This window comes from Dasypus novemcinctus, chromosome 2 (genome assembly GCF_030445035.2).
Source record: "Dasypus novemcinctus isolate mDasNov1 chromosome 2, mDasNov1.1.hap2, whole genome shotgun sequence".
Taxonomy (NCBI): Eukaryota; Metazoa; Chordata; class Mammalia; order Cingulata; family Dasypodidae; genus Dasypus; species Dasypus novemcinctus.
Window position 1 is genome coordinate 50,025,477 of NC_080674.1, and position 144,179 is coordinate 50,169,655.

General features: G+C 37.8%; 1 protein-coding gene, 1 non-coding gene and 1 pseudogene across 3 annotated transcripts; 1 reads left to right on the top strand and 2 right to left on the bottom strand.

Annotated features, from left to right (window-relative positions):
• The first annotated feature begins 11,011 nt into the window (after positions 1-11,011).
• On the top strand, positions 11,012-11,118 carry LOC111763607 (U6 spliceosomal RNA). Its single transcript, XR_002796447.1, has one exon. It is a non-coding gene; the product is annotated as a U6 spliceosomal RNA (small nuclear RNA).
• Positions 11,119-16,655: 5,537 nt separating this feature from the next.
• Positions 16,656-16,967, bottom strand: LOC101423117 (ubiquitin-like protein ATG12 pseudogene; annotated as a pseudogene).
• A 32,457-nt stretch (positions 16,968-49,424) lies between these two features.
• EMB (embigin) lies at positions 49,425-100,838 on the bottom strand. 2 transcript variants are annotated; one of them, XM_058308818.2, is made up of 10 exons: positions 100,517-100,730; positions 99,146-99,258; positions 83,478-83,567; positions 65,901-66,087; positions 65,578-65,666; positions 59,545-59,672; positions 57,076-57,355; positions 56,251-56,284; positions 54,594-54,681; positions 49,425-54,098 (listed from the first exon to the last, which is right to left on the bottom strand). In XM_058308818.2, the coding sequence occupies exons 3-9, from the start codon at positions 83,530-83,532 to the stop codon at positions 54,624-54,626; spliced, it is 831 nt and encodes a 276-aa protein (XP_058164801.1). In that variant the 5' UTR covers positions 83,533-83,567; positions 99,146-99,258; positions 100,517-100,730; the 3' UTR covers positions 49,425-54,098; positions 54,594-54,623. The 2 variants fall into 2 exon arrangements, with proteins under 2 accessions (XP_058164801.1, XP_058164798.1); XM_058308815.2 differs by lacking the exon at positions 99,146-99,258 and having other exon boundaries at positions 100,517-100,838.
• Positions 100,839-144,179: the final 43,341 nt, after the last annotated feature.

Here is a 144,179-nt window from a genome sequence, read left to right on the forward strand (position 1 = left end):
TGGACTGAATGGTGAGCATTCTCTGTTTCAGCCATAAGACAAAGGACTTTTCTCTTGTATTATTTATGACAAACAATGCTGGCTGCTAAGTGTACATTCACTTGAACACACACATACATACAAACACACTCAGCCTTCATTTGTGTCACTGTCCAATATAGGTCAGCTCTACTCTACACAGATCTTTGGAAACCCAAGCTCCTTCCATCTTATAAGATGACCATAGAGGAGAAAGAGAGATTGTGGAGGAGAGTACAAAGGGTTTGGGAGGCTATGGCTGAAAATAGAATATATCATTTGCACCTGCATTCTACAGAGGATTAATTCTGTGTTTTTATATAATATTTTCTCACTTTCTATGTCAATAAGGCAATGTTAGGAGCTGAGCAAGAGAGTAAACACATTCAATAGGATAAAGGATAAAGGAAAGAGGTAAAAGAGAACTGCTAGTCTTGATAACACAGCATAAGCTTCATTTCCTTTGGAAAGCATATCCAAACACCCAAATCCACCAGTGCCTGAGTTCAACCCTCACTCTACTGCTTACTGGGTATTTGACCTTGAGCAAATTGGTTATCATATCTATTAACTGATGCCTTCTTCATCTGTAATTGGTATACTAATAACACCTACCTCTAAGGATTAGTCTAAAGATTAAATAAATTACTACACACAATGTGCTTAAAACAACACAAGGCACATAGTATGCCATCTCTAAATATTAACTTTTTCATTTATTTTTTTCTGTCATTTCCCCTAGACGTTCCTTTAAGAACTGGCACTATAAACCTTTTTAAATGCCTGACAAACTCTAGGTGCTTAATAAATGAATGTCTAATGACCAAATGAGTAAGAGTCAGGCCATAAGCTACAAAATCTATGAGTTTGTGCATATGTGTGTGTGCATTTATGTATAGATGTCTTAGTTTGCCAGGGCTGCAATAACAGAATAGTACAGATTGGTTGGCTTAAATAGCAGAAATTTATTGCCTCACAGTTTTGGAGGGTAGAAGTCCAAAATCAAGTCATTGACAAGATCATGCTTTTTCCTATGTCTGTGGCTTTTTTGTGGTGACTTGCTGGCACTCATCTCTGGCTCTGTCACATGATGATCTGCCTCTTTTAATCTCCTCCTGTTCCTTTACCTTTTGTGTCCAAATTCCCTTTGCTCATAAGGACTCCAATCATACTGGACTAAAGCCCACCCAGAATCAGCTTAGCCTCACCCTAATAGGATATTTAAAGATTGCATTTACAAATGAATTTATATCTACAGGACTGGGATTAGGATTTGAACATGTCTTTTGGGAGGACATGATTTAATCTACTGTTTAACATATATGTACATATTTATACATATATACATATACATCTCTCATCTAATGCTTATAAGAGTCCAATAAAGTAGGTATTTTTATCTCCACTTTAATAGGTGAAAATAAGGAGGTTAAAAAGGGTTGTATAATCTTCTGAAAGTCACACAGCTAATCTGAATTCAAATATTCAAATCCAGTCCTCTCTATCTTGCTGCAGAGCTCATTTTCCTACTGCTACAAATTGCCTCACAGGAGTCGGCTGACTTATTTACACCACCACACAGCATATTTTACATTACTAAGATATTTTTTGTTATGCATATCATTTCTACAACTATGAATCCCTCAATTATAAGACAGCATGTTGTATTAATTAACTCATTGCAAGTAATAGAAGCATGGGTCAAAGTGTCTCTACTTTCAAATAAACTCACAAGACTGTAATTGAGGTACCTGACAACTAACTATAGGGTTAACTCCAAGAAGAAAGATACACACCGTGAAAAGAACCATTGTATTAGCCAGGGTTCTCTAGGGAAACAGAATCAACAAGAGATATCTGTCAATAGTATGCGATTTTATAAGAGTCTCTCATGCAGCCGTGGGGATGCAAAGTCCAGGTTCCACAGGCAGGCTGCAACCAGGAGCTCCAATGAAAGTTCAATGCAGGTACTTGACGAGGTCTGGGAGATGGTAGCTGTCCAAAGACAAACTGGAAAATTCTCTCTCAATGCTGGAATCACTTCCCCTTTTAAGGCATTCAACTGATGGGGTTAAGTGTCACTCATTGCTGATGGCAATCTCCCTGATTGATGTAATTATAACCAGCTATCTATGATTTACCACTGCAGTAATATCAGTGGGGACTTAAGTCCATAAATGGCCTTGTATTACAGTTAGCCCAGTGCTTGGTTGACCAAACAACTGGTTCACAATTACCTGACCGAGTTGACACAATAGTCTAATCATCACAACCATGTTTACAGAGGTTCAATGAACCCAGCCTTGGTTACAGTCTGAACAAGGGGACTGGCATGAACAATTTGGAGAATTACTGTGATGGCCAGTTCATCTGTTCTAAGCTTCTGAGGAGCATTTTTGTGCAAGTGAAAGAAGTGGAGGGAGAAATATATATATATATATATAATATTCAGTTGAATCTTTGAAATCACCTTGTGAGAGTTATAGGAAAATTTCAACCTACGGATCACACTAGGTTTCTAGGATGAGTCAGTATCAAGACAACTGATCTTTAATGAAAAATATCGGAAGGCAGAGGCTGGGTCTCCTACTGTACTCTTTTCAATTGTAGCCTTTGGACAATGACCTGAAAGACGGGATGGGGAAGACAATTGCAGGCATTTTCTGGAAGAGCAAAACTGGGTTTTGAACTAGGATGAGTTGAGCCAAAGGAGAGGAAATATCATGTGAAGATATACTGAGGGATTTATTAATTTTTCAACAAGCCTGCAGTTGCCTAGAAGTGCCAACATTGTCCCAAGCACTGTTCTATAAACAGGTGGCAAACTAGTGAACAAAACAGAAAAGATATTCCTGCATTTATGGTTCTTACTATCTAGTGGAAACAGACAATAAATGAATAATTAAGTAAAATAAAAGGCATGCCCGATGTTAGTAAGGGCTAAGAAAAAAGATAACTAAGGGAAAGGCGAAAGGGAGAGCTGAGCAGAGTTTTACCATGTAAAATACAGTGACCAGGGAAGGCCTTTTTGAGGAGTTGACATCCAAGCTTAAACAATTGCAAATAATTTCTTATTTCTGGGGCAGTGAGCACTAAAGAGAAATAGCAGGAAATGGTGGTGTGGCAAAAAAAAAAAAAAAAAAAAGTGCCTAAATGACTTTGTACATCATGCAATAAACTTCAGTTTTATGCTGCTGGAGGTACCCAAAGATTTTTCCAAAGCATGAGATGACAATCTGATTTGTATTTCAGAAAGGGCACTCTGGCAGCAGTAGCAAATAGATGGCATGAAACCCAGGGAAGAGTCACTTCCCTAGTCCAGGTAAAGGAATAATAAGAGCACAAATCAAGGCCCTAGGAGATATGGGAAAAGAACAAAGTGATTTAGGTAAAGGAGTCATCATAATACAGGTAAGGGGGAGTAGATGTAGCTCAGTGGCTGAGCATCTGCTTCCCATGTACAAGGTCCTGGGTTAAATCCCCAGTACCTCCTTAAAATAATAATTATAATAATAATACAGATAGAGTAAAAATCAGGAGAAAGAAGAGCTCACTTAGGGATTAAATTAATCTTCTTAAATAGTATATCAAACCTAAAGAAACATTGATGCTGGCTGACTTAATATTAATCCAATGTCTTTCCTTCTATCAAGAAATAGTCAACTTAAATATAGTAGGATCCTGTAGTGTCTTGCTGGCCCCTTCCCTTGTCTCTGACTGGCTTGACATGGAGCCAAACTGTACACTCACTGCCATTCTCTGGTCTTGATTTTGCAGGGAACAGAGTAGCCCTCTTGCATATAAAGGGTACACGTATGTCTGTGCCAATCTGTCTGGTGGCAGCCAGAGGGACTGAACCAGGAGATTGGTAGCTTGCTCACTATCCAGGAAAGGATAAAGAATGAAGAAAAGTGAAGAGATATCCTGAAAAGTCCTCTGAGATACCATCAAGTATACAATAGATCCTTTGTGGGAGTCCCAGAAGGAGAAGAAAGAGAGAAAGTGGAAGAGAATAAGAGGAATAATGGCTTAAAAATTCACAAACTTAATGAAAGAAGAGCATAAACATCCAAGACATTCAATGAACTCCAAACAAGAGTTTGGACCTAAGCCATATGAAGAAATAAAGATCTCTGTTAAAAGAAACAACTTGGCTAAAAATAAGTGCCAGTAATATTGTATTTCTGGTTTGTAACTCAACTTTTTCTTCCTACAGGACCTAAAATGCAAAACCACAAAATGTAATAATCAGTGGTTTTGGACTCATAATGTTGAAACATGCGGTTAATGACAAGAATTAAATATAGTATTATTATTTTGCCTACAGTATTGACCTAAATTGGTATCAAGGCCAACAAGTTTATTATAGATTTAGGATGTTAAATTTAACCCCCACGGAAATTAAAAAGAAACTATTCAAGAATATGCAAGTTCATAGAGAATTACTGTCAAGGACAAGGGACAGGAGGAATGTGGAGTGAATGCATAACGGGTATAGGTTTTCTACACTCAAGTGTTCAGAAAATGGATATAGATGGGTAGATATAGATAGATAGATGATAGATAGATAGAGAGATAGATGGACTGATAGATGGTGTATTAGTCAGCTAAAGGGGTGCTGATGCAAATACCAGAAATCTGTTTGTCTTTATAAAGGATATTTATTTTTTTAGGGTAGAAGGGTACAGTTCCCAGACCATACAGCGTAAGCTACTCCCCTCACCAAAATCTGTTGCCACATGTTGGAGCAGGATGGCTGCCGATGTCTGCAAGGGTTCAGTCTCCCTCTTCCTCTTAAGGCTCCATGGTCCCAGCTTCTTCTAATACCAGCTGTAGGCTGGGATAAGTCTTGTTATTTTCTCCGGGGACTCATTTGTCTCCAGCCTTAGCTGCTCTGCTCTTGCCACAAGGCCAGCTGTAAACTATCAGGTGAATGGCTCGTCTCTCTTCCTGGGGTGTCCTCCATATCTAATGGAACCTTCTCTCATTCCTCACATACCTGCTTCAAAAAATTCCAACTATCTCCTCTGCCATGTTGTTTTCTCTGCAAGTCCCCACCCACCAAGGGGGCAGGGACTCAACCTCCTACTCATGTGGCCCAATCAAACTCTTAGTCATAACTTCATCAAGCAAAAATGAGACCTCTAAATCCAATACAATATAATATACCCAGAGGAACAGACCAGTTTACAAACATAACCTAATATCTATTTTTGGAATTCACAAATAATATCAAACTGCTACAGATGGACTGATAGAAAGATGGATTATAGATTGATGTGGCAAAATGTTGAAACTGATGAGTCTGTGTGTCTTGGGGAACAGGCATATGGTGAAGGGCTCTGTTGAGGGTTTGTATTACCTTTGTAACTGTACTGTAAGTGTGAAAATACTTCAAAATAAAAACCCCAGGTTTGGGAGTGTTAGGGGGAAATTTCCCCATACTACTAGAGCTTCGCGACTTGAGGTTAAGGTGAGGAGCCAAACCAAGTTGTACTTACCTGTTAACCTATTCTGCTTAGAAACATGTTTCACTCTTTGCTGACAGATTGCTTGTTTATTTTCTTCCATTTATTGTGCTATTTACCCTGTGTGAATGTTGATCATGAATTTATCGGGGTTTTTTTCTCCTTTCCATGTTTTGTTCATATTATTAGGTTGGGGGAAGCTGCCAATGTATTCTTTGAAGAACTTACAATTTTCACTCTTAGCCCAGAAATACTATCTTACTATTGAATATATACAGTTCATAAATAAAATTATTTTAAGTAAAATTTTGCAAAACAGACAAGAACTTACATCTTTTTGGTATTAATAGAGAGTAACTGAGAACTTGGATCTTTGAATCAAATTGCCCAGGTTCAAAACACAGTTCTACCCTTTAGTCTCAGTGAACCTGGGCAAAAATAAATAAATAAAAGTATAGGTGATTCCCGTATTACCCCCCCACATCCACATGCATTTTTTCCCCTATATTCACATCTTACATTTGTGACAGGTGGGAAATTGAAGCTTAATGAGGTGTTTTGGTTTTTTTTGCGGTACCAGCGATTGCACCATGGACCTCATACGTGGGAAGCCAGGGCTCAACCACTGAACCACATTGGCTTCCCAGTGTTCATTTTTTCACTCATCTTGCTTGTTGTTTGCTCATTTTGTTTTTTCAGGAGGCACTGGGAACCAAACCTAGACCTCCACGTGGGAAGCAGACGCTCAACCACTTGAACCACCTCTGCTCCCTCACCTATACTTCTGATGTAACTTTTCTGTAATCTAAAACTTCTCTAAAATAAAGTTTACAATGATTTAAAAGTTAAATAAGCAATAATCCATGATCATTACTAAAATCAAATATGATATGTTTACAGAATAGTTTTAAATTCTTTAAGAAGAAAATGAAAACTTTGAAAAGTTTACAATCAAATTTATCTGTTCATCTAGTTTTTAACCTTTACACCAATACTTCCTCTCTCTGGGAATCATGAGAACTTTTAGAAAAGACATTCCTCTAACTACATTGAATTAAAGGGAATATTTAAGATCAAAACACAATTGTAAAACTTATTGTTTTATTAAAAATACTGTAAAAAGTAAATAAATTCTCTACCTGTCAATGAAGTATAATAGCAATATCTCCCTCATGGACATTTTCTGAGGATAAAATGAATTAAAGCATGTTAATTAACTAACAGAGTATCTGGCATATAGAAAAATGTCCATTAAACATTTGTGACTATTATTATTTCAATATTAAAAATATTCTATTATTAGAATAAAAAACATTAGAACTGGAAGGAAGTTTGTACTTAAAATTGTTTAAATACAAGTAGTTTATTCTTTCTAGGTGAAATAAATAATGAGTAAAAATTGATATCCAAATGTCACATTTTCTTCACATTGTTGCTTCCCTGGAAGGGTAGCATGATACTAAGAAATGGAAATTTTACTACAGCTAAGAAGAGTAATAGTATATTGTAATGTTTTTGTTTCTGTTTTTGTTATTGTTTTTGTTTGGAGATAACATAGTAAATTTAGATGCTGAGAACATTTTAAATTGCAAGCTGAGGATAGATTCACTGTCTATGCCTTTGTGGAAGGGGAAATTTGCATGATTTAAAGACAAGGTAGTAGAGGCAAGTTGACTCTCAAATACTTTGAGCCTTAAAATTAGGAATAAAATAGACATTTTTAGTAATTGAGTTCTCCTCAATGCCATCCCTCAATGACAAGGGATGCCCCTTCTTGGCATGATACTATCTGTAGCTGCTTTTCTGGCTGGAAAGCTGTATGCTCAAACTGCAATTCATGTCCTTTGACAACTTTAGGCCCAAGAGATCACTTGTTCTGTCAGACTTCATGCACAGACTTGATTCAGCAGCCTGACAAGCATGGTTAGTTCCTCTTGTCTGAGCTCCATTTTTAATTTAAAATGTTTCCACATTTTGATTTACTGAGAGGTAAAAACAAGAAGAAGAAGATGTTTGGGAAATATCGTATCCAAATTGTTGCTGTTAAAAGCTTCTTTATGAAATATCCTGGATCAGAAAATTATATTTGGATATAGAGACTTCTACTAATGAAGCTGAGGTTACAGGTTCAATTCCCTCATGGACCAATTAGCTTATTTTGTTCCTGATTCAGTAATTGTATGCAGTCATTCATTCAAATATTTATTAAATGCTTAGGTACTGACCAGGCTATAGCCATAATCTAAAGGGAAATCAATGTTCCGTTTGGGCAAGTCTGCACCCACAGAAAATGTTTTGTTGATTATGCCCCTGATTCCATATGGTCAATCAATAATATGAGGGAAATCAAAGGAATGGGAGAGTGGAGAGAGGAGTAAAAATAGATTACCATTACAAGAAACTAACTTACAGAGGATTGTTTAGGTATGCGACTAAAACCTTATTTTTAATATCAGTGAATATTGCTTTCTTTAGTCAATATCCAATCCACAACAATTGAGGATAATAATGATATGAAACATGATAGTTAACTTGCAGAAAATTAGAGGATGCAAAGGGGAAAAACCAAAACTGGAGTAAAGATTCACAGAGCTTGAGGATCTGACCTAGCCAGGTAATTAAGACAACATTTTCATTGGACAAGAAGTCTCCATAGCATTTCAGAAATGAGCTATTGAGAAGAGAAAAAGAAGTGAGGGAACAAGGGTCATGTGACCCTAGATAAACTCCAGAACTGATTTTTTAAAATTGACACCACAAAGTCAAGCCATTAATGTCAGGTCCCAAAACTGAGGAGTTATTAGTTCAATTGTTACCTCTGGATGTCATAGAAAATAGATGTCTATCAATTGTTTGTTAGATTATACTGTGTGTATTAGTCAGCCAAAGGGGTGTTGATGCAAAATACCAGAAATTTGTTGGTTTTTAAAAAGGGTATGTATTTGGGCTAGGAGCTTACAAATACCAGGCCATAAAGCATAAGTTACTTCCCTCACCAAAGTCTATTTTCACGTGTTGGAGCAAGATGGCTGCCAACGTCTGTGAGGATTCAGGCTTCCTGGGTTCCTCTGGGATCAGCTCCTCTGTTTTCTATACAAGGTCAGCTGTAGACGATGAGGTTCTCTAGGCTTTGCCTGTTTCCACCAGGTCATCTGTAGACTATCAGGCAAATGGCTCCATCTCTTTCCCTGGGGCTCTAGCTGAAGACTTCAGCATCAAACTCCAACATCAAAACTCCAACATTAAGAACCCTCAACTCTGTCCTTTGCCATGCCTTTTATCTGTGAGTCCCCACCCCTTGCGTGTGAGTCCCCATGCCCTAATGACGTGGCCTAATTAAAGCCCTAATCATAACTCAATCATGCCCAGGTACAGACCAGTTTACAAACATAATCCAGTATCTATTTTTGGAATTCATACCGGTATCAAACTGCTACACTGTGTATTAAGTGGAGATTTTTAAAATATAGAGCAACTTAAAACAATATAGGGGGAAGTGGACTTGGCCCAGTGGTTAGGGCGTCCGTCTACCACATGGGAGGTCTGCAGTTCAAACCCCGGGCCTCCTTGGCCCGTGTGGAGCTGGCCCATGCACAGTGCTGGTGTGCACAAGGAGTGCCGTGCCACGCAGGGGTGTCCCCCACGTAGGGGAGCCCCATGCCCAAGGAGTGCGCCCCGTAAGGAGAGCGACACAGTGCGAAAGAAAGTGCAGCCTGCCCAAGAATGGCGCCACCCATACCAAGAGCTGACGCAAGATGACGCAACAAAAAGAAACACAGATTCCTGTGCCACTGACAACAACAGAAGCAGACAAAGAAGAAGACATAGCAAAATAGACACAGAGACAGACAACCGGGCGGGAGGGGCGGGAAGGGGAGATAAATAAATAAATAAATAAATAAATAAATAAATAAATAAATAAATCTTAAACACACACACACACACAATATAGGCATAGTTAGACAGGCATAAAAAAGCATTTTATTTTACAGAGTTCAAGACCATTCAGACAGCTTCTGGTGAAAAGTATAATACAATAATAGCTGATGTTTATTCAGCAATTGAAGAAAAACTTGTGAAAGTGGGATTTAAGTGGAATCAAAAGGATGGTCTTCCTGGAGAGAACAAATGTTTTGCATGTTTCAGAATATTGTTTGCTTGGCAAGTTCTTTCTCTAGAAAATAATACTTAGATGTCATTTCTACTACTGTCATCCCACAAACCCCTCTCCCCCAAAATTAATGAAAGAAAACCAAATCTATGGAGAACTAATGGAACTTAGCAAGTTATCTAAAGTTGGTATGTTTCAAGAGTCTGCCCACAGATTATCAGAAGAAAGAATTAGCTAAGTCAAAATCTTCATTGAATCTGCCCTTCCTAGCTAATAATTGATAGGCCTGGCCTATTGTCACACACACTTGTCTTTTTACCCCAGATGACTCCATGCTTGAGCTGCTGCCTCTGTGGGCTGCAGACACCCCAGTGGCCATTTCTTCTAATTTCATTAGAAACCAAAACATTGGCTTGGCAAGTTAGCTGGACCTTCTTGAAAAGTTCATTTCACTTCTTTCTCTTTTCTTTTTTCTTCTTTCCTTCCCTATTGCTGGCTTCCCACTACCAGCAGATTCATTTACTTGTTTTATTTTATTTTGTTTTGCTTTATACTACTGACCATTATAAAGACTTAATTTTCATGTAGAATTATTTGTCATCAGGAGGATTTGGACAAATTATATTATAATTTTAAAATTCACAAAGTGTTATTGATAATATTTTAGGCAAAATTTCATTCCAGGGTGCATTGACCATACCTGGCCAGCTCACTTCAAAATAACAAACAAGGAAACAAACAACAACAGAAATAAACAAGAAATAAATAACAACAAAACCTTGATTGTACATTGTATATGCTATGTTGATTTCCAGGCAAAGTATTGTAACACAATTCCTTAAATAACTGAAAACTATTGTCCAAGCTTCAGATTGCCTACCCTGATGCAGATGGCAATTTCTTAAAACAGTTTTAGTACTGACCTATACAACTTAGCATCAAATGGGGAGGCACAGAACCTGAGAGATTTTTTATCCTTCTAGTCAGATAGTGAACTATATGCTAAATTGCCATCCCACATGCTAATGGGAGCTGATTGCGGCATAACTGAGAAACTACTAAGAAGATGCAAATATTTTAAAAGCATACAGAACTTAAACAAAATTCTATAAGGAGACCCTCTGAAATATAAAGCACTGGCTCCAAGCAGTGGAGAGCTGGCAAATAGCAGTAGCAGGAAAAATATGTTTTTGTCCTCAATGGTAATCATGAGTCCCTCTGTTTCTCTCTCTCTCTCTCCCCCCCCTCTCTCCCTCTTTCAGATCTTTAGAAAACAAAGAGAGAAAAGGAATTTGAAAATGTTAGTCTCCACCTTCACTATTCACCCATACACAAATAAAATTATTATTTCCATTCATTTTAGAATTTGTGAGAAGCTCTGTGTTAATGTTATATAAGATTTTTTTTTAATTGTGTGCTTGCTTCCACAGCACATATACTAAAATTGGAATGATAGAGAGAAGATCAGCAGGGCCCCTGTGCAAGGATGATGCACAAATTCATGAAGAGTTCCATTTTTTTGGTACATAAGTCAAAAGAGTTTAAAATGGCCAAAGTTAAAACAATTTGAGCAAAAAAAATGGTATTAATGATATTATCTCACAATCCATAACAAATATTCCACCACGATGTGGTGTGTTGGTGAAGGGGTGTTGTATGGGAATTTTACACATGTGCATGATTGTTTTGTAAGTTCAAAACCTCTGTAATAAAAATACATTTTTAAAAAATAATAAGATGCATCTTTAAAAAAAGGCAATTAAAAATTTTCATTTTCAAAAAAAATAATGATAGAGTGGGTTGGGGAAAAAATAAACCAAATGTAAGATGGAAAACTTGTATTGTAATAGGTATACATTTGAATTTTTATATTTAAAACTATCTTTTTAATAGCTTATGATGAATTGGAAAATATTAGTAAAATATTAACTAATACTTTTCCTGGTATTTTTTTCCATCTACTTTTGACTTTTCCCATCCTACATAGTTTGTACATGCTCATTTCCTCAATAGAAAGAAATGGTAGTTAAGAAAAAGGAAAGGCTCTGGGAGACAAAGAACAGGTGCTCTGGCCCTCAGAGAGCCCTGGGAAAGAACCAACAACATAGACAAGTTTGTGGAAACTGAAAACACAGAATTTCTGGAGTGAAATTCTAAGGAAGTAGCAAATCTCCAGGGAGTGATTAAATAACTATTTTGCGTGGACAGGTAGAACTAGAACTGTAGACTGCCTCCCTGAAGAAAGAAATCTATACTGTTAGGACAAAGAGAGAGAAGAGCTATTGCCATGCCTACAAGGATGACATGCCAATAGCTGAGACCACTAGACCTCAAATAGTGTTTCAGAGACAAAAACAAAATTGTCATATTTCTTTTATATCTAATTTTTGCAGACTGTGATTTCTATCCAGCTAATTTGAAAAGTAACCAACACTTTAAAATATCAACAGACATTCATATGGCATTTCTGGGCTTAGCAGAGGAGTTAAAAATATCACTTGGAATCTCATTGATTGAGTTCAAATCCCAGCTCCACTACTTATTAGCTGAGCAAATCTTACCTCTCTGTGCTTCCATTACTTGATTTAATAAAAATAGCATCTACTTCCTAAAGTTGTTATAATGGTTAAATGAGTCAATATCTTATTTGTTATACCTAAGTACAATGTACTAGGTTAGTGCTGAAAAAGTGAAACCAGAAATAAAATATTAAAAAGGTACATCTCAAAAGAAGAAATTTAGCCACTATAATCAAAGGTGAAATAACTTCTGCATCAAACATTATGCAGATCAGGGCAGGTGAGTGGATGAATCAAATTCTAACACTATTCCATTTTAAACCACAATCCTTTTTAGAAGCTTTCAATCCCTTATTGTCATTACAATTTTATCAGATCACAGCACCAGAATGAATCAGGAGTTCACCTTGAACAAAAATAATTTAGAGAAATTTTATTATTTATTTTTTGTTATAAAGCATTCTGTAATCATGGGAATTTTAGGAAATAAAAGGTTTAGAGAAGTAAAACATTTAAACACAATAAAATCATCCATAAATAACTACTGGCAACAATTTGATAACCCTTAACATATACTTTTTAAAATTATGATATGTTCATATATGTATATCACCATACCCATATGATATGTCCATATATGTATATCACCATAAGCATATGTACATATATACTCATACTGTTCTTTTCCATTTGACAATAGCTTATGAATTTATATAGGCAAAAACCTTTGTCTGAATTTTATCCAATTAAAATACATTTTCAGAAGTAGAAATAGCCATACTGTATGAAATTTTTAAAAATTCTATCTCAACTTTGGATAGTGACAAATTATTTTCTTGACTTTGCCTTTTCACAATCAGTACACAAACAGTTCTCATCTAGACACATGGTTTAAATGTCCTTCTCCCCACCTCTAAAATAATACTGGGTATTGGGTGATTTTTTTTCCTTTATATTAAATTTATTTTATCAAATACGTCAAAGTGACAAAACCTCAACTACTTGCCTGATGCGCATTTGTAGTACTACATAAAGTAGTATGAGCCTGACACCTGCTGGCTTACAATGAAGTTGCACAAATGAATAAGCAATTGTTATCTTTTAGAAACATATTTCAATTTTAGTTTAGGAAACAAGGGGAATCGGAGTCTCCATCTCTTTTGTGAGGTAAAATCATTAGAGATCTCTTTTTTTTTAGATGTTTAGGCCTTGGTTTACTCTTAAAAGAATAAATTTTTAAACTTTTCATATTTTTTGTTCATCCATCGTTAACAAATGAACCATATCAATGTAACATGCTAGTAAAAGCAGAGAAACTGTTGAAGTGAAAAGAAGGGAGGAGGGGGCAAATGGCAACTCTCTGTGCTTCCTGTAAAAGCTTTTGGTAAATCTGAAACAGCTCTAAAAATTAAAGTCTATTTTTTAAAATAACCACCAAAAAAAATTAATTGATGGGTATACATTTTAAACAGAAGTTCTAAGAAAAAGATTTAAACCATAGATTACTTAAATTTTATTTTTAAAAACTATCATAGGACAATTTTTAAACCTGGAGATAATGATTAGCTTTTATTCTTTGGATAAGTATGAAGAGATAATAATGTAAATACAGTTTAAAAACTGCAAAATTCTATATATATTCTTCAGGGTTATCAGGGAGGAAAACAAAAAAGTATACATATTTAGCTAACCTTAGTTTAATAAACTAAGTTATTTGTTTCAAAATAACAATTAAATAACTGTTGCAAACCTAAAACTAAAGTGTTTTTTTGTTGTTGCTATATATTTTTTTGAGGTACCAGGCCAGCAGATGGAATCCAGGACCTGGTCTATGGGAAGCTGGCGCTCAACCACTGAGCCATATCGTCTTCCTTGAGTTGGTTTTTCATTTATTTGCTCATTGTTTGTTTGGGTTTTTTTCCTTTGGTTGTTTTTAGGAGGCACTGGTAACTGAACCCAAGACCTCCCATGTGGGAAGCAGCCACTCAATGCTTGAGCCGCATCTGGTCCCATGAGTCTCAAGTATTTTTATTGTTGAAGTAGTAAATATTCTATCAACTAAAACCTCAGAGGCAAGCATAGTAGATTAATTCCACTCATTTTCGTGATTTATTAGGTTTATATGTATATAAATATATGAACCCTATTTAGTTACCTTAGATGGACAAAGTTAGAGAAGAGATATTTTCTACATCCAACTTATTTGACTCCAGCATAATTCTTGCTTTCCAGAATTTCATACCTAGTTGTATAAGATAAATTTGAACATTTCAACCTGTATTTTTCCAGTGATAATTATTAGCTCTATTAATTTGTTACACAAAGACATTGGTATAATTGGGCTAAAAAAATCCCCTTTTGGGGCAGAAAATGAGAATTGAACAATGATTTCAACACTGTAAACTGAATGTTCCATAGATTCCCATAATGTTACTGTTTGGCAAATCACTAACCATAAAATGTATTCAATGTATCTTCAAAGAAAAGACAATTTTTAAAAATGATGGTGGTGGGGGGTGGGGAGAGGGGTATATGGGAATCTCTTATTTTTTTAATGTAATGTTTTGTGTGATCCATTAACTTTTTAAAAAGATAATTTAAAAATAAATAAATAAATAAACACACACACAAAACATATTCAGGGATTTAAGGGATATAAATGTAGTTGATATATTTGAAAAATATCTTATTGTTCCCCATCATTATCTTTGAAAGTAGATATTTTCACTCCTAGAACACAACTTATAAACACCTGTTTGGATATTCCATTCGGTTTATTGAATTTTCTTTTTTAATGATGCATTACAAACATAATACAGAATGACTAAAAAGTGAAGTCTAACTTCAAATGATTACCTATCTAACTGCATCAGAAAAATGGTTAGCTCTTAGTCATTACACGAAATACACATAACACCTAAGGCTGTTTTTTCAGTTTTGAGGACTTTCTAGTTGGAAAATACATGTGAAACGCACTAAGATATTGCCAGGATTACCCACCAAGTGCTTTTGACGTTACATAAATAAGAGAAAAACACCTTAGTTCTACCATTCAGATTCAAGAATCATGAAATGAAAGGGCTGAAAAGACACGATGATTCTGTGTCTAGAATTTGTCAAATTCTTTGTTTCCCAATGAAATGATTCGTTTTAAAACTATGCATATTCTCTAGTGCAGTCTTCCATTTTTAAATATGCGTGCTCTCCTGGCTAGGTGCTTTTTAGAATTGGGCAGGAACAGCTTTTTCCCCATTATCACCTGGCAAAGAAGTTAAACCAAATTACTAACCCTTCTGCCAGCTAGGCTGCCCTCCTCTGGTCAATGTAAGAAATACAGCTTCAGGTCACTATTTTACAAGAAGCTACCACGAGTGCTAGATTAGATATAGATGATATTGATTTCGATATAGATGTATAATAAAAAGCATATCCACACCCCAGACAAACTGAATTTCCCAGAATAAGGAGAAAAAAGGACACTTTAGTAAATGAACTTTTACAGGGAAAAAAATCAGTGGCGTGCTGTGGCAGTTTGAGATTATTAATCCCAAAAAGGGAGATTATGTTTGTAAATTTATCTGTTCCTCTGGGTGTGGTACTCTTTGATTGTATTAGATTCAGATGAGTTGTCTTTGATTAAATTATGTTAATTTAGGACTTTGATTTGACCACGACAGTAGGGTGTAACTTGGTTGAGTCCCTGCCCCCTTTGTGGGCTCATATAAAGGGACACTCACTCAAGATGACACACGGAACAGGAGAGAACGTGGTCACTTCAGTCCTGCCAAGTGACAGAAAGGAGACGACTCAAACAGCTAAAGCCCCAGGAAGAGAAATTAGCCATTTGCCTGATAATTCACAATGAAGAGAACAGAACAGCTGAGCAGCTGATAAGGCCTGGAAAGAAAGGAGCCCTATGCCAGACTGATGTGGAAAGCCCTGAAACACAAGCCCTATGGCAGCCCACAGCTGAGAGCTGAAGAAGCGGGGCCCACGGAGACTTACCAGGAAGAAGGAAGGAGAGACCAGGTGCCGCTGTACTTCAACACATGGCAACAGACTTTGGTGAGAAAGCAGCCTTGAGCTGGACTCTTTAGGACCTTCTAACTGTAAGCTTTACCCCCAAATAAATACCCTTTATAAAAGTCAACAGGTTTCTGGTATTTTGCCTCAGCTCCCCTTTGGCTGACTAAGACAAGTGCTAATTCCACAAGTAAACAATTTCATTTTGAGAAACTTTATACAGTCTCTTTTTTGATATTTTAGAGGCAGATCTGGATTATGGGTAGTAATGATTTGTGTATTCATGCAGGTTACATTTTTTGTGAGTTTACTCTATATCTCTGGGTGTTTCTTCTGCATAAACACAGATCATAGTCAATACATGCTGAGTACAGCACATCCTTAAATCTTACCTCACAAATTGTTTTTCTCTGTGGTTCATGCCCTTGTCTGAGATTTGCAGTAATGTAGGACAGGTTCACCATCACTGTCAAAACAGAGCATTCTGACTTCCTCATCTGAGGAGGGGCAAAGGGACTAATTCACATAAATAAACAACTGTTCTGAGGCCACAAGTTGAAGGAACTTTTTGAAGACCTCAATGAGTCCTTGGATGTTTCTGGTACGCTCTACAACCCACTTCCTCGTTTTCATGAAGGGGTGTTTCCCGCAGCCATTAGCAAAACGTCTATTTTTTCTTTGGAGTTGCCGGCAAGCCTCTGTCTCCTGGAGACTGCAGTAGAAGAAGGGGGCTCCAGAGTAGATGTTTCTGGGAGAACCCGTAAGTGCTTTGCCTCCAACAGCAGCTGAGGTAGGGAACTGCAGAGACGATGGCGAGTCTTCTATCATCTTGTTCCATGGGGGTTCCATATGATAATATTGTAGACTAAGTGCAAATAAAAATGTCCTCACAATTTTTCTTGTAAAGAACTATAAAGATAGTACCAAAATAATTTTTTAAAAACATTGAATAAAACTTAGGGAAATACTGCCAACCCTTGCAAAGAAAAATTAAATTCCTGTTCAGGAATACTTATTGCCAGTTTCTATAATCTGTGCTTTGCTTTCTGGAGTTGTAATCGTAATGACCATATGTCAGTATTTTGATCTTGCCATTTAGCTTTTTTCCTTTTTTTCACACAAGATTTTTTTCCCCCACATCTTTATTTTTCATGGGTGCTTTGAGTATATCCTGATTTACTTAATTATCCTCTTATTGTTAAAGTGCTCACTATTTCCAATTTCACTTGACTCTAAATTATGCAGAAATGAATATTTTATACTTAGAAATTTTTTTAATTAAAAACACATTATTATACATTAGAGATTAAAGGAACTTTCAGGATGAATGTTCCTTTGGGCCTTTAAAGCTAATATGAAATACATTTGAATTCTAAGGAAAAGTCATGTATGATGGCAATATTTATGCTGTGATCCAAACTGTTTCCAATGGACAACTATCCACTGGGTACTCGTTTGTGTGAAACACTCTCTCAGGAATAAGGAGGAATGAGATATACTTCCTGCACTGGAAAATACCAGTTGTTGGTGGAAAACAAGATATAGACATACATTTCTAATGCAAAACAGAAATGGATCATTGCAATGATAGGGGTCAAAGAGAAATATGGTTTCTAGAAGGAATCTTCCAGAAAGGCTTCATTAACAGAAATTAAATGAAAAAATGGAGATATGAATTACATGTGGGATTTTTTCCCTTTTCCTGCCATTGCATTTCTACAATTAGTAAAGTTCTTATTTTTGCATTGGCCATGATTTATGACTTAGGTGATTAATATGAGAAACTTACAGGTAGTATTACTGTACCTTTTTGTACTAATGACCTTTTCCCTGGATTTGCTACATAAACTCCCACTGATTTAGAAGAAAACAATTGGACAAAGTTTAGTGGAAAGAGTACTCTTGGATTGGGTTTCTGGAACTCTGGTTATTTTTCTGGTTCCACCTGTTTTGCAAGATCAGATCCAAGGCAATTCAACCCACACATCATACATCTCTGCCTTAGTTCTTGATACACTACTAAAGAAGATACACACATCCATAATGGCTTCTGAGTTGTTTGCTTTCTTTAAGTAGTAGAAGAAATTTTATGAAGAAGCTCAATATATAAAGTATCTAAAATTGAAATTATTATGTTGGATGAAGGGAGAAGGAGCCTGTGAGAGAGCCCCCCCACCCCCACCCCCCAGATTATCCCAATCCCCACCTCTTAACAGGAGAGATATGAGAAAGAAAAGAGCAATCCTTGGCATCCCGGAACCAGTCTAACACACAGTGAGGCTATGAAGTTTTCAGTCCTAGTGCTAGTGCTCACAACTATACCATGCTCTTCTCCTGTTGGACATCATCTCACAGACCAGCAACAAGATCACTCTGCAACCATGCTGATGTGAGACAAAACTGGACCACTTCTTAATTTTGTCTAAGGAAAAACGGTCATGGCAAATGGCCAACTACCCAATATCCTCCTATGAGAGACTGCTACTTCTTTATCAATGAAAGTTCTAGTCTGTCTGCCCTCCATGTAGCTAAAATTTATTATGATATCCAGTCATTGAATTGTTCCCACTTCCTGACAGCACCCAATCCAGAGCAAACCCCTGCCTCCTTGAATCCTTCCCCAAATCACCCGCTTAAAGTCAAAGTCCGATAAGTCCTTTTAACACAAGTTTTTGAGATGGCCCAAGATTCCCCATGGATTGTGTTCTCCCTAGCTGCAGTGAATAATAAACTCAATGTGTTTATCATGTGTTCCATGTGGTCTTTGACAGTAGCATGAAATGCAGTTAAACTTTATATGTGAGTTTTGAATCTTATAAACTTTCTAACTCACATATTAATTCTACTAGGGCTTTTTTTCCCCAATTCAATAGAATTTCTATACAGATTATCATTCTGTCTACATATAAAAATAGTTTTGCTTATTCCAATGCCATCTGAATGCCTTTCATGGCTTTTTCTTCCTTTGTTGCGTGGGTTAGAACCTTCTGGATGATGTTAAATAGAAGTGCTGAGAGTGAAAATCCTTGTTCCTGATTTTAGGGGGAAAGCATTCAGTCTTTGACCACTGAGTATGTCAGCTGTGGCTTTATCATTGATTACCTTTATCAAGTTGAGGAAGTTCCATTCTGTTTTTAGTTTTAAGAGGATTTTAATTAGGAATGATACTGGATTTTTAAAAAATGATTTCCCTACACCTTTGAGGTTCTCATAAACTTGATTCTCTGTTACTTTGTTACTAGGGTAAATTACATTGAGTGGTTCCCAAATGTTAAACAAACCTTGCATTCCTGGACCAAACTCCATTTGGTTATGATGTGTTATCCTTTTAATGTATTGTTAGATTTCAATTCACTAAAATAATGTTAAGAATATTTCATCTATATACATGAGCGATATTGCGCTTTAGTTTTCTTTGCCTAGTTTGTGTATTAGAGTAATGCTCGCTTCATAGAATGAGTTGAAAAACTTTCTCTCCTACTTTCTGTAAGCATTTTTTCTTCCTTATAAATCTGATAAAATTTAACAGTGAAACTATATGGGCCTAGAGATTTCTTTGTGAGATAAGTTTTTATTTATAATTTAATTTATTTGATAATTATAAGGCTATTCAAGTTATCTATTTCTTCATGAGTGAACTTTAGTAGTTTGTCTTTCATGGAATTTGTCCATGTCATCTAAGTTGTAAAATTGTTGGCATAGTTTTTCATAATATTCTTTTATTATCCTCTCCAATATCTATGTAATATGCAGTAATGTCATTTAGCTCATTCCTAATATTGGTAATTTGTGTCTCCTTTTTTTCCAATCCAGTCTGACTTGAGTTTTATCAGTTGTTGATATTGTTTTTATTCTTTTCAATGATCAATTTTAGATTACCTTGATATTCTCTATTTTTTTTTCTCTTGCTGTTTTTAATTGATCGCTAATCAAAACTTTTTATTTCCATCCTTCTGCTTGTTTGGGGTTAAATTTCCTCTCTCTTTTTTTTTTTCTCCTAGTTCCTTAAGGTGGAATATGGGATCATTTATTTAAGAACGTTTCCAAATATCTGTACTGAAAACTACATATTCCCTTATAAGCACTGCTTTAGAGATCTCCCACATATTTTGAAATTTTGTATGTTCATTTTTATTTGGTTCAAAACACTTTTTAATTTCCCTTTTGTTTTCTAAGTCACAGATTATTTTAAGAGTGAGTTATTCAGTGCCAAATATTTAGGGATTTTTCCAATATCTTTTTGTGGTTAATTTCTAATTTAATTGACTACTGGCCAGAGAACACTCTTCGTTTGACTTGAATTACTTTTAAATTATAGAGATGTTCTTATAACTCAGAATAGAGCCTACCTCAGTAAATGATATGATAGAATGTATATTCTGCTGCTGTTTAAGGGATAAGAGACAATTAGATCAAGTTGGTTAGATGGTCAACTCCTCTATATTCTTCTGATTTTCTGTCTACATTTTAAAAGCAATTATAGAGAGGAATTTTTGAAAATTTTTTACTGTAATTTAAACTTTTTCTAATTCTTAAAGTTATATCAGTTTTTACATTATATATTTTGAAGGTCTGATATTAGCGCATATACATTTAGGATTGCTATGTTATTTGATGAATTGGCATTTATCATTATGAAATAAACTTCTTTATCTCCAGTAATATTCTTTTTCCTGAAGTAGACTTTGTCTAATATTAATATCCCAGTTTTCTTCTGATCAATATTAACATGGTATTTTTTCCACCTCTTTCCTTCTAACATAACTGTGTCTTCGTACTTGAAGTAGGTTTCTTATAGAATGCGTATAGTTGGGTCTTGTGTTTTTTAGTCAGTGTGAAAAACTCTGTCTTTTAATTAAGGTTTTTAGATCATGTGATTTAATGTTATAGATATATTTAGGTTTAAATCTGCTATAATTCTAATTTTTTTACACTTATTTTATTTTTCTGCTTTCTTTTTGGAGTATTTTTTATGATTCCATTTTATCTTTTTTGTTGGCTTACTATAACTCTTTTTGTGTGTAATTGGTTGCTTTAAGGTCTACAACAAAACTATTTTACTGGTGATGGATTCTATCATCTTCTGTTTATCTGGAAATATCATTATTTTACTTCCACTTTGGAAGATAATTTTGCTGGTATAGAACTCTAGGTTGGCAAGGTTTTTCCCCCTTCATAACTTTAAAGGTATTGTTCCACTATCTTCTCAGTTATGTTGTATCTTTATCTGTTATCCTTATTTTTTAATCCACTGTATATAACTTACTTTTCTCTCCACCTCTGGATGCTTTCAAGATCTTTCTCTTTACCATTAACTTTCAATAGTTTTACTCTACAACCTCTTGGCTTTCATTTCTGACCAATCTCCTTCTTACTTGCTATTAGCTAGCCACACTAGCTTATTTGCTATTTCCTGAATTTTACAAGTATACTCCCATCTCAGAGCCTTGTGCTGTGTGTTCCTATGGCTGAAAAGATCATTACACAGACCCTCCCTTCCTTCAAATTTTCACTCAAATATCACTGCCTCATTGTTACTGACTGTGACCATCCAATCTAAAATAGCACCTCCCAGAACTTCCATACCACTCTCCTTATCATATTACATGGTTTTCCATAACACACCACTTTCTAAATTTCTTAACAATTAATGCATATATTATCTGTCTCCCCAATTGGTATATAAGCCATAGGAGGGTAAGAAACTTTCTATATTTTGTTCATTGTTGTATACCCAGTACCTAAAATGATGCCTTGAACCACACTTAGAGCACTGTGTTCTTAGAAAATATTTGAAAGAATTAATTGATTATTGAACAAATGAAGACTAAATTAAAATTCTATTTTGAAACCAATGTTTGAAATAATAATTTTTTTTGTATTGAATCCATTATGTACTGTGAGTTCCTTGATTTACTCTTTGTCTTCTTGGCAGTAAACAGAAACATACTAAAGTCCTTAATAAGTTTCTATTGACTAAATGAACTGAGAAAGCTGCATGATGTCCTAAAAGGAAGGTTATATGATGCCTCTGTTTATACATCTAAGGCAATCTAAATTTACTGGTAATTTCTAGAACATTTACCATAAAAATTGAACTTGGACTTACTGATATTCTATTCATGAACTATTGTGATTAGTAATCGAAGAAAATGCGGCATTGGTGTGGAGAAAGTGGCCATGGTGGCTGCTGGGGGTAGGGAGTGGGAGGAAGAGATGTGATGTGGGGGCATTTTCGGGGGTTGGAGTTGTCCTGGGTGGTGCTGCAGGGACAGTTACCGGACTTTGTATGTCCTCCCATGGCCCACTTGGTGGACTGTGGGAGAGTGTGGGCTATGGTGTGGACCATTGACCATGAGGTACAGCAGTGCTCAGAGATGTATTCACCAAATGCAATGAATGTCTCATGATGATGGAGGTTGTTGTTAGTGGGGGGAGGAGTGGGGTGAGGGGGTGGGGGGGTATATGGGGACCTCATACTTTTTTAATGTAACATTAAAAAAAGACAAATAAAAATTTTTAAAAAATTGAACTTGACAAATATGTTGTTTTGCCATTGCATATTTACTGTGGGAAATATTAGAATTAGCATCATATAATGAAAATAATATATTAGAGACAAAAGATATAAAGTCAAGTCCCAGGACTGTCATTTCCTAGCCCTGTGACTATAGGAATTTTCTTATCCGTAAAATTAGGACAATGCATTGTAAGTTCTCCAACTCTTTTCTAGCTATAATGTTCTCGGAATCTATTGTAATAAATCACTTGTCCAAATTCGGTGTTGTAAAGGATGGTGTTTCACAGCTAGGCCAGATTTCTACCATGATAATAAATGTTCATAATGATGACATCAAGCCATTCTGCAGTCCTAAAGTGCCTTCTGAAACATCTCAGATGTTTTAATATTAGCTTCCAATCAGTTATTACCAAGGGAAGAAACTGCACTTAAAGTTTTAAGGAAGATACTGTAGAACTCCTTCCTTGTCCCAGAGTTGTACATTTGCTGATCTGTTATTAACATATGTTGGCATTCTTAAAATTAGATCTATGTTTGCATAGATGCTATGTTTGCAACTACACAATTGACAGTCCTAACCACAGTATTGCTACAACTTTAGTTATACATAAGCTTTCTAAATACTGCTTAGGTTTATGAAATATGACATTCAGGACATTTTCTTGTCATCTGAAATGCCTACTGCCCAACATCTCAGGAATGCCTTCCACAATTCTCCTCTGAGAGGTTCTACTTTGTCACTATCTCCACATATTTGTTATCTGATTAACACTCTTACAGTTGAGATGGTTTTAGACAACACAGAAAAAAAAGAGATCTCCATTTAAGGAAATGGCTCTCTACACCGTGTGGCCCCTGCAACAACCTTCTAGATTTCAAATACCTACTCTGGTGGTTTTAAACTGTATGTACCTCCAGAAAATCATATTCTTAAAGCTAATCCATTCATGTCAGTGTAAACCTATTTTATAAGCAGGACTTTTTGATGAGGTTACTTCAGTTAAGGATGGCCCAAGGTAGGTCTCAATCCTCTTACTAGAGCTCTTTATAAGATAATTCACTTCAGGTAAAGAGAGAGAAAGTCACAGAGCCAAGAGGTTGGAAGCAACAAAATCTAAGAAAGAAGGAAGACCAGGAGACACTGCCAAGTGCCTTGCCTTGTGGCAGAGGACCCAAAGATTACTGTGGCTGGCTTGGGGGAAGAAATTATAACTTTGATGATGCCTTGATTTGGATGTCTCAAAACTGCAAGCTTGTAAGCTAATAAATTCCCACTGCTAAAGCCAGCCCATTTTATGGTATCTACTTTCAGCAGCTTAGGAAATTAAACGTGTGTGTGTGTGTGTGTGTGTGTGTATGAGAGGCACAGATGCTTAGAGTTGCCAACTTTTTATTTTGTCTATTAAGGACAATTTTTTTAAGTAACTTCCATTTTAAACTATCATTTCTTAAAGTAAAAGATTGCAATGGATGTGTCATGATGATGGGGGGGAGTGTTGCTGTGGGGGGAGTGGTGGGGTGGGGGCGGTGGGGGTGAATGGGGACCTCATATTTTTTTAATGTAATATTTTTTTAAAAATGAAAAAATAAAATTTAAAAAAGTAAAAGATATTGTAACAGCAAAGTACAGTTAGGACATAATATAAGAATTAAGGATACTTATCGACATTTAATAAATGTAGTTTTATGAACAGCTCATTAGATTGACTTTATTTTTCTCTTTGTTTCCAAGCCATGATGAATCAATAGCTTAGACACAGTATACCCACCGGTACCTGGTAGTATGCGCTCCATGACATGCTGGAACTTCTAGTCAAAAAACGCAGGGATTTGTGACTCATTTCAAGGCCATCATAGGTGGATGATGCTTGCATTTCCCACAGATTGAGAGGGAAAAAATCACCAAAATGACAGAATTCAAATGACCATCTGAGAACTGTGGCTGCATGAGGAGAGAATGTCTCTGAAAGAAAATACAGGTGTTTTCTGTAAGCTTTCTCTCCCCAAGATCTCATTTGGTATTGTTGATACTGGGGTTTAAGATATATCTAGGGGATCTGAATCCCTGGACTGACAATATGATAGCCAGGCCCTGAGCCTCAATAGACTTCAGCTCCTACACTCTGGTTTATTGGACTTACCCCACTCAGCTAACATGGAGTTGAAGAATGTCAACCACCACACCATGGAGCCACGAGTGTCTACAACTGAAAGCAGGAGGAATGCATCCAGTATCCATGTGGAATCTAAGCCCCCTCTTGACATAGATGTGGAATGGACACAATCAATCTAAGGTCCACAGGAAGGAGGAATACAGTAAGGATTAGAGTGGACTTACTGATATTCTATTCATGAACTATTGTGGTTAGTAATCAAGAAAATGTGGCATTGGTGTGGAAAAAGTGGCCATGGTGGCTGCCAGGTGCAGAGAATGGGAGGAAGAGATGAGATGTGGAGGCATTTTCGGGACTTGGAGTTGTCCTGGGTGGTGCTGTAGGGACAATTACTGGACATTGTAGATCCTCCCATGGCACACTGGATGAAACGTGGGAGAGTGTGGGCTATGATGTGGACCATTGACCATGAGATGCAGCGATGCCCAGAGATGTACTCACCAAATGCAATGGATGTGTCATGATGATGGGGGAGAGTGTTGCTGTGGGGGGAGTGGTGAGGTGGGGGCAGTGGGGACCTCATATTTTTTTAATGTAATATTTTTTTTTAAAAATGAAAAGAAAAAAAAAGATCTCATTTGGTTGAATGCAACGGTGCTAATTTTATATACATTCAGCCTATGGGGACAATGACCATGTTTACTTTGTTTTCTCTTTTCTTTACCCCACCAACCTTCATCTTTCCCCTTCCTCCTCATATTCTTCAAAGGGAACAACGAAAGAGCAGAGATGAAGAGAGGGAAAGAGGATGGTGATTTTAGAATGGCATTACTGAGGCAGATGATTTAAATATAATCTTCATAATAACAATTCTCCCTACTTCTCAAAATAATTGCCAATACCCATTTTGCCCTAAGGAGGAAAAGTTTAAAAATCCCCATGAGGACAGAGACTCATTCACTGGTGAATATCTCCTGCAGAGAACAGAATTGGCACTCATTTAAAATCTGTTGACATACAATAAACAGCCTTTGCTATATTCTTGACACTGTTGTTTTGAAATTCCATGATGCAGTTTACTTTCTTGTAGCAAAATCCAACAGAAGAAATGATCTTGTGAGATTTATCTAGTAGAAAATATTAAGCCCTATTTCTCATCAGGTGAAACAATATACCTAAAACCGAATTTCTATTTTGGTTGTTGATTATTAGTTTTCCTCCTCTTTAACTAAACAACTGACATCTTGTCATACTTCTGAACACTAAACTTTGGTTTAGATTACATTGCAGTGCTTATATGAAAGGCAATGAGAGTATCATTAAATGACTGGCCAAGGAGACAAGTCAAGGAATCAATTTTCCTTCTTAAGGGGTATCTAGATCCTTTAACTTCAAAGGGCATATGTTGAAAATTGACTAGGAGTCCACATTAAGGCAAATACTAAGAAATATAGTAGATGTTTCTACCATGAAGGAGATTTTGCTTTAATTGTAAAAACTAATATATGTAAAATGTGAGACTATATAAGTAGCATAATTTTAAATTAAATTATCTAAAAAAGATTGATAATGTAATCCTATCTTTTCATTTTTTCCTTTCACTGTCAGATTTCCCTAATGAGCCATGTAAACCCATAAAAATGTTTGCTTCTGACTCACAAAATCTTTAGGACCCTGTGAAATGACTTTCCCCAAATAATTTTTATTGACAGCATTCTTACATTTTCCATTGCTTTCCTATCTTAACAAATCTAGTGATATTTGTTTCTCTTTCAACTTTTAACAAATATTTATTAGGTACCTGTTGTATAACAAGAATTTCTATAAGGTGCTATGGTATGAGGAGCAAAACTATACCTGGTGCTTGCTTTCACAGAGTTTAAATAGTAGTGGGAAAGAGTGCAGATCATTTGCTTATTTGGTGTCAACTCCATTCCCTTCTTTATAAGCTCTATTACTCAGACTCTATTGTCCACTTGGGCCTAGGTAGGTTCTGCTACTAAGAGGCAACTTGCAATATTTTAACAGAAGTGCTGGTGCGTAGAGGATAAGCATTATTTCCTCATACCAGGATACCAAGCAAGAAGGGATAGGGTAAATGTTTTCTCTTTAGAAATTTCTATCAATTTATTCAGAAAATATCCAGACATCTCCAACAAATTTCCTTTGTGTCACATCTTCCAGATGTCCATTCATGGCTGCAAATGAAACTGAAAAGGAAATTATCCGGCAAATGAGAGTGGATCATCATTACTGACATAATTCAAAAAGTGTTCATTTACCGAAGCTGGTAGTGATCCTGAGATCAAGATATTTCATTGTGTAAGTGGATGATATTTCGATTTTTTAATATGCAGATTGGAAGGCACAGGAGGGATCAAAATGACTCCTAAGTTGTATAACCAATTAGAAGTTTGTGTTATCCATTAAACTAGGGAATATTGAAAGAGAATCTGATTCACGGGAAAAGATAAGTTCATTTTTTACAAGGGAGTTGCTATCACTTTGAGATATGCAAGAAGACATGTCAAGTAATTAAGTATGCTAACATGGTATACAGAAAATAATGTTCAGCTAGAGATATCAGATTCTCTAGATATCTGTACTATCTGGATTCTAAAGGAATCCACCCTTGAGAAAAATCAACGATTAATGACTATGCAAGGAAGAATGGAGTCACAAAGAATATCAAGGAGAAGTAGTCAAAGTGATAGTAGGGAAAACAAGAAATAATTGAGTCAAAGAAGTCAAAGTTGCCTTAGTTTTTGACTTCTAAAACAAATGTTGAAAATCTCTGCTATGTGACATTTGAACTGAAACTTGAATGATAGGAAGAAGCCTGCCATGTAATGATCCCGACTCGGGTCCTACTCTCCACAACACTCCAAGCAGGTAGCATGTCTTCATAGAGGAATATTGACCATGGAATTCATGCCAAATAGGGAGAAAAGTGATAGAAGGACTAAAGAACAGGCATAGAGAAAGATCAGTTGGTATGTTGGGAGTCTAGATGAGATGAAAATGCAGAGCAGGAATAATTGAACAGGAAATGAACAGAGAATTGGATGGCCAGATTTGGATATTTCACACAGGGAAGTTATGGGTGATAATGGGCTTAGGGTAGGACTGTAGCAAAAGGGGAGTTGGGGAGGTCATGGCAGATAAGGAAGTCAAGAAATTAAGTGGACTTGAGTTGGATAGGTTGCCCCATGAACACTGAAATTTGGGATATTGGCAGGCCACCTGAAAGACAGCAACTTAAAATGAACAGAGGGGTGGTGTAGCTGATTAGAAGAAGCTGCAAAATAGAAGAATTTTTAGATAACAGAAGAGTAACGGCCTGGAAGTGCAAAGGACAGAAAGAAAAATCAACCCTCTAGTCCTAAGGAAAATAAGATGTGAAAAAACAAACAGAAGACTAATTAAGAGGCTGCAGGGAAATCAATATGTTCAAGGAAGAGTGGGGAATTTTGTTAGGATAAAGAGTTAGTAAATGGAAGTCAGCTCTTCAAAGTAAGGGAATTGATGTTTGGGAGGTGGCTGGTTAAGGAAAAAGAGAGAAGTGAACATTATTGGATCATCCTGTACTTCAAGGATATTGTTTGGGGAAGGAAGGATGTTATCACTTTTAGCATTGTCCAATGTATATAGTGGTAAGAAACAGAGCAAATTTAGTTTCTACATTACTTCATCTGGGGATCTCATTAGAATGCAAATTTTGAATCAGTCGGGCTGGAATGGGAGATTCTGAAGACCTATGGTGCTTGGGCTGGTCCAAAAACTCAATATAAAGTGCAGGGTCAATGGCCAGAGGACGTATCTCATTTGGAGGGATGACAATAGATTCCAATTCTGTAGACTCCAGAAGCTTCATAGATTCTCTGATGAAGAGCTCAAAAACTGAACACATGGCACTGACATTCAACTCTTCTCTAAATTTTCATCCCTTCTTTGCTTTTATTACATTGAACCAAGTTTCTTCTAACACCCTAACTCTGTTGTTAATGGCTCCTCTTATACTTCCTACTTCCTAAGAGTAGACATTATACATAGCTTAATCTTGGGGTCCCTAGGCTCTTTTTCTACACCCTTGATAAACAGATCTTGCTTTGACTTCAGTTAAATCTGCCATACCTTTGATTTTCAGACTTCTGCCTCCATCTTCAATCACACTACCAGTGCTCACATTAAGGCTCTTTATGTTGTGAAATATTTTTTTTTATAAACTTGGAGTGATTTAAACAGAGAGAAGTGTATTGTTTTATGTAAAAAGAGGAGGGACATCTTTTGGCAAGGCTTGATGCTTGATCTAGCTCACACCATATCTCCAACAAGTTTTTTCCCTTGTTCCTCCTCCCAGCTTCTGAGGTGCCCCCTTGATCCTCAGACTCCACCTAGCTGTCTCTCCAGTACAAGGACTCTTCTCTTATGCTAGGAAAATGGCGGTGGAAGTTGTAGTCCTCACTTATAAAACGAAGAGGTGCTGCTCATTTCCCATGGTCATAGCAAACACATTTTCACATCTCACTGTCTCTAATTGGTTATTTGCCCAAACACTTTAATCATTGAGGACAGAAGGGTGTATAAACTTAGAGCCTTAAGCATTTTGGGTGAAGTTAATCCCACCCCAACTCAAAGCTGAGAATGGGAGAGAAGTGAACCCACTAAAGGAAACAGAATACTTGGGGGGCAGCAGAAAAGAGAAATGCGTGTCAGGGAGGAAATGAAAAAATACCTCTTACGCTCAAGCTCTAGTTCTTCTCTAAAAGACAATTTTACCTTATTTATTAACACTTACTGCAACTCCTGGTAAGATGTTCTTCAAAAAGCATCTCACCTCAAAAACCTTTTCCTTGCCTAAGTCTCTAATAATTCATATCCTTCTTTCCTTTTGGGTCCTATGTTGTAGCAGTTTGGCATTATTTATGAATTCCAAAAATAGGTACTGGATTATGTTTGTAAACTGGTCTGTTCCTCCAGGCATATTAGACTATTTTGGATTCAGAGGTTTCACTTTTATTGATTAAATAATGATTGGGGCTTTGATTGGACCATGTCATAGGATGTTGAGTCCCTGCCCACTTCGCTCCCTTGGTGGGGAAGGACTCACAGAAAAAACACACCACAGAGAAGGGAAGTTGGAGTTTTGAGCTCAAGCCCGGGAATTAAACACATGGGAGAGAGCAGAACAGCTGAACCCGGATAAAAATGAGGGAAGAGAGGAACCCAGGAAGCCTGAACCTTTGCAGACTTTGGCAGTCATCTTGCTCCAACACATGGCAATAGACTTTGGTGAGGAAAGTAACTTTTGCTTTATAGCCTGGTAACTTTGGGCTTCTATCCCAAATAAATATCCTTTATAAAAGCCAACAGTGGAAGCGGACTTGGCCCAATGGATAGGGCGTCTGTCTACCACATGGGAGGTCCACGGTTCAAACCCCGGGCCCACACATAGCGCTGATGCGTGCAAGGAGTGCTGTGCCACGCAGGGGTGTCCCCCGCGTAGGGGAGCCCCATGTGCAAGGAGTGCCCCCTGTAAGGAGAGCCACCCAGTGCGAAAGAAAGTGCAGCCTGCCCAAGAATGGTGCCGCACACACGGAGAGCTGATGCAGCAAGATGACGCAACAAAAAGAAACACTGATTCCCATGCCGCTGACAGCAGCAGAAATTGACAAAAGAACATGATGCAGCAAATGAACACAGAGAACAGACAACTGGGGTGGGTGGGGTGGGGGGGAATAAATAAAAATTTAAAAATTAAAAATAAAAAATAAAAAATAAAAATAAAAGCCAACAGATTTCTGGTATTTAGCATCAGCACCCCTTTGGCTGACTAATACACATGTCATACTTGAAAGGCTTTTGACCTATCTGAATCACATTTTCCCCTCTTAATATTCCTTTATCTTGCAGTATTCCTCAATTATTTTACATGTTTATTTCTACTCAACTAGATAAGCATGTGACTAGTTCAGGATATGTCTTAGATCTTTTTACACTCTCTTGTAATAGCAAATCGATTGTAAAGTGTGTAGCTTGCAATACACTATTAATAAACAATTTAGAATGAAAACTTTGTATTTAAATGGGCAGTGTGAAGTCCAAAAGCACCGGAGTTGGAAATGCAGGCACACATTCTAGTTCCAGCTTTTTTTTACTGATTGGCAATTTTGCACAAGTTATTTAACCTATGAGCCTTGATATTTCCACCTATAAAATAGGCAGATGTCTCTCTCCTATATGTATCTTATATTTGATTGTGGAATCAAATGAAAGAAAGTATTTTCAAAAGTATACAGCATTAAAAAAAACATCTTAGGAGTATGTGACAATGAATTCCAAAGTTCTTAGGGGACTCTTCTAGGAGGAAAGTTTAGCTGAGTTTTAAGCGTGATTATGCTTATTTAATAATTTTTTTAATTAATTTTTTTAAAGATACCTAGATTACATAAATGTTACATAAAAAACATAGGCCACTTCCTACCCTTTCCTCGCTTTTATCATTGATGTGGAGGCAGTGACCACTGGAGGTTCTGATGGGAGGGAGAGGAGAAAAATAGGTCTAATATGGGGGCATTTTCAAGACATTGGAATTGTCCTTAATGACATTGCAATGACAGATACAGGTCATTATATATCTTGTCATAACTTACAAAATTGTGTGGGAGAGAGTTTAAAGTATAATGTAAACTATAATCCACACTGAGTGGCAATGCTCCAATATGTGTTCATCAATTGTAACAAATGTACCACACTATGAAGGATGCTATTAATGATCACCCTTAGAATAAGGAACAGGACACAAGTCAACATTCAAGCAGGGGATAGGAGAAGAGGGCCAGAAGAATATCAGGAAGAATATGGCATTTTCCCTAAACCTCAAGAAAACCAGCCAAGCCAGCACTCATCTCTTTCAAATGAAATTAAAGAAAGAAGTCTTCCGCTGTTAGTCTTTTGACAGTTGAAAACCAGAAGTTTCCATCCATTTTCAGCCAATTCTTGACTCTGGGATTATAAAATATCAGGAGTCAATTCAGAAAAAGAAAAAGTGGTTCATTGCCAGTCAGATCAATTGTCTCACAAAATCATGGAACCCTAGAATGGGAAGGAACAATAAGAGATTTTCTGGTTCTTCCCTACTTTAGTTAAGGGCATACCTCTACTTTCCAAAACAGGGAAGAAGCCAACTTTTCAAAGGCGACAAGAACACTTCACAATCTCCTTTCTATATAAATTCTGACTGTGTCTTCATAGTCAGTACCACACACATAAAAATGCATGTAGTCGGCTCCAGACTCTAAAGAGCCTTAATTTTGAAAGAGACTAATCATCTCTCAGACCTAAAAATAACCAGGACTGCCAGAGAGTGATTCATTATGAAAATAGTTATATTCCTAAACTCGCACCTGATACTTTCCTTTACTTTTTTATTTCATTTTTTACATTACTTTTTCTTAACCTCTCATTGTTAACCTGTGGTTAATGTAAATGTGATATTCCTGAGAGAAATCTAAAATACTCAAAAGGATTATTACTTAACAAACAGGAAAACAGATGGAGGCCATTTGGATATGTTTAAAATCCCTTGCCATTGTTTGATTTAGCAAACGAATGTAAGCATTTATTAAAAAAAAAAAAAAAAAATTTACAGGACCTTCCCAATATAAGTTCTCAGGAATTTAACCCACTCTACTTTTAGGAAAGAAATTCTTAGGCATTGGTACTTATAAATTTAATACTTACAAAATGGTAACTGTGCTCAATAATCAGCTGAAATACTTCCTTTAATGCTGATCAGTTTTCCAACTTCTTGAACTCAATGATATATATATTTTTTAAATCTGACCTTATAAATGTCATATAAGGAAGCATTACTCATGTGTTCATTTAGGGGGAGTGCAATTACCAAAAATAAAATGAGGAGTGATGCATTTCCTTGAATATGAGACATTTAAAGATAATTCTCAAATAAAAGGGTTTTCACTCCTCATCAGTAACTATTAAGGATGTAACATTGATAAAAAGATAGTGGTTACCAGAGGTTCTGAGGGGAGGGGAAAGGAGTAATAGGTGCAACATAAAGCATTTTTAGGGCATTGGCATTAAGTATAAACCACAATGTAAACTATAGACCTTGGTTAGTAGCAATGTTTCAATATTTATTCATCAATTGTAACAAATGTATCACACTACTGTAAGATATTATTAATAGGAGAAGATGGGGGAGGGAGAGAGAGTGGGGTATATTGGAATCCCTTATACTTTTAATGTAACTTTTCTGTAATTTAAAGCCTCTTAAAATAAGGTTTATTATATTAAAAAAAGGCAAGTCACTAACTCTGTCATTCCTCTTACATCTATTAGTATTCTAGAAAAAGCTTTTCTTTGCCCTTATTTATATCAATCTATACATGTGACTATATTATATAATGTGCCATGATCAATTACTCTTAATATTTATTTTGATGTTCAAATCATACTAGAATTGGCCAGTGGGAGCCCAGTGAACTGCCCTGGGTCTTTCAATATATATCTATCATTCTTTGACCATTCTATTATCATCTAGCATAATAAGTTTTATCAAACACTTTCTCTGCTCGAGCCCTGGAATCCTGGTTCCTTTAATAATAAAGAATGATCTTCAAAAACCCATATCTGGGTTCTAGGTTTGCTGATTGTTGCTGAGTTGCCATTACATCTAGTCCTTGTGACAGTTTTAAAGGATGGCCCCATGTTCTTTAACACTCCTCCCACTGAGAGGTAGAATCTCTGTCCCCTCCTCTAAGATCTGGATGAAATTGTGACTGCTTCACTTACATTGTACAGTGGGAGTGAAACAATGTTACTTCTGAAACCAAATAATAAAAAGTCATACAGCTTCCACCATTCTCTTGGAATGATTGTCCTCTGGTCACTCAGGACACTCCTTGGAACTCAGCCCACATGCCAGGCGAGCCTGAGCCACAGGAATCCTTTTTGTTCCATTTGACAGTCCCATAAGAGTGAAGATTCAGATGATTCCAGTCCATGACCAGTAAATCCTCACATGGTATTTTCTCTAAACTGGCCCTAAGTGCACTTTCTAAAGCCTTTCCATCAGTAGATCTCTGTAGCAACAACTGAGTAGTGCAGTTGGTGAATGACAATTGAATCCCGCACTCATACGCTCTTAGCTGCACCTGCTTTGCTGTGGAGTGGGTCCCTTGGTCTAATGGTACGTTATGTTGTTTGATTACACACTCTGGGATGGACTAGGCAGCAGTATGCAACTAGGGGCAACGCCCATGGATTGCTGACAGTGAAGGGCAGTCAGCCTGCCGCATTTCCATCCACTAAAAGGAAAATTCCTTCAGTCCTAAAAGGGGATCTGGAGGCAGAGCATAGGATTCACACTAACTCCTTCCTTCAACACAGGTATCTGAATCTGACTACCATGAATAACTTCACTTTTTTTCTCAATGCTAGAATATACCAAAAGTAGTTTCAAAATTACCAACCCATCCCACTTGGCAGTGGATTTGGTGGTGGTGGAAGTGAGAAAACTAGTAGCTAGATTTCCATATTGGTGTAGCTGTAATTTAGAACCTGAGCACATAGATAAAACGTTGTGTTCAAACTGTACTCATGTTAGTTTTTTTTTTTCTCCTTCATTGTGTTTATGATATGCCTGTAAAAGACACCAATTCAGTTGATTCTGTTTGGAATAGATTTTAGAGTTTTTGCTTCAATTCCTGCTGATTTTATTCATTCACTCATTTTGGAATGGAAAATATTAACATTAATAAAAGTCAAAACAATTCAAAATATATACTCAAAGAACTATCACTCCTCTTTTCCCTTCCTTTTATTAACTTATTCACTAGTTAAATATACTATTTGTCCACTGGGTTTCTGCCTTCTCCCCTTAGTTGCAATTAAATATTCACTCAATGATTATATAGCAAAGTAATCAAACCAGTAACCATTTTCCACCTTTGAAATCAGTAGCACTTACAAGGGTTACTAGAAGCAACAAACAAGCAAGGGAATGTTTTTCAGTCTTTCAAAAGTGGTAATGCAGCACAGCATTGTGAAGGTAATTAACACCACTAAATTGTGTATCTGAAAGTGGTTAAAATGGGAAATTTTTGATTGTATATAAAATAAATTAAGTATTTTCAAACTCAGAATAAAAACTTTTAAAACCCATAGAACTATAAATCAAAAACAGTGAGCTGTAAAGTAAACTAAGGACTATATTTAATAGAATTATAATACTGTTTTTTCACAAATTGTATCAAAATACCACATTAATGCAAAGAATTAATACCAGGGAACACTCTGGGGGGAAGGCAGGTATATAAGATTGTCCTTTCTGCATGACTTTTCTGCAAAACTGAAATTTCCCTAATAAGAAAATTTAATTAAACAAAGATAATTACTATGGAAGGAATAAAACCAACTAAAGCAATAGTTTGTGAGTCATTAAACTTGAGTTCCCATTTCACGTATGGGTTACATATGGTGGCCTTTTTCTTGGTAAGCATTGTGAGTAACAAATTCGAATTCTTGCAATATTTGACATTCTTCCCAAGGTTCATTTTTAAAGGCATAGAGAGTTTTAAATTATTAAAGACATGAATATTTTCACAGTATGAATATTTCCTACTCTGGTTAATCACTATATGGAACATAGTATGGAGTTTGAAGCTAAGTTCGAATTTTTTTTAAAAAGCCCTGCGGAGGCGGGCGGCGTGGGGGGCAGCCTGCGGCGCCTCCTGTCAACCAGGGCAGAGGGCGCGGAGAGGCCCTGGTCGCCACCCGCGGTGCCCATGGAGCCAGTGCGGGTGTGGGAGATTGACGAGCAGCCCCTGCTGCAGGCGGCCCAGTGTCAGAGCGTTTGGAGGGAGAGTGTGAACAAGACTACTCCTGCACGTCATTCCCCTCCATGCTGAGGCCCGGCTGAAGCATTCAAAGCCCCATAGAGGGTGAGCCGGGCACAGCAACACAACAGCGAGAGCAGCAAAACCAGCACGACCAACAGGTGTACACTCCGTGAGCTGGAAAGAATCCACGAGCTCATCTGTGCCTGTGTCTAGAATGCTTAAAAGTTCTGGTTCCACTAGGACCAGACTGCACCAGGCACACAACACTCAGTTTGCTTAACAAAGCCAAAGCACACATCAAGAACCCGAAGAGGGAAGCGGCTGTGGCTCAACCAGCTGGGCATCCGCCTACCACCTGGGAGGTCCTGGGTTCATCCCCTTGCTCCTAAAGGAGACAAGCAGAAGGCAAGCAGGCACCTGTGGCAAGGAGCAGACACCTGAAAGAGCAGCTGCACAGGCCAGCAGACACAGTGGGGTAGTGGGTGTGGCTCAGGCTGTTGGCATTCTCCTCCCATGTGGGAGGTCCCAGGTTTGGTTCAAGTGCCTCTTGGAGAAAGTGCCAAACAGTGAGCAGATAGGCAAAGAGAACCATCTGGGCGAGGGGGAGATACATACAAAGAAAAAGAAACTTGAAGAAGCTGAAAGGAAGAGCCAGCACCCGCTGGAGATCTTGGGAGCAGAACAGAGATTTTTAAAGCCAGGCCGAACAGCTGCAGGGTCCTCAGGAGATGCTACGAATGTGAATGGACAGCATTGGATCGACTATTCCTTCGGACTGTTCTGATTGAAACTGAAGTGGATTTTGAAAGCACAGAGTTCTCCCTTGGAGAAGTAACATCATCAGCGCCACTGGCTTCAGTGGCACTGATGACCACAGCAGCCTGCTGAGTATTGGAAGTGAGCAAAGTTACTCCAGGGCCAGTGTCAAAGCTCCCTTCACTTCCTAGAACCCAGCTCAACATAACAGTGCAGAGCAAAGTATTCACCAGGCCAATTCAATCCAAACAATCTCTTAAAGTGGGTTCATGATGCAGTCTCCTCTTTAAAACTAAACAATACTGTTCTTGAACAAAAGGGCAAAGGACCTGTATTTAAGCAAATACTTAGCGAAAAGTGGGGCAGAGCCTCCCAGCAGAACAAATAATCATAATGTTCATATTTGAAAAATCACAAGTGCTAATGGCAGCTGAAAACTTGTGTGAAATAGTATACTTAGTTGACTGAAAAAAGGACATTGGAAATTCCGTCTTCTTTTTCTTTTCTAACTTGCTCATTCTGCATTGAATAGACACATACACGATAGGGTTATGAAACCTAGTTCGGCTTCATGGTGCTAAAAACAAACTAGATCAAACATATAGCAATGACAAGACAAGAGCATCAGGCATTAATCTTGGCTAGCTAGAGCTATTATAACTCAGCCTGGGACAGCTTATCGTGGAGCCTGGGGATGATCAATTCTAAAAAAAAAAGAACAGCTCACTTCATCCTCTGCGAAAGGAGGGACACCCATGAAGCCTGTTGAAAGGGATTACCAGGCAGCTCAACTTTCTGTTGGGAGTCTGTGCTAAGCAAGCTATATCTATATTAGGGCACCAAACCACCAGCTCACCAGCCAGCCAGCCAGCCAGACGCCCCTGCCCTGGCCACTGGGCAGCAGAGGGTTCATCCACGTGTGACAGCCTCGACCACACAAAGCCTATTGAGTATGGACTGGGGAGCCAGCAGGAAAAGCTCCACATGCCCAGAAGAATTATGTACACAGGTAAGCAGACCACGGTCTGAACCATGGCAGCATTTTTTTTCAAGATTTTGATAACTGTGTTGAAAAACAAAATGTCATCTTTTTAAAGCTCATCCATTAAAAAACATAGATGTCTTATATAGTGGAAAAACACATGGGGGGAAAATAATCTATTTTGATGCAACATTTGATAATGATAAAATACCTCACGCCTCTCTTTATAGTGCACAAAATGAATGAGATCTGGACTAGGGAGTAAAAAGGTCAAAGCTTTTGTTTGTTTAATTTAGAATGCTTTATTTTAAACCAGCTTTTAACCATCTGATATCTGTGGTGGACACACTATCATAGTTAACATAGTTAAGATCATCACTTGTCTCATTTTAACGTGAGGATTTGCTTCCATTATCCTACAGGCAATCTCTCTCCTTCCTCACGATCCCACTGTGCAAGTGCTATTGTTGCTCTTATTAATATTTTCAGATATGTCATTTTCTTTAAAGTGAAATTTCTGGCCTGCAAAAAAAAAAAAGTCATGCTAACAGAAGAAACTTTGGTATTTCATAATTTATAACTGTGGGATCTGACCTCCACCATCATTTGTACTCATGAACTAGGATGTATTTTTGTTTTTGAAGGGAGGGGGTCTAGGTCTAAAACGTCCATGGCAAAATAAGGAAATGAAATTTTGGAGGAATCTAATTAACTGAAGACGATGTCAAGAATTTCTAAAACATTATGAAATTTTAGGCTGTATTCTTAGACTGTGGGGATTAGTCTAGACTAGCTGTAGTAAAATTAAGGGGTCCTTTTAGATCCAACTTGATAATGTAAGTGTATTGCTGATTTGGAGCACATTTTCTTTACTAAAGGACTTCTTGAAATAATTCTGTTAAACTCCAAGGCATAATAAAATGAGGCATAAAAATATGGAAATATTATTCTTCCTACACTTTGTCTAGACAGGCTCCTCATCATCCCCCACACTCTTCCCTAGATAATTGACTTCTGGCGTCCTTCTCTTTACGTGCCCATCACCCTCCAAGTGAGGTTTTCCCAAATGAGGTATTCCACTGAAAGAGTGGGGGAAATATTTTTAATCAATGGAATTTTCCAAGTACTCCTCTCATCAGACCAACAACACAGACAGCTGGCCTTGATATAAAGAGAGCAAACACATTAAATCATTTTCTAAATCAAATTAAATTTTCTTTAGCTGATTAAAAAGTAATGACTTGTTTCCTGGCTTCTTTTCCTTCTATATTTTTCTCTCCCTCTACCTTCCCCTCAAAACTGCATTTTCATAGCCAAGTTAGAATTGTATGTCTGTTGAGAAACAAAGCATATTTTTCTCTCCTTGGTGAGAAAAATTCATACAATATTAAGAACATACAGTAAGATAGTAATATGAAAAGTGACAGGGAAACTACTCAAAATATTATATTTCCAGATCATCTTTTTTTTTTGTTACCTTCAGTGAAAGCCCTCCATAAAGATGAATGTTATCTGCCTTTCTTTCTTCCTTCTTCTTCCTTCATTCTCTTTTTCTTTCTTTCCTTCATTTATTCTTCCTTCTCTGTCTCCTTCTCCCTTTCCCTTCCTCTTTCCCTCTCTCTCCCTTCCCCTCTCCCCCTCTCCCTCACTCCCTCCTTATCCCCTTCTCCCCCTCTCCCTCCCTCTCTCCTTCCCTCCCTCTACCCCCCCCCCCCCCTTTTCTTTTCTCCTATAGCCTGGCTTCTCATTGGAGAAAGATTTGTACTAACTGGAAATTGTATTTCAAGAAGTTTGAGTCCATTTGCACCTGTAAGAGAATTATGGAAAATGTTTTGTCTTGAGATTGCAGTAACTAAAAATGATATCAAAGATTTCTCTAAAAGGTTTAATATCACCAAACATATTAATTTGTTTGGCCATAAAATTTTGCACAAGTTTATATACTTAATATACAGATAGAATTCCCTTTCAATGAAATTTGATAAACGCCATGTTTTAAGATGGGTAGATAACAATATCAACAATATTACTGATTGACCTTGTATTTTTTAAACCAAATATTAAGTGACTAATGAAGGAACTGAAGGGTATCAGGAAAACAATGAATGGAAAATATGAAGATCTCAATAAAAATATAGAAATGTTAAAAAGGAAACACATATTAGAGTTAAAGACCACATAAAGGAAAAGGAAAACTTACCTAGGTTGTTTCAACAGCATTGGAACTGACAGAAGAATTAGTGAACTAAAAGAAAAAAGACAATTGAAATGATTCTGGATGAGGAGCAGAAAGAAAAAAAATTTTTTTTTGTAAGTGAACAGAGTCTAAGAGACCTATGAGACACCATGGAGAGTACCAATATACTCATTATTGGAGTCAGAGGAGGGGAAAAATAAAGAAAGGGGCAAAAGGAATATTCAAAGAAATAATAGCAGAAAATGTCACAAATTTAACAAAGAACATGAATATGCACATTCAGTAACTCAATGAACCCCAAGTAGGATAAACTCAAAGAGAAATGACAAGATACATTGTAGTCAAGTGGGTGAATGCCAAGTATAAGAAGAGAATTCTGGCAGCGGACTTGGCCCAGTGGTTAGGGTGTCCGTCTACCACATGGGAGGTCCACGGTTCAAACCCTGGGCCTCCTTGACTTGTGTGGAGCTGGCCCATGAGCAGTGCTGATGCCCGCAAGGAGTGCTGCCCCACGCAGGGGTGCCCCCACATGGGGGAGCCCCACGTGCAAGAAGCGCACCCCATAAGGAGAGCCGCCCAGCACAAAAGAAATTGCAGCCTGCCCAGGATTGGCGCCACACACATGGAGAGCTGACACAACAAGATAATGCAACAAAAAGAAACACAGATTCCTGTGCTGCTGACAACAACAGAAGCGGACAAAGAAGATGCAGCAAATAGAAACAGAGAACAGACAATCGGGGTAGGCGGGGAGGGGAGAGAAATAAATAAATAAATCTTAAAAAAAAAAGGAAAATTCTGAAAGCTGCAAGAGAAAGACAATGTGTTTATACAAAGGAGTCTCAATAATATTAAGTGCCAATTTCTCATTAGAAGTCATGGAGGCAAGAAGGTAGTGGGACAAAGTATTTCAAGTGCTGAAATAAAACAATTGCCAACCAAGAATTTTGTGTCTGATGATAGTCTCAGCAATGAGGGAAAGATTAAGACATTCTCAGATAAACAAGAGCTGAGGTAGGTCATCACAAAAAAAGACCTGCTCTACAAGCAAAAAAAAGGGAGTTCTTCCGACTGAAAGGAAAGAATATTAGGCAGTATATTGAAATGGGATAAAGTCCTCCAGTAAAGGCATCCAAAGGGGTAATTACAAATGCCACAACCATTTTAATTTTTGGTATGGAGCAACAATTGTTATTTCTTACAGTATCTAATATGCAAATGCATAAAAAGCAATAATAAATCTATGGTTTGGATATACAATGTACAAATATATAAATGGTAACAAGTATTTAAAAAGGTGGAAGAACAGCGGGGTTTGGGAAAAGAATATGTATTTGCAATTGAAGTTAAAACATGATTAATATAAATTTAGGAGGTTATAATTTAGCCCCATTGTAACCACAAAGAAAATATATGAAAAATATATACAGGAAAAATGAGGAGACTCTAAATGATGCAATACAAAAAAATCATATAAACATGAAAGAATGGAAGAATTTGGAAGCAAAATTGATATAAGACATATGAATGCCAAAGTACAAAATAATAGAAGTAAATCTGGCATTATAAGTAGTTACTTTAAATGTAAAAGGAATTAAAACTCCAGTCAAAAGGCAGAGATTGTCAGAATGCATAAAAGACATGTCACAACAATATATTGTATAAAATGACCCACCTTAAATTCAAAGATACAAGTGGGTTGAAAATATAATAAAACCAAAAGTTGGTTTTTCTTTGAAAAGATCAATAAAATTGACAAAACTTTAGTGAGAATGACAAGGGAAAAAAGTGAAAGAATGCAAATAACTAAAATCAGAAATGAAAGAAGAAACATTATTATGAAATTCATAGAAATAAAAAAGACTATAACAGGATATTATGCCAGAAAATTAGATAACCTAGATGAAATGGACAAATTTGTTGAAACAAACTACCCACACTGACTGAAAAATAGAAGATCAACACAGACTAACAACAATTAAAGAGATGGATAGAGTAATCAAAACTTCACAAGGAAAAGTCCAGGGCCAGATGATTTCACTGTTGGATTTTACCAAACATTCCAAGAAGAATTAATAACATTGCTGCTCAAATTCTTCCAAAAATTTGAAGTAGAGAATATTCTCTAATCTATTCTATGAGACCAACATCACCCTAATACCAAAGTCAGATAAGACACCACTAGAAAAGAAATTTACAGATCAATATAATGAATATAGAAGAATATAGAATTATGAATATAGAAGAATCCTTAATAAAATACTACCAAACCAAACCCGACAACACTTCAAAAGAATTATACATCATGATCATGTGGGATTTATCCCAGATATGCAAGAATGGTATGACATAATAATATCAATTAATGTAATTTACCACATTAATAGAACAAAGGGAAAATCATATGATTATCTCAATTAATGCAGAAAAGGCATTTAACAGAAGCAAGCACCACTTCTTAAAAAAAAAAAAAAAAAAAAAAAACTGAGGAATCTACAAGTAAAAGAAACTTCCTAATCATGATAAAGGGCATATACTAAAAATCCACAGCTGAAACTTCTGGGAAAATGGCATTGGGGTAGGTAGGCAGGGCTCAATTTTCTCACAAGAACAATGGAGAAAGGGCTAAAAGCTTTCCAAGGGAGCTGCTTTGTGTATCTGCAGACCAGGAGAGTGCATGCATATTCTCCAGGTGGATGAGGGACAGAGACAAAGAAGGTGAAATGAAAATGATGTCACTAAACCCCATGGTTGCGACAGCACCCATTAGCCACACTCAAGGCAAAGAGCCTGGATAAAATCAGTGACTCACTGTGGCCAACTGAGAAGGGAATAGATGTCTTCCTCCCAGGTAAGAGGGAGGTACAGCAGATTGTGGAGAGTGGTTTCTCTTTGGTGACTTTGGCCAGGGAGAGCTTGCCCTGAACCTTGGCTCTCCTAGACCAGAATCAAGGGCAAGTGGACGTTGAAAGAGACACCTCCATGGAAAGATTTGCCAATGAGCATCATCTGCTGGCCAGCCAGAAAATTGCTTTTAGGAGTCTCTCATCCCAGGTCCCTCAGAGCAGATCTGCTTCCAATTAATGAGTCCATGGCCTGATTTTTATAACTTAAGTTGGGCAATTTTAAAGATTTAAAATACATTTAACCAAAAATCAAAGAATAGCTGCAAGTTAAAATGACTAGGCAACAAAGAGAAAATGACCAACAAAGTAAATTCAACAATATATCCAGACACCTGGACATCAGCAAAAACTTATAAGCCATACTAAGAAACAGGAAGAAATGGCCCAGCCTAATGAACAAACAAAAAATCCTGATGAGACACAGGATTGAAGACAACTAATCAATGATAATCACACAAATCTCCTAAATGCATTCAAGGGGTAGAAATAAAATATGCCTAAAGAGAAAATAGATAAAAAGACACTGAGTAAGAATAAAAAACAACTTGGAAGCCTTCAAATAAAAGTAACAGAACTTATGGGAAAGAAAGACACAATGGATGAGATTAAAAATATATTAGAGGCATATGACAGCAGCTTTGAATTGGAGGACCAGGCATCTGAACTTGAAAAGACAGGAGAACAGAAAGATGAAAAAATGAAAGAAAAAAAAAAAAGGAACAGGATCTCAGGGAATTGAATGACAACTTGAAACATACAAACCTATGTGTTTTCAGTGTCCCAGAAGGAACAAAAATGGAAAAGAGGTAGAAAGAATATTTGAGGTAATAATGACCAAAAACTTCTTACCATTATGGACAATATACCCCAAACAGAATAAATCCAAATAGACCTACTCTGAGACATACTATTCAGAATGGCAAATACCAGAGATAAACAAAGGATTCTATGAGCAACAAGAGAAAAGCAATGCATCACACACAAGGGAACCTCAACAAGACAAAGTGCCCATCTCTCATCAGACACCATGGAAGTGAGAAGATACTGAAAGAGAAAAACTGCCAGCCAAGAATTCTTTATCTGGCAAAACTGTCCTTACAAAAATGACGATGAGTTTACAGTCTTCACAGACAAAAATTGAGAAGTATGTTTCCAAAAGACCTGATTTACAAGAGATACTAAAGGGAGTCCTATAGGCTAAAAGGAAAAAACAAGGGTAAGAGACTTGGGAAAGAGTGTAGAAATGAAGATTACTGGAAAGAGTAACTTAAAGGGTGAAAAGACAGACAATAATAACATATAACAACAGAAATCCAAAGGATAAAATGGATGAATTAAGTAATGCCTTCACAATAATAACATTTAATGTTAATGGGTTAAATTCCCCAATCAAAAGACAAAGACTGACAGAATGGATAAAAAATATGAGCCTTCTATATGTTATCTACAAGAGACTCACCTCAGACATAAGGACACACTCAGGTTGAAAATGAAAGATTGGGAAAAGATTCTCTGTGAAAATAGTAACCAAAAAAGAACTAGAGTAACAATACTAATATAGGACAAAATAGATTTTAAATGCAAAACTCTTATAAAGAATGAAGAAGTCATTGTATATTAGTAAAAGGAGCAATTCATCAAGAAGAAAAACTATAATAAATATTAGTGCACCTAACCTGGGTGCTCCAAAATACATGAAGCACACACTGCCAAAACTGAACTGAGAAATAAATATCTCTATAATGTTAGTTGGAGTCTTCAGTCCACCACTGTCAGCATTGGATAGAACATCTGGACAGCAGATAAATGAGGAAACACAGAGTTTAAATAGTATGATAAATGAACTAGACCTAAGAGCTATTCATAGAGCATGAAAACCCAACAGCAGGATAAACATTCTTTTCAAGTGTTCATGGATCCTTCTCCAACATAGACCATATGTTGGATCACAAGACAGGTCTCAAAAATTTTTAAAATATTAAAATTACACAAAACACTTTCTCTGATCATAATGGAATGAAGCTGAAAATCAGTAACATGAAAAGGGGGAAATACACAAATATATGGAGATTAAACAACACACTCTTAAATAATCAGTAGGTCAAAGAAGAAACTGCAAGAAAAATCAGTTAATATCTTGAGACAAATGAAAACGAGAACACATTACCAAAACCTATGTGATATAGCAAAGGCAGCTCTGAAAGGGAAGTGTACAGTCCTCAGTGCTTACATTAAAAAAAAAAAAAAAAAGAGCTAAAATCAAAGAACTAACTACACACCTGGAAGAACTAGGAAAAGAATAGCAAACTAATCCAAAGCAAAGCAGAAGGAAAGATATAATAAAGATTAGAGCAGAAGTAAATGAAACTGAGAACAACACAAGAGTCAACAAAACAAAAGTTGGTTCTTTGAGAATATCAACAAAAAAGACAAACCCTTAGCTAGACTGACACAAAAATAGATGCTAATAAATAAAATTAGAAATGAGAGGCGGGTATTACTACTGACCCCACTGAAATAATAGAGAACATAAAAGTATGCTATAAACAACTGTACACTAACAAACTAGACAATGTAGAAGAAATGGACAAATTCCTAGAAATACACAAACAACCTACACTTACCCTAGAAGAAATAGAAGACCTTAACCAATCCATCAGGAGTAAAAAGAATGAAATAGTCATCAAAAATAGTGGTTAGCAGATACTGATTAGCAACAAGTTTGCTAAATAAAACCGTAAATTGTATCACATTCTATTACAGTAAAAGTTTAAAAGTGAAATTTGCAGAAAATGAGCATGTGTTCTCATATTTGATCTCAGCAGTTCAAAACTTATGCAAGTAAAAAGTTTTTTTAACAGTTCCCAGCATTTTGCAGAAGTTGAGCTGTACCATGATTCATGATTGGCAACACTCTTTCTTAAGTCAGCCCCAATGCAAAGGCTTGCAGCTCCTGTCTTTTAATAAATATCATTTAGGTTTATATGTTACCAGCCTTAAGCTTGATCTTACAGATACTGATTACTTTTCTGAAACATGTTATTACATTAATTGGAACACATTTCATCTGTGTGCACAATTGCAGGGCCACAGGTATTTTGGCAAATCCCTATGATTAAAACAGAAGAGCTAGAGACATGATTTGCACTTGGTTTAGCCTGACTAGAGATGATACCCATTCCCATTTCACAAGGGAACATCATTTCTTTCTACAACAACCAAGTTTAATGGACAAAGTTTTGGCTCATAAGCTTAAATTGCCCTTTCATCATTAATAAAGACAAAATAAAGTCATAAAAAATAGTAAGCCACTAGTGACTAGGTGTAAGAACAGAATTTTAATTGATGGTTGAGGATTAATTTTCTTAATTTTGTTAGCCCATTATAGATTTGTATGGTTTGTTACTTCCATAACATTAGAAAAGTAAACTTTGTTTTCTCTTTACGTAAAATATACTTATTTTCAGTGTTTCTAAACTACCTTACTTTGTATTTGGACTAAAGATTTTTTTTTTTCTTTCTCCCTTCAGCCAGTCAGGTAACCTCCAAGTGATCCCTAAGAGCACAATTGTAGTAGTATGCTCTGATAATCATTTTCACAGTTTTAAGGTAAGTTTTTTTAAAGCATATTAATTTTAATGCTTTTTCTGAGCTACCAGACTCCTAGAAGAGCAAAGAAGCTAACTCCTGGTGTCATCAGTGACAGGTGTCTGTCTTACTTTTAAGCGTGTGCTGCTGAATGCTCTATCCACAAAGTGTCTCTTGCCACTGCAAATCATTGTTGACCCTGATTGTGACAATGCCCTGATTGATCACCTTTATCTCCTGCTCCACATTGTACCCACTATCACAGTTCCAGAGCACCTACCCCCCAAAAATATATTTGAGAAATATAGTAATGATAGGGAGGCAATGTGAAAACGAAAATATTTACTTTGGTACATGTGTTCAGACATATTTTTGCAAATGTGCAAAATTTTTATTCATCCTTGACAATGTCTTTATTTCCCACATAAAACCTTTTTCAGCATAAAGCAAAGAGGATATTTTAGCTGTCATTAGGTACAAAGAAAAATTTGATTTAATAATTTCCATCTGTAATACAGCTACAAGAGATCTTATGCTCAGATGATCCGTCTCAAGTTCCTACATAAACACCACTAATTTTTCACTGATGGGAAAGAACTTAATAAGTATGCTTTTTTTATTTAAATAGGAATAAGAAAGGTGAGACATGGGGGCAGGAGAGACTAATTTAGAAACATGAGCTTGTAACTGACTCTAAACTGTTTTTTTCACCAAGGGTTTTAGCAACCTTTAAGGTTCAACTAACAACAAAAACAATAACGAAATTAAAAATTTACCGTTTTATTTTTCATTTCTAATCATGAATTGTTTAGACTACTCAATCGATTTAAACATTGTTTTTTAAATATTTTATTTTGAAAAAATATATAGATTTATAAGAAGTTGCAAAGAGAGGACAGAGAGGTCCTGTAAATTCTTAATCCAGTTTCCCCCAATGGTTACATCTTACACAATACAAAATCAAAACAAGGAAACTGACATAAATACAATGTGTATCATAGTCTTTTATCACATATGTATATTCTTGTAACCACTATGATAAATAATCCATCACCACAAAGAGCTTTCTCATACTACCTCTCCATAAGAGTCACCGGACCCTTCCGCCCATTACTAATCCCTGGCAATCACTAATTTGTTCTCCATCTCTATCACTCTAGTAATTTGAAAACTTTGTCTAATTGGAATTACCCCTTTTCAAATGAACTATTTTCATTCAGCACAATGCCCTTGAAATCCAAGTCATTTTATCAATAGTTTCTTCCTATTGTTTAGCAGTAGTCCATGGTATGGATGTACTAGTCTCTTTAAATATTCACCTACTATAGGACCATGGCTCATTTCATCTAAGTTATCAAATGTGTGTACAGTTCTTACTATTCCTTTTGATGTCTGCAGGGTCTATGGTGATATCACCTGTTTCATTCCTGTTATTGGTAAATTGGGCCTTCTTTTTTTTGTTCCAAATCTTGCTGGGGTTTTGTCAATTGTACTGATCTTTTCAAAGAACCAGTTGTTTCACTGATTTTCTCAATTGTTTTCCTGTTTTCAATTTCATTATTTCTTGCTCTTCTATTTATCATTTCCTGCTTTCGGTTGGAGTTAATTATGCTTTTTCTAGTTTTTGGAGGTGGGAGCGTAGATTACTGATGTGAGACTTCCAGTTTTCTCACATAAGAATTTAGTGCTAGAAATGTCCCTTTCGGCACTGCTTTAGCTATATCACACAAATTTTAATAAGTTGTATTTTTTCTTTCCATTCAATGTACTTTTTATTCCCCTTTGAGATGTCCCCTTTGACCAATAGTTTATTTACACAGGTGGAGGTTTTCCCTGCTGTCTTTCTGGTACTGATTTATCATTTGTTTCCATTTAGGTCCAAAAATGTACTCCGTTTTAAGTTATTGACACTTGTTTTATGGTCCAGAATACGGTCTCTCTTGTTATATGTTCTATGGGAAGATATATAGTACACTGTGCTGGGTTGGTGGGGGTGGAGTTATAGAAGTTCCCCACTCAGCTGTTCCCCAGCAGCTCCTGTTGCTGCCAGGAGCAGCGGGTGGGGTTTATTTAGAGCACAGTGGTTATTGTTTAGGTATTTAGTCTTGCTAGGTTGCTTCTTTCCTGGTCATTTGGGTAGAGAGAGCAGGCTTTCCTTAGAGTTTTTTGTTTTTGGTTTTTGTTTTGTCTGAACACATTGGCATTCCCAGGTTGTTTGATTCTCTAAAATATAGTCTGGAGGAATTTTTCCTCAGACTAATATAGTCTGAGGACAATGGAAATTCCAGGGAACTCTGGTCCCAAGGTCCCTAGGTAGCCTGCCATCTTCTCTTCACTTTTTAGAGTCTTCCTTTGTTTCATAAAGTCCAGGGTTGTTAGCTGTAACTTGGAGGAAGATTAGGAAAAATTATTTATATTCCTTTTTCCAGAAGAGGAACTCCCCAACCATTGCTTTCAATCCAGTCACTACCCAAACACAATTATTCACTGCCTTTAAATTGACTTATGTTAATTTTAACATGTTTAATTATTTCAATTAAAGGAGGTCAAATGTTGAAATATTCTATCTATTTTTTATCATTTTCCTTAGACTGTTAGACACAGTAAAATGCCCTATTTGGCATACCACTTCACTTTTGTGGAAGTAGATATTTCCATAGAATGCAAAATTTTTAATATTTTGCAACTACTTTTGCTGAATCAATCTAAAATGACAATGCAAGGTTGAAAAACAAATATACTCAAGTGAACAAGCAAATTTGTTTTATGCAGTATTTTAGGCCATTTGCTAAATTAACTTTATTTTAAAATCTGCTGATACAAAACCACAGTTGCCCTTTGAATTTTGCAAATATATTTTGGTATGTTTTAAAAATTCCTTTCTGGCTTCCTATAGGATGTGTCAAAATACCAAGTCCCATATGTATGTACACTTTTTGTTGGACTTAAGGATGAATTGCCTTCTAAAATTATAATTTCTTATGAAAACAAAGAAAGAAAAAATTAGTGTTATCTATTATCCAGTGCCTTTATATATTTGCTTTTAAATCATTATTAAACGTACAAGATTTGAGAAAATACTTTTCAATCCTCACTTAAATTTTTAATTCTTGGAGTAAATCTTATAAATATGCCCTTTGTGTTATAAGCATTCCAATATAGACATTTTCGGTGCTATTTATGAAATACAGAAAGACAATGATAAAAATTTAGACATATTGGTAAAAAAAAAAAAGAACACATTGCAATTATTAGGAACTATGTCATACTCAATCCATGATCCTTGATTTAAAGAAAAGTAAAATATTATCATCAATTTCTACCTTATGAAATATAAAAGCATTTAAAATCATCATATTTTGTGATATTCTTTTAATGGCATTAAATAACACTGTAGTAAAAATTACATAATTAAATCTAATATTTTAGAAAAATAGGATTTGTGCTAAATTATTTTATGAATTATATTAGAAATTAAACAAAATCAAATTTTATGAACAAGGTATTAAACATGACAGATACATCAAAATAATATGTACATTCTATTGTAACACATAAATGAGAAGATAAGCAAATCCAAAGAGTCATCTATGTCATTTCAAAAGCCAACAAAAACATAACTGTCTTTTCCAGCTTCTCTTACACCTTGAGAATCATACTTCTGAATGCTAATAAAATCTTAAGCTTAGTACTTTTGGAAAATAATGCATCTTTAATCTTACTAAACTCTCTTTATAGGCACTGCATAGGCTATTTGCCTGAAAGTTGATTTCTGTTTATCATTCAGACTTCGCTGCAGAGGTTACTGCTATGCATACGGGAAACATACATGAACACTCAGTTTTCCCTACAGGCTAAAAGTGTGACTCTAGGTTCCACTTTCTGCCTGTTGTCCTGATGAAATCATTAACATCACTTTCTTTCATTCTTATTGTATAGATGATAAATTACATAATCACCTTGAAAAATTAGGAAAAAAATGGAAAATTCCCCAAGCAAACAAATGTGTGTTGATTCACCAGCACCACTGTAGGGACACAAGTTTCCCAAAGCATGGGATTCCCAAAGCAAGAATGTGATCATGAAGACTATGATTTAACTGACCAACTAAAGAATGAAATTAACAGAAATAGATGGGAAGCAGCTGTGGCTCAAGCAATTGAGCTCCCATTTACCATATGGAGAACCTAGGTTTGACCTCCAGGACCTCCTGGTAAAAAAAAGAAAAAGGAAAAAGACGTCCCAGACCTGTGCAGTGTGGAGAGGCGCAGGCACCAAAAAGAGGATGCAACCAGATAGAAAAAAAAAAAGATGATCGATAGAGAATGTTGTCACATGCTAAGCAGATGACAAATGTCAGCTATTATTTAATAATATATCTTCAATAAAGAACTCAATTGACAATCAGAGCATGTAATCAAACTTTCAGATAGAGTGCAAATACATTCCTAAACATATGAAAAAGTATACCTACTTAGTTTCAGTTTTATTTTTGTCTATACTAGAGTGGGATAAATTCACAGTTAAAATCAAAGAAGATACTATGTAAATATGTTTAAGATTCCAAAATAATTGTAATTCCTCTGTTTATTCATTCATTGAATAAATACTTATAATGAGCATGTTATTTGTAGGTCACTGTGCATTTTAAGGAATACTGGCACACATATTTGAATTTATTTCCATCTAAATTCAAGCAAGACTAATAGGGAAAAGGATGCTTAATTCTTTGCATAGATTTGTTCAATTAGAGACTTTTTATTCTATAAAGAAATATAACATATATTCAGTAAATAATTTTGCTTACATCTTTAAATGCTTCAAATTTGAAGACCCAGGGAACAAGCAAAAAGAATGGACTTTTTCTCTTTTGACATATTTGGTTATGGACAAGCTTTTGATAATCAAAACTATGCAATAAAAGTATCTAAAAAGAAAAATATTTGCTCCTTTTCAAATAAAAATTTTAATTGAATTTTATGATATTCCAAGGCACTGTAAGGTACTAGCAGAGGTAGAGAGAAATGAGGTTAATGGAGAGGAGGAGGCACAATTATCAATACTCTCTACAGTACCATGCAAAGGGGTTCAATTTTAAAAACTCTTTATATTTAAAGCTAATATGCTACCTTATTTAAAAAGGCAAAGGGTATAAGATTTTGCTTCTGTACTGTACTGTCCATGAAAAATAGAGGACAATTAGAAATTTAAATAACTTGAAAAGGAAATAACCTGTACAATAATTTAATCAGAACTCCCTTTGCTTATCAGACTTTATTTCATTATTATACAGAATTCAACAGGACCTTACCTTTCTATTATGTGCCTTTTAACAGAGGCAAATGTTGAAGTTATATAAACTTGCTTTTGCTCTTTTAAAATATTTTTCACTACTGATTTGCCACAATTTAGACTATTCTGCTAAAAAAATAAGTAATAATTTTCAAAATTCGACTGCTGTTCATTTATATATTCATCCATTCGACGCACATTTCTTAATGTCTCTAACGTGCCTCTCTCTGTGTTAGGTACAATGTACAAAAATAAAAGACTCCAAGGAAAGAGACAAATGAATGTATAATTATAATTCAGGGTCATAAACACATAAAAATTGTGGTGGAACACATAAGACAGTACACACACTACTTGGCATAAAGACCCTGCAGGAAGTAACATCGGAGTAAAGCCTTGATGTTGAAACTTGACTTTGGGTAGGGGTAGGGGGAGAATTCTGGGCAGGATCTACATGTGTCAAGGCTCATTCAAGACACGGGAAAGAGATTAGTGATTCAGAGAATGGTGATATTAAGAAATGTCAAAGGCAAGAAAAATGAATTGATAAAAGATAAAACTCATGCAGGAAAATTACAACCTTAGCTGTTGCAAGTGGCAACAATGGAATGGTGGAGGCAATGGACTGGATTAATGATCTATTAAGCTCAAAGGAATAGGGATTTATGACCAAGAGGTATTTTAGTTAATAAAGGAGAAAATAAAGGAGAAAAGTTCTCACGATGAGTACTAGTTTGGGCATTACTAGATGGCTGGGGAAAAACGAGAAAGACTGCAAAGGGAGAAGATTTACACTTGAATATACACTGAATATGAAAGTATCTGGGCATTTTATAACATTGTCAAATTTACTTATTAAGCTGAATATCCCTGTTAGCTGAAAAGATTAATTGACTTTCCTGAAGGGCCTAATATATTAACTTGGAATAGTTTTCCCATGTCAGCTTTTCTGCTTGCTTGGTATTTCAGGAAAGTTAAAACTGGTCATTATTACTTAATCCATTTATTATCTCCATAAGGTTAGTTTTGGAAGAATTCCATTTTTAAACTAACAATGGTAAAATAATTTTCCAGAAGTCATACAGAGAATCTCTGAAAAGCTAAAATTCAACTATAATTTTCCAGGTAATATTTCTTTTTAAGGTCACTGAAATAAATTGTAGCTAGAAAAAAAACAAATAGCAAGCATTACCATTTAAAAATTCAATTTACTATATAAGTGTTTCAGACTGTTTTACTTTGGGGTAGCAATTTTTCCAGCTTGAAAACTATTTCAGCCTAGTCAGTGGTGGCAAAATGGAAAGATGCATACTGCAAATGAATTACAAATCATTTTAGATTTTGTGTATATCCAGTCACAAATACATTATTTTGAAATGAACCTAGTCAAATAGAAGTTTTGACTAATTGTTTACTACATAAAAATTTACACTTAATCATGCTAAATGACTGAATGCCTTCTATCATATAGATTTATCACCTAATTCAATTTTATCAAACTAATAATAAGTTAAACCGAAATACATGTATGCATCATGACTCTGAGAAAGAAGAATTACATGAAGTGTGCCTTTACTTAAGGTATGTACTCTAGTTCAACAAAACATGTATGTGTAGTTAACAGACTTTATAACAAAATCCTGGGGCAACAAAATGAGTAGCTTGCAAGTCACTATCTTACGTGTGTTAGGGACTGAGTATTCATACTATAATATTTTCAAGCATCGGTTAAAATATCATATAATTATCATTTCACTACCAGAATTTTATTTATTTTCTCAGCCAGTACGTATTGTAAATTTTGATAATTTTTTTTTTTCAAATCATGCAACTCCTCTCCCCAAGCCTTAAATCCTCCAGCTATCAAGCTTTTCGAGTTCCTTCTCACAGTCCCAAGCTCTCTCCTCAGAACCTTAGAAGCCTCCCTCTGGTAGTGTTGCATTATGACTATATGGGCCAGCACCCCAAAACATCAATATCAGGGGTACCTTAAGAAGTCCAAACCCATGGCTTAAAAATTTTTAAATGCTCTAAACCATGGAAGACTGCACTTTAGCATATTGTGAGAAAGCAATAGATAGGAGGGAATAAAGACTGGGAAATCTGTTTTTGTGGTGAAAGTTGGGAGTATGTGTATGGTTTGATTTTTTGCTTCACGCCAATATTTATGGATGAAAATGTTTTTCTTATGGAGGTTGTAGAGTAACCATCACTGACAAAGATAAGAAGTATGCCTCTCATAGCTGACACTTTTTTCAATATCACAGGTTTAACTTTACATGAGAATCATTACAAATACTTTTATACATAATAAGTGTACTTTTGAAAGAAAGAAAAAAACTTTTAAGACAAATGGCCAAGGCTTCTCTTTAATGATTTCTTTGGTTATAATTAGGTCTTGAATGACAATTGCTCTATGACTGATAACTGACATTGCTGATGTCTATTCTGTGTGTACCTTGAAGATCAGCATAATAATTATCCTGGGTTATATTTCACAGAACATATTGAACTTACCTTGCTTTAATATCAAATAAGTACAAAATGAAAATATATCTTAATATCTGAGACAGCATATATTATTCATTAAGCTGCTGCAGAGCATGTTACATAAGCTTTACATTCTTTCAGAAATACTTAGATGTTCTTAACAGGACGCATAAACAGAGCTTAAATATAAACTCCTTATTATCTCATTTGTCTTGACATGATGTTTCTCATTCATTGGTTCACAGATTCCTGAATAAAATAAAGCATAGTGGAATACAATTAATATGTCCTGGTTCTTCTATAATTTAAGCAAAGCAAAAAGTGCTGGGAGGGGGGATATAAATTCTGCCAAAACAAATTCTAACATTCAGGGAAAAAAATGTTGATGAAATATGAAAAATTTTACTCAGTAAAGAAACTTAGTTAGTATGGATTAGTTCATAACACCAAATATATCAGAGAACTCAACAATAGGTCAAGAAAAGTTGAGAGGATAGGAAATAAAGCTATATGATAAGTTGTAAAAAAGAAATCCCATGGTGATAAAAAAAATAATATAAATACTTTTGCATGGGTTGCTAAGTGTCTGCTGGCAAATAAGGGATAATACTGAAGAAAAAAAAACCTATATATTTTCTCCTACAACAAGCATATTCAAGCACAGAGTGAATGACTAGGTCTTTTATTAAACTAAAGAGAGAGTAACTAGATTAACAGATATAGTCTATGTATATTGAATTTTACCTTTAGTTTAGAGTATCATTTGAAAGGAACCTAATTTTTTCTGTGCCTTGGGACACTGTTTTCTATACCATTGCTATCTTCTGATTTCCTGTATAGAACACAAAAAGGAAAATCACTAGATGTATCCACTGCATGAAATGAATTCAGTACCGCATTTATATTATGGCTATCAGATTAAAATGTAAAAAGTCAATACAGAGAGAATTTACTCTGCCTAAAAACATTTTCCTCATAATATTGGTTTTATGTTTCTGCCCCTGATTGGAGAGGAAATGCTGCCACAAATGATGGTAAAAAAGGTCCTGTGTATTTTATGCAGGAAAATTTCTTCTCCCTATACATGAGTAAGGGCTCAGGTGCATGGCTCAACCAACATGTGTTATACAGTTGCTATAGTGTGACACGTTTAATGCATTGAATAAGGGGTGAAACATGGTTCTTTATTCATCCAATGTACATGATAGCAAGACTACACAAATGGGGGTTTCAGATTCTTAAGACAAAAATGATTAAACTAGCTAACAAGGGTCGGTAACAAATGCCTTTTTAGGTCTTATGGCCTGATTTGAATTCATTTATTACCGCTAGATGATAAATTCAACTCTCCAATCAGAACTGGGGTAGTGGGATTACATGGATTAAATACCTGAGTGGGTCAGATAAATAAATGAGTTCCACTCTGAACTATTTGAACTGAATAGCTTGTCTTTATGTTATACATTTAGTACTATTTTTAAATCACTTTTACCAAGAAACGCTATGAATCACTAGTATCTAAACATAAATATTATATATAAAATATAATGAAAAATATCATATATTCTTTACCAAGAAAAAAGTACCTCCTAACTAAAAATTCTAAAGGAACATTACTAAAAGACTTATCTAAATAAGTTCAAGTCCTTGATAGTTGCATTAAATCAAAGATACAGAAATATTCTAAAGATGAGAAAACAAATATTGTCAGTGATCTCTGTGGAACAAGACAGGATGGAGAAAATTATGTAAAATATCTCAATTTTCAAAAAAGAAAATAATTAATTCTCTTTATACTATAGATTGAATCTGCTGGGCACTGTGCTTGAGGGGACTGAAAGAGAATTAATGACAATTTGTGTTCTCTCAAATAAAATGACAAATACGACTCTAGTCTGTGGTTTTCAACATGACAGAGAATTGGAATTACTGGTGGATATTTTTCAAAAATATAGATGTCCAGGATCCATCCTCAGTGGTTTTGATTTAGCAGATCCAGTAAGGTCTGATAACTATTTGTAAGAAGTCTCCTAAGTGGTCAAAAATACAGCAAGGGTTGAGAATCACTGCTTTAAACAAATACTACTTTCTTATGGTTATTGAACAAATTCTGTACAGCCAAGCCTTTGCTAAGCAATTTTCACAAACATAATTTCATTTAATCCAACAGCTTTATGTCGTAAGTACCATTATTCAAGTCATTTGTAGACGTGAAATCTCAAGCACAGCCAGGTGAAAGTAGTGATAGTGTTTCTGTGTTTCTGATGCTGGTAGGCTTTCTTCACCACAGCACAGAAATAATGCATACTTATTATACTCTTGTGCTTTTTTCCCAATTGCAAATAATTTATTCAATTTTTTTAATTCAAGGGAAAACCAATCTGTAAAAAAGAATACTTACAGCTGTTCAATTTGTTCAAATTCTTTATCTTCCTCTATGTAGCAAAAAAAAAAACAATTTAAATATTAAGGTTAGCTTATTATTTTTATGGAATTTAGATGTTCAATTCAATTTTATCCCTGAGATAAGAATGCACTGCTTTCCTTTTGTGGGATACAGGATTGCGGCATTACTTTAGATAGCTGTGTCTCCACCATACCCTCTTCAAACTCTATCTGAATTGTCAAGCAAGCATAGTTTAGTGCTCTCAGATTTGCAAACATATGATTAATTTGTAATTTTTAAAGTTACTTAAAGTTTAATAAAATATCAGCAAAGAATACAGAATGAAAGATAAATTCTCTCAGGGGACCACTGGTTTCTCAATCAGTTATCCATTAGCCACAGCTTACAAAAAGAGGAAACTGAATGGAAATGTCTTTTATGAGAACTCCAGAATGTTTTATAAAACGTTTTAAAAATGAATTATGTAAGCAAACGAGTAATTTTTTGTTGTCTTTGCAATCTTTTACATTAAGCTATCCCAGAGTTTTCTATATAATATTCCAGTGCCAAAACATGTATCACATATAATAATAGGAATTCAGGCACCGGTAGTACAAAGAAAAGACCAAAAACAAGTGTTTTAATGTTAAAAATTTTTAGGAAGCTGAAACAGGAAGATCGTGGATTTAAGTTCATAGCCCACTGTCACCACTGTTACTAAACATAAATACCTCTCCAAATAAGAAAACCTGGATTCCCACTGCCCCCTCTCCAAACTCTAAAGCTACTCTAATATTAGCATTAAGGCAAACTGATGATATCCAAAAGAAGAAATCATACCTAGGTGCTTATTTTTCTTTTGTGTGTACATTTCACAGAGCAGAATAATAGCAACTAAAAGAACAACCTCAGCAGCTATCGCAAGAAATGGCTTAAGGGGCACCAAATAGCTCAGCACGACAAGTTCAATGTGATTTTTACTCTCGCCTAATAGGAATATAGCATGGCACCAGTAAAATCCTTTATCTTCTTCTGAGAGCTGCATTATCTTGAGCTTTGTTTCATTAGCATATGTTCCATTGATCACATACTTTTCAGTGGTTTGCACATCAACAGGAACCTAATATGAGGAGACATTAAAATCCATGCCTATCATATTGCATAAAAGATACATGTCTTATATGATCTAATTTCGAGCAAAAGCTCTAAGATGGCGCTGAGAAAACTGCTTAGTAGAAAAAAGCATGAGAAAGCATACTAAAGTTTGTGAGATATTACATATAACAGAGCTCAAATCTTACCAGTTTTATCCCCTGAAGGTGGCAAACAAGGAAAAGAATACTTTGCTCTAAGGATTTAGCATTGAATGTTTAAAACAACAGTGAGTAGATCATTGTGGGTAAATGTCACATGAGGAAAGAATACAGAAAAATTCCAGCCATCTGGATTTCACATTCTAATCCTTGATTAATTTTAGTCAAAAAACTTCCTCCTTTACCAGTCACAGGCATACACTAAACAACTACCTCTGAAACTACTAAATCTGATCATTCCTATAAAGGAGTATCACTCCCCCCGTCACTGGGAGTTCCATGTACTGAAATCCAGAATGAAATCTTCAGGCCTTTGAGGCTGATACAGAAAGAATGGTAGAAATTCCCTGCATGTCTTCTATCTTTTCATGACTAAATTTCTCTCTCAGGCAAGCTGGCTTTTCAGAGTCTCTGGGTTTTCCTCAACCTCTCAAGAGCCATACTTGGGACTATTTTATTTAATCTATTTAAATTAAATTTTATTCTCAGGCCATTTCATGCCTTCATTGCTCTCACTCCACTGTACTGCTCAATAAATGCTAATCTCCATACAAATATTATCTGATGAAGAATTGTCTGTGAGTATATTATTTGCCAAAAAATTACAACACCCTGGTCCCATATGCACAGCAACTCCTGGAATGCAATAAAAAATGCACCCCACATCAGAGCTGGTAAAACAACAGTAATGCATTTTTAATAGGCACCCCAGGTGATTCTAATGCTGATGGTTGGTCTACATTTAACCTAGGGTCTTCCCTGCACTTTCCTCAGTTATTATTGTGACCCAATATCTAGGGCCAAAGTAAGAAGAGATCACTATTGCCACAGGAGAGAAGTACAGGTATGTGTAAGATTATATTGTAAATGTTTAATATAAATTAGATGCAGGCATTTTTAAAATTTGGTATCACATATGTATAACTAAATCATGGTGTGTATTTCAAATACAACCAGTATTTGTTTTAGCATATTTATATGTTTTATAAAAAAAAATTTACATTCACAATGATTGGCTCTTCTAATCATCAGTAAGAAAGACTAGCTGAAATGTTAATGGTTTAAGTCAACACCAGAGTGATTTGGAGCTAATTCTCTGAAAAATTAAACCAATGTTACATGAAATCAGCCACTAGCCTCTTTAAGTCTTTCCTCTGTCAACCTTTCACAGACTACAATAGTGTCAACTTTGTCTAAGAAGGAATTTAATATCTCGTTTTAAGATCTACACTCTCTGGTACTATTCCTTCTAGAATTTTAGCTTGCCTTGAACAGAACTTTAATTTCAGAGCTCATTAGCACCAGAACAAGTAAAGGATGTTCCTTAAGAGACGATGTCCTGGATTCCCTGCTATTCAAGGCCATTTGGGAGGAAGAAGGAAACTCAGAAATGATTTATTGAATACTAATTTTTTCTTAATATCAGCTCCTTGAATAGCCATTTCTCTTAGCTAAGTGGGTAAAAAAAATATTTGGCTTCCCTTAGGTCCCTGGAATGCCAAAAAAGGCCTATTACCCTTATTTATAGAACCCAAGACTATGTTTAAGTTACCAAATTTTCATTTTATGTTCTTTTCTCCAATGATACAGATACCTACACTCTATCATAGATGTTTTAGAACACAGAACCAGGAAAATAATACTGGATTTTTTTCTAGTTACTTTCATGGGATGATAAGAAAAAAGGAATCTGTTTTGAGGAGGCTATTTCTAAACTGGTCAACTAAAAATGAATTATGCCTTCCTGTTAATGATTTTATATAAATGGCTAATCCTAAAAAACAAAGTATCAGCTAATGACACATTAAGAGTACTTCATATATAATGCAATACTCTGAAAACATGAAATGAAAAATCCATTCTATAGTCTTTATGAATAAATATTAAAGAAAAAGATAACAGACATATAAAAAGTCCTGGGAATTTTGAGTCTGTTATAATCTTATTACAAATAAAGGTTTTATTTTTATTTTAATTTTAAAAATTATAATCTTACCTGTACACTCCCATTACTACTATACCAGGTCCAATTTAAAGGAACACAATCATGACATTTACATGTCAAAACAGTAGAATCTCCCACATAGGTGATCAATGGTTTATTTTTTCCATGAATTTCAGGTACTAAGGAAAAGTTACAAAATGTATGTTAGTAATACAGTTTGTATAAGGGAAATATATTCAATTTGCAGATGTTTTCCTTTGTCATTTTCTCATTAACATGATTTTATTTATGTAGTTTTAGTTTCATATAAAATGAATCTAATTTATAATAGAATGCTAGGTTTTCAATGCAGAAATAGAAGGCCTTCTATTGTTGAGTCTATTAGCAATAATAAGTAATACAGTATTACATCTATCATAAGAAAGAAGTCTCATGCAATGCAATAAAAAACCAACTAATAGCCTATCTAGTAAAAGTTACTTCTGACTGACCTCAAAGGATATACTGTAAAATGTATACTTATCTTAATACCTCCTTAGTAGCCAGCTGGGAATGTAGACTGATCAAAAAAAGATTACTTTTGTTGACTCTTCTTTTCTAATTTTAGTTGGTTTTTGTTTTCCTGTTTTACTTTTTTGTGTGGTTTCTCATCAGAAAGAATACATAAAATTATAATTTCTAAATGTTTAATACCATGATGACAAACTTTAAACTTCAATTTTTATACTATTTTCTTAGATTTTAATTGGGGACAGAGTAGGGAATGAAAGATGAATTTTAATTGCTAAAATTATGTTTCAGGATTAAATACATTTTCCCAAGTGCTTCCAGGTTTCCACTGTCCAAAGATAATTAGGCCTTTGCTGGATGTGCAAACCATAAAGATAAGATGGGGAAAATAATTGGCAATAATTAAAAAGAAATTGCAATTTGTATAATGACAAGAGAAGTGGTAATAACAGAGTGGAAAAACAGAGTTTCTCTATGGGTTCTGTTCCTAATGTGATTAATGTTATAATGTTACAATGATGACTGCCAGGAAGTCTTTTTTCCCTTCTTGTTTAATATGTGCCTAAATAGTCATTGCTATCTAACTGCACCTATCACAACCTGCCTTTCATCAGCATTGCTGACCAGTGCTGAAGGAAACACTAAGAATAAAGAGATGCAAATAAGGGAAAGTATGTCACCCATGAAGGTGTAAATGCTTTACATAATCATAAGATGACAGAGAAAACTGTCAGTGGTTTCCACACTTTTCAAAACCAAGGAAACATGTTTTGACAAAATGTAATGGTCTCTAACTTGACTTTTTTTTTTAAGATTTATTTTTTATTTATTTCTCTCCCTGCCCCCCCCCCCCCAGTTGTCTGCTCTCTGTGTCCATTCGATGTGTGCTCTTCTGTGACTGCTTCTATCCTTATCAGCAACACTGGGAATCTGTGTTTCTTTTTGTTGCGTCATCTTGTTGTGTCAGCTCTCCATGTGTGCGGCACCATTCTTGGGCAGGCTGCACTTTCTTTCGCACTGGGTGGCTCTCCTTACGGGCACACTCCTTGCGTGTGGGGCTCCCCTACGCGGGGGACACCCCTCAGTGGCAGGGCACTCCTTGCGCGCATCAGCCCTGTGCATGGGCCAGCTCCACACGGGTCAAGGAGGCCCAGGGTTTGAACCACAGACCTCCCATGTGGTAGGTGGACGCCCTATCCATTGAACCGAATCTGCTTCCCTCTAATTTGACATTAATCAAAGATATGTACTAGTAATCAGAGTTTGTAATTACTGAGAGTCTGTGGACACTGAGTGAGGAACCACTAGAGAGGGGACATGAGAGGTGAGTACACATGACTAGCCTGACCTTGCAAAGGAGTTAATGATAGATTGCTGGTTGGAGTCACAGCAGGAGGGAGAAATAGGTGAAATGACCTTAGCAGAACATATTCTGGGATCCCCTTTTGAGGGGTGACGAGCATCCCACATTCCCTTTTGGCCACCATTAGGCAGAGGACATTAAGGGACTTGTGGTTAACATGTGCCCATTTTGAATGAAAGGTCATGTGGGTTTTGAGGCATTTAATCCAACATCATGACTAAAATGGAATCTGGATCTAATAAATATATAAATTACAATTTCAGTGTAGGTCTTACCAGCTTGGAGGACATAGGTGAGTCATTCCCACCCCTTAGAGCTGCTCTAAAGGAAGAGGACAACATAATATGTAAAGCTCTTGCCACACAGTACACACCACAAAATGCAAACTCTTGTTATGATCATAAACTGCTATTGCTTTTTCTAGTTAAGTTTTCTTCTAATTTGTAATGCCCATGACCTTGCTAATAGAGTTAGCCAGCCAAATATTGTACAATTATTTTTATGTGGAGGAAAGATTTCTAGGCCAGCCACTCATGTGGAGCAAAGAAGAAATGAGATCAAGATAAAAAGGAGAATTGGAAAATTCATCTGAATACATTTCAGAGTGAAGGGAAATGTGTAAAAATACCTAAAAAAGAGGAAAGCTGGCACTAAATTGAGTCCTTTACAGACCACCCAGCCCCTCAGAGAAAGGGGAGACTCAAATACTAAAATGATGACTATTAGGAGATGAGTTCACAGGTGAGAAGGTCCAGTACAAGAATGGAGAAACAGAAGTTTTAAGATGCTGTGACAGAAAAAAAAAAAAGATGCACTGATGGTACCAATCTATTCTTTAATAATATATATTAAGCAACTCTTCAGTGAAGTATAAATCCAATTCTACTGCCTTAATCAGGTATTTAAGTGCTTGGCTAAAGCAGATGAACAAGATTATGTTTGCATAAACATTACCATTTAAATATAAATTAGAACAATTTAAATCAGGGTGCCTAATTTCTGCTCCTTACCAATAACAAGAAATGAAACTGGTTGAAAAGTTTTGTTTTGTTTTGTTTTTTAAAAAGCTTGTTTCCAGACCTATGTTGTACATAGGGAAGAAAGAATATATACAATAATAATTTTACATATCATTATAAAACCTAAAAATAAAAAAAGGAAATAACCTATTTCACAACATAATGGTTTTATCAAGAAAAGGAAAAATAAATAATATTTTGATAAAGTCATAAAGTAAATTTTTAAATAAGAAGGCAATTTCCCTTAAAATACTCCAGCTTTTCTTCAAAATAAAAATTTAAAAATGTCTCTCACATAAGGGTTCTGCCCTATTAGGTCAAGCTACTTTTGTTAGTGAGGTTCAGTTTCCTCAGTCTGCAGCTATTCCCTTCAGGGCTCATCTATAGACCCAGAGAACTCTAAGGCAGAAAATTTTACTGTGATTTTACTTGAGATTTTACTGTGTGGAGGAGTGACTGGACCAAGCAAGATTTAATTTTCTTCCATGTGGTCAATGGCAACTAACCAGACTTCAACACTGGGATTAAGGGCAGAAGTCCAAGCTGATTATATTATGCTATTTTTCTACACTTTGATGCCTTGGATACTTCCTAAGGAAGATGCATGGCTGAGCCAAGGTGGGTCTACTAATAATTGATACTCTCAAATTCTCAGCATGACTTCCAAAAAGTTCCACGTCCTCTTACTTGTCCTTTACCAATTAAATTTCTGCATACCTTCTACTAAGAGAACTTAACATAGTTTTCAGCAATTTCCTCAGAATGTTTGGCCCACTACTCTGAAAAATAATAGACTATCACTCATCTTAGGTGAAAAGTAACCACTAAAATACAGGTACAAGCCTACAGCGGGCACTTTTGCTATATCCCAGTAGTGGCATCAACAGCCAAACATACGAAGTCAGCAGGGTTTTTTGCACCATACTAATCAGTAACCTTCAGGTCATTTAACAGGCTTGTAGTAATAAATCAACTGGCTCCCAGAAAAGCAGAAGCAGGGTCTTAGCTGATGAATTTTTCTGAGGGCTTAGACCCATCAACTATAGTTGACTCAGGTAGTCAAGAGCAGAAATTTTTTTTGGCTCAATTAAAAATAGAAAATAAAACAGAATTTTCATCCTCAATCCAGGGCTGCTAAGGAAAGATAACTTCTCTTCTTAGGAAAAGCCAGATGTAACCAGCAAATATGCAACCAGGGTAAAATAGAAAAACATTTATTAAAATATACACCATTTTATATACCTTATAGACCTAATTAATGACTACAATATGTATTGCTGTACAGAAGCCTTTAAATTGTACTCAAATGAAATTATTTCCCTCAAGCAATATTAAATTTAGATGAATGACAGAGAATTATTTTAATAAAGAGGATCTAGAAAAGCCCAACTTACAAATTTCACAAATATCTTCAGGATAAAGTACAGATTTAAGAGTTACATTAACGTTAAGTGTGCATTAAAAATTAATAACCTAACCTGAACTGCTTTAAGCAAACTATAAAACCAAAACAAAACAAAAAAGTAAATATTCAGTGACTATTTCCATTCCTCAAACACTTGACTAAAATTGAGGCCTTGTGCTGGCATGCCCGACACCAGCCAGCATCAGTTTAGTTATCTCAAAACATACACGGAATCCAAAGACTTTCCCAAGAATACTTGACATTAAATTGATTGGTATGTTGCCAAATAAAATGCTTCTGTTAATCTTCACATTACAGGCAAGAAAGATCACTCATAATAATTTAAGTAAATTATTACAACAGAGAGCTAATAAAAATGTAATACATTCAATATTGACACTTGCAGCAGGTATGACTAACACGTATTTCCAAAGAACAGTGTTGTCTAAAAGAAAAACAAATAACAAAACAATATTTAAGTTGACTTTCCTGGAAGCAATTTAAGTCTCAAGATTTGACAAGCATTTATTTCCTTAAGGCCTAAGGGATTTCTTTACATACTTAAAGCAGTCTCAAGAAAAGATGTTTACTGGGATTTTGGTGCGTGTTTAATACACTTTTTGCTCATTAGTAAGAAGGGAAGAAAAGAAGAAGGAAGAGAGGAAGGAAAAGAGAGGGAGGGAGGAAGGAAAGGAGGGAAAGAAAAATATATCCTTCACTAAGTTAAGTTAGGTAAATGAGAGGAAGACTAAAAGATAATGAATAAAAAGATAATATATTTAATGAAAATAAACAAAGATATTATTAGTTTCTGCTTTTGGAGTGTCCAGAGTATGTAAAGACAAAGATTTATATTTATTTTTTATCATATTGGAACAATTATAAAACCCATGAAAGAAATGAGTCTTTGAGGGTCACACTGAGGGATAGAGGCAAGAATGACCTTAAATCACTGCGATGATGAAGTAGGTCACTTGTTACTGATGGATCCTTGAGGTCGGTATATTTTTTGAGAGTAGCTAGCCACACTTCACAATTTATAGCAACAATAGAGAACAATCTCTCTTATAACCTGAGTAATGTAAAGCAAAGCGCAAAGTGTTTAACATGACAACAAAGGTTCCCAATACCACAGTGGTTCACTAATCTACCACATGGAGATGATCATCCAACTCAAACAACTAGTCTTTATTATGAGATTGAGACCTTACAATGTTTTAGTTTAATGATTTGTTTGTCCACTTAAGGGGAGAGCGCAGTGAATTATATTCTGGGATTTGTATTTTTAAATGTCCTTACTTGGCAATCCTTTGTGCATCTCCATATTATTTTTAAACTCTACAGATTCCTGAAATCCTAAGTCCAGGAGCCACTGTTATAGAACACCAAACAATATTGTTATAGACTGGGAAATTTAACAACTCAGAAACCTGGAGGACAATTATGAAAGTCAAGTTTAAAAGGTTTGAGCATTTAAAAAAATAAACATATTCAAAAGACTAGCATGACTTACAAATCACCCCGAAATATGGCCTTTTGAACAAAAACTTGTGCTCTAAACTCGGGGGTGGAGGCAGGAGTGGAGTAGAATGGTAGTGGCACGCTCTGCCACCAGGAAGACTGGGAAGATCCATTTTCAAAGTCATCTCTGGTGAACTGACGCAAAGCATATAATTTTCTTTCGGCTGCATTATGTTTAGTATTGCAAGAATAATTTTTAAATTGGGAGAACTTAGAATTCTGAGAACACTGCTAAAATTATTATTCCACAAATTATTAGTACTGACCTTTGAGATTAAATGTGCCCCTTTGTTCCTTCTGCTCTTCAAAGAAACAAGAATAACTTCCCATTTGGTTGCTATCAACGATTGCGACCCTAGAGATAATTCAAATTATCAAAATAGGCTTAGTTCTCTAAAAATGTCCTAAAGAAAATAAACTTAGCCATGATTCAACATAAAAAACATAGAGAAACAATTCTGTAAATATGCAAATTAGAATCTCAGCATAACTTTCAAGTAAACGTAAAGCAAAGAACAGCCCTTCAGCAAAAAGTTTTAGAAAGAACTAATTTCTGCTAGCAATACAGGTTAAAATTTTGTATACTTACATGTATTGAGAATATAGGATGCTTCCCGTTGCATTGGTGAGATAATTATCCTTGAGCAGTTCATTATCTTTTTTCCAAGTCACATTTACTAAACTCAAATTCCCAGATGTTGTGAATAGGCACATGAGTGCTATATTAGAAGGTTTTTCTAAAGTAATATTTTTTTCTATTGGCACACTGGAATGTTCTATTAACCACCAAAAAAAAAAAAAGGAAGTTATATTTGGGGAGAAAATCCAATATATAAAACAGCTTAAATTATCAAAGACCTTATCAACATCTTCTTAATGTGACATCCATTTGTTTGAAGAATTATTCCTCTGCCAACAAAGATTTGTTTCCTCTCTTACTCACTTTCCGAGACACACAGCTGAAGAAAAGTATTATTACAACATTAAGAGAATCACAAAGGCCTAAGGCCGTGGTCTTTATCTTCCCAATATCTCTCTAGATGACATGGATATAGGGGAGAGGCAACTGTGTGTAAGTGCACCACATGCTCCGACAGTGTAAACAGTACAGTTGTGAAAACAAAAGCACTGAATAACAAATGGAGAGACAATGGGGTGACTGCTTTAACTTTCTTCAGCTATAAAGAACTATTCCTACTCCTTAAGAACCATGTAGGGATTGGGTGAAGACACGAAGAAAGAAAGATTTAAGTAAATATACTGTTGTTCTGAAATTTCACTGAATTAAAAATATTAGTCTGAAGTCATAAGGTGTTTTATCTTCCAAAATCTATATACATACACACAAATACATTTATAAACACAAACATAAATATGTGGTGGTCTGGAGCTATGTAGCCCAGAAAAAACACATGCCTAATCTTAATCCATTTCTGTGGGTGTGAATTCATGGCAAATAAGGCTTTTTGATGAGGCTACTTCAGGTGAGGTGTGACCCAGCCCAATCAATAGGGGTCTGAATCCTATTACTGAAGGCCTTATAGAGAAGGACGCAGGGAGAGAGGCCTGAAGGAGCTGCTAAAAGCTGGAAGTCAACTAAATCAGGAAGTCAGGAGAGGCCTCCATGTACACTGCCATGTGACAGAAAAGCCAAGGACCAAGGGTCACTGGCAGCCAACCCCAGAAGCCACACTCTTCTGGAAAAAAAGCATCACCTTGGGAAACGGACTTGGCCCAGTGGTTAGGGCCGTCCGTCAACCACATGGGAGGTCTGCGGTTCAGGCCCCGGGCCTCCTTGACCCGTGTGGAGCTGGCCCATGCGCAGTGCTGTTGCGCGCAAGGAGTGCCCCCCCACGCAGGGGTGTCCCCGCGTAGGGGAGCCCCACGCGCAAGGACTGCGCCCCGTAAGGAGAGCTGCCCAGCATGAAAGAAAGTTCAGCCTGCCCAGGAATGGCGCCACACACACTTCCCGTGCAGCTGACGACAACAGAAGCGGACAAAGAAACAAGACGCAGCAAATAGACACCAAGAACAGACAACCAGGGGAGGGGGGGAAATTAAATAAATAAATAAATCTTAAAAAAAAAAAAAAAACCATCACCTTGATGACACCTTGATTTTGGACTTTTCCTAGCCACAAAACCATGAACTAATAAATACCCATTGTTTAAGGCAACCCATTGTATGGCATTCTCTTTAGCAGCCAGGAAATAAAAACACATAAATACACATATATACAAACATATACATAAATGCATATATACAGATATACATATATACCGATGTGTGAATATATGTATATATGTATGCATGTTTGCGTGTGTGTGTGTGTATGAGCTGAGAGAGCTGAGCTGAGCTGCCAGGTGTCAAAAGTAGCCAATTAACATCACAAGCAAGATGCTAACCCAGAGAAAGCGCCAGTTCCCCATCTGTTCCATTTACTCCCAATAAACAAACAGTGCTGGGTGAGGGTGAAGAGAATCAGCACAGACATGGTGGGGTACGGCTCAAGGGACCCCAATCAAAAGACTCCTGCCATTTTATGAACCCAGGGGCTAGGGGGAAGGAGGCAGGGCAAGGAGTAGAAAATACTGAGTGCTGGGTCAGAGTGGAGAAACCGTCCTCCAGGTCCCTTGTCCTCCCTCTGACAAGAAGTTCTCAGCAGAGACACCTGAGGAAGGACTCTGCTTTGAGCTCCTGAAAGGGAGACCTCCCAAAGTAGGTTTGGGCTGGGAAGTAACCTTACATTTAAAAGAAAAAGTGGTAGGGTTACCTGAAACACATTAAGTCTTTAGATCCAATTACCAGTTACAGGAAACACGGAGCATTGAGGACATATTAAACTACATCTCAAGAATGTAATCAACAATATCCCAGATTGTAGGGTAACCCTACAAGATTAATGATCTGGCTTATTCAACAGATATATCAGAAAAGGGAGAGAAAGAAAGATGTTTGAGAAACCTGAAGATTATAAGATAATTAAAGAACACATATTTAAAAAACAAGGCAAAACTAAACTATAAAATTTATAGACGCACACCTGGATAATAAAACAAAAAGAAAAGCAAGAAAGTGACTACCATAATAATTTGAAAAGTGATTACTCTTGGGAAAGGACACTGCCCTGTATAAACACATTTTTCAAGGTCTATGATAATCATAGTATGGAGCAGATTACAAGTAGAATGCAGAGCCCAAATGCAGAAAGAAAAAACAGAATTCAAACTATCATAACACCACTTTTAATTACACCTAAAACTTTACAAAAATGCTTTCTTAAGCAGTGGCCAGGTGCAAAGTTTGCAAACAGTGAAGAACAGCTAGTATGAAGGGCTTTGTGAGTACATGCTAGAAATAACTGCTTGTGTAATTCAAAAATCGCTGAATTGAATTTTATGATCAAAAAGTAAAAACAAAAACTAAAACAACTTAGGTACATAAAGACCTTCACAAGATTCATTTATATAAGGATAAAATTGAGTTAGTAAAAATGAAGGGATTTACACATACCAGAATATTTGCTGAGCACCAACTATATGCCAAGAATTATGCTAGGGGCTAGCAATGAGAGAAAATGTTTCAAGATCTAATATCCAGAAGTGGACTTGGCCCAATGGATAGGGCATCCGCCTACCACATGGGAGGTCCACGGTTCAAACCCCGGGCCTCCTTGATCAGTGTGGAGCTGGCCCATGAGCAGTGCTGATGCGCGCAAGGAGTGCCCTGCCACGCAGGGGTGTCCCCCGTGTAGGGGTGCCCCATGCACAAGGAGTGCACCCCATAAGGAGAGCCGCCCAGCCTGCCCAGGAATGGCACTGCACACACGGAGAGCTGACGCAACAAGATGACACAACAAAAAGAAACACAGATTCCCAGTGCCACTGATAAGGATAGCAGCGGTCACAGAAGAACACACAACAAATGGACAGAGAGAGCAGACAACTGGGGGGGTGGGAATAAATAAATAAATCTTAACAAAAAAAAAAAATCTAATATCATTGGTACTGAATTTCTGTTTTCTGTAAATTTTCCTCACTTTTCCTTTAGCCCTGGGGTACCTTTAAAACTCAATCCTAGCTCCCTGTCAAACATTGTATCTTTCTTTTACTTCATTAGTAAATTTCTTGAAGGAGTTACCTACACACACTCTGTCCTCACCTGACTTTCTGCTTCAAATCAGTGTGTTATGTGTCTTACCCCACCACATTAGAGAAACTTCTCTTAGGTTAAAAATATCCTAATGGTCTAACCTGATGACTTCTTTTCAGAGCTCATGTTCTGTAGATGTCTCCAGAATATCAGACACTGCCAGGGATTACTGTGCCTTGAAATTGCCTTTACTTTGCTTTTGTATCACAATCCTAGTATTTGCTAAACATTTTGTTAGCTGCATCATTTCTTCCAACTACCTTCTTAAACTGGTGGTGCCATATTGTGAAATATTGTTCTCTGGCTTTTTTACTTCTCAGCTTGATACACTTCTATGGTGGTGTATCTATTCAACTAGTATCTTTAAGGCCCATTATTCACAAAACTCTAAGCTCCATTCAAGACTTCTCTCCTTATCTTGAGTTCCAGGTGTCTACTCAGCATCTAATTCTGGGTATCCTATAGGTACTTCAATTTCAATATATCTGGTGAGATTGCATTAGCCTCCCTTTCTCTCGTCCATAACACTAATTGAATTCAATTGATTCTAACTCTGAAACACCAGTCAAATTTGTTCAGCCGTCCTTACAATTAATAGATGACTTCATTATCTTTCACAGGGACCAGTCAAACGAACTCCTAACTTTTCTTGGCTACAATCTCACTCCTCCATCTATTTTCTGTAATGAGAACAAAGCTGTCCTTCTAAAGCAAAACTTAGATCATTTAACTCTCCTGATTATGATACTTTCACCAGCAAAATAAAGCTTCTTTATATTGGACATCTCAGTTCCCTCATTTGTGAAATGGGGCCACAGAAAAAATTAAATGAGCTACTGTAAGAAATATAACATTATAATATATAATAAATATATATTACTAGAAATATGACTAGTAATAAAACATAGTCATTACATAATAAATACCCATTAATTACCTTTCACCATTTATCTCACAGGGCGAAATAATAAAAGCTATTATGTATGAAGCTAAGAGTTATATGTTGATATTGTCATATAATCTTCACAACAATTCCACGAGGTAAGTACCATCAGTATCATCCCTACTTTATAGATGAGGAAGCTGAGGCAAAGAGAGGTTGATTACACCGTCAAAGACCACACATCAAGAACATGACAGCTGAATCTCAAATTCAGGTGAGGTTGAGTTCAGAGTCTCATAGAAAACTAGGTACAGCTACTCTCAAAGATAAGAAATTCTCTTGACAACAGAATTCACTTCATCATTTTCAATCAAATGAACCAAGGTTTTAAATGAAAGAAAATATTAATAGAAGATGATACAAATTTATAATGTAGCAACATAGCAATATGATGATAGATGAATGATATAATCAATACATTTTAAACTTCCACATTTTCAACCTAACACCTACTCTTATATCATTAAACTGCAATGTGTGGTCTTTGTGACAGGCCATCCCCAAAACCTGTCATCTCACCATTCTTATAAAAATAATTTGCAAATGCTACTGCAGCTTGCTTCCTTTTCTGTGAGGGTATTACAAGCATCAAAATTAAGTTAAAAAGCTCGACAGTCAACAGGAAAATATTTTGTGGTTAACCTGAAAATGAATGTGAGCCCAACATACCATATTTCAAGTCCCCTAATATTGAACAACAGCAGTGCAATTCTCATGTTTTAGGGAGTTGCAAAAAATATATATATCCATGATATACACACTTCTAAGAATATTCCCATTTTTTCAGCTTTTGAACTGAACTCTTTAGAAGACGATAATTTATGTCTATATGCTTTTATTTTCATAATTAATTTTTAAGTACATGGAGATTTAGGCAATTTGCAAACTTTGTAAAATGGCAACAGTTAGACCTTAAAGGATTCATTTAGGAACTGTATCATTCAGAATAAGAGTCTACTTTGTTTTTTCAATGAAAAGAAAATAATGGAAAAACGTCTATTAAAATTTCTCAGGATAGTATTTCCAAATATGTTTAAGTGCTCTATGATTTATAAAACTGATAAGATGGGGCAAGTCTGATTGAAGCAGAGAAGGGAAATAAGGAGGCTATCAAACTGGACTCTCCTTCATATCACCACAGAAATCAATGAGATCTCATGTTATCTCCTAAAATAGGGATGGAACTTCCAGAATCCTTACAGAAGGAGAAGGCCACGGTAACATGAGGCCAACACTCCTATGTAACAGTGAAACAATCAACCTATTTTTAACATGTTATTGCTACATGAATGCTGTGCCTCATTTTAATATGGAGTTGAACTGACTTTATAAAATAAGTCCTCTGAATAAAAATTAAGATAAAACATCTTAAACATCGTATCCAAAATTTTTAAACACAAAAACACTGTACTTTGATTCTCCCAAATTAAACTGTACACTGAAGAACCATGATCACCAATTTTTAATTGAATCTGTTAACAAGTTATTTACATACCATCTGATCAGTGCAATACTGATGTGAGACAGCCTATAACTGTATATGTGATTCCTGAATTCCATAAGCTTAATATGTGAAATTATATGTAAAATCATGTATCAATATATATAAAACATTTTTCACATATGTATCTCTCTAAGTTCTCTCATTAAAGCTCTGAAGACCTATGAACTTTGTAGCTGGTATTATATGACCACAGGCTATTCCAATTTTGGGAGGATCTGTATACAAGTAACCTCAAAAGAAAGAGATACTGGGAAATGTGGGTGGCTTCTACACCAATGAAGCCAGGTTGATCAAACAACAATCATCACAGATTTGGCAATATTCTGGAAAATGTGCTAAAATTAGCCAAGAAAAGATGTTGGCTAGATTTTATGAAACAAGGTTCCTCGTGACCACTGTTTCCCTCCACTTTAGTCAGCACCAGGCATTAAGATATTTAATGGCATTTCTCTAGTTTCTACATTCATTTAAGATTATCTCAAAGAAAAAATTAAACAATGGTACATGGTTCTCTTGGAATTTCAGAAAAGCATTTTCTTGTTTTCAAGAATTAATATTTAAAGAATTTTTCCATCCATGAAGAAAAGAACAGCATTTCAACTACTATTTATATCAGTTAAAAAGAACTGCAACAAATGGTTATATTGTTTTAGTATCAAAATAGGTTTGTTAATTTTTTTCCCAAAGAATTAACACAAAGATAATCCACCACAGCAACAGATTGTATCATATTTTTGGACAACCAGCTTCTGAACACTCTTCCCTTCAATTAAGTTTTGGTGAGAGGCAAAAGCCCCTAGCTCACTATGGAAACTGGAGCATCAGACATTCCTTCTCTCCACCGCTCGGAAGACAAAAAGCCACATAACCTAGGCTTCACTAATCATATCTTCCCACCCAGTAATTTAAAGTTAGAGGGAGTGAGTTAAAGACCAAGGCAGAACAGAGAAATTAGTCATGATAGCAATGGCAAGTGTTGAGCAATAATAGGATATCATTTATTCAACACTTATTGATTGAACACCTATTACACACCTTTTATTTACCCACTTATTCAAAACATTTACTAAAAATCTATTAAGTCCATTACTGAGGCACTGATATAAAGAGTCCAGTGCCAATAGCAATGTCTTAACCAGACTATGTCAGTGTTCCTTGCTGTCTGGCCTCCTTAGGCCCTTGGCATTTCCAGCACTTGGTTTCTACCTGCCCATCAAGACTGTGAGCTAGCCAAAATCTAGTCAATAAATTATTTCTTGCTTAATTAGCTGCAGACTGGTTCTGTACTTGAGATCAGGAACCCAGGGCATGCACCTATCAAGATTAATGCTGAACACCTCATCAATGCCTCGCTTCCACTTTCAATATTCTACAGCACACACGCCATTTGGCAGCTTACAAAGATTTACAACATTTGATATTTGGTCCCCAGAACAACTCGGTGTGATGGTCATCATAACACCTGTCCAGTCTACCTGTATAGCAAAACCTGAGGTTATGTGGGTAGTATGGTCTAGGCCTGAACACCAGCCAGGACTCAACCACAAACCCGTGGCCTAAACATGCCACTTCTCTAGCAGCACTAAATCACACTTTTAGATGTGTCCCTGTCTCTCCTGCATTTACAAATCAACAGCATATCATGCCATCACAACTGGCCCCCTCATTTTAAATTTAACATCAACCTCCTGTAACTTAATGGGAAGTTTCTATTTATTTTGAACCAATTTGCACACATTCATTTTAATATAACAGAAGAAAGGAACAGCAAACAAAATGTTATAACATTAGATTCCCCAGTAATAAGAACCATCTAAATTTTGAAATGGATTATCTGAAAATTATTTTTAAATTATTTTAGCAGCAGAATTAATCACAGGGAAATCTTAAGTGGAAACTCCTTCCCACACACACACATATGATGCATAAGGAAGATAAATATGTTGCTGCTCTGGGTAAAGATTGGATGGGATGTGGGAAGCACTCAAGATTGGTTTCTTCATCCTCTTATCTTCTCTGCCCACTCTCCTTAAGATATATTACATGGAATAAAATATTTTAAAATAACTGGATTTCATCCAAGAAGATTCAAGCACAGGGGTCATACATAGGACCCACTAATTCATGATAAGCGTTCATGAGTGCCTAATGTAAACTAAAAACATGAGCCACTACTCTGGTAATCAACCTCTCCAAGATGCGGGTGCTTATACCCTGATGTCTGTCCTTGAGATTTAGACCTCTGCCAGTGGTTTATATCCCTCAGCAGTGACTTAAACGAGGTACTAAAAATGCAGATACCCAGGTCTCCTCCTAGGGATTTTGGTCCTACAAATCTAGATCAGGGAAGCGGACTTGGCCCAGTGGTTAGGGCGTCCGTCTACCACATGGGAGGTTCGCGGTTCAAACCCCGGGCCTCCTTGACCCGTGTGGAGCTGGCCCATGCGCAGTGCTGATGCACGCAAGGAGTGCCCTGCCACGCAGGGGTGTCCCCAGCGTAGGGAAGCCCCACGCGCAAGGAGTGCGTCCCGTAAGGAGAGCCGCCCAGCGCGAAAGAAAGTGCAGCCTGCCCAGGAATGGCGCCGCCCACACGGAGAGCTGACACAACAAGATGATGCAACAAAAAGAAACACAGATTCTCGTGCCGCTGACAACAACAGAAGCGGACAAAGAAGCACATGCAGCAAATAGACACAGAGAACAGACAACCGGTGGGGAAGGGGAGAGAAATTTTTTTTAAAAGTCTAGATCACATCCAGGAATGTGCATTTTAACACACACCCAAGTGACCCCTACCAGGTCTCAGGTAAAATGCTCCCTTCTCTGGGAGGGCTTCCCTTTCAGCCCTTTCTAACATTGCTCACCCAACAGACCCCTTGATTTATTTTCTTTCCAGCACTTGGCATTGTCTAGCAGTACCTTTTTAATTAATTTGGTTACTTATTTATTCACTGACTGTCCCTACTGGAAGTAAACTCTATGACATTGGGCACTGTGACACGGGGGAAGGGGGAGCATGGGCAGAAGGAAAAGTCTGCCTTATTCACCACTAATACCAGGCTCTCCACAAATTTTTGTTGAGCTGTTTTGAATAATGCAAATGGTCCCCCAGAATAAAGCCTTCAAAATACTGTGTCTATATGCCCACTCTCATTTCTCTAGACAGGTAAGGCATCTTGCCTTGAACTGAAGGTTCAGTCTTATTAATACTCTAAGGAAATACATAAGAAATTCCAGGCAGGAAGTGTTTAAGGAGATATGGAGGAATTATATAAGAAGCTCCTGTCTTACACAGTTGATTCATTCATTAGCCAAACTTCTTCAGTATTTTTCTATGCTATAGCGGATACAGAAGTAAATTTAAAAATTTTCATGTTAGCAGTAGAGATAGGATTTAGATCCAAATTAAGATTGACTGCAATAGATACCATAACTTAAATGAGATCTAAATCACAAGCAACCAAACAATATTGCAAAAATGTTAGCTCTCCCCAAAATCAATCTACAGATTCACTGCAAAAATCAAATTCCCCACAAAGTATTTTTACAGACTTTGAAACACCCCCTCAAAAAAAAAAAACTATATGGAAGAGTAAAATTTCAAGAAATAGAATAGCCTATTAAAGAGAGAACAGAGATATAAAAATATATTATGTTTTGGAAGTTAATGTTATTGGAAAGGAACAAGAAATTAATAGAATAAAACAGGCAGAATTTTTCAAATTGCTGGTCAAAAGCTTTTAGTGGATCATGAAATCAATTTAGTAGTTATGATCAAATTCGATTTTTAACAAATGAATTAAAAGAGAGGAGAAATTATCAGAGGGCAGCATAACTATTAAGCACAGGTGTTACTTAATGTTTTGTCTCAGTGGAAGTCTGTGTGCAGGTGTGAATGAATTTTGCACCAAGTTGCAAGGTAATTTTTATTTCTTACTCTGGAAAGCACTTTAAAAAGTCTGAAATCATTGGAATAGTCATTACAAAAACAGAAAAGCCTGTGAGAGTCTGGAATATGATTCAGGTAGTACTCCAAAGCACTAGAAAAAAGATTGAGTAAAGAGGGTTGAAACATTGGTTAACTCTATAAAATAATAATGTTAAATTTCTATCACACAATACACAAACATATATTCCATATGGGTTAAAGACCTAGGGTGAAAACTCCTGTGAAATTAATAGAAGGAAACATATAATGAAACTTCTTCATAATAAAAAATACCATATAAATGTTAAAGGCAAGTAGAAGAAAATGCATGAACTTCTATAAAAAGTTAAAAATCAGTATTCAGAATTTACAAGTCCCCCCTTTAAATCAATTAAAAAATATAAACCCTATAGGAAAATGGATAAATGCCACTAGCAGATAAATAGATAGACACATATACAAATATATATATATACACACACACACACAAATATGTCCAATCCCAATATTACTCAGAAAATGCAAGTTATAACAATTACATAGCTTTCACATGCATTATGTTGGAAAAGACAGGGGAGTTTGATATTATATATTGTGATACTATGGGAGAAACTATACTCAAATATACTCCAGGGATGGGGGATGAAAGGGCAAAGTGTACAGGTATTTTGAAGAGCAATCTGGAAATACCTATTACAATTAAAATGCACACATACTTTCTAACTCAGCACTTCTATTTTGTGATATTTATTCTTGAGGAACAATCACAATTGTGACCAGGGATGGATATACAGGAGTGTTAACTGCTGCATGGATTATTACAGAAAAAAATATAAGCCAACTATTATAGAGAAAAGTAACTCAACTGGTATATTTTATACTGTGCACACAAGTGAAATAAACAATAGAACCACGTGTACTATGGCAAGCTCTCCAAAAACTAATTTATATTAACCATTAATATTAACGAATACCAAACAATACTATATAGTCTCTATAGAGACATAACACATATATTTAAGGCACAGAAAAGGAACATATTTGAACAGGGGTCACCAATGGAAAAGAGGAAAGAGCAGAAATAGAAATGGTGAGTGGTCAAAGGGTCTTTGACCATATCTCCTGAAGTTCTAATAGGCTATTTTTCAAATCTGCTTGGTCTTTTTTGATGGTGTAATGTTCTTTTCTCATGATTTTGATTGCTTATTCGATGTACCTATCTAGTATTTCTCAGATCTAAAGTTCTGAGCTATCTAATCCTCCTGCTTTCAGAGCTGAGGGGCTGCTTCATTGTTTCTTGTAATTCTGACTTAGTCCTCAGTGGGGACTGCAAAGCCAAAGTCAACAATGTATCCTTCCACAGATGTTTTCCTAGGCTTTCTCCCCTAATTACCACCTACCAGCCATCATTTTTATGTTATTTCTGAGTTTGGAGACTCCTGTTTAATTCAGGCAATGTAAATTTGAAATCCAAATGTGCCTAAGGGCAGGCCCATTTCACTGAAAACCCAGAAGGTCTTTTGAGCTGTGGCTCAGGTGATTGAGCACCTCTCTTCCACATGCAAGGTCCCAAGTTTGGTTCCCAGTGCCTCCTAAAGAGTAGACAAGCAGACACAGAGAGCACAAGGCAAATGGACACAGAGAGCAGACAGCAACAGCAAACAAAAAGGAGGGGGATAAATAAATAAATCTTTAAGGAAAAAAAAAAAGGTTTCTTATATTTTATCCAGAAATTATAGCTATGGCAGGAGGGATTTCAGATTCTCTAATTTACTAGATTGATGGAAATATAAATAATGTTTTAATATTAAAAAAGAGTGAAGTTATTTTACTTCTCTAATTAAAAATTAATATAAATGTTTTAGGAGCACACAGAGAAATAGAATTAGTACATCTCTATATATGCTTTACTGACAGCTTAGCTGTGGACCTAATCTAAAAGATAAGGATGTGAACATCAGCAGGAGGGAGGGAAGAGCTTGGAGTACTGGACCAGGTCCTTGCCTCATTTACAGTAGGGGTGCTGAGCCCTGTTGCTCAGCACCATCACCTGATTTTTCACTGAGATTCTTTATTAAATATTAACAACACTGTGATTATTAAGTTATGTATCTTCCTATTAGCCTTTTAAGTGGAGAGCAGTTGTTCTCAACTGGGGCTAATTCTGTCCCCCAACAGACACGTGCTGATGTCTGGAAACATTTCTGGATGACACAACCTGGGGAGTGCTACTCATATCTAGTAAGTAGAGGCCTGGGATATTGCCAAACATCATTGCCTAGAAAAGATCCCCAAAACAAAACAAAGAATTACCCACTCCAAAATGTCAACATTGCTGCTACTGAGAAACCGACCGCTGCTTGTGTTGCTATGGTAGCTCCCTCTTCTATTTCCTCTTTTCTCACTTCCCGTGAATGTTAAGACATTTTTTTTTTCACGGAATATCAAAAGATCCTTTCCATCAGCTTTGATAGCTGGTAGTACCTTGTAAACAATTGCACCTCGTTGGAGTCACTGTAAGATCTTCTCTGCAATAAAATATCTAAACAGCCAAAAGCAAAGGATTCTCTGGCTTCTTTTCCTAGTCTCAGTCTCACTGACCTGCACCTGATCCTGGAACTTGAGTGGCCTGCCCGGGTCCTGGCAACCTGGCTGCCTGTTCTTACCTTGACTAATCTTCTCAAGCCTTACACTGTGCCTTTAGCTGCATATCTGCACCTCCAGCGTCTACTTACTTTACCTCCTTGCCTACCCAGGACCTTGCCAGCATAGTTAGTTGGGTCTCAACGTGGTAAATAAAATGTGCCACACTGAGTTAATGTAAAGAGGGCCTATGGCAACATTACCAGGCTGGTCAAGAAACTGTCAGTTGAAGTTTTGATTTTAAATTCTTTGGTTAATCTTTAACACGCTGGTTGAGAAATCAAACCCTAAAATATGAAGAGGGAAAGACAAAAATAAAGTATCAATACAGAGGCACTCTAACTGCTATAATACAAACAAAGAAATTCCAAATAATGATGTTGGGAAATACACCACAGTGGTATAAAAATAGTCTATTATCAAACGGTCGGTTTTAAAAACCCACATGATAAAGAAAAAAGAAAAACTTATCCTTAATGAAGTTAATTATAACTTTCACAAATATATTTGTAACCCCAGCAAATGCAATTTCTAAGACTAAAACAAACAAGACAATTAAAATAGCTTTTGCTTACGTAGTTTTTTAGTATATCATTTTAAAATTAATGTATGTCTCCTCAAAGTAGGTGTAATTATTTTAATAATATTATTAAAAGAAATAGTTGGCCATTAAGAAAGGCTGAATATGGCAGTGGACTTGGTCCAGTGGTTAGGGCGTCCGTCTACCACATGTGAGGTCCGTGGTTCAAACCCCGGGCCTCCTTGACCTGTGTGGAGCTGGCCCATGCGCAGTGCTGATGCGCGCAAGGAGTGCCCTGTCACGCAGGGGTGCCCCCAGGTAGGGTAGCCCCACGCACAAGGAGTGCGTCCTGTAAGGAGAGCCGCCCAGCACGAAAGGAAGTGCAGCCTGCCCAGGAATGCTGCCGCACACACGGAGAGCTGACACAACAAAATGAGGCAACGAAAGGAGACACAGATTCCCGTGCCGCTGACAACAACAGAAGCAGACAAAGAAGACGCAGCAAATAGACACAGATAACGGGGGGGAATAAATAAATAAATAAATAAAAAGAAAGACTGAATACGTGGTAGCTGCTGAGGGTGGGGAGTGGGAAGAAGAGATGTGATGTGGGGGCATTTTCAGGGGGAGTTGTCCTGGGTGGTACTGCAGGGACAGTTACTGGACATTGTATGTCCTCCCATGGCCCACTGGGTGGACTGGGGGAGAGTGTAAACTATAATGTGGACCACTGACCATGAGGTGCAGCAGTGCTCAGAGATGTATTCACCAAGTGCAATGAATGTCCCATGATGATGGAGGAGGTTGTTGTTATGGGAGGAGTGGGGTGAGGGGGGTGGTAGGGTATATGGGGCCCTCATATTTTTTTAATGTAACATTAAAAAATAAAGACAAAAAAATTAAAAAAAAAAAAAAAAAAAGGAAAGGCTGAGTAGTATAATAGTTAAAGACATGGACCCTGACTCTTGACTGCCTGGGTTCAAAACCCACCCATGACTTACTACCTGTCTGCCCTTGGTCAGTTCACTTAATTTTTTTGTGTGCCTCTCTTTCCTCACCTGTGAATTACAACTGAAAATAATACCTGCCCCATGGAGTCCTTATAAAGGTTAAATTAAGTTACATTTATAATGATGCATATGGTACATAGCATATACCATATGTTTTTTAAGTAAATAAGCAGTAAAATTTTAAAACAGAAAATAACTAGACTTTTATGAAACAAAGGTTATGAGTTTTATTTTTTTCTTTCTTTTCTTTTTAATTCTTCGAGCCTATGACCCTTTGTTTCCTAGTCTCAAGCATTTTTGGATGTGTGAAGCACTGGGCAAATGTCAGGCTGGTCCAAAAATGTACAACTAATGTTATTATTTTTTGAATCTCTATATGAGAAACATTTTATCCTAACACAGATCAATTTCTAAAATTTCAGAGGGAAAGAGAAAACCATAAGTAACAATATAGAAATGTTATAAGTGTTGTTTACAACACACATGAGTAATGCTATAAATCAAAAGTTGGCAAATATTGAATAAACAATGACATGACTATGAAAACATTCCATTCACAAAGTAGATGAAATATCCTAGGGATGGCAGTGAGAAAAAAGCTTATTATTACTATTAATCATAAGTATATCTTCAAATTTAAATTCTACATTTCAAGAAAGGAAATTTATAAGAACAAACTCTTTGATGAGAAGGCAACCAGATGATGGATGAATATTGTGATTAATAGTATAAATAGAAGAATGTTCTTCTTTTACAAAGTGCTAAGAATATAGCAATACATGGGAAAACTACAATTAATGTAACCTGTAGATGATCGTTAACAGTAATATAATGATATTTTTGCAGCAATATCAAAAAAGATATATCAATTCTAAGGGACAACAATAGAGGGCTATAAGGGAACATGGGATTTTTCCTTGTGGAGTAATGAAAACATTCTAAAACTGATTGAGGTGATGACAGCACAATCCTGTGATAAAAATGAGTCTACCCTTTGAATGGATTATAAAAACATGGGGGCTGTGTAACACAGGGAATCCAGTGGTGAAAGATGGATATGGTTAATGGACACAACCAATCCAGTGTCCACATAGAAGAGGTGGCATTGGATTGGGAAAAGTGGACATAATGGACAAAGGGTATGGGGAAAGGCAGGAAGAGATGAGAGGTGGAGGCGTCTTCGGGACATGGAGCTGCCCTGGATGGTGCTTCAGAGGTAATCACCGGACATTGTAAATCCTCACAGGGCCTACATGATGGAATAGAGGAGAGTATGGGCCATGATGTGAACCAATGTATATGAGGTGCAGAGGTGCCCAAAGATGTACTTACCAAATCCAATGGATGTGTCATGATGATGGGAACGAGTGTTGTTGGGGGGGGGGGAGAGGGGGGGTGGGGGGTGGGGTTGAATGGGACCTCACATATATATTTTTAATGTAATATTATTACAAAGTCAATAAAAAAAATAAAAAATAAAAAAAAATAAAAAAAAAAAAGATGGATATGGTTAACAAGACAAATATGAGAACATTCTCTCATGAACTTTAACAAATGTATAATACTAACACAGGGCATTAGTAATGGGGCAGGTTAGGGAAAAAAATACACCAAATGTAAGACATGGGCGATTTCATAGTTTGTAATTAGTGTTTCAAAACAATGCAAGGTGCTGGTAGTGGGGTGATGTGTGGGATCCCTGTATGATGATATACATGCTTGTTTTGTAATTTCACAACTTTTACTATACATTTATTGTTCAGTATGTTCATGGATGAATGATAGTTCAATAAAAGTCTATTTTCAAAAAAAGGCAACAAGCACAAAAACCTGCCTGAAATGCAACCATCTGTTTCACAGCTCAGAGATACACTGCTTCAGAATGAATGTCCAAAAAAACAATCAGGATTTAAATAAGGAGAGATTAATTCAAAAAGACTTTTGTAATAGAGAAAACTCCCCAAAGTTAGGTTCTACAAACATAGAAAAATCAAACAGAATAAAAAAGTTCTTCTTTTATAGGGAGGGATAAGCAAGGAAAGGGGGAATGTCTGTGGGGAAAACTGGGCGAATGGGTAAGCAGACAGTATAATCACCACTGCCCACAAGCTGTTGTGTGTGTGTGTGGAGAGAGGTTAGGGGGGGACATGTTGCATTTTACTGCTTGTTCAGACTTGGGCAAATTCAGCATTCAAAGACCTGCTGGGATGAGAGAAGCCTGAATAAAGTTTGGTCAAGCCAAGGCAGAAGATAAGTAATGGGCAAATGTGAAAACTTAGGCACTTCATAACAGTAAGAATACTGGTTTTAATAATACTATCAGAACAAAAGAGGAGTTAGGATTTAACCCCTCCAAACAAGTTAAGTATATTAGCAGCTTGGCATCAATTACAAAGTCCATTTTTTGCTCTCACCCTAGCACCTGACCATTTGTTTTGCAGGCCCCAGCTGTGAGAGGTAAGTGAAGGGTGCACTGCTGTCAATACTGCCAGGCTGGTCAAATAATCTGCAAACTTACGTGTTCATAGAAATCTCACTTAAAGAAACATTTCATCCTAACATAGGAAATCAACAACTAGAATATACAAAAATAAAATGAATAAAAACAACACAGGAGTGTTGGAATTGGTTTTTTTTTTTTTTACAAGAATGAACCCCAAATACTGACATGGGGACATCTGGGAACAAACAGGATTCGCACAATGTCATAAAAATATTCTTCCCAAAAGTTCAGTGAAAACATTCCATTGGTATCAGATAGAAGACACAAACAAACAGAAGAAAGAGTTTGTAAGACTGAATGTATAGTCGGGAAAAAAACTAGTTATTGATTGAAGAGATACGTTTAAAATATTTTAAATTAGAATTAAACTACTATTTTACTTTCTTGCCAAAACATATTAACTTCTCTTCATGATTTAAAGAAATCTGAGATAACTTTTGAAACAATGGAATCCAAAGCTATGAAAGAAAACACAGTAGCCTCACCCATAGCTGAGTTTTATTTTGGAGTTCTCTGCTTGTTTTTCTGTAGCACTATCACTAACTCATTCAGTGTCATCTTTAATTTTTCTCTGAATAAAGTTCTTCCAGTGGGTACATGGATTCTCCTCTCAATGTAGAGGGACTTTTATGGACACACCAGGAAGAACTGATGAAAACATAAGAGTATCTGCAAACCAGAATTTTCCTCCCCTTCTCAGGAGCTCCCTCTTCTATTAGACAGCCTTTGATGGCCCTACCGGGTCTGAAATAGCTTCCTCCCCCCTGCACCCAGAGCACAGTGGCTTCATCCACATTAGATTCCCAGCATTCAATAACATGACTGTACAAGGTTCTGGTATATTCCATCCACAGCCCATGAGCAGGGATGAGTAGTTTGCAAGGAAAAAGGCACTGGCCCGAACAAAACAAAATCTCTTTTTTTTTTTTTGGCATTGTATTAATTGAAACACGATGCGATTACCTGTCAGTGATATGTTATGACTCTCCAAGGAAAGGTTAGAGTATTTTGCCATCATTTCTTCTCTGGCAGGTTGAATTGTAAAAGATGAATCTGTGAGAGAAAGAAAATATGATTTCAAATGCTTACCAGAGAGCTAAAGAACTACCTAAAAACCAGTTTGCAACAGCTAAAATGCTGTTGTACTCTGTTAATGAAAAACAATGTTTTCAGGAAGTTTTGATTTAAAAAGTCTCTGGTGGCAGACGCCTCCATCTGCCACCGCAGTCCCTCGCCGCAGCACAGTCAACCCCACCGCGTTCTTCGTCATGGGCACCGACGAGCCCTTGGGCCACATCTCTTTCCAGCTGTTTGCAGACAAAGTTCACAAAGACAGTAGAAAATTTTCATGCCCTGAGCACTGGGGAGAAGAGATTTGGTTATAAAGGTTCCTGCTTTCACAGAATTATTCCTGCGTTTACATGCCACGGTGGTGAATTCGCATGTCATAATGGCACTGGTGGCAAGTCCATATACAGAGAAGAAGTCTGATGATGAGAACATCATTCTGAAGCACATGGGTCCCAGCATCTTGCTGGACCCAGCACAAACGGTTCTGTTTTTCATCTGCACTGCTAAGACTGAGGGGTTGGATGGCAGGTGCGTGGTCTTTGGCAAGGTGAAAGAGGGCAGAGGGTTGTGGAGGCCACGGAGCACTCTGGGTCCAGGAGTGGCAAGACCAGCAGGGAGATCACCATTGCTGACTGTGGACAAGTCAATAGATTTGATTTGTCTTTTGTCTGAACCATCAGACGGTTCCCCATAGCTCGGGAGAGCGCCCCGCCACCCCTGGTCTGCTCTCAGTATCCTATAATCTTTGTGCTGTTGTTGCAGTTCTTTGGGTTCCACTGCAGTTTTTCAGGGTCCACATCATCCTCCCCTTCCTTTCATGTGTAGCTGGATTGCAGAGTTAAATTTATGATTATGAAATAAAAACCCTAAACAACCAAAAAAAAAAAAAATAAGTCTCAGGTTCTCCAAATATGTTCATAAACATATTGGGCTTTAAATGTGACTAGGGAAGCGGACTTGGCCCAGTGGTTAGGGCGTCCGTCTACCACATGGGAGGTCCGCGGTTCAAACCGTGGGCCTCCTTGACCCGTGTGGAGCTGGCCATGCGCAGCACTGATGCGTGCAAGGAGTGCCCTGCCACGCATGGGTGTCCCCTGCCACGCAGGGGTGTCCCCACGCGCAAGGAGTGCGCCCCGTAAGGAGAGCCACCCAGCGTGAAAGAAAGTGCAGCCTGCCCAGGAATGGTGTCGCACACACAGAGAGCTGACACATCAAGATGACGCAACAAAAAGAAACACAGATTCCTGGTGCCCCTGATACGGATGGAAGCCGTCACAGAAGAACACATAGCAAATGGACATAGAAAGCAGACAACTGGGGGGGGGGGGAGAAATAAGTAAAAAATAAATCTTTAAAAAAAAATAAATGTGACTAAATTACCATTTCTTAATGTCTATTTTACCTAAAAAAAAAAAAAACTACTGATTTATAGCTAGTGGTTTTTTTTTTAATTTTCATTTTCTACAATTTACAGTTTCTTTACAAAACATAAATGAACTAAAGACATCAGGTAATTAGATAAGAGTGACAGCAAAGGGAAGATAAGTAAATAGAGGTAAGAGAAAAAGAACCAGATTACAGGGCATTTTTTTAAATGAGGAAAATAGAGAGTATTGGGCCCTAGATGAATAGCACTAGAGGTCAGAGAAGATAAACTGGATGGATGCACAGTGAACTCTAGGCCAGGTACTTGTTTCCCAGCTATAGTCACAATCCAGCACGGCCTCTATCCATAACTGACTTCCTCTTTTGTTCTGCCACTTATCTCTTCTTCTGAAAATTTTTATTAAAGAATCCACATTTCCATTTCCACCTATCCCACTCAAAGCCTTTTTTTTTTTTTAACACTAACTACTATTCCTTTGATTTTAGAGCAGCAGAACTTACCTCCCACAAAAGCACCCCAACGTTATCAAACAACTCAGCAAGGAGGAAAAAAGGCATATTAATTGTAGACTTGGCTGCATGCTTTAAACACCTCATTCAATTCAAATTAAACCTGAGCTTTTTTATCTCACTTTTTTAATATTCTGCTCAGAAAGTTATTTCTACTGCAAGATTAGATTTCCAGTTCTTTCCTTTTCTATGTATGAAAAATGTTATCAAAGTTAGCAATCCCTTTTGTTGCTTCAGCTGTACGCTTTACACAGAGCTTTTACAATATTGCCTAATGAAAACCCTCTGCTTAGGCAGAATGCAATTCTTCAATACCCTGTGTTCCAATTTTTAAACACCTCCAAGTTTCCTTTGATAGTTGTAACGCACTTACCCATCAAATAATCCTTTAATTAATAACATACCTAAAGTATCATACTAACCCCTGACAATGATTATATAGGGAAACATGTCCTGAGCTTGTCATTGAGCTGTTATGGGGCTATCCCCTTGGGCTATAAAATCCTTCTTCCACCCTGTGTGGTATATAATAGCATCTCTTACCTGACCAAGAATTGGCCTTGCTCCTGCCCCCACCATGATCAGAATTCTTCCCCATAACTCCCCAGAAGCATACCTCAAAGCATTGCCTTGAACACTGCACCTCAAGAGAATATTGTTTTGAGAAAACAGCATGTACCAAGATGTTTTCCCAAAGTTTGCACACAAGCCCTTCTTTTGCAGGAAACTGGCTTAACTGTTTGTTATTGTAAATGTTACACCTGTTTAATGTAGCAGTTGTTAGATGTTGCAGTTGTTCCTGTTATTGTAAATGATGTTGCAATTTAGATAGTAAACAGCTGCTTGATAGTTTCCCAATAAATGCGATGGGAAAGCTCAGTTGCAGAAGCTGTGAGTCCCCTGGTCCGAGGTTTGTCTCCCCTCTTGTGTCTCTACCTTTATTTCTGTGTTGCCTTCCCTTTGAGCCAACCTATTGGGAGCTGATTACAGCACCCTTGGATTTAGCCACTTTTGTTCCCCAGTCATATATAACCTGTAGGGCAGTTGCTATAGATACAAATAGACTCAAGTGAACTTCATGCCACTCACTGTCTGCCACAAGGTCAGCTGCACTTCTCTGTAAGCTCCCTAAAACATGCTTTTGGATTGCCTTAGCATTCAGTGCCTCTTTCTTCAAAATCTCATCCAGCCCATTTTGGGGCAGTTTGCAGCAATCCTGGCTGGGTTTTCTCCATGTCTTCTTTCAGGGTAAGCCCTGCTGGTGGTTCAGCAGGACACAACATAACCACATCCAATATTGATGCATGCATTCATTTTCTCTGTCCTCCCTCTCCCCCCCCCCCCTCCCAATACACACTGCCAACATGTTTCACATCAACAGTCTTTTCATGATGAAAATTCTTTTACCCATTCTTTAGTAGAGCTCAATTACCATTCTTTGGCATAGCTCAGAGGTTGTATTAAGAAGAAAATATCTCAGGAAGATGAAGCAGATTTTATTCATTTAAAAGGGGGAAATGAGGAGGGTGTAGAAGGAAAGAGTTCTTTTACTATATCATGTGTTCTGTGAAGCTTGAGAAACATTAGCTTAGATACCTTTGTTTCCATGCTAAAGATCTCTCCTTTAGTTGCCTAGCCTACGGCAAGCTAGAATGAAATCTTAAGGGTTCTCATCAAACTCTTCATCCTTGAAACAAACCCGTCACCTTTTGAAATTCTATGACATCATTTATTATTATTCACACTACCAGTGGCAATTAAAGTGTGACATAGGCTTTAAAACGTGTCTCTAACGTTCTTACTCTCATGTCACGCAAATTCTATGCAGCGCTAGCATGCTTGATGCTAATGAGGAATATAAAGCTAAGTAAACTTGGTTTCTAGAGGGCTACATGGGTCATCATAATAGTAGTTTAGGGCCTTTCAAAATAGTACCCATTCATAGTACTGGCTATAATTAGCCTGGGCATTTTATACAAGTTGACACAAGTTACAGACATGAAGCATGATCTACATCGAGGGACAGCTGAGGTGGAATGGGGGTGGAGATAACGCCAAGGAGGCAAGCACTAAGGCTGGGACCATTCTCCCATTGCTCACTGGATCTATATGGGAGGGCCCACCAATAATGTGCATTAGAACAAGAAGAGAAAAAGGGTTAGTTTAGGCATGTCTTGGGTAAAATCTAAGCTCACAGCAGTTGAAGGACTAGGGGGAAAAGGAAAACCAAGCTTGAGGAATAAAGACGTTTGGGTATTTCCAGAATATACTGTTGTGTACATTTCCAAGGGCCAGGTCATGTATTAAGAATAAAACCAGATATCCCTAAACTGAACACCACTAGTACCTAATGTCGCATCCCCATTTCCAGTCAATAAGCCACACGTGCAAAAGTACATGAATAACTTAGGATGTGACCTTGGGAAAAGCCCCCTTTAGAAGCAACACAAATATCTTAAATCAAAAAGCAGGGCAGTTTACTGACTGCAATAGAGTTATAAAAAAGAAATTTATTTTTCAGCCACATATTTTTTTAAAAGTGCTTTCAGTATTGTTTTCAGTAAAAGGATGGCTGGCAAGTCCCCACCTCATTCTAGATGGAGGAGTGAGACTCTTCAGGGTTCCATCTCCTCACAGAAGCATTGAACAACCAGCAAGAACTGGCAAGAACACCCTTTCAAAGGTCCAGAAGATAGTTAAAGGATTGCCTTAACAGGGCAAGTGCTAAAACAAGTAAAAGCTGCTTAAAAGTGGTAGGCCCCTGCCCCATCCATTACCAGATCAGCATTGAGGCCCAGTGAGGACCCCTGGTCTAGTTCCAGAGGGGGTACAGTAACACTCACATGCTTACTGGGAGTACATATGTCTGGTCCCATCTGTCTGCTGACGGCTAAAGGACTCAGTGTCGTGGAAACTTGCTCTGAGTGTAGAAGGCAGCTCATGGAACTCCTACAGAAAACTGTGGGGGAGTGATCTAGTCATGCTGTCTAGGGCACAGGATTGCTGACTGTAGGATACACAGTGCAGTGCTTGCAACCAAACAGGAAACTGTTTCAGAGGGAAGAGGGGACACTTGGAACCATGTAAATGGGAAATTCCTAAGGCCACAGGTGCACACCCAGAAAGGACCGGGATGGCCCCTAGGCTGGAGACATTCTTTAAACAGGTATTATGAAGGGAAGTGGATGTGGCTCAAGCAATTGGGCTCCTGTCTACCATGTGGGAGGTCCAGGGTTTGATGCCCGGAGCCTCCTGGTAAAGCCAAGCTGGCCCATGTGGCAAGCTGGCCTGCGCAGAGTGCTGGCCCATGCGGAGTGCTGCCCCCCGCAGGAGTACTGGCCCATGCGGAGAGCTGGCAAAGCAGGATGGCATCATGACAGGAGAAGACATGGAGGAGAGATAATGGGAGCCATGACAGAGCAGGGAGCTGGGGTACCACAAGAGAGTGATTGCCTCTCTCTCTTCCTAGAGCCACCTATTGAGAATACAAGCAGACACAGAAGAACACACATCGAAGAAGACAATGGAGGGAGAAATAAATAAACCTTTAAAGAAAAAAAAAACCAAATAATATGGATAAGCTCTAAAAGACAGCATTTACATTGGTGAATCTACAAAGACTGGGAAAACTGGTTTTTTTCCCTTCTTTTTTTTTGGCAATCAAAGAAAGCTCTGTTACAACACTAGCTGGATACAAGCTTAAGGAAGAGATTCCTCAGAGTCTAAATTCCAGAAATAATGAATTAAAATAACAAAATGCCGAGGTTTGAAACCATGGTCAAAAAACACAAAAAGGAACAATAAGTGATGGTCCAGGCAAAGGAGAAGATTAGGGAATTAGAAACCATCAATGAGGAGGAACAGACCTGGGACACACCAAGGACTTAAAAAAAAAAGTTCTAAAAGTGCTCAAAGAATTAAAGGTAAACATGGACAAAGAATGGAAGGAAATCTGGAAAACAGTAGATAAACACAAAAGAATATCAAAAGAGATATGGAAACTATGAAAAGGAACCAAACAGAACTGAAACCACAATAGAAGACATTTAAAATTTCCCACAGGGATTCAACAGCAGATTGAAACTGGCAGAAGAAAAATTTAGGGAACAGGAAGATAAGATCACTGAACTCAATCAGTCTGAGTAGCAAAAAGAAGGAAGAATTTTTAAGAAGTGACCAGAGCCTGAGGAACCTGTGGGACACACCAACATACACTGTGGGTGTACGAGAAGGAGAAGACAGACAGAAAGGTGCAGAGCGAATATTCAAAGGAAAGTGGATGAACACTTCCCAGACTTAACGAAAGACATGAATATATTCTTCCAAGACATTCACCAATCTCCAAACAAGATAAACCCAAATCGACCCTTTCTGTAGCATATTAGAATCAACCTGTCAAATGCCAAAGAAAAAGAGAGAATTCTGAAACCTACGAGAGAAGCAATACGTCCTGTACAAGGGAACCTCAATAAGATTAAATGTCAATTTCTCATCAGAAACCATAAAGGCAAGAAGGCAATGTGATGACTAGTTTAAAATACTAAAAATAAAAAAATTGCCAGTCAAGAATTTTTTATCTGGCAAGACTGTCTTTCAAAACTGAGGGAGAGATTAAGACATTACAGTAAACAAAAGCTGAGGGGTTTTGCCACCACTAGGCTAACCGTATGCGAGATGCTAAGGAGTGTTCTGCATGTTGATAGGCAAGTTCAGCTGACAAGAGATCAAAGCCACACGAAGCAAAAAAGATCCCCAGTGAAGCTAACAACATGGGTAAATGGAAATGCGGGAACTATTGTATTTTTGGTTGTAATTCTACTTTTTACTTTCTACAGGATCTAACATGCAACCCATAAAAATGTAATGTGAAATCAATGGATTTGGACTCAAAATGTATAAACATGTCATTTGTGACAACTACATAAAGGTTGGGGGTGGAAGGGCATAGGAACAAAGATTTTGCATACTGTTGAAGTTCATTTGGTATCAAACCAAATGAGACTGTTACAAGTTTAGGATGTTAAATTTAAACCCCATGGTAACCACAAGAAAGTATAGAGAAGGTATAAGCACATAGAGACAAGTTAAAGTACAGATTGCCAAGGGTTAGGGTAGGAGAATGGAGAGTTAATGTATAATAGTTACTGAGTTTCTGTTTAGGGAGTTGGGAAAGTTTTGGTGAGGGTACAGCAATACTGTGAATGTGATTAATCCCACTGAATGGTATGCTTGGACGTGGTTGAAATGGGAAAACTTATGCTGTATATATGTTCCCAAAGCTAAAAAGAAAAAAGAAAGAGCAACAAAAGAGACAATGGCAATTAAATGCAATACAACATCTGGGGTGGGATCTAGCAAGGGAAGAAAAAAGGCTCGAAGGGACATTATTGGGACATGAAAAATTGGAATATAGACTATAATCTTTATAGCAGTGTTAAATTTCTTGAACTTGATAACTGCACTTAAAGTGGTTACATAGTTAATATCCTCGTTTTTAGTAAATGTACATGGCAGTAATAAATGTTCTAAGAGCATGAAGTATTCAAGCTACACTCAAGTGTTCATAAAATAGACAAACTGATATGGCAAATGTGATAAAATGTTAAATTTGGTGGGTCTGGATATCTGGGGTGATAGAGGTATGTTGGAGCTTTCTGTATTGGGTTTTTATTATTTTCATTATTGTCCTGTAAGTTTGGAAGTATTTCAAAATTTAAAAATTAAAAAAAAAAAAAGACAGCTGGCAGGGGACTGATTCAGCTAATGCTGGTGTTAGAGGAAATTGGCAGGAGATCTAAGCAGATGTGGTTTGAATATGTCTCTGAAAGGATTAGGCTGAGTCACAGAAAAAGCACAAAATGGAGAAGCGTGAATATTGTGCTCTAATTCAAGTTCTGTAACTGACTTGTTACTTGGAGTTTCAAAATATGATACACCCAGCTCAGTGATTTAGCAATATTTGTCACTGTAAACCTCATGTCACAGGGAAAGGAGTATTAGAAAAGTTGTAAAAAACATGGAGTGATGGTGCCAAGATCATAACTCACATTCCTCAAATTATCCTACTCAACTCTTCAACATTGCTGGAAATTTTCTACCTGGCATTCTATCACAGGTAGTGTCAGAATAGCAACATAAAAGAGTAACATCGAATAGTTTTTTCAGAGATTAGAAGATTTGCTTCTTCCTTTTCAGGGGAGAAGGGAGATGAGGATGGTCCATTAAAGAAATGAGTAGCATTCTAATTTTCACCTAAATATTTTCTATATATTACATTTGAACACAGATATTTCTAGAATCAATTGATAATTTGTTATTAACATTTTCAAATAAAATATAATGTGCTATAGTTTCTACTTATGTAAAATGTCAACATATTTAACTTTGAGAGCTCATTTGTTTCAAATCAACTGGAATGTAAAAAAAAAAGATAAATATATCTAAACAACTGCATTTGGTTTTAAAGATTTTTTATGTAAATCAGAAAGTTCTTGGGAACAGGTGTAGCTCAGTGGTTTGAGCATCTGCTTTTTATGTTCAAGGTCCCAGGTTCAATCCCCAGTACCTCCTAGATAAATAAATAGATAAATAAATAAATAAATAGATAAATAAATAAATAAATCAGAACGTTCAGTTCAACTCTAACTCTAGATCTTCTCTGATTAAGAATAAACTTTCTCTCCAAATCTCATAAACTCTGCTATATTCTAAAGTCATGGAAGTATCTGAACTTCATTTAGAGAAAGGAATAAGAAAAAGGGATTATTAGAATATTTATTCTCTTTCTCTCATTCAATAATGTATAGACTGCTATCAATATGCATAATTTAAATTATTTTAACAAACCCTAATTTTAGCATTCTCTGATATATCGCTTTATAAATGTGTGACCCAATTACAGAAACACAACTGAGGGATGGATGATAGATACTATTTACAAAACAAAAGTTCAGAACTAAAATACATTTCCTCATGGATGCAATATTATATACAACCATGAAGCTCCAGGCCAAGCTTTAAAAGCTAATTAAGCCATAATATGGCTGCTGAACTACAGCATTGAAAGGAATGTGATTACGAGTATAACACTGCTTACAGACAATGCATTTAGAGTTCTATTTCTAGGAGTTCTCTATATAGCCTCCTATCCTAACCTCTGCCCATAGCTGCCGTTGTATAGAGCAGGATGAGGGTGTGTGTAGAGCAGGGAGGTTAAGTCCACTCTGGTTCCTTAACATTAAGGTGCCTGAGAGGCAGTATAACAACACGAGGTACAAGGTGCCAATAACAATGAAGGCAAGATTATTTGAAGGTAGTGGTCGTAGAAAGGAGGTTTGTCAAGAAAATTTATTTCCAATGATGGCCTTTTAGAAGTCAGACTTTCTAAGTGAGGGACAAATGATAGTACAGTTTCTGATTTTTTTTACACAGTATAATAAATATTGGCCAAGACAGCCATTTTTAGACTAGTAAAAAAAAAAAGTCTAATGACAAGAGCAATGTACACTTTTACACAGCCTTGTAAAACTATTAGTAAAACCTGGTCATACATTGCCATCCCAGGGTCTTCAAGATGAAGAAATAAAATACGGATTAGAGTGGATTTATGTGTATTCTACTATAGAATTATTGTGACTCTCGCAATGGAAGAAACTGTATCATTGATGTGGAGGCAGTGGCCACAGGAGTTGCTGAGGGCAGGGACAGGGAAGAGGAGGTGTGATATGGGGGCATTTTTGGGATTAGGAGTTGTCCTGAGTGATACTGCAGGGACAGATGCAGGACATTATCCTGCCATAACCCACTGAATGGACTGGGAGCGAGTGCAAACTACAATGTAAACTATAATTCATGCTTTGTAGCAGGGTTCCAAAAATGTATTCATCAAACACAATGAATGTGCCACACTGATGAAAGAGGTTGTGGATGTGGGAGGAGTGGGGGTATATGGGAAACTCTTATATTTTTCAATTTAACATTTTATGTGATCTTTTTTTTAAAAAACAAAGATAATTTGAAAAAAACCTGGTCATATAGGACTTGTATTAGTCAGCCCAAGAGGTGCTGATGCAAAATACCAGAAATTGGTTGGTTTTTATAAAGGGTAGTTATTTGGGGTAGGAGCTTACAGATATCAGGCAATAAAGCATAAGTTACTTTCCTCATCAAAGTCTATTTTCTAGCAAGATGACTCCCGACGTCTGCGAGGGTTCAGGCTTCCTGGGTTCCTCCTTTTCTGGGCCTTGCTTCTCTTTCCTCTGTGTGCTTACTTCCTGGGGCTCCAGCTTACAGCTTCAGCATCAAACTCCAACATCAAAAACCTCAACTCCCTCCTTTGCCATGCCTTTTATCCGAGGGTCCCCACTCTACTGACACAATATAATCTCATATACCCAAAGGAAAAGACCAGTTTCCAAACATAATCCAAGATATTTTTTTGGAATTCATCAATAATATCAAACTGCTACAGGACTATTACTAGATTTAATTTTTTCTTCAAAATAAGATTTTTGCAAAACAATTCATCTTTAAGGGCAGTGTGGAAACTTTTATGCTTCAAGCAACCTCATCATGAATTTTGACTCCACAAGCACCCTTGAGATATTAATATTTTACCAATGAAATTTATGCTAAATAAAACTCCCAATAGTTAGACTAGGATTTCTGCTCTTTCTAGAAGTTGTGAATTTTTTAAATGTTTCACTGACCAAGTTGATTTTTTATGGGACTTGGATTTTGTTCAGTGGTCTCCAGCTGGGGATGATTTTGCCCCACAGAGGACATATGGCAATGTCACAATTTGGGGAAAGATGCTCCTGATATCTAGTATGTAGAAGTCAGAGATGCTGCTAAACATCCTACAAAACACAGGACGCTCCCCCTCCCCATCCCAGCAAAAAAATAATTCAGCTCAAAATGTCAATAATGCCAAGGTCAAGAAACAATGATTTAGCCAAACAGATACATCCTCAACTTTGAATCTCCAAAGTGATGCTTTTTAATCATCTTCTAAAGTCCTGTTTCATGGAGTTTTAGGTCAGGTATTTTAAAGTGCAAATGTTTTTTTGCCACTCTTCCCAGTCAACCACACTTTCTTGCCAGGAGCCTATTTTGAGGAATTTTTTTTTAAAAGACACCATACATTAGATGGAGTTTTGAAGTTCAAATCAGGCAACCAGTTTATAGAGATTAGCTAACTCCATGCTCTTGACCAAGTCACAAAAGCACTTTGGGCTTCACTATCAATCAAATGAGATATATAAATTCGATTTAGTTTCTCAGAAGTATATAATTAGAAGGCTATAAAAAGATTGTTTTAGGATTAGGGGCACATTAGTTACCATAACCACAATAACTTAAAAGTGCCAAAAAAAATGTTTATTTTCAATGAAAAGTACACTGTTTTAAAAGATAAAAGTTATTGTAGCTATCGTAACAATACATTATTTTGTTATGCATGAATAGAAAAGGTGTTTTATTACACGTAGAGGGTTTGTTTTTAGCAGTGTTGAGAGATTTTTTTTCTACATCAATGTGTGTATACTAAGTTATTTCTAAGTTTCACCTTTATGTTGTAAAATAAATGAAGCCAGTTGTACAAAATTAACTTCAAAAGATTATAATATTGGACAAACACTACAACACACATAATTTATTTCTGTTTCAGGGCAAACACTCCTTTGGAAAATGTTACCTCAGTATTTAAGTGGATGAGTATGTCAATTACCATTGTGGTTGAATGTCTACCTTAACTCAAGATTTTTCAGAAAGAGTTGAGCTAATTCTTAGTTTTCTGTTCAAACAATCTGAAACTAACAGATGAGTTTCAAGTACTTAACTAAGAACTTTTTTCCCCGAACCATTTGAAAATAAGTTGCTGACTTGATAACCCATTACCCTCAAAACCGTTATGGTGTACTTCCTACAAAGAAAGCTATATTCCCATATAATCAAACTACTGTCATTAAAATTGGGAAATTAACATTTATGCCTTACACTCTTGGCCCCATACCCCATTTAGGTTTCCACAAAAGTCCCTATAATGTACTTTTTTCAGAATCACATGTTGCCATTATGTGCCAAGTCTCTCTAACCTCCTTTCACTCTGGAATAGCTCTACTTTTATAACCTTGACACTTTTGAAGAGTCTAGGCTTGTGTTGTATTATGATTAGATTCTACATAATCTTTAGTAGAAATAGCACAGAGGTGATGCTATGTAATTCCATTGTATACTATCAGGTGGCACACAATTTTTATTTGTCACTTTACTGATCATTTGATTAAAGTGGTGTCTGCCATGCTTCTCCACTGTAAAATTATTCTTTTTCCATTTGAATTAATAAGAATTTTGGGTGGAGTTACATTGAAACTATAATATTTTCTGCCTCAGCAAGTGCATTGATTCATTTAAATAATTTATAGCAGTTATATACTCACAAATTCCTATTTTATTCAATGGGCTTTAATTCATTAGATCATAATATATTTTGATCTTCAATTTATCCCAGATTTGGCCATTGGAAGGCACTTTCAGCTGGCTTTGGTGTACTTTGTCTTAACCCATCATTCTCTGAGCACTTCATTGCCTTCTAGTACAAGATGTTCCAGGTTTATCTTGTACTTTCTCCATCCCAGGCCTGAATTCAGTAATTTCCCCAAGAAGCCCTGGTTACTTTTGGTTAAGAATAGTATTTAGAATCCAAGATCTCAGCACTAAGCATGCTCATTCCTACCAGGAAATCACTGCTCCCTCTCAGGGGCTAGAGCTAGGAATATATGTATGCATATTTATACCCACACACACAACATATACATATACATATATACATATCCATCCTGAATATATCATCAAATTTAAAATTACATTATATAAACATTTGTTAAGAATTAGTTCTTATACACAGGCATATACACAGGCAATGGGTACAAGAGTCACACAAATGTACACACTTATGACATATATATACATTGTACATGCATTTGCACATACACACATTTAAATCTATATTTCTGTATTTATACCCATATCTACCTGTATTGAAAACCATGAAGTCATTGATACCGCCAATTCCAATTCAACACCATAGAGCATATTCCAGTTTTATCCCCTTATTTCCTTATTCTATAGTAAAAAAAAAAAACAAAAAACAAAAAAAAACAGGCTATAACAGCCCTACCCAATGACTTATTTGCTCAATCCTCCTCTAGGTAACGTAAATCCCCCATTGCCACTGCCAGCCTTCCCAAAGAGTTGTTTTCCTCACCACCTTCAGGCTCCAACCCCCAGCGCCAGATTGCATGCCTGCCCTCCACACCCTGACTGCATCTGATGTCGCATGTCAGGCTGCCCCTGCAGAAGCCCTTGTCAGACCCTGAGCCAGACCACCCCACCCCCTACCCCCGCAGGCGCACCCACCTCACTCCTCAGGCTCTGACACACCCCTCTGGGTCACCCTCCTCTGAGGTTACTGTCCTCACCCATCTTAGCCTCTGATGCCCTGCTCTGAACTCTAATCCCCCATCCCTTCCACTCACCCAGCCAAGCCAGGAGGCCTCCCTGCTCTTCCTTACCTAAAGGCTAGCAGGCTCAATTATCGGGGAGCAAAGAGAAAGAAAAATGGAGAGATGGGGAAAGGAGAAAGGAGACCAGGAAGAAGAATAGACATTGAACTAATTCTTAACAAATGTTTATATAATGTAATTTTAAATTTGATGATATATTCAGGATAAAAATTTTAGTGCATAGCTATATTAAAGGTGGGCTTATAGTTAATCTGTTCCTGTGAACAATTTAAATACCATTAAAGGTAAGAATTGCTAGGGTTTTCTACTTAGAGTAAGAATTGCTAGAGTTTTCTACTTAGAGATAGGCTAGCACAATGCTAGGCATATGTAGACAATTGAATAATATTTGTTCCATTAAATACTTATTACTAGGCAGTTGGCATATGTGTGTGTGAGGAGGTCTAGTGAGGATGGTGTTGATCAGGCATATAACATAAGCCATATTCTCTCCAAGTCAAAATAGTCATTTCAAATGACTCCACTACAAAAAGTTTTCAAATAAGTATAACCCATTCCCCCAATTTGTTCCATGTAATGATAAAAATAATGTTTAAATATTCCAATTTACATAACATTTCTTCTTTTATAAAGATATTTTACCATTTCTTAGGCAATTGAAACAGCCTACAAGATGAGTTCTTGAGCCTAACTTGATGCCAGGACTCAAACTGCATCAGCGTGACCTTCAGCTTCACCTTCAGTTCAAATCCAACATTTATATTCACACACTGTGCTTTCTGTCTGTGGTTCCAAACTTTTATAGAAGGATCAGGTTATTGCAGAGACAACTGAGCTTTGTATTTAAGAAAGCAGACTTTGGAATCAAATTGACCAATGTCGACTTTCCTGCTCCACCACTTAACTGCTTATGTGTACTTGGACAATTACTTATGTGAAATTGGAATGATTAATGATTTTACTAACCATCTGGATTTGCTTGCGCTTCCATTTTATCCAGGGGATTACAAAGAAAGAACAGAAGTTAATTAAAGCAGGCTGACACATCCATTGTCCTTTGCAGTGCTGATAAAGACCCCTGCCCTGCCCAGAACGTAGAAGAGAAACAAAGACACCAGGCTGACACCAGTGAAGTCCACTGATCTTACCGGAGGGCCACAATCTTACACCAACATGCTGGTTGCTAATTAATGGATTGGGCCTCAAGGATACACTGCTTGAACAGGCCACATACCCAGCACCCAGCGTGCCAAACAGTTCAGAGAGTTGTCATCCTTCCCCACTACCCCACACCTTCCCTTCGTCTCAGGTAGCCGTAGCCCTATAAGCTGCTCCCCAAGCACCACCTTTTGAGTAGAAACTTCTTTAGGTGCTGCTCCTGTATTAATGCAACTTTAGCTCAATAAACTTGCTCACACCCTTTTTTAAGTCTATTTTCAGCACAACACTTAACCTCTCTAAGACCCAATTTCCTCAGCTGAAAGTCAAGGATAATAAATGCTAACTCATAGGGCTTTAAACTGCTTAGTTCAGTGTCTGGCATATAGCTTTATATAGTGAATATGAAAAAATTATAACCATTTTTATTATTAAATTTTGGCAAGTCTTCAGCATATAAAACACCTTTCTCCAAATGGCTCAAAGCACCTAGATAGAAACTATTCATCAAACTTCACAATGTCCTTTAGTGAAAAAGAAATTGAGTCTCAGGGAAATCAAAATAGAATCCAAAAATAAACTAGGCTGTCTGACAATTCTTAATCCTGACTTAAAATCAGATGCTAACTTCATGCCTTCTATTTGGCACATTATTCCATACTTTTAAGCGCAACTAAAAGGACAGGACTTACACAGACACTTGCCCCTCCCCCCACATTTATCCCTTTATTTACACCTTCCTTGAGATATATTTCATTTGCTTTTCACAGGTTTATTCTCCTTAGACATCTGCCCTGGATATCAATTTAAACCTGATGGCCCAGATGCCAGAGGAGCTTTTAAAAATCCTTATGTCAAGGCTGAATCCCACACCAACTGAATCAGAAATCTGGGGGGCAGGATCCAAGTATCAGGATTTTTTTAAGTTCCTCTGGTAATTCCAACAGCACCCAAGAGGAGAATCAAATTTCCAGGACTAACCCAGAATGCACTGGTCCTCAGAAATGCAATATTTCCTGAGATGAATGACAGCTGATGGAAGAATCAGGGGTAGCCAAAGGGGGAAGGAAATGTCCTTGACAATTCTTTGCAAGCTGTAGGAACAGAAAAGAATATGCGGTGAGGAAGTGGAGCAAGAAAATTTCACAAATGCTTTGTCCAAGTTGCTAACAACTAGAACTTTCATAAAACATTTATGAAAAGTGAATAATCTCATCCTTTGATTTTATTTCCTTCTTTAATATGGTACAAAAATCTAAGTGCTATAAAGTCATGAAAATAAGTTCACAAGGAAGGTTTGAAAATCTGATGTCGAACAATGATCCAATTTATTACTGGTGACCAGTATTCGCTAGCTTGAGAGGTTGTAGTCTGCTAATATCCTTACTGGCTGCTAACACTTTCGGATTTATTCAGGAACTTGAATTAGAAAGTAGGTTAGATGGAGTACTTTCAACCTAAAAAGTCAGTATAATGTTGTTAATGTGAGAAAGTGTGGGAGGCACAGGAAGTGGGGCACATGAAAATCCCCTATATTTTCTACGCAACATTTATGTAATCTAAAGTATCTTTTAAAAATTTTAATGTAATTTTTTTAAGTAAGCCTAAAGAAGTGAAGCTAAGATGGTTTGGGTAATGCTTGTGCACATAAATCCCTCTATTAAAGGGACCCTAAACAACAATAAAACCACCACCAAAGAAAAACAAACAAAAAAACATGGTTTTCAAAGACCTTGGTGTAAAAGAAGACACACAACCACATACTCATTATCCTATCGGCTGCGGTGGTTTGGTTGGGTTGGCAGATTAGCTGTCACATTGTGTTAACTCACCTCTAAAAATCAACCTCAAAGCTACTCACCAGCCGGAAGGATTTAAGGCGGTGATACCTGAGCCTTACTATCCATTCAAGGGAAGGTAGGTGGCCTTGGGGAATGGGCCTCTTTCAGAAATCAGGACACTAAGCAGAGGCCAAGTCGCTGCCTCGCTCCCGCCACCCATCCCCCTACCTCTTTTGTCCTCTTCCAAGGAAAACCTAAGCGCTGGCCCCCACTACCATCGCTGCCCACTTGCCGCTCGCCACTGCCCGCTCCCCAATTCCTCCCACATTCAACCCGTGGAGCAGAAGAGCCCGGGTCGCCCCAGCCCGCGCGTTCAGCTCAGATAACCAAAGCGTAGCCAATGGGAAAAGGAGGCCGCCTCTCCCGCCGCCCTCGCCAGCATCCCGGCACCTCTACCGCCCTCGTCCCTGCCCCCGCGCCCGGCGTCGCCCTCCGCCCACGGGCACCCGAGCCCCGCGCGGCCCGCCCTGCGCGCCCCGCGCCCCCACCCCGGCTCCCGCACCCATCACACCTGGGGGGCTCTCGTCCGCCACGCACGGGTGAGCCGCGCCGAGGAAGGCCAGGAGGAGCAGCGGCGCCCAGGGCCCCCGCGGGCCGGGGAGGGCGCACATGGCGCCGGCAGGTCGGCGGCGGTGCTCGCGGGAGGCCGGGTCCTCAGCGCGCCGCCCTCAGTGCCCGGAGTCCCTGCGCACTCGCCGGTGGCCCCGCGCCTGCTGCCGGCCCTGGGGGCAGGGCCCAGGAGGGACGGAGGAGTGGGAGGGGCCCGGCCGTGCGGCCCTCCCGCGCCGACACGCCGTCACCTACACCGACCCAGGACGGCGTCCGGCCCCCCATCAATTATGCATGTGCAGCCGGGTGGCCGCCCCGCGCCGCATCCCCTGCGCCCTGCGCCCTCCCAGCCCGGGCTACCAGGACTGGGAGCGAGGTAGCCGAAGGCTCCGGGAGCGTGAGGTCCAGCCCATCCCCTGGAAGAAAGCTTGAAACGCTTGCCATACATGTTTTGTAAAACTCCGCAGACTACCTTCTGCAGTTCATTTCCGGCAGGGTTCACTAATTTACTTCGATGGGGCAGATCAGAGGACAGAGCACGCTTCTGCTCCTGCCAAACGCCCGTGAGTTTCCTTTTTAAGGAGACTTGCCTTTGCACTAGCGGGAGGCACTATCCAGCTGTCCTACAGAGGATTTCTACATCTTTGCTCTCTGGTAACAATAACACACACCCTCCTCTCCAGTCTCTGAAGACTTAACTGGTTTTCTCCAGATTAAGTCCCAAAGCCCCAGAGTGTCTCTGGTTTTATTTTCTTTTTCCTTTGTTTGCTCCGCATAACGAATGCATATATTAAGGAACCGCCTAAAGCTCAAGAAACAAAAAATATGGGAAAGTAGATACTGTGTAAACTGTACGAAGATGTTGACGTTGGTCAAACTGGAACAGTGTTTAAAGAGAATGCTGTGTCTTACCAGCAAGACAGTGGCTTGAAATTTTCAGTCCTCCTAACTAGATGAAAGTTTTAAAAAACTAGTGCTTTATCTAGGAGAGAAGAGAGAGGACTCCACAAGCATAGTAGGATGTGATGATTCTGAAGGATAATTCATTAAAAATACTTTTTAAGTGATTTTCATGAGATTTGTCTCTCCCACCCACCCCCCATTATTTTTTGGAGGTCAAGTTTGATGTTCATAAACTGAAAATATTTTATTGGCAAAAAAGGATTGAAAGACAAGTTTTGAAACATGTTGAAAATAAAAGTTCTAAACAAGAATTCTGTTCACTACAAAGTGCTTAGTTTTTTGTTTTGTTTTTTTTACGACTTATTTATTTCTCACTCCCCCTCCCATGGTTTGCAGTCTGTGTCCCTTCATTGTGTATTCTTTGTCTGTTTGTATTCTCATTAGGCAGCTCTGGGGGCCAATCCTGGGACCTTCCAGAGTGGGAGAGAGGTACTCATTCTCTTGGACCACCTCAGCTTCCTGCTTTGCTGTGTCTCTTATTGTCTCTCTTCTATCTCTCTTTGTTGAATCATCTTGCTGAGCTAGCTCAACGCATGGACCAGCACTCCTGCATGGGCCATCACTCGGCACCAGCCAGCTTTCTGCTCTGGCCAGCTCACTGTGTGGGCCAGCTTGCCTTCACCAGCAGGCCCCAGGTATGGAACCTTGGACCTCCTAGGTGGTTAATTTTTAATTGGTATCTATTAATAACGTATTTCTCTGTTTCAAGTGTCAGAGAAAAATAAAACAATTGTACCATATAATGTTAAACAGGCAGAGATGACTTTATCCAAGGGTTACTATAGAAGGGAAGAGAGAAAAGAAATCAAGGCTGAACTTAACAAAGACAAAGGACAGAAGGGTTTTTAAGGGCTGGGGGTGAGCTAGTGGAAAAGTGAGTGAGTGTTAAGGGGTTTGATCAGTGGAGTGGGTGAGTGATTTTATTGAGTTTGCAGTTAGGATCATTATAGTACAGAATGCTTTTCTTTGATGTGATTAGGCCACCCCAAGCATATAAAAGAGGAAGAGAGAGATCAAAAACTCTCTATGCATCTGTCAGACACCTGGGTTGTGTAAGGACCGTGGTAAGAGGGAGATTAGGGGCATGGGGTCAAGAAGGCTCTCTCAAGTTTGTTCACGCTAAGGAGAAGTTACAGTAGCTGTTGGAGAAAATATGGCTCTAACTGGGCCATGGAGACTGATTGACCATAAGCAAAGAATTTATTTATTGAGAAGCTCTCCCAGCATAGAGGGTCTGAAGAACAGACTTCAGTGCCCCCACCATGCTGAGACTTCAGCCCACTCCTGGAAGGAGGGGACTTGAATTTATACAGAACTTTCCTAGGTGGGGAAATGGTAGTTAGTGGGAGGAGGCTGAGGGAGTCTATGGTTTCTTGGAATGTTGCAGGAGCAAATGTCTCTTTTGATCTGTAAGGTTTTAAAGGGTTTGTAAATAATGAAGGTTTCTGTCTCCAAATAGTGAAGTTTTCTGTCTCTGTCTCCCTCTGATATGCAGATGGTGAAGATCTCTATCTCCCTTTACTCCAGTCTCTATGGAGTTCCTTTGTTTAACCTGTGGGAAAGTGCCACACAGGGGAGGGGGTTTACCTTTTTCTCAGAGCATATCAGGGGAAACTAAGGTACAGCTTGTTAATTATTGCAAACCTGTAACAATAGTATAAAAGGAAGTTAAGGTGTTCTTGGCCACAGGTTCAATATTATATAGGCCAAACTTTGAAAAAGAATGTAGTTTTTTTGGTATCGAGAGTATTTGAATTACACAATTCATTAAACAATATTAAGTATCTACTAAGTTATAAGTACAGTGTTAAAAATAGGCTCCACATTCTACAAGGACACCCCCTCACTCCCCACACCCTAACCCCACATACACATACACATGCATTAATCTAGAGAGCTATTCATCTAGCCACTAGAAATCTAGGGGAGTTTTCATTTCCGTCAGGAAATTATGATTATAATGATTAAATCTTTCTGAACAAAGTCTTATGAGAGATACTGCAGGGTTAAAAACGTTATATTCTTATCCTCTCAGAACCTTAGCTCCTCTTGCTAAATCCTAGCGGTCCGATCAAAGGCTGCTAAATCATGCTCCAGTCTGGCTGCCTTCAGTCCAGGCTATGAACAGGAAAAACGACATGCCGAAGTCTGGCTAATTCCCACTGTCCCTGTCATTTACTTTTGTTGTTAGAGAAAAACAAGTTGGGAAAGAAATGTAGTCCCTCTTTCCATAAACATTTTGAACATCTTTTCCCCATTTGTTGCCGTTTTATGTTTAAATATTTGGTATTCGAGGCCTTAACCCCACTCCACTTTGTCAAACACTACATATCCTTTAAATCGAGCCTACATACTGCTTTTCCTGCACACTTTTTCCTGACCTTTCAGGTCCGGAGTGTCCCTTCCCTCCAATGGTGAATTAAATGTGGCCACAAGTGTTTTGACAATCCCCTCATTAAGAGGTGGAAAGGGGAGTCTATGTTTCCTCTCGTTGAATTGAGTGGACTTTGTGACTTTGACCTACTGAATATGAAAGAAGTGATGCTGCATGAGTTTCCCCAATTCAGACCACAGGAGCTTCCACTCCTTTCTCTTGGAACCCTCCCTCTTAGAAGACAGTTGCCAGATTAGAAGTAAAAGTACTCTGAGGCCACTATGCTTTGAGAAACCAAGCCACATGGCAAGGACCAGATTGATGAGATGCCATGTGGAGAGACGTAAGAAATGGAGCAGTGGGGTACCAGATTTGCAAGAGAACTATCCAGTGATCCCACTTGATGCCACTCAGAGCAGAATTGCTGAGCTGACCCTGCCTAAGGTCTTGGCCCATAAAATTGTGAGAAATAATTGCTGTTGTAAGCCACTAAGTTTTGCTGTAACGTTCCTCTGAACTCTAAGTACTGTCTGCTGGATTGATTTGGCAATCAATAATTTACAGCTTTGCGATGTGACCTTTATTGTTGGCATGAATATCCATTTAAATATTTTATTGTTATTCAATTTGTTATGTGCCTATATCTTCTTTCCCAATTACATTGCAACTCTTTAGTGCCTGAAAATAGTCCTTTGTATTTTCCTGCAGCAGCATTTTTAGTGTGTTCTGTTTCTTACATATTAGAAAATTAGTGTGGAGGGAAAGTCTTTCCTTTTCTGAAAAAAAACTTGTGTTTGTAAAATAATGCCATAAACTATTTATTGTTTTTCTTTTATCACATAAATTGTCATTACAGAGAAAAATGTTTAAGAAAGGGTCCTGAGAAGATATGGAAATGAGAGTGAGAATGTGGATGTGAGTTCCCTGTTATTAAAAACAATCTGATTTTTAAAACAATTTTATTGGAGAATAATATTATGCAAGATAGTAGTATATAAGGTACGAAAAATAAAGGTGAGAATTTGCTACTGGCACTTTAATAGAAAACAAACAAAAATATAAATGCAAGTCACATAGCCCCCAAGATTACCACCCCTTAGTATCAAGATTTTAAGTGTGAACAGGACCTATGAATACAATGGAATTAGAGTCACTACCTTGATCAAGTTACATTTTGAAGATTCCATTTTAGCAGACTGGAAGGAGAGATTCATAATGAGGGGGTGCACTCATACTTGTGTGGAAAAGTAAACTGCCTATGAGGGACAGCAGCCTCGGGAGCCGAGGGCTTCAGACCAACTGCAAAGAAGTGAATTCCGCTAATAAGAGGACTCAGGGCGGTGGACTTGGCCCAGTGGTTAGGGCGTCTGTCTACCACATGGGAGGTCTGCGGTTCAAACCCCGCGCCTCCTTGACCCGTGTGGAGCTGGCCCATGCGCAGTGCTGATGCACGCAAGGAGTGCCCTGCCATGCAGGGGTGTCCCCCACGTAGCGGAGCCCCTCACTCAAGGAGTGCACCCGTAAGGAGGGCCGCCCAGCACGAAAGAGAGTGCAGCCTACCTAAGAATGTCGCCACCCACACGGAGAGTTGACACAACAAGATGACGCAACAAAAAGAAACACAGATTCCTGTGCCACTGACAACAACAGAAATGGACAAAGAAGACGCAGCAGCAAATAGACACAGAGAACAGACAACCGGGGTGGGGGGAAGGGGAGAGAAATGAATAAATAAATAAATCTTAAAAAAAAAAAAAAAAAGAGGACCCAAAGCCTCAAATGAGACGGCAGGCCTGGCCGACACCTTGACTGCAGCCTGGAGAGACCCTGAGCAGGGTACCTGCGGGAAAGGGTTAAGTTTAATATTTACAAAGGGAAGCCAAGCCAGCTGTGCTGTTCCAGGAGGAAGGGTAGGGGTTCCAGCGTCTTTGGAGGGCCAAGAATTTGAAAAGGGACTTGGAAATGAGGGGACCAATGGTAAGTGCTGGGGGCGGGGCTAAGAGCCAATGGTGCGTACTGGGGGCGGGGCCAGTAGGGAACAGAGGCGCCAAATTTGGAAAGCCCACTGGGGGTGAAGACGGTGCTGAGTCCCAGGAGTGTAGGGAACCCGGGAGCAGGGAACAGGGAACCAGGTAAATTAGATCTCTCAGACAGGCTGTAACCCCTGAAATACCCAATCATTGGGAAACAGGGGAGGGACCATCGTGTTAGGTTTAGGTTAGAAATATCACTGCTGTTGTTTGGCAAATCGGCCATTTTATCAAGGACCAGGGCCCAGGGCCCAATCTTGCAAGATCTGTTAATAAGATTCTTTTCTCCTCCACAATTGGGTAGAGCTTTTGTTTTGTTACAGGTGCAGCTTTCTTTCTAACAGGACCCAGTTAACTTAAGTCTGGACTCCTGACCCAGGGAAACTGAGATAATAAATGAAGCCACTAAATTTGTGGCTATTTATTATGCAGCCATAGAAAACTAATCCAGGGGAGTTCTTCAGGTGTGATTCTCATTACACTGTAAGAAAATAGTTATGTGCTTGAACTAGGTCAGAAGTGGACATGGGAGAAAGGACTCTAGTCATCTCTGGATATTAAAAAATATGAATAAAAGATTCCAGAGCTACTTCATAGGTTGCATCATGTCTAAATTAGGCCCTACAACCATTTGTCTTCTTTCTTCTCTGCTTAAAAAAATTCCTAAATTATTTAAACAATATTTGGAGATCCTTTGATTTCAGGAATGAAAGTTCTCTGCTACCTGCCTGGGGATGGATCATAATTGGTCTAAACCAAAGAGCATATGCTCATTCTTCCTGGTCAGTGGTAGGTCTAAGGGGAAGCATAGCTAATGAGATTCCTATATAAGAGCAAATCTTATTTGCTGAAGGATGCTGAGGAAGTCATGGACACACCTAGAGGCCATCTCCCAGCCCTTGCCTCCCCACCCCTTTTCTTTTATGTGCAGATGTCTCAATGTGTTTCCATTCTGCAGCCTCAAGGAGAGGTAGATCTAATGGAAAGCCTGAACTTACCTTAAACCAGACACTGGAAACAAGCCGCCCACGCTGCTTATCAAGATGAGATCGCTCAGTGGCAGGGGCCCTACCCCTCAGATGCATAAATACCCTCCCCTGGGACAGTAGTAGCACCTCTCATCTCTGATGTGAAACATGGCATGAGGAGTCACCTTCCTCTGACCCTAAACTAAGCAGTATGCCTTCCCAGGAGACCAGCCATAATGGGATCGCTTCCCTGCTTTTTTGGACAATTTATGCTGTGTAAGAAATAAAGCAATCACTTGCTGAAAATCTTTGCTGTGCCTGAGCCTATGTTCCCACAGTGCACCGTGGAACAACTCGCTCCATAGAGACCTTCCTTCACCAAACACAAAACAAAACTCAACTGGAAAAAACTTTTTACCTTACCCCTTTTTTAAATTTTTGCCTTCAATATAACCACAGTACCACATTTGGCTGTGGGAACTTTGCAATCATGATGTGATAAGACAGTTTTTCCAAGAGTGCTTGAGAAGAAGGTAAAGAGGAATCTAGACCTTTGGTGACATCATTGAGCTGCTGCATCAGCCCTGAAATGACTACCTTCAAACCTCATGTAAAAACATTACAAGTAAAATAAAAAGTGTCTGTGTGTATCTGTGTGTACATTTGAGACACCATTGTTTGGATTTTTAGTTAATTGCCCCTGAATGCATTCCTAGTTGTTTCAGGACTTTCTGTGGTTTGCCTTAGTTTGAAAATAAAGCTTTACATTGTACCTTAAAACTCCCATTCTAAGCCTCAACACAGTAGCCTGCTAGTTTTAGTGACTCACCTTTGTTTTGAGCATAATATCCAATCTTTAAGTCTCTTTATAACTGGGACCTTAAATCACTCTTTCACTTAACTTTCATCATCCTTCCAACAAAACTCTACTTATCCTACTATACCTGGAGTTCCCCAAAAGTCTGTGGTCTCCTTTGCCTCACTAGTTTTATCTCTACTTTTTGTTTGTTTTGGAACAGCTTTGCCTGTAGCCCCACAGCTGCCTAATCCTCACTTCTATTTCTGTGTCCTGTTTTCCCCAGAGAGGTCCTCTGATCGCCAGCCTTCAAGAGCTTCTTCTCTGACTTGCCTGGCATATTGTGTACATCCTTGTCCCATTGTGGTGTTGTGGACATTGAGAGATTCAATAATTACATATGGAAGGCCAGGACTCAGTAATAATTTTGGGAAGGAAAAAATATATATTTATGACTGGCTGGGCTCGGGAGTTTCTCTGTCCAAAAACCCGAGCCCCAAATAAGATTTTTGGGTTCTTTTTATAATGAGCGGAAAGAGCCAAATGCTCCTTTGTTTGAGTTCTCAATAAACGTGAGTTAACACTTATTTCCACTTTCCAGGTAGGCTTGAATTAACATATTCAGTTTGCATCCTCTCTGAATATTTGAAGTTTATAGAGCTTACGTTGTTAATTGGCTTCCCAGGACTGGAGTGGTTGCTGTGGTTATGAGAGGTAGAGCTGCAGTTTTTTCATTGTCTGACACACACACGGCCCAGGTTATTTACGAAGAGATGCACAGCCCCCATCCATAACTCATATCATTTCTCCCTTTTATGCCAATTTAACTTAAGCTTTGGCATAATTATTGTTGGAGTTATGAGGTGGGTGGCTGTTTGTTGTTTTGATTGATTACCCCCCTTATTAATTTCCCAGTGAAGGCCAAGGACAAAGCCCTTGGGCAACATCCAGGGCCTCTTCTGACTCCAGAAGAAGTTCTTGTTCTGAACAGCAGAATCCGGGTGTGGGGCACCCCCGGCAGCCATCCTGGGGGTCACTGATGGCCACGTGGATTTCTTGCCAGACTTCAGATCCAGCCATTAATTTTTATTTTCTTTTAGAGAGTTTACACCGTTAACCTTAAAGGGGTGCTGAAGGGAGATGATTCTTTTTCTGTAGCTACTTCCTGCTGGCCCTGGGGCTGTAGTCCCTAACTGACAAGGTTTAAAAAATTTGTTATTTTATTTTGACTAGAGGAGGACGGATCTGGCATTCTGTATGAAGCTGGATGAAGTTTTCACCTGACTAATAAGATGTTCATTCTGAAAGAAATCAATTTAATTAGAATTTTGGGTTTTTTTAAGAGGACACTGGATTACAGAGGTAGAAAAGATGGCACCCTTTATTTTTTAAAGTTGGTGGGGAAGAGTATATATATATATATATATAATATTTTTTTTAAGTTATTTTATGTTCTTGGTTAACCCCCAGAGAGAAATTGTAATAGATAACAGTATTAGGTACTTAGCTTAGTTCTGAAGATGCGTTCCAGGCTATTCAATGATTGGCACTCATGTGTTTTGTCAAGTGCTTCAGGTGAACTGGCACTTTTTTAGGCAGCTGGTTTCATTCAGAATTAGTGCACCAAGTTGAAAATTTGGTGTGAGAGTGATCAGAACTATAGAGTAAATTTTTTTTTTTACATTTTGGCTTTAATTGAATAATTTCTGGTAATTTTGACTGTTTAATGGGTGAGCCACTGTTAGTAAGCAAGCCTCATTTTTCTTATCCAGTAGAGTGGTAGGGTGACTGAGCCTGGTATTAATTAACCAGTTACCCGTAAGCCACTGGTGGCCCCTGGCTTTAAGCAAATTCTTCACCCACTATGTGGTAAAGACTGTGAGAGGTTGCTCTTAAGTTAGTTTGGTGGCTTTTAGGTTAAAAGGGCTGTTGGCCCCCCTGTTTTCAGGCAAGATGGCTATGTTTTTATTTTCTAGACATGTTATTAACTACTCAGAAAATGAAGTTTACCAGGATTTTTCACGTTTAATGTACTTGTGTACATGATTTAGAATAGAAAAGATAATATTATAATTATTAGGCATATATTTAGAACAGGATAAAGGACAGCACTTAATATTAATCAATGTATTACTTAATGCGTAAGGGTTTTGAGGTGCAATTAATTTTCAGGTTTGCAATACTTTACATGTTATCTCTCCATGGGAGCAGGACATAATGCCAATTGTGTTTAGGTTCTACTTACAGTATTCTGGTATTTATTGTTCTGCTTCATAGGTTCTTCACAAAAGTTGCAGCACCATTGATCCTAGAGAGAAACTAGGAAGTAGATTTTACTGGCCTGGTGCATAGAGCTCTCTGGCACTATGAAACAGTGCCAATCTGAAGACAATATTTATTGTGCATTTGGCTGTACTTAGCCCCTGTTGGCTGCTGTAGGAGCTCAAAACTGCAAAGTAGTTTCCATTCACTTCAGGAGCACAACCAGAGAAGTAGTTGATAATTTTATTGTTTTAAAGGTCAGTGACCAAACTAGCCAATAACTCATATGGAAAGGCAACCTGCAATGTATTCAAGGCCTGTTTTGAATTCCATATGGGGACCTCATATTTTTTGAATGTAACATTTAAAAAAAAATAAAGAGAAAAAATAAAAAATAAAAATAAAAAATAAAAATAAATAAAAAAGAGAGTTTGACAGTGCTGAAGTTCATTTCTTGATTTTTATATACCTTTTAAACATTTTCAATGCAATGTGTTACATATTAAATGAACTTAACTTTTTAGTTCTTTGCTTTTTATTTTTACACTTTTATCATAAAGATGTTAATTAGCAAGTATTTTACTTTAGCAGTAGAGGTAAAAGATTCCCAATGGAATCAAGGTAACTTTTATTACTACTATTTGAATATGTACATTGAGGTGACTTTTAGGTAGGTTTAATTGCTATGAAGTTACTTCTTGCTATTAATATTAATCCAGGTTTCTAATTAATAATGGCTCTTTAGAACTAGAGCCATTTAAATGCTTCATTTTGGAAGATGCCTTCACAGACTCTTTACAATTGACTACAATTACAGACTGGCAAATTTATTTTAGATTACAATTAGTAACCAATGGAATTTATTTTATGCATTTAAGAGAGAGAGCCTTATATTTAATTTTATTAAACATGAACTTACAGCTTTTATTAATTTAGAGATTCAATACATATAATGTTAATTTATTAACCTGCTATCCCATAAACCAAAGGGATAATACTTAAGCTAAACAAGTTGAAATTGTTATTATTTAAACAAAGAATGTTGTTTTCCTTTTTTTTTTTACAGGGGTTTAAAACCTTTTGTTTTTGATAATTTTAAAACTGTGAATAATTTTAAAAGCATACTGACTTCTAGGCTTTGGAATATAAATCAATTACTTAATTTGTTCCAATTATAGTTCAATAAGAATTTTTATAGCTTTTCCAATAGTTTTATATTCTGATTTCTATATGATTTTTATACCACTTAGTTTAATTTGGGTTTTAGGAATATATATTACTTATATGACTGCATATTTAACAATTTGAGCAAATAGGCAGACATGAATAGTTTGATAGAGAAACACCACTTAGTTGTTTAAAACTTTTTCTTTGCTGGTTAATCCAGAGTACAGTCTTCTCAGTGGTTTTCCTGGTTATACTGTTGTTTGGAGGGAACCTGGCAAGCATTTGGGGCTTTTGATTAGACTGAAAAAGAAATCAGGTAGCTCTGGCTCACTTTTTTTGAGACAGTTTAAACAATAGGGAGTGCTTACTTTTGGAAAACCTGGCAATAGTTATTTCTGATTCCTGGTGGAAATGGCCTATCAGAATTAATTTATATTATTGGGAAAGGTCAAAGAAAAAGACAGCTTTCCCTTTAAAAGGGTAAAGAAGAAATGAGAAGATCAAAAATATTTAGAATGACACAAAAGTGATATGCATAAACCTTGTTTTTTTTAAATTTAACTGTAAGTTTCCTAAAGTTCATTATCAAGTTGAATTGTTAAGGGGGGTGGGCCAGACTCACAGGAACCATAAGCAAAGGCAAATGCAGTTTATAATTACTATTACAATAGTTGAAGTTTAAGGGTTAAATTAGTTATAAAATAAGATAAGTTTAAGTAATAATTACTATTATTATAATAAGCACTAGATAAATTTGAAGTAGCCATAAACAGAGGTAAATTAATTTAATATTACTATTACAATAGCTAAAATTTAAGCTAGTTTCAGTTATAAATTTATATATATATAAAGGTACTTATGCAATGATTTTAATTCTTACAGTTTTTAGTAAGCTTTACCTTAAGGTGAATTTGGGTACCTTTATTAAATAAGCCACAAGAATTTTATTAGTAACCATTGAGGACTAAAAAGCATAACCTTGCAAAAATATCTAACAAGTCACTCCTGCCCCTGCTTCTGTGGATCAGCTCTGAGGGCATGGCCTTGCAGGAGAATATCAAATAAATAACTGCTGCCCCCTGTTTCTGTAAATCAGCCTGTGAAAACATGGCCTAGCAGGAAGATATCAATTGAGTGATTTACCCCCTCCACTTCTGTAAATCATCCCTCAACCCTGCAGCTGCATTCTGCCTCTGTAACACCCCTGCTTGCAAAATTTTGCCTAGCAATACATTAGCCAAAAGTTATGCTGATCCCACCTGAAATCCTATATAAACCTATGAAAACTGAAAAACAGGGCTCAGAATTTGGAGATTAACTCTCCTCTGGGCCCATGTATAATAAATCTGTTCTTCCACTTCTCCTGAGAGCTGGTTTTGGGTCTTTCTGTTGTTCAGAACTGGCTTTGCTGCAACATAACAACTTTGTGGTTTTTCTGCTTTTTTAGTTAGTGAATTATTTGGACTTGTGATTTATGCATTAAATTCACTAGTAAGATAGTATTGACTTTTTTTTTTTTTTTAAAGATTTATTTATTTATTTAATTTCCCCCCCTCCCCTGGTTGTCTGTTCTTGGTGTCTGTTTGCTGCGTCTTGTTTCTTTGTCCGCTTCTGTTGTCGTCAGCGGCACGGGAAGTGTGGGCGGCGCCATTCCTGGGCAGGCTGCTTCTTTCTTTTCACGCTGGGCGGCTTTCCTCACGGGCGCACTCCTTGCGCATGGGGCTCCCCCACGTGGGGGACACCCTTGCGTGGCACGGCACTCCTTGCGCGCATCAGCACTGCACGTGGGCCAGCTCCACACGGGTCAAGGAGGCCCGGGGTTTGAACCGCGGACCTCCCATATGGTAGACGGATGCCCTAACCACTGGGCCAAAGTCCGTTTCCCAGTATTGACTTTTAAATACTCATTTTTAAGTCATCTTTTACCATGATTTCCTAGGCACAAGCAAACTGACAAAAGTTAAACACAGATTTCAAAGTTGAACACAAGGTTATGGACAAATTAAAATTGAAGAATTTATACTTTTAGCATTTCAAGGAACTCTTTGACCTTAATTGATGGCACATGAGATTTTATTTTGATTACTATTCATACCTTTTATAGGCACAATGGAGTTTAAACTGAGAAGTTTGAGGTTTATTTCCTCTTTTTTTTTTTAAGGATACATGCCATGAGTTCCTGGGCTTCAGATTTACCTGGATTTTTTCCTTTGCAGTTTTCTTTTTATGACTTTGTTGTCTGACAGTTTCCCACATAAACCATTAAAAGTGCTATTAAGTGATTAGAGGTTTATCGTTCTGGGCAATAGTTTTTTTTTTTCTAAACAAAGAAGATACTTTACCTGTTCTACAGTTATTAAAACATTTCAAAGCATTTTTACACAGACATGCAAAGAGAGATTCAGAAAGGTAGAACCTGGGCAGAAGCCAATTATGCAAATGTATTTTCACTGCTATGCTCTGGGGAAGGAACTTTTATTGCATTCATCCTGGCTCTGCTCAGACTCACTGGGAGGGGTAAGCTCCTGGCTTTCTGCTCCCTAAAGGAAGAGGAGGATGAAGGTAATGGCAGCAACTTCCAGGCTGCTAAAATGGTTTGAAAAAGCCTTCCAGGTTTGGTGCCTTCCTGGGGAACCCCACCCTGGCAGGGCCATGATCCAAGTTACTGCCTTATCAGCTATCCTGACTGGGGCCAGCCTTAATAAATTTGGGTGCACGGCATGGACACAGACAATCTCTGAGCCCCTGCAAATGGGACGGACTCAGAGGCAAGAGAGTAAAGCATGCACACATTCAGACTCCACAGTTTTTGCCCTATAAACCACAATCATCTCACTCCTCTGCCAATGGCAAGGGAGGGCTCCAAATGGTAACCAACGTTTACCATTTCACACAATTACACAATCCAACATCATCATCTGGAGGCATGAAAACACACAGAAGCACAAAGCCCATTAATTTGACTTATAATTTTTACCCTGAACTACAGCCCATTAATTATTGTAACTCTAGGGAGGGGGGACTTTTAACACCAAACCTTTTTTTTTTTAGATTTATTTATTTATTTCTCTCCCCTCCCTCCCCCCAGTTGTCTGTTCTCTGTGTCTATTTGCTGCATGTTCTTCTCTGTCTGCTTCTGTTGTTGTCAGTGGCATGGGAATCTGTGTTTCTTTTCGTTGCATCATCTTGTTGTGTCAGCTCTCCGTGTGGGTGGCACCATTCCTGGGCAGGCTGCACTTTCTTTCACGCTGGGCAGCTCTCCTTACGGGGCGCACTCCTTGTGCACGGGGCTTCCCTACATGGGGGACACCCCAGTGTGGCACGGCACTCCTTGCATGCATCAGCACTGCACGTGGGCCTGCTCCACATGAGCAAGGAGGCCTGAAATTTGAACCGCGGACCTCCCATGTGATAGACAGATACCCTAACCAATGGGCCAAGTCCACTTCCCAACACCAAAACTTCAACAGGACTCTCTGCTCACCTTTGCTGTTTACAGATCAAGTTCATTTGCAATTCAGCACCAAAACAAAGACTCTGGCTAAACTTTTTTCACTGTTTAACTTTACACTCAGATCAAGCCTCGCTACAAAAGCCAATCTATTTTTCTGTAACCAAGATTTTCCAAATCCAGACCAATTCTCAAGATGCATTAAGAATTAAACTCATCAATGTTTTTTTCCGCTGTAATCAAACCTTCACTATCTTGGTGAAGGCAGAACCGGATACTAACCACAGTTAGCTGAACCTAAACATTAGGCTTTTTTTTTCTTTCCTCTCAGACCTGGAGAAGATGGCTTCCCTCCAAATTTCTGGAGGTACAGATGTCCTCTTGGGAGGTGATCAGGCTCCCCTTCTAACATTTAAAGTTAGGTTTTCCTGACACTATGCCCCCCCCCCCCAGGAGAGTCTTACCTGGGGTGTGGAGATTTTTCATTCCTAGAATATTTTTAGACCTTCTGCTTCATCTGATTCTTGCGAGGAGGATTCTGCAGAGCCAAAACATCCTCTTTCTGGACTGAAGAGAGTCCAGGGGCTCCCAGATTTGGGGTCCGCCTGAGTCCCCCTAGCTTCCTCGGAGACATTGGTAGGGGTAGTGACATGCTCCCATCTCTGGCTTGTCATTGCAATTCCAGATGAGCCCCCAAATGTTGCGGAGATTGGGAGATTCAATAATTGCGTATGGAAGGTCAGGACTCAGTAATAATTTGGGGAAGGAAAAAAAGAATTTATTTATGACCAGCTGGGCTCAGGAGCTTCTCTATCGAAAAACCCAAGCCCCAAATAAGATTTTCGGGTTCTTTTTAAACAGAGGAAGAGCCAAATGCTCCTTTGTTTGAGTTCCTGATAAGCTTGAGTTAACACTTATTCCCCACATTCTGGTAGGTTTGAATTAACATACTCAGTTTGCATCCTCCCTGAATATTCGAAGTCTATAGAGCTTATATTGTTAATTGGCTTCCTGGGACTGGAGTGATTGGCTTGGTTACTAAAGGCGAAGCTGCAGTTTTTTCACTGTCTGACACATGCAGCCCAGGTTATTTATGAAGAGACGCACAGCCCCCACCCATAGCTCATATCAATAGTGCATTATAGTACAGTTATCTGTTTTTATCACTATTGTTTATCTCTCTAAATGGTGATAGAGTAACTGACTTAACTTTGTGCCCTGTGTGGCATAGTATTCAGAGTAAAATAGTCATTCCTATAATTATTTGTTGCACAGATGAATGAAAGAATAAACAAATAAACAAGTGGATAGATGTAAAAAGAGGAACAAAATGATCTTTTGTTTCTTTCCATTCTGCTGAATGTGTGATATCTCCAATCCCTTTGTCTGGCAGGAGAAGGTGTAGTCCTAGGAAATCTTTCTATATGATAAGAACCTATATATAGATATATAGATAGAGCTAAAGAATCACAGATACATGTGTATTTATACAGTATATGTATAGACAGTTGATTCTCATTATCCGTGAGTTCTGTATTTGTGAATTCATCTACTTGCTAATATTTAGTTGCAACTTCAATAGCCACAGACATGTGCAAAGCGGTGAAAAATTTGAGTCATCCAATCTACGTGTTCCCAGCTGAGGTCAAACAAAGCAATGTTCTCTGCTTTCTTGTTTCAGCTCTCTTAGTGTAAACAAGTGTTCTTTCCATGGCATATTTAGTGTCATGTTTTTCACATTTTGTGCTTTTTGTTGGAGGTTTTGCTATTTGAAATGGCCCCAAGAATAGTGCTGAGTGTTGTTTACTATTCTTTAGGGCAAGAAGGCTGGGCTGTGCCTTACAGAGATAGCACATGTTTCAGATAAACTTCTCTCAAGCATGAGTTATAGTGCTGTTGGCTAGGAGTTCATTGTTAATGAGTCAACTTTATATAATAAATTGGATAGGGTCTTTAAGCAGAAATATACCAAAAATGTTGTGAAAATGTTGTGAGTTCACAGAAACTCTCCCTGTATTTTCCCTAGGAGCAATGCTTGATGTTCACTAATTCAGTATTTACGGGAACTTTATAGAGCATAACTACCACTAATTATAGGAATGGACCATATATTGGTTGAGAGTCATGTGTGGTGATATGAGCAAGGAGAAAGGTGTAGCAGGATACACAACAGACTTAACATTGGTTATGTCAGGGTAAAGATGAAGAGTGCTGGAGAAAACCATTAGCCTTATACTCTAATTCATCATTGCTTCTCTTGTTACAAAATGACAAAATGTACTATTTCATAATATAAAATATTAACAGAAATTAACTATATGCCAAAAAACTCTTTTTCCAAAGAAAATGCAAAACCATGGCACTATATTTATAAAAGTTCTAGTGACCTTTTTTTGTACATATTTTCATCCCTATTTCATATGCACTGTAAGATCTTTTTTTGTAATTAGTTAATAAATACATTAATCATGTAATTACTATACAACTTGAAAGATAAAAATAGATATATTCAGAAAATTAACCATCTCCTGGAGTGTCCCCACCCAGGTTCCCTCTCCAGAGGCAGCAACAGATGGTTATCAATTACTGCCTTTTCCCAGAAATATACCAAACTATGCAAATATTTCTTATGACTCCATTTTCACACATATGGTAGCATTCTGTGCTCAATGACCCACACCTAGTTTTTCTACTGGAACAATATGTCTAGTTAGTTCACATAGAGTGTTGCCTTTTAAATAGGTAAATATTGTTTCATTCTATGGATGTTCAACTATTCATTTACCAATCCCCAATTGGATGCATTTACATTATTTTGATCCTTTCCATTTATACACAATTCATAAATTGATATCATTGTACATTTCTTTTGTGTTTCATGTAAGAGTATATATGAACTCATATATAATTGTGAAAATAATATTTCTCCATTAAAAGATATTTGTGTTCCAAATGTCATAGATATTGCCTCATCATTCTCCTTCAAAATTGTAGCAGTTTGGATTCTCACCAATAATGAGGGCCTGTTTCCCTACATCAGGACAAACAGATCAAATTTTTAATTGTTGTCAGTCTGATTGACAGGTAAAAAATGGCATGCAAGTATGGTTTAATCTGTATTTCTTTTATTATGAGTCAAAATGAGTATTTTTATATGTTAAAATGTGATGCACAAATCTTGTTGCAAACAACAAAATCTAGTCCAGCTAGTTTAACCAGAAATATAATCTAAGGCTATTGGATACAACTTAGGATTGTTAAAGAAACAGACACAAGGATAAAATTCCAGGAACAAGACCAAAAACCATGCAGCAAACTGGACTGATAAGGACACCAAAGGGGCCTCTTCCACCTAACTTGAAATTCCAGGGACTCAACACCCCCACATCCACTATGTGTCCCATCACTGATGCCATGTCTGCATCAGGAACTTGCCCTTGCAGTTCCTGCTGCCACCTACACCTAGCAAAATGAGAGTACTGCTCTGTATAAAGCATATTTTTTCATAATGCTCATCTCCAAATCAAAGTCTAACCTGGTTGTATCTGCTAGGCCATATGCCTCAGTGCTTAGCTGCAAGAGAGGCTGGGTTTTCGAGTTCTGCCCTAAGTGGGGAAAGTAGGATTCATAATGTGAAAATTTCCCCAAATAGAGAAAAATTTTCAAAATATGACAGGAATGCGTCAGCTATCTACTCCAGTACCACCTACTAACAGTCACTTTGAAACAAAAACAGTTGCTCCCCCACCATAATATACCTTCCACTCATTTCAAATGCAAACATTCTATTCAACTTCAAAGAGGGGCATGTCTCATTAGCAGGAGAAGTCAAGTCCTTGACTTATGCAAGCACATGCTAAGGCCCTGGAGGGGAGCTAGTAATATATTCACCCAAAATATGTTTTTGTAAAAGTTGGTAAAAGAACCTCTTTAACTGAAATTATTTAATGCTATCATTTCCTTCTACTCCAATTTCTCTTTCTTCACACTTGACCACATATCAGATGGCAGGCCATGAACATTTTGGTGATCCTGCTAAGAGGAAGTTGAGTTGCGCCTATAGTTACTAAAGATTTATTATAATATATGTATGTGTTTTGCAGCCATTTCTGTGTAGAGATGGTATCACTAGTCAGTCGTGCTTAGAAATGTCTTCAAGACATTTCTGGGTGTGATTCACCCAGTTCTGTGGCTGAGCTGACACATGGACATCCTGACAAGAATGTGAAGAACCAACACCCTGATCACAACACCCTGTTGTCACATGGCACCAGAAGTGAATGTGGACTGCAGAAGCTATACATTCACATGTGTACTGAGTCAGAAACTGGTCTGCGGAAAAATCTCCCAGTCAGTTCTCATCAACATCTAGTCATAACTGAAGTTCTCCAACTAATGGGAATAAAGTTTTTTTTTTAAATGATGAGTATTGTGTTAAATATAATTTAACAGAAAAAGAAGGTTAAGGGGAGAACTAGAGCCCTGTCACACTGCAGCTGGTCTTGGCTTCACAGTGGACACTCTTGGTCTTCCTCCTCTACTACCCAATCTTACTCCCTCTTCCCATTAGCTAGCACTGATTCTGGTCAAAGCTGCTCGTCCGAGAGCTTAACACAGGACTCAATCCCTAACATGGCAGAGTAAGACATTCCAGGCTTCCATTCTGTAGCAGAATCATTAAACAACTAGCAAAAACTGGCAGAGGCATCTTTTTCAGCGCTTTGGAAAGCTATTAAAGTTGCAGTACAGGGTGTCTTAATTTGTCACAGGACTGCCAACACAAAGTATCAGAAATGGGTTGGCTTTATAATGGGAATTTTATTTGAGATAGAAGCTCACAGTTCCAAGGCCTTGAAATGTCCAAAACAAGACACTAACAGAGTGCTTTCTCACTAAAGTCGGCTACTGTTGATCCTGGCATCCTGCCACATGTTAATCAGGCATATAGCAGGGCTCGTGTCCTCAGTCTTGGGCTGTGCCATGAGCCCAGGCCCACGGGGGCCTCTTTCCATGCTTAAGCTTTGGCTGCTAGCAATCCTCAAGTCCTCTCTCACGTGGTAGGATAAAAAATGGCAGAGCTCCCTTTTCCTGTCTCTCTAAGTCTCCATTTACATCAGACCCAACAAAAAGGCAGAGACTACACACTTCGCTGATATAGTCCAATCAAAAGGTCTCATAGGGGAGCAAAAGCAGCTCAGTGGTTGAACACTTGCTTCCTATGTATGAGGTCCCGGTACTTCAAAAAAAAAGGTGGTGTCTGCAGGTGTCTCACACCCACAGGAATGGATTTGTTTATAAACATAATCTGTTTCCTTTTGAGAATCACCAAATTCAAATTGTCACACTAAGCAAGCACCAAATCAAGAAAACACAGCCTAAAAATGGTAGAAGAAACTCATGGCATGCTTGCTTCCCCTCCCCGAGTCCTCCCCTGACATGTGTGGAACTGGCCTGTGCTCTCACTGTGCATTCCTAGCCCTGTTCTGGAGGGTGCATAACCCTATGCACATACTGGGGTTCCTCTATGTCAGTGTCCATCTCTTTGCTGGCATACTGAAGTTGTGAACCGGACACTCACATCTAGCTCAACCTCCAGAACATTGGCTCACAGTCAGAGGTGTCTTGCAGACAGCTGAAGTAATAAGCAAGAAAACTGAAGCAATGTGTTGCAAAGGATTACTGGATTCAATACATACAATAGAGCACTGGGGGTGGGGGTGAGGGGCCTATTTCATAGGAAGTAAAGGGGACATACATTTCCTGTAAATAGGGGAATTCTTAAGGTCACAAGTACATGCCTCAGTCGAGACACAGGCTCAGGAAAGGCAGAGCTACAAGTTTTTAAAAGGAATTGATCTAGTTTGCTGGGCTGTTGAAAGCAATATACCAGAAATGGGTTGGCTTCTACAATGCAGATTTATTAGCTTACAAGCATACAGTTAGGAGCCTGTGAAAATATTCACATCAAAGCATCATCAGGACGATGTCTTCTTCCTGAAGACCAGCTGCTAGCAATCCTGGACTCCTCTGTCACTCAGAAAGGTGCATGACAAGTCTGCTGCTCTCTCCATTCTTTTCTGGATTTCATCGCTTCCAGTTTCTTGCTTCTGTGGCTTTCTCTCTGTGTGTCTGAATTTCATTCTGTTATAAAAGACATCAGTAAGAGGATTAAACTCACCTTGAATTAGGTGAGTCACATTTTAAGTTAAGATCCTACTTACCAAAAGGTCCTTACTTACAATGGGTCCACACTCACAGAAATGGATTACCTTTAAGAACATACTTTTCTGGGGTCCATACATCTTCAAACCATCACACTCAATCCTCTGGACCCCCAAAAAGACATGTCCTTTCCATATGCAAATACATTCATTCCCTCATAATGTCCCAAAAGCTTTAAATCATTTCAGTAACATTATTAAGTATAATGTCTCATTAAAATCATTTACAGGTGTGGTCTGTCCTGGGACATGATTCCGGCTGTGAACCTGTGAAACTTAGAAAACTAACTGTTTCCAATACACAAATGATGGACTGTCATAAGACAAATGTTTCCATTTCCACCAGAAAGAAAACAAGGTCATGAATTCCAAACAATTCCGAAACTCCACAGGGCATACTCCATTAGATTTCAAGGATGGAGAATCATGTATAGAATGATGCTTTGTACTCCAGGCTTGATGGAGTGGTGCCCCACTCTTTCCAAGCGCTTGCACAGTGATCATGGTCTCCCCATACACTGAAGGCTACTACGTCTTCAAGTTTCGGGGTGAGAACAGGGCTCTTATCATCACCCTTGCCAAGTATTGGATTGGTGGCCAGACTCTAGGCTCCAAACTCCTCAAGCATTGGGGTGGCAGCCAGATTCTAGTCTTCACTCCCTTCAAACATTGGGATGGCATCCAACCTTTCCACAATCCCAGGCATCTGAGAAACCAGGGTGATAACACTCTTCTAGAACCTGAATTCTACAAACTCAAGGCTATGCTGACCCTTTTGCAATACATGGGCAGCTCTGCTCTCTTGGCCTATGAAGATGACTTTAGTCCTGATCTCAGCTTCCAGGGTTCTCCCTTTGAAGTAATTTTTCCGTCAACCCATTTCTTTTCCATTCCTTTTAGTCCAGGCCAGCAGTGGTTCCTTTTATACAGAGCTCACAAAAATTAAAAACAAAACAAAATGTGTTGGTTTCACATGTTGTACACTGGGGTCCAGGCCATAAGACAAAAGAACTTTTCCAAAACTCCTCTCTGGATAACTGCATTTCCAATCCTGACTTGCACTGAAATAGCTGACTGGCTCCATGTTCAGTTAACCCTCACATGGAAAACTATTCTTTGGGGACTCGTTTTCTGGAAGCTCAGAATTTTCCAAACCATTAATTTCTGGAGAAAATCCTAGAAACATACAAACTACCTACATTGACCCAAGAAGAAATAGAAGATCTCAACAGACCAATAAAAGAAAAGAGATTGAATCATTAATCAAAGATCTCCCAACAAAGAAAATTCCAGGATCAGATAGTATTTACAAAACATTCAAAGAATAATTAACAACAAGCTTGCTCAAACACTAAAAAAAAAAAAGACAGGAGGGAAATCTTCCAAAGTCATTCTATGATGTAAGCATCACCACAATACCAAAGCCAGATAAAGATACAAGAAAAGAAAACTACAGACCGCTATCTCTTAATAATACAGATGCAAAAATCCTCAACAAAATACTACCAAACCGAAAGAATTATACTCCATAACTAAGTAGGGTTTATCACAGATTTGCAAGGATAGTGCAACATAAGAAAATAAACTAATTTAATACATTACATCAGTAGAACAAAGAATATCCATATTATCCACACAGTTAATGCCAAGAAGACATCTGACAAATTTCAAGACAGCTTCTTGATTAAAACATTCAGGAAACTAGGAATATAAGAAATTTCCTGAACACGATAAAGGACTTATATGAAAAACCTACCACTAACATCCTCAATGGTGAAAGACTGAAACTGTCTCCCTAAGATCAGGAGCAAGACAAGGTTGACTACTGTCACCACTGTTATTGAACATTGTACTGGCAGTTCTAGCCAGAGCAATTAGGCAAGAAAAAGAAATATTGGAAAGAAAGAAGTAAAAGTTCTCTATTTACAGAAGGCAAGAACCTATAGATAGAATATCTTTAAAAATCTACAATAAACTACTAGACCTAATGTGTTAGTTAGCCAAAGGAGTTCTGATGCAAAGTACCAAAAATCTGTTGGCTTTTATAAAGGGCATTTATTTGGGGTAGAAGCTTATAGTTAACAGGCTGTAAAGAGTAAGTTACTTTCCTTAAAAAGTCAGTTGCCACATGTTGGAGCAAGATGGCTGCCAACGTCTGCAAGGGTTCAGGCTTCCTCTTCCTTTCAAGGCTTTGTGGTCCCAGCTTCTCCCAATATCAGCTGTAGGCTGGAATAAGTCTCATCTCTCTCCTGGGTCTCATTTCTCTCTAGGCTCAGTTACTCTGCTCTCTCCACAAGGCCAGCTGTAGACTAGCAACTAATGGCTTGTCTCTCTCTTCCCAGGGCCTCTGCCATGTCTAATGGAACCTTATCTCTTTCCTCACATATCTGCTTCTCTGTGTTTTTACTTCCCGGGGCTCCAGCATTAAAACTTTCACTAACTCCTCTGCCTTGTAATTTTCTCTATTGTTCCTGCCCACCAAGGGAATGGGGACTCAACATCCTATTGATGTGGCCCAATCAAAGCCTTAATCATAATTTAATCAAGCAAAAGTGAAACCTCTGGACTTAGTCCAATCTAATACATACAGAGGGACAGGCCAATTTACAAACATAATCCAATATCTATTTTTGGAATTCATAAATAATGCCACACTGCTACACTCCACCCTCTGAATTCCAAAAAGACATTACAATATTCAAAAAACCTTATTTCAATAACAATGCTAAGTACAGAATCATATTACAATCAGTTTGAAGAAATACAGTTTTTCATGGGGCACAGTCCCATCTGGCTGTAGACCTCTGAAACTTAAAAAGCAAATTTTCTGCTTCCAATATATAAATGGACAAAGATAAAAATTTTCATTACCGAAAGAAGAAATTGGGAGGGAAACATGAGTCATGGGTCCTCTACAGGTCAGTAAACCTGCAGGGCATACTCTATTTGCTTTCAAAGTCTGAGAGTCATTCTCAAGATAATGGCTCCTTCTCCTTGGGCCACATGGGGACACACCCTTTCCACAGGCTTGTCCAAAGGCCATTTTCTTGGTCATCTGGGTGGTGACCAAGCTCCAGACCTCGCCATCCAAGAACATTAGGGTGATGGCCACACTTTACCCAATCTTTGGGTTAGAGTCTTAACCCTCCTAGTATAGTGAGGTGGAGACAACATTTTCCCTACCCTTTGGTATACAGGCCCAATCCTCTCGGAGCAATTAGTTGATAACCTGGCTTTCTCTAATCTATGGGGGACAGGCCCAACCCTCTCAGACTTATGGGGTGGCAGGCTTAACCTCCCTAATTCTTGGAGAATGTGCTCTACCCTCTCTGTACCATGGCGTGGCAAAGCTCTCCCTGAACATTGGGTGGGAACATCCACCCTCTTCAACTGCCTGGACAAATTCACCCTGTCTGTACACATGACTGGGGTTCCTGTCTTGACCTGAGGAGATGACTTAGTTCCAGATTTCCACTTCCATGGTTTTCTTCTTAAAGTTGTTTCCCCTTCAATCTCTCCCTTCCATGTCCCTTTTAATCCAGACCAACAGTGATTTTGTTCATACAGCTCTCTCAAAAAGTTTGCAGGTTTACCATGCAGGAAGCAGGGGTCCAAGCCATCAGACAGTAAGACTTTCCACAAGTCTTTCCTGGACAAATTCATTTTCAATCCTAATTTACAAGTTCCAAGTTTAGTAGTCCTCAAATTGGGCACTATTGTCTGGCAAATTGATTTCCAGAGGCTTGGAATTCCCAGAATCAGTTTCTGTTTTCTTTGTACCCAACAATTCAGTCCTCAGCTTATCTTGCTCATCTAGCATTTTTCTATAAGCTGCAAGGGGAAGCCAAGGCACATTCTCTGAGTTTCCTTTGGGAAGTTCTTCAGCTAAATGCCCAGACCCACCATTTTCTTTTTTTTTTTAAGATTTATTTTTATTTATTTCTCTCCCCTTCCCCTTCCCCTCCCCCCCTCCCCAGCTGTCTGTTTTCTGTGTCCATTTGCTGTGTGTTCTTCTGTGTCTGTTTGTATCTTTGTCAGTGGCACAGGGGACCTGTGTCTCTTTTGTTGTTGTTGTTGCATCATCTTGCTGCATCAGCTCTCCATGTGTGCAGTGCCACTCCTGGGCAGGCTGGACTTTCTTTCACACTCGGTGGCTCTCCTAATGGAGCACACTCCTTGCACATGGGAGACTCATCATTTTCAAATTCTCTCTTCCAGAAAACATCAGGCATTAATTTTGCTAAGTTTTCTGCAACTTTAAAACATGGATCACCTTTCCTCAGTTTCCAATAATAGTTTCATCATTGATTTCTAAGGCATCATAAAAAGTCTCTTCAAAGCACTCTAGGCCTTTTCTATCAAACATCTCACAATTTCTCCAAAAATATCCTTTACTCATTTATAACACTCTTCCAGCACTTTGTTAATCGCAAAAGCACAACCCCACTCTCTGGTACCAATTCTGAATTAGTCAGTCAAAGGGGTGCTGATGCAAAGTGCCAAACATCTGTTTCCTTTATTAAGGGTATTTCTTTTGGGTAGAAGCTTACAGTTCCCAGGCCATAAAGCATAAGTTACTTCTCCCACCAAAGTCTACACCTAAACTGCTACATCTAATAAACAAATTCAGCAAAGTGGCAGGGTACAAGATTAACATGCAAAAATCTGTGGTGTTTCTAGTAATGAACTAGTCTGGCTTCATGGTCACTTACTGCCCATTGTCTAGAGCTTCAGGTTTCAGTACACAACGGGAGCTTTTTTGAGAGAAGTGTATAATTTTCTGATGTGTATGGCATTGCATTGCTCCAATTCTCTAAGGGTGTGCTTTGTGATTCTCTTACTTGGCCTTGCCATAAATCCCACATGACATCATTTCCTACTATTAATATCATGGAGTCATTGAGTTGCATGTCCCAGGAAACAGGGCAGCTTGTATACAGGCTGGATCTACTATAGAGCTTTGTTGTTCTTGACCCCATTTAAAACTGGCAGCATTTCATGGCATCTAGTATATGGGTCAGAACCATATTCCCAAATATACTATACCTCAAGCTTACTTGTGCATTGTGGAAGATGAAAATTTAATAATTGCATTCTTTATTTTGCACGGGCTATTTGGGCAGGTTCCAGGCTACTACAGACCTAAAAATTAAACTGATGTCGTTGGTCCCTGAATCTTCATAGAGTTTAACTCTCATCCTTTGCAGCATGTCTTATCAAAGTCTTTAATATATAGTCACTTCATGCTCATCCAATCTGATCATATCATTGATATGGAAAGCCAATGTGATAATCTGCAGGATAGCCAGCTAGTCCAGATACCTTCAAACTATATTTTGGCAAAAGAGGGGGAATATTAAATATATACTATTGTTCATTCCAGCTGGATATGAACTGTTCCTGATTTTTTTTTTTTGTTTTAGTTTGTTTTTTATTTTGGGATAGAGAGAGAAGAGGATAAATTTACCAGATTGATGGCTAAATACCATGAGCTTGAGGTTGGGTTAGTCTACTCTAGCAAAGGTACCGTGCCTGGCGTAACAGCTGTCTTGAGACTACTTGGTTAATTTTGTGGGTGGCTACTGTTGTCCTACAAGATCTAATTTGTTGCTTTTGCTTTTCCTGAGGAAGGGGGACAGACTGGTGAACTAAATGTTATGTGTTGGAGATCACTGCTTCTGTATTTAGATCTTTAAAAGTGGCAGTAATTTCTACATTACCCTTGGAGGTGATATTAGTTTTCATTTATTATATTGGCTGGGACAAGGAGAAGTTTCAGAGGCTTCCACTTGGGCCATTCCTATTATAACCTATTATAACTGAGAATCTGACATAGCTGTTGTGTGAAAACAAGTATGTCTACTCCAGTTGTTCATCCAGACTCTGAGGAAATGACTGCCCAGGGAATTTCCAACTCAGAGCAAACACCTACTGTAGTTGAGGGTTCCCTAGGAAAATGAAATCAACAGGAGGTATCTGTAGATAGTATGAGATTTGATAAAATTCTCACACATGACCATGGGGATGCACAAGTCCAAATTCCACAGGTAGGCTGAAAACCAGGGGCTCTGATGAAGGTCCTTGATGAGTTCCCAGGAGATGTTGGCTGCCCAAAGTCAAGCTGGAAAATTCCCTCCCCTGGCATCTATGAATCTCTTTCTCTTTTCTTGTGTATCTTCTTCTGTGTCTTCTTGAGTGAGTCCCCATTTATATCAGTCCCTTAAGGGGACTGAGTTACACCCTACTGACATAATTAAATCAAAGTCCTAATTTTAACATAATTTAATCAAAGACATCTCATATGAATCTAATGAAATCAAAGGATGTCATGCCCAGAGGAACAGACCAGTTTACAAATATAATCCTTATCTTTTTGGAGTTCATAAATAGTCTCAAACTGCTACACCCACCAATAGCAGAAACCAATGCTGAGTTCTGAATATGACATCACCACCTAAGAAACCCAACTAGCTTTATTACATTGTCAAATGCTTGGGCACAGAACCTTGAAATTTATTGGGGTGACTTCCCTCAGTCTCCTGATCAGTCATCCTTGATTTCTTTTGATGGTACAGATTGAGTTTCCTTGTTGACTATCTATCTATTTTTCCCTAGGCATACCTTATTCTAAATATTCCCATCCATCTCTGTGGGTGTATTAGTCAGGGTTCTCTAGGGAAACAGAATCAACAAGAGATATATGTTAATAGTATGTATTTTATAAGAGTCTTTCATGTGACCGTGGGGATGCACAGGTCCAGGTTCCACAGGCAGGCTGCAAACCAGGGGCTCCAATGAAAGTCCAGTGAAGGTCCTTGATGAGTTCTGGGAGATGCTGGATGTCCAAAGGCAAGCTGGGAGGAGCTTGACCAAATAGCTGGGCACAATTACCTGGCCAAGTTGACACAATAGCCTAACCATCAGAGTGCGCCAGGATCACTGGCTGCATCTCCAGCCTTACCATTCATTACAGTAATTGTGACCGGTTAACTTCTGATGGCTAAGGGCCATCACCTAGTTTCTACTATTTCAGACTACCCAGTGTGCCTAGTTGTGTAACAACCTCTCTTACCACTTGGTCTGTGCTGATTACGGAATAAACACATCTCTCTTTTTTAATGCTGGTGTCTCCCTGACATTTCTTTGTGAACCACCTGTTGCAGAAGCCAGGCCATGAAACCTGGGACACTCCAGACTGCCCATCAGAGAGGGACAGTGCCAGGCAGCCCCTCTTCTGGGGCCCTTACCTTCCCTGGGCGTCACCATCGGGGTGGTGACTGGAGGCCCTGGCAGGACCTGGCCAAATACCAAACAGTATTCTTCTGTTCTGTCCCCCTTGTCTCCCACTCACCAAAGGACTCGGGCCACCTCACCCACCTCCCCTACCTTGACCCAACTCTTCCTTCGGTTTAAGCTCAGGATTAAGCAGATATTATTGGATAAGAGAACATCCCCCCAAATTGGATCCTCGTCCCCACGCACATACACATTCCTGCCTGACAAAGCCCACCAGGCAGCTGCCCCATCTTGCCCACATACCACAGCCCAAGGCCAGGGCAGCAGCACCTGAGGACCTAAGGCGTGAGACTTATGTGTACACAGCAGAGCTGGGTGGGATCTCCAGCACTGATGATGTGCACCTGCTTCTTTTCAGCCAGTAAGGCTCTGCATCCTTCTGTTTCAGGTCCACCAAACCCCCCGACTGGGGTTGGAGGGCAGTTCAGGTACCTCGCTTCCTCACAGTTCCCACCCCAGGTTCATCAGCACGATGCCACTGCGCCCACTCAAGTGTGACTTTGATTCTGGTTCTTTGGGGTTTCTTTCATCTCATCCCTCTTTTTTGGCTCTTTGTTTTGTTGGGAAACTTCCCTAGGCCAAGTCTGACTGCGTAGTTGAAAAAATTGTTTTGTCTGCACCTTTCTACCAAAGATTTTAACTCTGCCAAGGGCCTCCCCATGCTGACTTACAGGCATCACTCTAACTGGGTTGTATTCAATAATTAGAACCAGGATCTACTATTTAATTTCACCAGCCATCCCCCAACCCCTGCCATAACACTCGAAATCTTCCTCCTATGAGGTACGTATAGGCCTCCACTATACTGCACTGATCGCTTAGCCAATAATTATGTCCATGAATCTGTGGCTTGTTTTAAACACTTTGGACATTTGTAGACAGAAATTCCTAGACTTTTCACTTGTACACTAGAGGTTTGCTTTCGTTTGTTTGTTTGTGTGTTTGTTTTTTGGTGCAGTTCTCATTGAAAAAATAAATATTTGTTCTGAATCTTAAAAAAAAAAATTTATAGAGAGGAATGCTCCCATTGAATATTTTATGATGCTGCTCCCCCTTCTTTATTGCTTTATTTTTATTTTAGTTTATTTTATTTACTTTATTTTTATTCTTTATTGCTTTGATAAATGATGTATCACAGGGCTTTGGTAGAACATAGTGTGATAGTGGCTTTTTTGGCTTGCCTAATATTTTTATTCTATCATGACCAAATCCCTGAGTGTTTATTCTTTTCTTTCACCATTAGCCATGACAATTCAGGCATGAATCACAACATTTTCCATGATTTCTATCATTCCCTTGAATCATTTACAGGATACTAAATTCTTTGTCCCAGGAGAGTGCTCCCCAACCTGAAAGTTCTCCCTTGCTCAACCTAATGTTGTCCCGTTCCTCATCTCCAATAAAAAATTCTCAGAATCCAGGGGAACATGTGTAGCTCAGTCTTTGAGCACCTGCTTCCCACATATGAGGTCTCTGGTTCAATCTCCAGTACCTCCTAAAAAAAAATTCTCAGAATCCAGCCTCATATGTTCTGTGTTCATGCTGGATATGTGAATCATTTGTTCATGCAACTTATCTGTGTCTTCAGGACACAAGCTTGATCATATATATTCTGCATGTAATTTATGATAGTATATCACTGAACATGTATGACCTCATGGGTCGGTAGTTTAGATAGAATCTTATTCTTAATGGACTCAGACCCACTAAAAACTGGTATTTAGTGAGTTCCTACATGTATATATGTTGCCATTCAAGCTAAAAGGGCCCCAATAAATGTTGTGTTCTAAGTTAAAAACAGTAAGGTATTACAGGATGTTTTTAACATTGGTAGAGAAATAGCTACATATCCCAGACTCTGGTTAGCACTGCACCCTAAAACATAGCTGAGGTGAAGCCACATGAATTTGGGGAATGGGAGATGGAGGAATTTATCTCCTGTCTGCTGACACAACCGCTTTCACCAAGGCATTTAGATTACCTGCTATTTTTACTGTCCAGAGTCTAACAAAATAATACAATTAATATAGTAAACAAATGTAATATCCTGCTACAGTAGTCCAAATTATTACATCCTCAGAAACTATTTCCATACATGTCCCCAGGCTATTACTGTATAAATTATCACATTCTTGCAATTCTTTTGGCATGACTGTAGCCCCCTGGTACATGCTGAGATTCAACTGTAGTTATAAGTAAAGTATGGTCAGGGGACAAGGGGGATTAATTTCTTCTTACAAGGTAACTACTTCAGAAGATTTTGTTAGTGAATATTTTTGTAAGTTAGTATTTGCTTCTTCTGGAAAAGGAATTTTTATGGTGCTTGGGGCTTTTAGAAGATCTGAGTCATCTGAATCTTCCCATATTTATCCATCCTAATTTTCAGAGCCCCAGTCTTTCTCACTAAATACATTTCCTTTCACATAAGAGATCTATGGAGACTGCAAATTCAACTCACCACAATAGAGCAATTCATAGATTGAAATTTTTAGTTTGACTTTTAGCTACTGGTAAAGGTTCCCTCTTACCAGCTTTGCAATAATTAACAAGCTGTGATTCAGTTCCCCCTGACATGCAATGAGGAAAGCCAACGCCCCCCCCCCCCCCCCCAATAGCCTGTGTGTTTGAAAGCACGGCACTTCCCCTAAAGGCTGAACAGAGAAACCACATAGAAACGGTAGTAAAGGGAGAGAGCTTTACCCCCTCCAGATCAAAGCACCACCTGCTCCTCCAGCATTCCAAGAAAACGATTCCCTAACCCACTACCCTCTAGCCATACAAAGGAAAATTTTCACCTCTAGGGCTTCCTGTTGGCCCCTGCACCTCACTCAGATCCTTGTCCCCCTCCCACTGCCTATCATTTCCCACTTAGGAATTTACTGTATAAATTCAAATCCCCCCTTTCCAGGGGCAGGCTGAAGTCTCTCTTCAGACCCCTGCTATGCCAGCGGCGTGGCTGACCCTCTCCATTGGGAGAGCTTCCCAATAAACGTTCTGTAATCATCAGTCTCCATATCCCAGTGAGCACCCCTTTTCACCAATATTTGGTGCCAAAAACCTGGGACTGGGGTCACATTGAGACTGATTGATTGATAAGGAATTTCCCCCTGTCATAGACAATTGCCCATCCAACACCAGACATTGAATCTAGACTGGGTGAGTTAAGGATTTCTCCACCAGAGGATCCTGTTCTCTCTCTCTTTCCTTTTTCCATTGTCCAGGACAATCCACAGAATAAAACCTAGCACTAAGTGAGTGATCCTCACTGTCCCAAAGGGCCATGGTAGATGGGAGGCCTTGTCCTTCTGAAGAAACCCCTTGGCTCCAGAGACATCTGCTTCCAAGCATGGTTTCCTGTTTCCTTGGAGATATCTGACTGGTTTGGGGACTCTTGTCTCACTTAGAATCTCCTCTGTTCTTTCTTTTCTAGAGATCCTTAGTCTCGCCCAAGCCACCTAAAATGGGGAATTCAATTTTGGTGCCCCCAAAAACCACACCTGTGGGCTGTCTCCTTAAAACTCTGTACATGAAAGGAGACATCAGGCTTAAAAAGCTCATTTTCTATTCGACCTCTGTGTGGCTGCAATACAAATTGACAATGAAAGTCAATGGCTGGAAAACAGCACTTTCAATTTCCACGTTCTCTAAGACAGAGAACTTTATCCTGTGCAATGGCAGATGGCCAGAGATCCCTTATATTCAGGCATTCCTTTTTCTTCCTTCCCTCCCTTTGCCAATCCTGTTCCTTCTACCAAATTCTTCTTTTACACCAGAAACCTCCTCAGAAATCTTCCTCCTCATCCCTTCCACCCCGTAAAACTTCTGAACACTCTAACTTCGATCCCTCAGATTACTCCCCCCTCCCCCCCCATATCGCCTCCATATAATCCTCCAGTGTTATCCCCAGACTCACCCTCCACCCTTCCTCCTCCCCCGCTTTGTCATGGCTGCCTTATTCCCCTCCCTTCTCCCCTCCTCATATTCGCTCATGGGTACTACCTCCCCGTAAGGACTGCAGCTCTCCACCTCTGTCAGCACGCAGGCTCCTAACTCCACACAGATGCCAGCTCCTCTACTACCCCTCTGGGAAGTAGCAGAGCTGAAGGAATAGTCGGAGTACACAACACTTTCTCACTCCCAGGGTTAAGCCAGATAGAGGACTGATTAGGATCTTTCTCTGAAAACCTCTGCATCATTCTTTCCACCTGTCTATCTCCAGAAGAAAAAGAATGTATTTGGTTTGCAGCCCAAACCCTTGCAATTACCCTAAACCAACAAAACACTGCCAACAGCCCTGTCAGAACCATGGCAGTCCCCAAAATAAAAAAACAAACAAACAAACAAAAACTAGCTGTAAATCCTCCACCTTCCTGAGTTTCCACAGATACCCCACCCCAGGCAAGTACCAAACAACCACCAAGGCCATGCTTCAAATGCAAAAAGCTTAGGCACTGAGCCAAGCAGTATTCAAAACCCACAACCTCCTCTGGGGCTGTGCCCGTTATGTAAGCAAGAAATCCACTGGAAGTCTGACTGTCCCCAAGCCTCTCGAGGCAAAATGGCATCGGTTATCTAGTCAGACCCAACCCCTAGCTTCAACCTCCCAGACCTTCTGGAACTGGCAACAGATGATTAAATGTGGCCAGAAACCATGTAGACCCCCACATCCATCTCTAAGGCAGAACCTCAGGAAAATCTGACAGTGGCAGGTAAGCCAATTTCATTTCTTATTAATACAAAACCACTTACTCTGTCCTTCCCAAAGTCCCTAAACCCTTAACTCACTCCTCAGTCTCAACAGTGGACATCAATAGAATAATTTCACAACCCCTTTTTTTCTGTACCCACTAAGAAGCCACCTGCTCACCCACTCATTCCCTCTTCTGCTCCCCCTTTTTTTCTGCTAAACTCTGTCAATTCTGAAATCTAAAATACTAAAGTTCCTATCATTACTGCCTATCATAAACCACTAACAGTTCAACTCAAAAGTCCTACCCACATGCCACTCAAACCCCCATATCCTGATCCTTTTGATGCCCTGCACAGTGTCAAACCTACAATTTCTCACCTCTTACAAATAAACCTTTAGCTTACTCTTGAACTTTAAATCTAAGTGTACTCCTAAAAAGTGACAATCCAAAATATATGTGTTAAATATCTGTCTATCTAAACTGCTAAATTAAACCTTACTGCATTTATGCTGCTCAAATGTTCCTAACTGGTTGCTGATTACTAATTAAAATATTTCCAAGAACAAGCTTGCATATAACAGACAACACTGATTCCAGGAAAAATCTTAAAAAGTAACAAAATCAGAAATATAAAATAATAAAAAGCTTAGAAACAGCCATACCAAAAGAGTAAGAATTATAAGTCAAATTGGTGAGCTTTATGTTTTTTAGTATGTCTGATGAAGTAATTAATCTGACAAGTTTGTTTCATTTTCATGGTAATTGTATGCCATAAGAAGTTTGCTTTGAAACAGTTTCCAAAGACATTTTGATAAGTTAAATATGGAAGGTGTATAGAATTTATTATTTTCTTTGTATTAAGGAGGGTGGGATAGTAATTTCGTCCTAAGATAAAAGGAATGGTTATTGAGAAAGAATAAAATGCAGGACAAAACCCAAATGAATACAGAAAGTGCAGAAAGTGTGCAGAAAAGGAATTTTTGTAGTTAAAGTTGATTAAGATTTATTGGGTCTATCTATTAAATTTTAAAAGCAATGATATCAAATAATATACCAATGCAAAGGTAAAATTTTGTTCTTTCTCTGTTAAAGTAACAAAGTTTCTTAAATCATTGGTCTGTTTTAGCAAAAGTTTACAAAGAGTTTTTGTCCTGACTATTGAGTGACAATAAAGTCTCTTTCATCAAAATAGCTTCTTGTACTTTAACCTTATCGTTTTGTTGGCTGTTTAAGAAAAACAAGTCTTATCACTCTTAAAATAATGTTCAAACTTGCTTTCCCAAAACCAAATCCTGAAAATTATCTTTTATTTCAAATTATCTCCAAAGATTTGTTCTTTCACCTTAAAAAGTGAAGTAATAAAATAGTTGAGTTCATTTTATATAAGTTAAATGAAAAGTGTTCAGAAAGTGCTATAGAGTTAAAAGGGCTTTTTCAGCCATCTGTTAATTAAAGTTGTATGAATAAAAGGTTCATATGAGTACTTAACATGCATATAAAATTCCCAAAAATTTAACAATGTTCTGGCATAATACTAGGTAAAAATATAATGTTATTAATCATGGCTTTAATTATTATTAAAAATGGTATATATCACAAAAACAACTTCTCCACCTTGAAATCAAAAAGAAAATGCTTTAACTCATGCACTTCTGATTTACACTGAAAACTGTCACCAGATAGATACTTTAACTCATACTTCTCCAATTCACATTGAAAGCTGCCACAGACTGATATATTACAGTAAGCTATCATAAATTCAAGTAACACCACTGTCACATGCAGCAACCCTAAATATTGTTAGTTTCTTACAAAAATTAACATGCAGTTATGTGACTGTCACTTTGTTTTAAAACTTGCTAAAGCTTTCTCTAGTAACGCCTTCAGCAAATCAAGTCAGTCTGTATTCACCTTCATGTGAAAAAGCCAACAGTGAATTTTGCAGGGATTTCTCAAGGCAGCATGGATAATCCAATTGTCTATCCTGACCTAGTGGCAAAAATCTGACTGCATGAAAAACCTGTGGCTATAACCCTATTTTATTTTATTAATAAAATTATGTTAACCAATAATTATTTTTCAGAATTAAAAGAAGTATCAGAAACAATAGTATCTTATCGTAAAAACCTGAAATGAGACAAGCTATTAAGTCCAAGCTGCTCTGTCAATTCTTAAATGCCATTTAGTTGGATAAAACAAAAACTATTACCTTCTGCTGTAATTGATAAAGTACAACATTTTCTCACATTAATAGAGTTTGTAATGTTGTTGGAATACTAAAACCCTTCATTCCTCATTTAGCTCGAATATTAAAACCATTGTATGTGTTAATCTGGAAAAGTTGTTCATGGGAATAAGAGAACGTCCAGCAGGCTGCTTTAAAAAAAAATCGGAGAGGGCATTGGCATAAGCTTAAGCAGTGAAGGGGTGAACTCTAATCTACCTTGTAAACTGAATGCAGCCAGCACCAACATTAGCTTTAAACTAAGTTTTTTGGCAGAGGCAATATTGTAAACAAATATCCTTTGGATTGTAATCATAATTGTAAAAGGAACCGAATTGAAATATAGCCCCTTAATAAAAAATAAAGAAATAAGTAAATTAAAAAACGTGTGTGCAGTGTATCACGCCCTGTTGCAAGAAAAGGCTTAACCCATCAGTGTCCAGTCACTCTGAAAACTGCCACCTCTATCTAAAGGTGGATTGCGGATACCAAGAAACAATACAAGAACAATGAACTGTCATGAATCACCCTCTGTGGAAAAACATCTGAAACACCTGCCGGCGGCAACAGATAAAGTCTATCATATCCCTGCCAACTCCGTTGTTAACTCCCCTCTCAAGACTGTTAAAGCAACTACCCTCGCAAAGATCCAGAGCCATACCATTGAAACCCAAGAAGCAGCAGAGTAGCTCTGCAAGAAAAATGGACACTGTCACTACTGAACCCTGTAGCAGAACTTCCAGCTGCCTATTGCGCACCAGCAGCTCATAGACATCACCCACAAATATTCATCGTGCTCACTCCAACAACTGAACATCAGTCCCCTCCCACTCTCAGAAGGGACAAGAAATGCTTTCACTCCTACAAACACTGCAACAACTCTTGTAACCAGTAAATTACTATTTGCTGCCTAAAAATGTAAGTGCCCTATTTAAGATGCCAGCTACCTTATAGCCCAAAATGAAAAGCAATAATAATTTGTTGTTGCCTATGCCTCAAACTATACAAACAGGGAAAAATAAAGTCATTTTAGCCATACTAGTTGGGAATCTTAAGTCCATGAAAACACAAAACTCACCCAAACATTGCAATGAAACCACAGTTAATAATCTCAAGTCTTCTATTCCCTCTAAAACTCTATGTATGTCTATGTAAACCCTTCTTATACCTAAACTAAATGTTAATGTCACTCAAACCTCACACCATATGGCCCATCAAATAAGTTATGTTAATAATCTAGCTACTGATCTTATGTCTGATTGATGTTCCTCATTATCTTAGCCCTGGATCTCAGTTACTTCCCATATTCACCCCACAAATAACCCTCCTTCCTTTAATATCACCAGGACTGTACATTCTCCAAGCTCTAACACAGTTCATTCCAACAGCAGTCCAGAGCATCACCCAGAATCACATGAACAACTTCCTTCTAATTCATGAAATTCAGTGCCAGACATTAACCCCTAAAACACCATCACAATAACTCAACAAAACCCTGCTCCAACAGCAAGAAAGAGCCCAAGATAATAACTACGGAAATCAGACATGGCTATCATCATTCCTCTCATTTTTCTTCACCCTTAAAATCAATCCTTTTACCCATTATAATTCCATTACTGATAGTATTGCTCCTTCTTCTTTTTGGCCCCTGTCTCTTACAGCTCCTCTCCCAATTCATACACCAAATCATACAATCAACAACCCAGGAATACATGGATGGCATCTTCCTGACATGTGACAATAGCAACCCCTGTGGAATCTGAAACCAGAACCCACTGGACAGGATGGAAGGGAACTTTTCTCCACCCTTGACAGCAGGAAATAGGCACATTGAGCCAATGCCTCACTTCCCATCCTGCCCTGTACTGTGTACCCCAATACCCAGGTCCCCCAACATATATATATATATATAAAAAACAAAAGGGTTAGGGATGTTAGAGGTTCCCCCTCCATAGGTTTGCAATAATTAACAAGCTGTGACTCAGTTCCCCCTGACATGCATTGAGGAAAGACAAACCTCCCCCTCCCAACAGTCTACATGTCTGACAGCTCAGCACATGCCCTAAAGGCTGAACAAGGAAACCATGTGGAAATGGGAGTAAAAGAAGATAGAGACTTTCACTCCCTCCAAATCAAAGCACCACCTGTTCCTCCAGCATTCCAGGAAAACAACTCCCTAACCTACTACCCTCTAGCCATACTGTAGTGGAAGCAGAGTAGATTCAGTGATCACATATCAAAAGCTAGGACTCAGGAATCTCTGAGAAGGAAGATTTATTATGACCAGCCAGGCCCAGCGGAATCCTGTCCAAAAAGCCAAGCCTAGGGTAGGGGTTTTAGGTTATTTTTATACAAGAGACAGGTGATGGGGCCAGGAGAGGTTTAGGGGTCAAAAAGACTTTGCTCGTTTTTTTAGGGTTTAGCCATTTGGTTGAATACCAGCTAAGCTTGAATTGGCATATCGCCCACATTCCAGGTAAGCTTGAATTAACATATGGTTCACATTCCAGGTAAGCTTAAATTAACATATCACCCACATTCCATCTGGATGTAACTTTGAACACACATTCAGTCAACATCCTTTCTGAATATTCAAAGCCTATAGGGTCTATATCACTTAATTGGCTTTCTAGAAACTAAGCACACTTGGATACAGAATTAGGTAAGTTTGAATTCATGCACAGGCTGTATTACTACAAGCGAAAATTTTTGCCTCTACGGCTTCCTATTGGCCCCTGCAACTTACTCAAACCCTCGTCCCCCCTCCCACCACCTATCATTTCCCTGCCTAGGAATGTACTGCATAAATTCAAATACCCCTTTCTAGGGGTGGGCTGGAGACTCATTTCAGACCCCCACCATGCTGGTGGTGGGACTGAAGTCTATTCTTGGGAGAGTTTCCTAATAAACTTTCTGCCTGCAATCATCAGTCTCTGTGTCCCAGTGAGCACCCCTTTTTCTCCAACAGCTGCCCAAAGTTTTGAAGCTGTGACTGGTAAGGTGTTATTTTACAGTGGTCGGAAATTTCTTATTTTTGTAACAGTGATTTGAACCAAGAGTTCAGGGCTTTGGGCATCATTCTCTTTCTTCAGCTCTCCAGCTCAGTTGGAAATAACAGCCAATCCCTCAGTCCCTTTAATTCCCAAGCTTAACAAACTGCTCCACACTTGCGACACTTGGCATTCAAGTCCTTGCTATCAATGACACCTCACTTTAAATGATAATTGAATTTGTTGTTTTGTCACTACACGCTATAGGTGCCAGAGTCCCTCCCTTAAACTGTGGTCTTCCAGCTTTTCCATTTGCTGGAGAAATCCAGCCACATCCATAGAATAATCTGTTTCTCTTTTTTTTTTTTCTATCCTTTAATGCATCTACTCACATATTAAGGTATAAGATGTGACTCTTAGTAGCAAACAAAAGAATTCTCTCTGGCTAGTTTAGCCAGAAACTAATGAAGTTATTGTATGGATTGGAGAAGAAGATTCAGTGAGAAATAACCTTGTATTATAGGACTGACCTGATGAGGTAAATGCCACTGATGCCACTGTCTCCACCAAGTATCAAATGGCAGGAATCTAAATGTTGTTCAATGATCACTGCCACTTTTGTACCAGGCAATGAACATTGAGATCACTGTAATTCACTGTAGGTGCCTCAGCTATGACCAGGATTAGGAAAAACACAGAGCTGCATGTGTATATCCTTTATATTGAAGTAACTGTTTAGCCCATTTGTACATTTTCTTTTAGTTTTTGACTTAGAAAGATATCCATTATTTTAAGGAAAAATTCTGAGTATCTTATGTTTTTTTCTAGTGCTTTTTGCTTTCTCTTTTTATGTATGAGTCTTTGATGAATTTGCAAATTTATTTTGATTTAAGGAGTAAGGTATAGACACCCAACTGTTCATTTCCAGAGGGATTGAGATTTTATTAATTTTATAAGTTAAAGTCTTCTCTTATTATAATCCCAGCAAAATTCACAGAAGTGTCAATCTTTTATTTGAGTCTTCCGATATCGAATCCCATACAAATTTAAGTTCATGGGATTAAAAAAATAGTGTTCAACTTTGCACATCTTCTTCCTTCAGGAGAGGACATTTGCATTCCAGTCAAGCAAATTAACTTTTCATTTCTAACAAATAAAATCATCTTACTTATTTGAGATATTTCTATTCAAATAATTTTTTACACTAAGAATATCTTTTCTTCCAAACATACCACTTTCTTACAGGCATCTGAATCCCAGACAGAAGTACATTGAGAGTCAACACTCCCCAACGAGGTATTTGAAGAGCATTTAATAAAGGGACTATTTACAAAGGTGAGGTCAGGGTTAAGTTAAAAACAACAAAGAATAGTGCATAACCCAAGGCTACCACCCACAAGTAGACACACATACACATCCTGCCTGCAAACCAAAGGCAGAAAGGGAGAAAACATCAATAGACCACAAAGAGAGTGGTTTTTCAAAGAAGCTACCTGACTGGGAAATGTGGTCTTAAGAGAGGGCCAACCTATTAGTTTTAGGCATGTGGAGTATAAGATTAATAATTATGGTTCACTTTCCTTTAAAATCCAACCATCTTTTATTTCAGAATTTCATGGTGCTTATGCATTTTTTTACAATATAGCCATCCAAATAGTTAAATGAATTATTCATTTATTATTTATTCAATGTGCCTGTTTCTCATATTTCAAGATACCTCAAGGAAGTGGCCATTTCTAATTAAACATAAGGAGGTGGAGAGGTTGCTAACCAAACAAATGAATGGGAAAGGAAAATTCAATTGTCTGAATATGCCCAACAATCTGAATATACTTGGTTAAAATAAAGATTTCATAACTGGACTGCATCTTCGGAGGTACAATTCATGTTCCCAATTTAGAGATAAAGCAATTTATAAAAGGCAAAATCAGAAATATCAAAGTCACTTTATATGAAATTTTATCTCAACCTTTACATTGGCAGGGGGGGAAAATTGGGAGGGACAAAGGACATTTTCCACTGTAGAATATTTAAAAGTCTCAATTTATTTGTTTAATAAATGTTTGACTTTATATAGAGAAATACGTTATTTCCCATGACATTATAACTGTTTGGTTAAAATTTAGAGGAAGTAAAATTTAAAAGTTACAAAAAAACTATTTAACTCCTCTCTACAACTAGTTTGACACTTTATTTTATTAAACCATTGCCAAGAAACCATTTTTGCCATAGTTTTAAGAACCTGTTAGGTGCTCTATAAATGCCTTTTAGAAGGGGTGGCATTAAAAAATAAATAAATGACTGAACTTTAACACTGGCCTAGGTTCTGATACAAAGCAGCTTTGTTTTCATTCCAGACCATTAATGGTTGCTAAGGAAAGTGTTTAGTTAATAAATTTAAGCATTGTTTATTAAGGAACTCTTGACCAAGAGGAAAGGGCAGAAGGGTTAGCCTCCTTCAGTGAAGAAAATTAGCAAGAATAGAGATGAAATTTGAGAAAAGAAACCTTTATGTGCCTGGGGATAAGACAGCCTGGCCAAATAACACTGGGATTGGAGATATTTGGAGGCACTACTTTTGAGATTCAGCACTATCACTTACTCTGTTTGTGAACTTGTGAATAATCACTTAACTACTCCAAGCTTCAATTTCCTTTTCTGTAAAATAGGTAAAAAAAAAACAAAGCAAAGCAAAAAAAAAAAACACAAAAAACCAAGCAAACCAAAAAAAACACAACACCTTATCTGCCAGTGTTATAAAGATCAAAATTAAGTTTTCATCAATATTTCAAAGTTTAAAACAATATATATGAATGTTTGCTGTAGTTGTTGTTGTTACTGTTATTATAAATTACACAAATGCAAGATTTTTCCTTAAGGTAGTTTTGTCTTAGGGTTTTTTTTGTTTGTTTGTTTTTGCAAGATGCATCAATTTGGAACAGTGTCTCGTGCACAGAGCTCAGAAAGAATACTATTAAGTCTCCCTAATGGATTGAAGACCAGATTTTACTGGCAAAATTTATAAGATTTATAATCACCAGAAAGGAAAGCATGAGTCCCCCAATACCTTTTCCTTTCACTCAGAGAGCACACCAGGGCCACTCTACACATTGTGGGTTTATCCTCCAGAGACAAGACCCTACCTAACTCTTGATTGAGAGCCACCTTTTCAATGGGGGATGAGAGAGATGGCTTGTCCATAGACAACCTGGACTTGGGTGACCAGACATATACAGGAAAGTTAGAGAAAAGTCAGCTGCCAGCAGAGCACCCATAGAAATCTAGATTTAGGAGTAGCAGCTTTTTGGAGGAGAGGGAAGGATGACAGTAGACAATGCTAATATAAGGAAATTTTTGTGAAGTTCAACTGAAAGGACATTAGAGCCATAGATCCCCATCCTAATTACAAATGTGTCTCTCCCACCCTCAGAGAAAACTAGAGAGGGTAAAAGCAAGAGTCTTTGGTCTTGGATCTGCAGAGTTGTGAGTGTGGGTACCCAGGGCTGGCTAGGAAATTTATGGGACCCAGAGCAAAATTTAAATGCAGATCTCTTATTCAAAAATTATTAAGAATTTCAAGACAGTGATAGTAGGGGATAAAACAATGACTTTGTGTGACTGCACAGGCCAATTCATCTCCCATAAGCCAGACCTTTGTGTACTTTACTGAAAATAAGAAGATATGGTGTCCATATGCACACTGAATGCGAAGTGGTTAAAATCCTTTACTAAAGGGCTATTACCTTTTACTCTCCAATAAGTGGAATGAAAGAATATATTCAAGGGTCTATGAATAACCCAAAAACCCCAAAAAGCGTATCACCTAGTATAGCAGTTTGATATTATTGATGAAGTCCAAAAAATAATATGCCCAGAGATCTTTTCCTCTGGGCATATTAGATTATATTAGATTCATAGGTTTACTTGATTAAGTAATTATGTAAACCTCTTGTGCTAGTAGGGCATTGAGTCCCTGCCCTTTGGTGTGTGGGGACTCACAAATAAAAGGCATGGCAAAGGACAGAGTTGAGGGCTTTTGATGTTGGAGTTTTGATGTTGGAGTTTGATGCTGAAGCCTTAAGCTGGAGCCCCAGGAAGTAAGCACACAGAGGAAAGAGAAGCAAGCCCCAGGAAGGGAGGAACCCAGGAAGCCTGAACTCTCACAGATGTCAACAGCTATCTTGCTCCAACATGTGAAAATAGACTTTGGTGAGGGAAATAACTTATGCTTTATGGCCTGATATCTGTAAGCTCCTACCCCAAATAAACACCCTTTATAAAAACCAACCAATTTCTGGTATTTTGCAGCAGCACCCCTTTGGCTGATTAATACACCTAGGAAAACCTTCAAAAGAAGCTCAAAGTCAAAAACTCAATACATATGCTCAGAGTGATTAAATCAACTTTAGGGAAACGGACTTTGGCCCAGTGGTTAGGGCGTCCGTCTACCACATGGGAGGCCCGCGGTTCAAGCCCCGGGCCTCCTTGACCCGTGTGGAGCTGGCCCATGCGCAGTGCTGATGCGCGCAAGGAGTGCCCTGCTACACAGGGGTGTCCCCCGCGTAGGGGAGCCCCACGCGCAAAGAGTGCACCCATAAGGAGAGCCGCCCAGCGCGAAGGAGGGAGCAGCCTGCCGAGGAATGGCGCCGCCCACACTTCCCGTGCTGCTGATGACAACAGAAGCGGACAAAGAAACAAGACGCAGCAAAAAGACACAGAAGACAGACAACCGGGGGAGGGGAGGGGAATTAAATAAATAAAAATAAATCTTTAAAAAAAAAAAAAACAACTTTAAATTCCCATGCACTTAAATAAGAATAAACAATCAAAGATTACCAACCAAAGAAATAAATAATATGGAAAAGAAACCAGAACAGAAACATATGATTTATAAACAAAAATTATACATAGTAGAATCTTCCAAAGAAAATTAACATTAAAGTCTTCAGATTATGAGATAAAACTGCATTTACGAAAAAAACCAGGCCACTATGCAAAGGAACATTCAGAGAAACAAAGGAGGTCAGATTTTAAAACATGAAAGAAGAAATGAAAAAAAAAAAAAAAAGAAATTCTGGAGGGCAAATTTGAGAAAATGTCACAGAAATTCAAGCAGAAATATAAAGAAATGGCTATAAGAGAAAAAGAAAAGAACATTAAAGGTTTATTCCAGTAGTTGCAATGTCCAAATAACAGTTCCAGAAAGATGGAAGAGAAAAATGGAGGGAGGAAACCAACAATGAAATAGTTTTTAAAACTCTTACTAAAACTAAAGGCTATGCATTTATTGGCTAAAGGAGCCCAACAAGTTCCCAGCAAAATGAATGACCATAGATCCAAAACAAGATGAATCATTGTGAAATTTCAGAACACTGGGGACAAGAATAAAATCTTAAAGTTTCCATCAGTGGAGAAAGGTCTGTGGAATTCATAGGTAGTTAGAATGATTTTCACCTTCTTAATAGAAGAGAAAAATGCTTTCAAATTTCTGAAGTAAATCTAGAATTCTAGGCCTTGTTAAAATATCAATTAAATATGAGGATAGAATAAAAAACATGTTAATGTTTGAACTATTAGAAAAATTTTATCTCCTACACATATGTTTTTCTCCAAAGCTTCGTGAAAAATGTCCTGCCCCAAATCAAGAAAGTAAATCAGATTAAGAAGAAAGACAGAAATAAGAATCATCAAGATGACATTGTAGGGAGATTCCAGGACAATAAAATGGTAGCAGGCATAGAGTGCCATCAGCTCAGACTGGAATTGTGTGATTTGTTAAAATTTTGAAAGCATTTTCTCTACTGTCAAGAAGTTCTATATAACAGAGTCCTAGATGAAAGGATTTGACATCGCAAAGCTGCCAAATCTCCACAGATGAAACTGTACATTCAATGCCTTTACAATTTAAGTTCCAAAAGGAATTTTTTGACCATAAGATGTTTATTTTAAAGTTATTCATGAAATATGAATAAAAAGAATGGCCAAGGAAATTTTGAAGCCTTTGAAGGGGGATTAATCCTACCAAATATTAGTCAATATTATGACGTTATCTTAACAAGAGTGACTGGAAAAGATAGTCTAATGGCAAAGAATAGAGAAATACGGAAAGGATACATATACCTGAGAATTTAGGATATAGCAAATGAGATATTTCAAATTAGTGGAAAGATATAGATTATCTGCTAAATGATT

Excerpts from the sequence above, each read along its gene's own strand:
- EMB (XM_058308815.2), bottom strand. The coding sequence starts at position 100,616 with ATGTGCGCCCTCCCCGGCCCGCGGGGGCCCTGGGCGCCGCTGCTCCTC. Across the intron at positions 56,285-57,075 it reads AAAGAAAAATAAGCACCTAG|AGGAAGATAAAGAATTTGAA; the intron begins GTATGATTTCTT and ends TTTGCTACATAG. Across the intron at positions 54,682-56,250 it reads TTTGAACAAATTGAACAGCT|GAAATCAGAAGATAGCAATG; the intron begins GTAAGTATTCTT and ends TGTTCTATACAG.